General features: G+C 40.9%; 8 protein-coding genes, 1 long non-coding RNA gene and 2 other non-coding genes across 18 annotated transcripts in view; 7 read left to right on the forward strand and 4 right to left on the reverse strand.

Moving 5' to 3' along the window:
* The window catches only part of LOC146709257 (arf-GAP with coiled-coil, ANK repeat and PH domain-containing protein 3-like), a 9,827-nt gene extending 8,949 nt beyond the window's left edge, over nt 1–878 (forward strand). Inside the window, exon 11 of the mRNA XM_085456285.1 lies at nt 301–878. Within this exon, the coding sequence (XP_085312411.1) occupies nt 301–369 (69 nt within the window). The 3' untranslated portion in view covers nt 370–878. The remainder of the gene's footprint in view (nt 1–300) is intronic.
* A 16,794-nt stretch (nt 879–17,672) lies between these two features.
* Nucleotides 17,673–22,730, reverse strand: LOC146709258 (uncharacterized). Its single transcript, XM_085456286.1, has 2 exons — nt 22,501–22,730; nt 17,673–20,689 (listed from the first exon to the last, which is right to left on the reverse strand). The coding sequence occupies exons 1-2, from the start codon at nt 22,679–22,681 to the stop codon at nt 19,770–19,772; spliced, it is 1,101 nt and encodes a 366-aa protein (XP_085312412.1). The 5' UTR covers nt 22,682–22,730; the 3' UTR covers nt 17,673–19,769.
* Nucleotides 22,731–25,522: 2,792 nt separating this feature from the next.
* Nucleotides 25,523–30,774, forward strand: gnl3 (G protein nucleolar 3). The gene is made up of 15 exons (XM_085456287.1): nt 25,523–25,615; nt 25,813–25,871; nt 26,036–26,176; nt 26,352–26,471; nt 26,550–26,630; nt 26,711–26,846; nt 26,954–27,057; nt 27,791–27,941; nt 28,062–28,149; nt 28,333–28,510; nt 28,614–28,756; nt 28,977–29,113; nt 29,794–29,942; nt 30,171–30,237; nt 30,330–30,774. The coding sequence occupies exons 1-15, from the start codon at nt 25,603–25,605 to the stop codon at nt 30,428–30,430; spliced, it is 1,668 nt and encodes a 555-aa protein (XP_085312413.1). The 5' UTR covers nt 25,523–25,602; the 3' UTR covers nt 30,431–30,774.
* LOC146709260 (small nucleolar RNA SNORA47) lies at nt 27,556–27,688 on the forward strand. The gene has a single exon (XR_014920674.1). It is a non-coding gene; the product is annotated as a small nucleolar RNA SNORA47 (small nucleolar RNA).
* A 636-nt stretch (nt 30,775–31,410) lies between the features above and the next one.
* On the reverse strand, nt 31,411–36,050 carry glt8d1 (glycosyltransferase 8 domain containing 1). Its single transcript, XM_085456288.1, has 9 exons — nt 35,692–36,050; nt 35,472–35,570; nt 35,130–35,334; nt 34,917–35,034; nt 34,750–34,834; nt 34,529–34,641; nt 34,266–34,432; nt 33,969–34,081; nt 31,411–32,413 (listed from the first exon to the last, which is right to left on the reverse strand). Exons 1-9 carry the CDS (start codon nt 35,705–35,707, stop codon nt 32,229–32,231), a joined length of 1,101 nt encoding a protein of 366 aa, XP_085312414.1. The 5' UTR covers nt 35,708–36,050; the 3' UTR covers nt 31,411–32,228.
* A 251-nt stretch (nt 36,051–36,301) lies between these two features.
* spcs1 (signal peptidase complex subunit 1) lies at nt 36,302–37,750 on the forward strand. Its single transcript, XM_085456295.1, has 4 exons — nt 36,302–36,464; nt 37,052–37,111; nt 37,194–37,280; nt 37,465–37,750. Exons 1-4 carry the CDS (start codon nt 36,429–36,431, stop codon nt 37,588–37,590), a joined length of 309 nt encoding a protein of 102 aa, XP_085312421.1. The 5' UTR covers nt 36,302–36,428; the 3' UTR covers nt 37,591–37,750.
* Nucleotides 37,751–37,885: 135 nt separating this feature from the next.
* Nucleotides 37,886–47,161, reverse strand: nek4 (NIMA-related kinase 4). Of its 5 annotated transcripts, none has more exons than XM_085456294.1 (16): nt 46,852–47,161; nt 45,271–45,537; nt 44,983–45,180; nt 44,129–44,236; nt 43,410–43,564; nt 43,105–43,249; nt 42,159–42,767; nt 42,024–42,074; nt 41,798–41,947; nt 41,134–41,298; nt 40,377–40,443; nt 40,148–40,260; nt 39,878–39,966; nt 39,553–39,764; nt 39,336–39,472; nt 37,886–38,616 (listed from the first exon to the last, which is right to left on the reverse strand). In XM_085456294.1, exons 1-16 carry the CDS (start codon nt 46,939–46,941, stop codon nt 38,518–38,520), a joined length of 2,655 nt encoding a protein of 884 aa, XP_085312420.1. In that variant the 5' UTR covers nt 46,942–47,161; the 3' UTR covers nt 37,886–38,517. The 5 variants fall into 5 exon arrangements, with proteins under 5 accessions (XP_085312420.1, XP_085312419.1, XP_085312416.1 ...); XM_085456293.1 differs by having other exon boundaries at nt 39,878–39,969; XM_085456290.1 differs by having other exon boundaries at nt 41,134–41,325.
* Nucleotides 47,162–49,042: 1,881 nt separating this feature from the next.
* Nucleotides 49,043–89,127, forward strand: camk1b (calcium/calmodulin-dependent protein kinase Ib). Of its 3 annotated transcripts, XM_085456298.1 has the most exons (13): nt 49,044–49,154; nt 50,986–50,998; nt 55,120–55,233; nt 74,458–74,589; nt 81,766–81,840; nt 82,852–82,990; nt 83,497–83,623; nt 83,845–83,920; nt 84,275–84,387; nt 85,361–85,439; nt 85,663–85,750; nt 86,018–86,126; nt 86,217–89,127. In XM_085456298.1, the coding sequence occupies exons 2-13, from the start codon at nt 50,988–50,990 to the stop codon at nt 86,315–86,317; spliced, it is 1,164 nt and encodes a 387-aa protein (XP_085312424.1). In that variant the 5' UTR covers nt 49,044–49,154; nt 50,986–50,987; the 3' UTR covers nt 86,318–89,127. The 3 variants fall into 3 exon arrangements, with proteins under 3 accessions (XP_085312422.1, XP_085312424.1, XP_085312423.1); XM_085456296.1 differs by lacking the exon at nt 50,986–50,998 and having other exon boundaries at nt 49,043–49,154; XM_085456297.1 differs by lacking the exons at nt 49,044–49,154; nt 50,986–50,998 and adding an exon at nt 49,176–49,284.
* Nucleotides 89,128–104,548: 15,421 nt separating this feature from the next.
* On the reverse strand, nt 104,549–113,991 carry ccdc3b (coiled-coil domain containing 3b). Its single transcript, XM_085456299.1, has 3 exons — nt 113,277–113,991; nt 109,583–109,757; nt 104,549–106,018 (listed from the first exon to the last, which is right to left on the reverse strand). The coding sequence occupies exons 1-3, from the start codon at nt 113,633–113,635 to the stop codon at nt 105,725–105,727; spliced, it is 828 nt and encodes a 275-aa protein (XP_085312425.1). The 5' UTR covers nt 113,636–113,991; the 3' UTR covers nt 104,549–105,724.
* A 1,166-nt stretch (nt 113,992–115,157) lies between these two features.
* On the forward strand, nt 115,158–116,681 carry LOC146709266 (uncharacterized). 2 transcript variants are annotated; one of them, XR_014920441.1, is made up of 4 exons: nt 115,158–115,253; nt 115,345–115,481; nt 116,352–116,408; nt 116,531–116,681. It is a non-coding gene; the product is annotated as an uncharacterized LOC146709266 (long non-coding RNA). The 2 variants fall into 2 exon arrangements; XR_014920442.1 differs by having other exon boundaries at nt 116,534–116,681.
* Nucleotides 116,682–128,583: 11,902 nt separating this feature from the next.
* Nucleotides 128,584–128,656, forward strand: trnak-uuu (transfer RNA lysine (anticodon UUU)). The gene has a single exon. It is a non-coding gene; the product is annotated as a tRNA-Lys (tRNA).
* The last annotated feature ends 13,965 nt before the right edge of the window (nt 128,657–142,621 follow it).

The following is a 142,621-nucleotide window of genomic DNA, read 5'->3' on the forward strand; positions in this document are numbered from 1 at the left end:
TGGTGTCAGTGAGTGTCTACAGCATTGTCATGGTTGGATTTTGACCCACCATATAATGATGACAGCTTCATTTTTAATGATTACAATGATCCCGACCACACTTCCAAAGCATTGCTAGATAGAAAAACTCACAATGAAACAGTATCAGGCATAGATTCGTGTTACCAAAAGAAAAAGAAATGAGTGGTGTCTCAAGAGTTTTTTCACAGTAGTGTATCGCATATTCTAAAAGAAGGTTGGTAATTCTCCATGGTGCCCTGCAGTGGGACAAATCCTTGACTTCAGTGTCCACTGTTTCAGGTGACATCTCCTGCACTGATGTCTTTCGCGAGTTTTCTCTCCTCGCGTCTCTCCAGCCTGAAAAGTTGAGAAGAAGGAGCTTACAGTTCAGCAGCTGTAAGAAGCCAAAGTGATCACTGCTGACCCCTCACTTCATCCGACCTCTCTTCAGTCACTTTGGAATCAGGCAGGAGACTGCTGCGTTCGATTAGAAGACACGTTGGTCCGCCGAAGTGAATGCTCTGGGAATGAAAAAAGAAAAGTCAAATTCCAGTAGGCACAAGTTAAAACTACAGCAGACTTGTAATAGTTGTAATATTCTCTCGTAAATAAACTTGGTCAAAGACAAACAGTTCCATTGCACTGATGTTTTAGCTGACTTACTCCAGTTTTGATAATGTTAGTCATCCAGCAGAGCTGACATTAACATTTGATGACCTTTAGACATATAACAACAAAACAATTCTCAACCTGTCCAACTAATATTGCATAGGGCCCCATTACAAAGTAAACTCAACCTTGGACCTGTCTGAGCATGAACAATGGGACCTGGAGCTTGAGTTGGATAGGACATCATGTAGATGCATCATCAGATTGGAATCTGGTCTTTGAGAGCCAGAGATTTTCCTTGTTTGAGGTGACCAAATACTTATTTTCCACCCTGATTTACGAATAAATTCTTTACAAATCCTACCATGTGGGTTCATGGATTTTTTTTTCACATTCTGTCTCTCACAGTTGAAGTGTACCTCTGGTGCAAATTACTGACCTCTGTCATCATTTTAAGTGGGGGAACTTGCACAATCGGTGGCTGACTAAATACTTTTTTGCCCCACTGTATATTATCCTGACTATAGATTTATATGTACACACATAATAAAGTCATCTAACAGTAATTATTCACAGTAATATATTCATAAACATTTAACTGTTTCTTTTAAAAATGGTTTGTTGTGTCTGGTTTGGTTTGTGCTAAAGACGCCTTCCAACTCCAGAGCTTCCACTTTGATTTCTCTCCATTAACCAGACAGCCCGTCTGCTGTGAAAATCATTTGGCTCTTTGTATGTTATGACTGTGATGGTGTGTCAAATCGTTATGATGCTATGTGGAGGATGGGCTATTGTTCGCGGTCCCTGATGAATATTTTGGAGATGTGCACAGCTCAATTCCATAAATGACATTTGCTGCATTTCACTGATTAACTTTTTATGGCAGTGAGGCTGAACCTCTTTGAATTGTGTCTCCTTCTCTCCCCAGGTAGACTATTGTCTCTGTGACAACATTGTTGCAGCAAAAAATGTCAGCACTGCGGGGTTTGAGACCACCATGTTCAGATTAGATTGCAAACAGCACATGAAGACGGCACAGTGCATGTAACCATCCACTCAGGTGACATTTAGATGAATTGAATAAAACAGTTGTTTTTTTTATCTATTTGGTTTTAGGAAAACAGGATTAAATCAAAGTAGTAAACATTAGCTTTTTTCCTATTCAGAGTTACGTTTTTGATGGTAATTGCTTGTGAAGCTTGTTCACTTTACATATGGTGTCCCTTTAGACTTTGTGCCGTTTGAAGCATGTGAAGGAATGGTGGAGATGAAGGGGAAATCTTGTTGGTTTGGACAGCTTTGGGCAGTGCTCTGACATTTGTTTGATACATCGCCGCCTCAAAGATCAGTCTGACCATTCATGCAGCACCGCAGCCGAGACCGACTGCTCCTCTCTGAGGAACTGAGCCGAGACACTCGCTGACTCAGTGGCCTCCGTGTCTCTGCACCAGCTCGCTCCCGTTTCCCTCTGACATTTTGATCGACCCATCTCAGTAGCTGACTGGACGTAGAATAACGTCTCAGGAGACGCTGAGGGATGTTTGTATTGATGTGATCAAACACACACTGTTAACAAGACTTTTGTGCCATAACTCGTCATGTGTTCACTGTGTAATTTATATGGAATGAGGTTTGTTGTGACATTATGGATTTCTTTTGTCCTCCACTCAGATTCCATGCTAGTCAGCTGTAAGATCTTTAGTTGGTCACCAGGTTTGCAAACATCTCAGGAGGGATTTTTGGCCCACTCCTCCTTACAGAAAGATCCTTTAGGTTGTTTAGAGTTGCTTGGCAACTCTAAAGCTTCAGCTCACTCCACAGATTTCCTACTGGACTGAGGTCTGCACTGGCTAGACCACTCTATGGCCTTAATGTGCTTCTTCTTTAGTCAGTCCTTTGCTGCCTTGGCAGTACCATGGACACACATCCAGTCTGTTGGACCCAGAATTCTCGTTGGATTGTAGGGGAGCAAAAACGTATTTGACTCAGTGACATAAAAATCAATTTGTCCATATAATGAAATATAGATTTCTACAGTATATACACATAAAGAAAAGGAGAGATCCACGTACAGCAGGACGGCTGAATACATTTAGCTTAACCACCTTGGATAATCTCCACTCAGGTCATCTAAGGACTCTGTCCTGGACCAGGGTCACCATAAATAGTCTTCATTCATCATGTCAAAACAAATCTCTCTGGTCATCTCATATTATAAAGTATAATACGGTAAAAGACATAAATACCTGGAAATAATTCAGGACTCCTTGAAACTGCATAGAGATAAGAGAGGAGGATTTGATGGAGAGCAGTGGAGAGAATTGTCGACCTTATCACTTGTTTGGAATAGCTTTCTGGACTGTTTGCGTCTAATTGCATTTTATGTTCCACAGATGCATGACTGGTGTGAACTCCACAGAAGGGAGTCAAAGACTTTTCCTGTATTTCAGAATCAATGCTTACCTTAAGTTCATGACATAATAAAGTATAGTAAAGTGTTGTTTTAAAGTGTTGTTTTTAAAATGGGAAATATCTCAAGAAGGTTGGTATGTTCAGTCTTGCTTCAATTTTACTTTTATTTGGTGGTAAAGTAATGAACTGATTTTACATAGAAGGTCCATATTGGTTATATGTGTTGTCCTCCAATCATCATTCAGCTCTCAATGTTTGGCAGGAAGCCAGTGAATGAGTCCAGCAAATCACTTCCCCACTTTTGTCTCTAAAGTCGTTTATCCTCTTCTGGAGCTAGGCCAGTTCATTTGATGGCTTACTAATTAATGTTATTGATTTTCAGAGTAATCCTGTCATCACAATAAATAATTTCTAGAAGGGGAAACAACAGAAGAACCCCAGGGACCCGAGAGGAGCACTTGAAATCCTGATGTATTCTTCAAAGCCAGTCCTCACTAAACCATGTCGGCCCACATGGGTCAAAGCAGCAGGATTATTAGTGAGAATCCTCTATTATGAAGCTTCGTCTCTAATGAGGCCCACTAAACTCAGCGCGCAGTGAACCACAACGCCCTCAACTGCCCTCATTTGGCCACCCTCTCTTTCTTTCATTCCCTTCCTTCTGTAAATATAAAGTATTAAACAGAAAGTACAGTAATTTCAAATAACTCAGTAATCTTTGTGTCATTTATCACATTAGAGTAGCAATGGAGAGACCATGGGAAAATGACCTTATTTTACAGTAACTGTCAACACAATCCACATGTTTTTAAGTGCCATTGCCCAGAAGTTGTTTGGCACAAAAGAAACCAAGTCAAATTAAATACTGGCTGAAGCCAAATTCAATGCAGTTGAAAATATGACACACACACACACACACACATTGGTTGGCTTGATAAATTGATAAATACCTTTCATGTAAGAATTTTGTGACGGTGGAACATTTCTTGCACTTGAACTCAGAACATATCTGTGTATTATTCTTGACCAAACTCTGATAATATCGGTGTCCCTGCTGACTTCTGCTTGTTGCTTGATCCATCACATTCCTCCTGCTGTCCTAAAAACTTTAACATGCACAAATGCATAAAGCCAGGCTGTAGACAGAAGTGATACTGTCTGGTATAGACCAATAAAATGACGATGTGTAGTTACTGATATACGTTGCAAGCTTTCTAATCTATGTAAACATGCGTCTTCTCATGGATCTGCAGATGAATTACTGTCTAGTTCAAAATTCAGCTAGTTCAGAAGATCGTTTTGGAGGGGGGAAAGTTGTTAAGTGTAGTCCTGCAAGAGTATACAAATCCCTAATTTGTGAGATCCATCAGTAAAGAAGACAGGTTTACAAGTCTAAAGTGGGTAAAGGCTGGTATTAATAGCTAATTATTTGTGTCTTGGACATTACAGCTGTCCAGATTCCACTTCCCGTGTGGAAGTGGAACAGGCATTTACAGTGTTCTCAGATGAGAAGCAAAATTAATGTAATGGTTAACCTTCTTATGAGTATGAAAAGTGATACTGCATGCATTGGGTTTTGAGTGGACATTGAGTACAATCCCAATTCTGAAAAAAAAAAAACAGAAATTCAAAAGTCTCAATAACCCATATTTTATTCACAATAGATCCCTTATATAGAATTCAATTATTATGGTGCCTTTATACAGAGCAAGTTGATGGTTCTTTAGGCACTAATGCACCCCCATACCATCAGAGATGCAGGCTTTTGAACTGAGCACTGATAACAAGTCGGATGTTCTTTATCCTCTTTACACTGCAGGAGGGAGCATGCATGTTTTCCAAACAGAATTTTAAATTTCAATTCACTGGACCACAGAACAGTTTTCCATTTTGCCTCAGTCCATTTTAAATGAGCTTTGGCAAAGAGAAGACAGGAGTGTTTCTGGATCACATTTGACTTCTTCTTTTTTGCATGATAGAGCTTTAACCATTGACGGATGGCACGGTGTTCAGAGGCGGTGGTTTCTGGAAGTGTTCCTGAGCCCATGCAGTGATTTCAGTGGCAGAGCCATGCCTGTTTTTAATTACAGGATTGAGAGCCCAAAACTCATGGACATCTGAGAATGATTCAAAAGAGATTTCACCAGATTCTAGGAATCTTATGATCATATTTTGCATTTAAAATACATAAATATAGTATAAATAAGTATATTATATTAATTTGAGGTGAAGGTCTAAGAATTTTCATGAAATAGTAAAATGTCTCAATTTAAATGAGCGATATTTTCCATGCCCTATTTGGAATAAATGATGATTATAAGAGATTTGCAAATCATTGTATTCTCTTTGTATGCCCATGTTAGACAGCATGTTTGTGGAACTGGGTTTGTAGTTACGCTTGTTTCTGTATCGTCTGCTAATTGAGAGCTTGGCAGAGTGGCTGTGTTTGCAGTGACTGATGTGTTTCATCAAATACTAGTTAGTTGTACAGAGGGCCTGCTTCCACTTTTAGAAACATGTGTTTCATTGAATTCTTATTTTGGTCACACACTGTTTATTTCCTATCCTCCACAGAATCACGCAACACTGAATCAGGGTGATTTATTTTGCTACTTACAGGCACTCAGTACCAGCAGACTGAAAAACACACAGATTTCCCTCTTTACCTTGATAGGGAACCAGATATACGACTGTGCATGTAATCCTGGAGACTTATGGCTTCAGACAATGTATTTGCACCAAGGCTATGATCAGCAAGGCTGCTTTGAAATATGATGGCAAGTCCAAGAGACGACCAGGCTGCAAGAGGGAGTGAGAGTGGAGGAGGAAGTGATAGCTTCAGAGAAAGAAGGACAAAGGCAGAAGGGGAGGGATGTCAAGAGGAGAGAAATAAATAAAAACGATAACATTGTTTAAGAAAACAGGTATGTGAGTTTCAACAGAGAAAGGGAGAAAGACAGAAAAGGAAAGTAAGCTAGTGTCTGAAATCAAAATAAAATGTAAAAGACCACTGAATCATTTCTGCTATTACTTTCATTGCATTAACAAAATGCAGGAACAGCAGGTAACACAAAAATCCTCATATTTCACAAAGAATGACTTTGCTGAAAATAATCTTTGGCCTTACTGAGTGCCAATCAATAACAGAGCTCATCCTACCAGAACAATAGAAAAAAATCGCTCATATGTTGCCTAGTTTGGGTTTTCCCTTTTCTTTTCTTTTCTTTTTTTTTTTTTCTTTTTTTTCTTTTTTTTGAGTGAATTGAGGGACAGTCACCATCTTTGCCTCTCTTTAGTGCATGGTTAATCAAAAGTAGCATCTTCCTCTATTAAAACTTCCTTACACCCTCTTTCCTTCTATGACCTTGAAATTGTTCTTTCTCTGCCATCATCAAGGATTCTCCAGCTTCCAAATCGAAGAAACGAGGAGGTTTCTGTAGGAGCCTGGAGCAGGGAATGACAGACATGTTTTATCACATGGCTGACAAAAGATCATAGACTCTAAGCTGGTGACAGTTTTTTCCCCCACAGTGCTCATAGAAACCAACACATGATACCATTAGTTCATATGCAGCATACTGTGCCTTTGAACAAACCTACCAGATTAGCTATATATTGTAATGTCAGTGTTGTTGTTGTGTCATAGTAATTTGTGTTTTATCTTAGTAAAGACACACTCATTTCAAAAATTTACTTTAAAACAGCAATATTAATTAATATATATAATATTGGTATTACTACGTTAATCAGTGTTCTTTTCAAAACCATTAAAAGCACCCCACATTTTGCAGACTTAAAAAAGACACTCGTGGTTTGATGGGAAACTGTGCAGCATCTCATAAATAAGTGATGAAACCAAAGTGACTGACTGTTTACTGCTTCCTGTCACATCCTCATGGGGAAAGGATTTGACCCATAAGGTGACACATTAACCAGAGTACCAAGGAGACCTGATAGCAGAATAAATACACAACTGGGAGAAGGGTGATAAAGTACAGGTGTTCCCAGACACCAAGAAGTTGAAAAGAACCAAAGAGAGGATGTAAAAACTACAAAAAACTGTCAAAAAAAATGACATAACCTTCAAATTAAAACAGGAGCTAGTAGAATGGAATAAATAAATACAAAGAAACAGCGAGACACAAACAAGGGAAAATAGAAAGCACAGGAAAAACTAGGGTTACAAAGGAAACTGTGACACTTCTTCACTCTTAAACATACGAAACTCATTCAGTGTCAAGTCATCTTTTTAAATTCACAGGGATCAAGTCCAGAACAGAGAACATAGTCTGTATTTCCTGTGTTGCTTTAGTTTTCTCCTATATAAGGATCTGTTCTGTCAGATTACTATTTGAGGCCATCCCACTCACTGACATTTGTATTGTCACTCATCCCTGCACACTGTTTACTTCAAATGAGCCCAGTGTTTAAACCAGCTTAAATCCATGAGACACTTGCAGCCATGGGTTACCCTCAGCATTTATCCAAACTATGTTATTCCTTTAACTTTGTGCCTATTTTTTCCACACAGATTTCCTTTCTTCTGCTTCACTGTAAAAGCTTCATCCCTCTGAGCTTTTGAAAGACTCCTATTTAGGTAGGGCCTTTTTATCCAGGCATGTCCCTCAAGCTTTTTCCTAACGCTGGCAGCAAAAGGAAGAAACAAAAGTCAGGTGTGTGGCTACTGTACTGTTGTTGGCATTCATGTGTGACTGAGGTCTTTAATCCTATTATGGACAAATTAATCCCCTGTGATGCTTGTTATGTATTTTTCAAGCTATTATATAGTGTGCATGGCAATTCATATTAGTTTAAAGCCCCATTTTTCTTTACAGCCTTAGCACGAGAGTCTGTGGCCTCAGAGACCTATGAAGTCAAAATTAAAACCAAAGACAGACAATTACACAACCTGTCAACAATTTTTAATGGGTTCATTCTGCAGGCTTTTAAATATGATCATGTGTTTTGTGTTTTTCCCCTGCAGCTCAAGTAAAACAATAAATCTGTCAGGTGTGTTTTTGTATCTGAACTCCAACTCTAAGTGAGAGGCTTACTAATGGTACTGCCATTCAGTGTGCTGATTAGCAGCATCACTATCACCTCACAGCAAGAGATCCTGGTTCAAATGCATTGACTGGCCGAGGCCTTTCTGTTCTCAGTCTGTGTGTAGAGTTTACTTGATTTCACTCTAGCTTCCTTTGGCTGTCCAAAGACCTGCATGGATTAGGTTAATTTGTGATCAATTGGATAAATGGATAAATTGAATTGGATAAATGGGGGGAAAATGGATGGATGGCATTTTAAAAAAAAAAAATAGTTCAGTGGTGAAATGATCAGCCTCTAAAATAGAATTTTGATGTACACTAAATGTCATTTTTAAAATGTCTATGCCTCATTGAAAAGCAAAGGGTTTTCTTGTATAGCGGGATATTTTTCTTTTTGTTAGGTTATTTGCATCAACACATTCATACCCATGCTTGGTCAGGGACCCTTTCTCATCTCATTACTTCAAGGTGACCGGCCTTAGTGTAATTTTCTGATGCACCCAAATAACCTTTTAGCAATGAGTTTCAATATGAAGGGAAAAAAGAGGTTCGGTTACCACAGTTGCACATCTTTGTTACAAAGGACAAGCACAAAGAGAGTTACGCTTGCATTCACAACTAAAGCCAGCTTACAATCACTGCACTAATTAACCTAGCACCTGGCAGAAACAATAGAAACTCCACACAGAAAGGATCACAGCAAATTCAAACCCAGATCTTTCTTGCTAGGAGGGGACAGCGCTAACGAGTGCACCCCTACAATATCACTCACAGAAAAGATCTGTAATGCTGGTACAGCAACAGTCTTGTGTGTTTCTAGGTAACCCTGGGAGACATCAGTACAGTAAAAGAAAATTACTGATTTATTTAGTGACTTTAGAAGTACTTATGCAGGCTTATTTTAGGCTTTTTAAAATATATTTATTTTTTGTCTTGCACCAAAGTCATTTAAGCTCCTGCCAGAGTACAATATATGCTTTAATTTCCTCCAGAGCTAGTGTTGTATCTTGAGATAAAAGTGGGATCATACCAGCACAGAGAGCAGTCAAGCAAAAGCTGCAGGAAATACAAAGTGTGATAAATTAATGTGTTCCTCCTCTTTTTTGTATGTACATATTACATCAAAAATGTAATCTTAACGAGGATATAACTCATCATTGTTTGAGATGATATTTAGACGATATGTACTTGGAAACAGGATGTTTGTCCGTCTGTGTGGTTTCCGGAGTACTTTTTAGCTCCATTTGGATATATCCAAATTAAATAAGCGACATGGGGTTGTACAGTTGATCATGCCCTGCACTGTCACAAAGCTCAAACCATCTCAAACTGGTTTGTTGAACATGACAGTCACCAGATGTTAATCCAATGGAGCATCATAGTGGAACCAGAAATTCTCTAATTTTCAGCACCTTATTTAATCTCAGTCCAATGGAGCACTTTTTTGGATGCACAGCCTACAAATCTGCAGTAACGGTGTAAAGCTAGTATGTCAGTATGGACCAAAATCAGAGGAATGTTTCCAGCACCATGAGGAATTAAGGCAGTTCTGAGGCAAAAGGAGGTCTAACCTGATGCTAGAAAAGTGCCTGCGTGTGCTCCATTACAGGCACCCTGTCTTGGTGGTGCTAAATGGGCATGAATGTGTCACATTTGCACTGGCAGACCGTGCTGAGGGAGAAGGACCCAAATCCAGATGCTCGGAACGAAACTATAATTTAACAAAAGTCAAGCAGTTCATTTTTGGCTGGAAAAAAGGTACAAAAAAAAGGCAGATGCACACTGAGGCCAAACTAACTAGAACTAAAGTGGAAAAAACAAAATGCTAAAAACAAAAGAGGCGAAGAACAAAATCTTGAACATGATTAAAAACCTGAACATGAAAAAACCTCAGAGACAGCTTAAATACACAGAAGGGTGGTGAGGGACGTGGACACACACGGGGAACACAGCTGACACAAATGAACATGACGCCACAGGTGAAGCAAAACTAAACACATTGAACATGGAACACGAGACTGTCAAAATAAACCAGGAAACATAATGAGACGAAGACTGTGACAGCACAAGCCTGACAATATGACATGGAAAACGCAGACATGAAACATAACAGACTGGGGAGACAGAAGGATACACAAGGAGAGGAACAGGGAAACAGATAAGGGGAACGAGGCTTAGACATAACTAAAAATCATACGTAAAGTACAAGTGACTTACACAGGAAACAGAAAACAACACAAACAAGGGAGCATGGATGAAATTTTAACTAAACAAAACCTAAGACATACTAATAATAACAGTAGAACTTACCATTACTCTAATACATCATAAGAAATCAGACATACAAAATAAACTCAAAATGCTGGGTCACAAACCCAGTGCCCTGACAGAATTTGACCATAAATGGTTGTCTGTCTCTCATGTTGGCCCTGTGATAGGCTTGTGACTTTCTGTGTGACAGCTGGAATAGGCTTTATTGTAACCGTAACATCTCCCCAAAGTTGAATGAGTTCTGGTTTTTGTCATAGTAAAGTGAAGTTTTTACTTCAGTGTTGTCTTGTGAATAACAGCACAGACTCTGCTTGCAGAAAGTCAGATCTCTGTTACAGACTCCCTGCAGACTTCTCTGATAGGATGAATACCGCTCCACTGAAGAGAAGGAAAACTGAATCGATGTCCTGAAAATGTGTGTACCTGCCACACAAAGCTGACTTGTGTGACTGTGACAAAAACAGGAATGGGTCACCACAGTCACACAAAGAAACTGGTGGAAACTGGTGGTGTTTTGTGTGGGGGAATATTTTTTTCCTCTTGTTTCCTGGTAGACGTCCAACAGCAGATCTGTGACTCAACTCCGAGTCTTACATATCCTGGGACAGATGGCAGCATCCTTTCTTTTCTGTATCTTAGCTTCGTTTGATCAAGGCTGTACACTTCAAATTTTAAACCTGAGGTGTTTTTAACTAGTGAGAGCAATGAATCACTTTGTTACGAGGTTTAAATGTTCATCGGAGGCCAGCATATAAATGTTTCCTGGAGAACATGTTCATCTCTCTGTTCTCTCAATCAACAACTGTCAGACAAAGAAACACTAATTAGGTCATAGATTATTGTCCCAGTGTTTTTAGACCTTAAGGACTGAGTGAATGTAGCGAAAATATCATTTTTACAGGAAGTGTGTGTTCCTACAGATAAACGGAGAGGTCTGACAATACAAGCATCCTTTTACAGTTGTTAGTAGAGGTGTGTATTAAAAGATTATTGACCACAGAGCAGATCCAGGTAATGTCTTGAGGGCTTAGGGGTTAGTCCACAGTGAACATCCCTAACCATATCAACTCACTTAATTGGCTTTATTATCTACATTTTTCTTTTAGTTTTGTGTTTTTTGGTGCATGGCTTTTGTATATAATAACAGTTTTATGTGTCGTGTCCAGAGACTAAGGATGTAAATCAGCACTCTTCCAAAAAAGTGGCAAGTTCACATCTTATATTTTTAAACTGTATAAAAAGAATAAACATAAAAGTAAAATCTTGGCTTTACATAAACCAAAGGTTTAAGCCTGGTTCCAGTAACTACAGCCATTGTTTCCTCATCAATTCCTTTTAAGACAGCAACTTTCCATGAATGACTTAAGCAACAGTATATATAGAGGGTTACATAGAAAGGGTTATTATATGAGTCTTTATGGTGTACTTTTACATAGCACTTACGGTTACATAGTTACATGATAGGAGTGAGAGAAGAAGAATTATCAGTATGTGTGCCGACCAAAAGTAAGCCTCTTTGACTGCCCACATTACACAAAGTACAGCTCTGTTAGATATGACAGCTTTGTCATCATGATGACTGTAAAAGCTTTACTGGAGTGCAAGGGATGGCAAGTACACCAAACTGTGATGTTTGATGACCGAACAGGCTCGCTATAATTATGACTGGACTACTCTGTCAAAGGAGTAGTAAACTGTGAGGCCTGTGGACTATGAGAAGTGACAGTGCCTCTGTTTCTAGAAAAGAAGACGCTGTTAGATGGGTTTTCTTTCTTTTATGGCTTATTGCCACATTGCAGCTTTCTTCCCGTGTGGTTGCCTTACAGTTTCTCAGTCGCTTTGAAGCAATTCTCACATCAGTAAGATTATTCTCACCACTCTTAATGCAGTTCTCACATTGTGAATGTGTTTCCTCGCCTGCATTAGTCTTTTGCGTTGTGTTTGTACACAATTTCACAATGCTATTGGTTCTACACATACTTCATCACTACTAAGCACATTTTGTTATTGCTTTGAGGCAATAATTTCACAGTTCATTTGAAAAGTTTTTGTCAGTCACAACTCTCACCTAGCTTAATAGCATTGCATTAGTGTACTATACAGTGGTCTGTGCTTTGTCCTGAGTTTTCTTTTTTTTTTTTCCTCATCTGTTTCCTGATGCTTATAGTGTCATGAGTAATTTGTGACGGGAGGAGAGCAGCAGGAGCAAAAGGGAAGATTTATGAAACAGTGCAGGCCTGCGATGAGACACTGGCTCAGATTGTAGTTTTTCGCGATCGCTTTGGTGCTATTCTCACAGCAGAAAAGTCATTCTCGCTACTGTTATTGCAGTTTTCAAATCAGTAACACGTTTCTGAACCCACATTTGAGATTCTTGACATTCTTATGCACACTGCTACTGGTTCTACGCATACTTTACTATCGAAACAGTTTGTACTTTTGTCAGTTACAGCTGTAGATCACTGACTTTCCTGAATACTGTCCAGCATTGGGTTAGCATTTTCAATCAAATTACTTTGAGATTTTTCAAATATGTATGTACGAGCAAATACAGTAACACACTGTCAGAGGTTTACTTGAAACAGGTATGCTTTCAGGGATGCTCTTCTGCATAGTTTGTTTGTAACAAGTGCTTGATTGAGTTACTGTTGCCCTTAAATCAGCTTCGAGGCTCTCTGGTCATTCTCTTCTAACCTCAACAAGGTATTTTCACCCAGAAAACTGATGCTCACAGGATATTTTCTGTAAACCCTGGAGACCCAGCAGACCAGCACTTTCTGAAACACTACCAACAACAACCAACACACTTTTACTCACCTTTCTTCCTGATGCTCAGTTTCAACGTCATCAGGCTGTCTTGGCCATGTCTACTTGCCTAAAATACTTTGAATTACTGATCTGTGGTTGGCTGATTAGAGAGTTGCATTACAACAAGGCAGGCAAACAGGTGTACCTGTACACTTTATACTCAACATTAGGGCTACATTTTTACTAAACTCTTTTCAAAGTCAGCAAGGTTTTGATAAAAGTTGGAAAAAGTTGGACTGGTAATCTGGCACGCCGGCCATGCAAGTGTTACGCTCTGAAAAGGGGATAAATCAATAAAGATGCTCAGACACTGCTTCTGACAATGCTTCTCTTTCAACAGTTTTCTGCAGCTTTATTGTGAATCATTTAGAAATACAAACATACAAAAGTATGAAACATCTTAATAACACAGCACATTCTCTGCTAGTTCTAAGATAACGTCTCAAGACAGTTTTCTTTCCTTTCCTCTTACTTAAAGGTGAGCCTGTGTCTTGTCTTTAGTACACATATGCTGGTCTTTACTCTATGTAGTCAGGTTGAGTTTGAGTAAAGTACTGAAAGAAGATTTTAGCAAAATAAACAGTCATCATACCTGCACGGAGACACAAAAGAAGAAAAGAGACATAAAGGTAAAAACTAATTTTCTGTTAGTTAATTCAGTTTAATTCAAATCATTTCCATTTCATTCTTATAGTGTCAAATCACTGTCACCTCACTGCCCTTTATACAATCACCTGATTGTTTTTCTGTTTTCTCTTTTCCAGAGAAAGCCCAACAATCGTGTGATTCCATATGAGCAAACACTTGGCGACAGTGGGGAGGAAAAACTCCCTTTGAAAAGGAAGAAATGGTTGATGGTGATCCTGTGTGTACTTAAGTCCTCTGTCTTCCTCTGCTGATGCCTCATCCCTGCCTGCTCTCTGTTTTCTTATGTGCCATGTTCTCCTCTTAATGTTCTCCTCCTGGTAGTTTGTTTCTAGTTTTTAGTTTCTAGTTTCTAGCTTTTGAGTTTTGCATGTTTGTACTTTTAAGTTCAGTATTACAGCAAGTGATGCAGCATTCTTCCATCTTTCCTGTCTTATGCTGCTCTAAAAGCTAAAAGCCACTTAAATATATGAAAATAACCATGTCTTTGATACTGTAACTAAAATAGTTAACTTCATCAGGGCAAGAGCACTGAATTACAGACACTTAATTTTTTGCACTTTTGGAGGAGCGTGAACCTGGACATGGTGACATAGGCTACCACGCGGCTGTGAGGTGGCCATTTGTTTTCATGATGAACATTCTGTACCAGAAATATTTCAGTGTGAGAATTTGTTTTCAAACTCTATAAAAACTTCATCTGTCCTTTGAGTATTAGTCACTCTTCTGTTGGCACATGACTAAAATCCTTAGTCTTCTGCATCAGGCCCTCCTGCAGACATTCCCTCTTTTCTATTTTTCCAGGGCTGGACTGGTAATCTGGTATCCCAGGCATTTTCCCAGTATGCCAACTCATTTGTGGGCTGTAAAAGCACCGACAGCAGCCCATTCATTCATTTTCATTACAGACACTTATGGATGGGACTTGAGAACCGGTTCTTCTTTGTACTGGTTTTCATCTGTGATTTGTGTTGTTGGCTTTGTTCATACCTAAATATTAAGAGAAAGATCGCGTGTGTCCTCATTGGGATAGTGATATGTTTTGGCATCTGGGGCTGTAGCCTCAGGTTAATTAGTGAGACAGTGCATTTCAAATCAATTTACAGAGTAACATGAAAGTAACTGTGCAATTAAGTAACATACTGCATTACTTTTAAGAAAATTGTTCTTTGTAATATGTGCAATGATTACTTTTTTCAGTACTGACCCCAAAACTGAGCACAACTAAGAGGGGAAATAGCTTTAAGATGCATAAACATTTGACCACGCACCATGTAATTAATTTGCATGAATGTAATGTCTGTAATGTAACGTGGTGGTGAAGCCAATTGAATCACTAAGTGATACTGATAATCGGAATTGCTAAATTCTTATCAGTTCCCATCCCTACTGATACTATATTTCTCAGTCAAATCTCTTAACACGACTGGCCCTTCCCCTCCCTTTGCTGTGCGCTCACGCAGCTTGTAGAAAAAGTTTAGTGTGGAAGTACTTGCAAAGGTGGAGCTGAAAAGCTGAGGGAAAACATTAAAAAGAAACTAATAATAGATACAGCTAAATATGTCAAATTGACTATGTTAGCTGTCAGTGCTGCTACACCGTGAACAGTAGTACTAGCAACAACTAGTAACAGCTAGTAACCAGGTCTCACAGTCACAGGAAGCTGCTGCAGCTGCACCAGCTGTGGAGAAGTGAGGAAGAGACAAGGAAGACATGATAAGTAAATAGATGGAGGGACATATTTAGGAAGAAAGAGAATCTGAAGCAAAGTGAATGGCTACTTTGACCATGAGCCACTGCTAATAGCTAAAGTGTAGCTTTTAATTATTGTCACATGCTGCAGCGCAACTAAGAAATAACCCTACAAACAACTGTACCAAGCAACCTGATTAAGACCTGCTTCAATATCTATATTTAAACAAAATGAAATGAAATATAAACATAATATGTGTATGCATCAGAGATATTTATGGTGGGATTATGGTGGGCCACAAAAATGCAAGGGATGATTATTTTTTTTGTCACAGTCCAGTTAAGTGATACTTGTGCGTAAGCGCTTGGCAAAGAAAAGCAGGGAAAAGAGCCATCACTGCTGCTGATTGCATGAGATGAGTTGAGTTCTTTTACACAGGCAATCATTTGCCACTTTTGGCTGATTGCACAAGAGTTGAGATTTGATTGACTGTGATTAGCTTATATAATTATTCAGCAAGAGAGAAAATGGGTTTTCATTCCAAACTGACCCTCTTTAGTAACTCAGTATTATCACAGAAATTTGATATGAGCAAATAAAATGCAATATATCAGCTAGAGCCGCCTCAGACTTCCTGCTTCGTGCAATAACTGCTTCCTCTTTGCACTTTGACGAGATGTGACATCTCACTGCAGATCACAGAGTGGGCTGCAAACTTGATCGGCTCCAGAAGGGCTGCTTGATGCTCAAGTCACTCTCAGTATTCACGGCTGCTGATTCAATAACTGATATGCAAACAAGGATGTTAGAACTTTGATAAATATCACAAAACTGAGTGAATACTCCTGTCTGTCTGAAAAGTTGTGAAAGTGCCTTTGATAGCATCTTGTTTCAGTTCCAGATGATTTGCCGGATTGCTGCTAGAACTTTCTGTGATTGCTTTGTTCCACTAATTGTTGCAGAAAAAGACTGCATGCACCCAAAAACATATAGACACAAGTTTGGATTAGGTCCATTGATAATAATGACTTGCTTTCAATATATGAAAGTTCAGTATAGCACTTCAATGTTTCAACACCAAAAAAGCTGTTGTTTATTAGATGAGATTTACATTCATATTTCACACTCTTGCAGTCAGACTAATGACCAACAATCACATGGAAAGGACTCCACCAGGTGTTGTGAATCTGTTACTACAATATAAAATAGCATGACTGCATTATTATTAAGAGACGAGTAACACATTGTGACAGCCTGTTTAAAGGTTCTTGATTGTACATGCTGCTTCTTTGTTTTTATATGCCTATAAAGTGCATTATTGTAACTAAAGAAAATGGCACATTTCACTGATTGTGGTGTAGTACAAAGGCACAGCATACTCCATTCTTTCTCCAGATAAGCCATGGCATTGATGCTAAAGTAAGAGAAACAGGTCAGTGTCCCTAAGTGTATGTATTGTGTAATGAATATAAAATAGTCAAACCTAACTACAACTTAGTATATATTGTTTTGGGGCAGTGGATTTCTCCAAATTAGCCATCTTTGCAGGGACAGGAATTTGTTATTGACATACTGCAAACTAATCTGTGCTGCTAATAAACACTGTAAAGCTGACAGCTAACAGTTCTTGAGCTTACTCTGACTCAACAACTAGCAAAAGCTTGTCATTCTAAGAAACTTCCCCAGCTTTTCCAAAACTGTATTGCTTTTGAGCAGACAGGTGTTATTTAGAAATGGTTTTCAATGTTTACTTCGAAGGCCAAGGAACTTGAATGCTAAAGATGCGACAATGAATTAGAATTAATTTTCTGAAGCAGCTGAAACTCAGTAGGAGTTTAATTACATTCAAGACTTGATTTAGCGGTACTGAGTAGCACACATTTAATCAGCATTCTTAAATACAGCCATGGCACAAATAACCTTCATTTGTCCAAAGTCTGAGGCGCTTTCATAGTTTAGTAGTTATACATTTGCCTCCCATATGAAGAGGCTGTGCTCAAATCCTGGGTAGTATTATTTAGAATTCACTGGAACATTGCAATTCGTCAAACAAGAAAATTCAAGCTGCCAGAAGTTTTGTCTAGATGTGCAAACATTAGTGTCTTGTACCTTTGGATGCTTGATGTGATTGGCTATGAAAATAATCTCTCTTAGAATACTTTGGCCACATATGAGACAACAGCAACAAATACTCAACTGCTAGTTTATTAAAAAATAACATTTAATACATATTGATACAACACTGTACAGTATAATGTGTGCGCAGGGGAACAAAGATGTCCCAGAGAAGACTGTGAGTTGGGCTGCTGGTAAGTTGAGAAGATGTGCTGGAGTTTAGTTCTTTTTTTTTTTTTTTCATGCTGCATTCATCACATGTAGAGGGACAAATGATGCGAGACAAGGCCTCCTTAGCGACTCAGCTCTGACACACTCTGGAAAGACCACTCTTTCGTTATCGTTCATCTTTTTGCACGATACGTGGATACAAGTTTCTTTTTTTGTATTTACTTCAGCTACAAGCAGAGAAAAAATTAAATTGATCATAACTGTTTAATGCTTCTCAACTGCCCCCAGTTATGAATGCAGCATTAATCCTGAGAGGAGAAACTGATGAATCTGCTGTGAAGGGATCAATCACTGTGAAGAGGAAGGACTTTAATCCATGAAAAACCAATCATAACTCTTAAGTGGAGGGAGGCCACTCCAAAAACATTTAAATGATCACTACTGTGAATGAAATCCCTGAAAAACCACACAGTTTCTGCTAATACTGCCTGGTCCTGTCATAGTGTCAATTCCTGCATCATCCAGGACTAATGCAATAGTGCATGTCATTAAAACAAACAAAAAAAGACATCACAAAATTCCTAAATGTATAATGGGTCAGAAACAGTGGATTTTATACAGAATCTCACAAAATAGTGGTGCACTCTCCTGACAGATGTATCCTCCTTTTAATCAACATCATGAAACAAGAGTAACTTTCAGACATGCGCACAGTATCCTAATGCACCTTGGACACTTTTCTGTAGAGGTCAAACCTCACTAAAGTCAGACCTTGTAATGTGCCACTTTGTGCACAAGTCTGAAATACATCCAGTCACATTACTGGATAGATAAAAACACAAGAATGCCAAAGCGCATGCCTCTTGTGCTCTTTGACAGGTGTTCAGCTCAGCAGACATTCCTTTATGATGCCTTTTAGCTGCGTAATACAGAACAGGTAGGGACCTGTCCGAGCCTGTGTGAGAGGGTCAGGGGACGCTTCTTTCAGCAGCACCTTCATTGCAACACACAGAGAGACTCTTCTCCTGACAACAATGACAGAGAGAAATAACCCTAAAGTGTGCACATTGTTTGCACACACAGGAAAAACTGTTTGCACGACTCTTCATCTCTGCAGTGGAAGCAGTAAGTTATGTGAACACAAAAGTTTGTGTTAAAATGACATGTGCCGTAAGTTTAACAGGCTGATAAGGCAAGCATGTCTGAAAAGGGCTCATGTGAGATAGCAGCATGTAAGTATTTAATGTAACAGCACCTAATTTTAAAAAAAAAAAAAAAAAAAAAGAAAGTTAAGTTAGACAATAAGAAAATTGTTGGAGATAAATGTTAGATCAGACTCTTCCTTTTATATCAGCCACATCTCCAGTTTACAGGGCTTTTTTTTTTTTTTAAAAAATGCTACATTTAAAAATAAAAGTATTTTATTTTAAACGGCAGTGCTTTAGCCATGTAATACACAGGTTTTATTTACCAAACCATCACTATTAGCTCTGTTTGTTAGCTAATAAAATTAAGATGATTTTATGCATACATTGCTCTTTAGTTTAAGTCATAAAGTGAGAGATTTTAAAACTCATGTGTGACTTGGAAGTGACCGGCTGCTCATAAGCTGTGACTGTGCTGGACATTCTTGCAGATCTTGATGTGTCTCAGCTTCAAGATGTGGGTGGAAGACTTCTTCATGCTATTTATTTGACTAAAGAAAGGCTAGATATTACAGAAAGTCTAGCTAATGACGCAAATGGTGTCAAATATTTAACACTCAGTGACAAGTACAAAAAATGTGTTAAACAACAAACTAAACTGGCTAATATAAATTCTATTGATGGACTGAGGATTATTAGGTTAGAAAAAAAAAAAAGTTCTCCAGGATTTGCAGAATTTTTCGATCCTGAAATATTGGAAGAAACAACTCATCGTCCTAATGGCAGCAATTTGAGCTTTTTATAGAAAAGTTTCTTCAAGATTCACACAACAGATTGTATAGCAACACAGTTGCATCATTGCCCTGAGAAATATGTTCCCTCACGGCTATGGGTCTGAAGATGCCTTTTGATTTTGTCAGAGCGGCTGAAGCACTTGCCACACACAGGACAACTGTATGGCTTTTCTCCTGTGTGGATCCTCATGTGCACCTTCAAGTGAGCCATCTGTGTGAAGCCCTTTCCGCAAATCTGACAGCGGAACGGTTTTTCTCCCGTGTGGCTACGCTGGTGTTCTTGAAGTCTGCCTGAGGAGCTGCAGCATTTTCCGCATACTCCACAGCGGTAAGGTTTTTCCCGAGTGTGCACTTGCACATGCACGTGTAAGTGGCCAATGTGACTAAACGCCTCACCGCAAACTTTGCAACAGAAAGAAGACATGTGGCCTTGTAGGGGGGACTTCTGATGGGGACAGTCTACGGCGCTGGCTCCCTGGTTCCGCATGTGAGAAGCCTGTCCTCTGTTCGCTGCGTTTCCAGCACCCTTAGCACCAACCATCTGTCCGCCATTCTCCACCCCAATAATGTCAATGTTGTTCTCGTTTGAGCAGTTTGGATTGACCGGTGCAAGAGGCTGGGCGCCGTTGTTGGAGGAAGTCGAGCCTCTGTGGCCAGCTCCGCTCTCTGCCTTCACATGCCTCGGGGGACCTCGAGATCCAGGATCCCTTTCCCTGTTTTCCACACCCTGATTCTGCGGGACGTTGGATGTGTGTGGGCCATCCTGAGGATATTCATTTCCAACACGAGGAGGAGAGAACATATTCTCTGATGTGCTGCAAGAACCATGTCCCCGAAGCTGATCATCCGCTTGGTTGGCCCGCATATCTCTTTTGTCCTTGATCTGAATAGGAATGCGTTCTTCGTGCCCCATGCTGGGACTCCACTCGCGTCGCGGATGCTCACCATCCTCCTCGTCCAACAACGCCATGGACGGACGATCTGAAAAGACATTGGAAGGAAGCTGGTCAGACGAAACCACTGACTGCATTGAAGAAAATATGTTAACAGCCTGTTGATGACATTTGAAATCAAATATTAAAATCCCTTGTTCCTCAACACAAGAGCTTGAAGAAATGGTAGATGCATCTTCTTTGTTAACCTTTTTCTGTTCTTTCTTTTTAACATGAAACAGGCAAAGAGCTGAACGTGCGACACTCTTAAGTAAAACTAATAGAACAGAAATATTTCATTTTAGTTATGCCATGTTAAAAATCTGACGTGGTCACAGCTTACAGTACGAGTGACATGGTGGCATCCTAAACCTTTTGTTTTATGACCAATAATGGCAAGACTATGGCCTAAAGACATACTCAGTAAATACAGTGTATGTGTAGTCTAGCTACAAGGGTAAAGTTAAAGTGTACCATTTTAAAGATACCATTCAAAGTCTGTTGATGGTGACATGTTGGACATCCTGTCTATATAATTATTACAGATGTTTTAACTGCATATTTTGCATCAGGGTCACTGAGGTCATTGTCCCAACAACTTATTTCAATGCATTTTCCCCAGAAAACTAAAGCAAACCAGGCCTTTGTGGTGATTGCCCAACCCCACACCTCCTTTTGAAACCTGAATAACAAAAGAGTGTGCCTGTAAATTACTTTGGGTCAACTTCTTTTGTTTTAAATTATTCTATATAGATAAAGTTATGCCACATTTAGCCACTCCAATCTTAACTGTGCAGATCTGGTGAAAGTCCCACTTTCTGTCAGTGCAAAAAATTAAAAAAAAAAAATTCCCTGAGATATCTTCATATAAAGGTGAAATTTCAACCTTATGTCTGTTTCTCTTTAACATAAAGTAATGCTGCTGTAGTAAATGAAAGAAATCTCTCAGCATGACTCTTAAATTGTAAGAGATGCATATGTAATATTACAGAAAGGTTTCAAGTAGCTTGTTGCCCCAACTATGTTATAAAACAGGAGAGTTTAATTGTTAAATTTTTTTTTTTCAAATCCTTAATTGGTTTGGGAAGTTTTATTGTAGACAAAGCTATAAAACTTTCAAAAACAGATGCAGCAAAAAGTCAGACATTTATGCCGTCCTTCACATTTTCCAAAGCCATTCATTAGGCTAAACTGGAGTCTTTGCCTGGTCCATTCAGGCACCCCAGGCCTTATGTTTAACACCCCTGACTTTAAAGTGATGTATTAAAAGAAATTACAGAGGATTTAACAGGAATTTGGTAATTTAGATTAATGTGTCATGCAAACAACAGTATCTATATTTCTAATAATTAAATGGCATCTCTGCCAGCACTTTGGAACCCGAGTGAATTATGGGTGTTTGTGAATGAGGGGTTTAAGACCGGGGTAAACAAACACTGCTGACACATCACTTGTGTGGTGGTTTGTTTGCTTTTCCTTCTCCAGCATGTGTGACTGTCAGATAATGTATGCGTCTGCAAAACAAATTCGTTAGTATACACACAAGGATCCAGATACAGCTCAGTGCTAGCCCGGGTATAGGCACTAGGCTAGTAGACTAGCAGGCTGGCTAACGAACAAAGGTTGCTATCGCGCTAGCCCCTACACAACAACAGCACCAGCAGCTAACATCAACTAGCTTGTCAGCGACCAAACTGGACTTGCTTGGAAGCGGGTCGAAATTATTCTGCTGCTGCTGCTCTTCATCATTGACGTTTCTGTTTCAGTTCCTCTGCCTACCAATCCCCGCTTCCCCGCATACACTCGGCTAATAGTGCAGAAGAAGAAACCACTGCACCGTTAGCTTAGAGTGGAGCTAACCTGGCCATATTTCAATCCCAGCCTCTCGCAGCCTGCGTCTCAGATGGTCGTTCTCCCGCTCCCGGATCGCTATCTCCTCCTGGTACTCCAAAATCGTGTCCTCGACAGATTTGTAAATCTCCTGCGCAGCAAGCATGAGACGCTCAGTCAAAAAGACGTTTAAAAATTGCAGTTTGGTCATTTTTGTTTTGGGCTGCACGGAGCTCCTGCCACCAGCTAAAACGGACCAAAAAAAAAAAAAGATGCTCGACCCCGTCACGTGACCCCCAACTACTTTCTTCTGCCTTCTTACCCCCAGGGATTGTCTTCCAATGATTTTTGTTTTTCGTTATTTTTCCTGTGCTTTGACTTGCAGTTTTGGGGTTGTTTCATTCTTATTGTGCAGAATGTTTTCAATTTCTTTTATTCGTTTCAAATTCATTGGGCTTTTTTTTAAATGTAATTCCAACACGTATCCGTTTCTGGTGATTTAAAATTTGCACTCAGGAGCCAGCAAGAATGAGAACACACAAAAATAAGGAATACAAATAATATTTGCTGTGTTATTTATTTATTTATTTATTTATTTATACAAAATATCACGTGTACATAAGATTTGTTGCAAGAGTTGTTGAAGCTAGGGTGAGAAGAGAGGTGATGATCAGTGAGCATTTGAGATTGTTGATGGAGAAGCACAGAGTAAGTCATAAGGAGCTGCACTGTGCCTTTGTGGATGTAAAGAGAGAATATGACAGGGTGCCAAGAGAGGAACTGTGACACTGCAGGAGAAAGTTAGAAGTGGCAGAGAAGTATGTGTGGGTGGTGCAGGAAATGTATGAGGTAGGAGTGAAAGATGGGTTCAAGTGGAGGTGGGATTGGGTCTGAGCACCTTTTTGTTTGCAGTGGTGATGGACAGGTTGACAGATGAGGTCAGACAGGAGTGTTCGTGGACTGTGATGTTTGCAGATAACACTGTGATCTATCTGGAGGTATGCTCTGGAGAGAAAAGGAATGAGCAAGACAGGGTAGAAATGTGTGAAAGAGAAGGATGATGGGTATAGGGAAGCTGATAAGAGCAAAGGTAGTGAAAGTGGGTGAGTTAGGATACCTGGAGTCAACCATCCAAAACATTGGACAGTGCACAAGAGAGGTGAAGAAGAAAATTTAATCAGGGTGGAGTAACTGAAGACAAGTGTCAGGAGAGATTTGTGACAGAAGCATAACAGCAGGAGTGACAAGGAAGGTTTATAAGTTACTAGTTAGACCTGGTATGATATACGGCTGGAAGACAGTGTCACTGACCAAAAGAGAGGAGGCTGATCTGTAGTTGGCAGAACTGAAGATGTTGGGATTTTCTGTGGGAGTGACCCGGATGAATGAATGAGATTAGAAATAAGTACATCAGAGGGAAATCTGAGGTTGAACGCTTAGGAGACGAAGTTAGAGAACAAGACTCCTGAAAACTCAGTGACTGGATTAAACACACACACACACACACACACACACACACACACACACACACACACACACACACACACACCTTCATACATCAAGCTGCTTTTTCCCACTGTCATTGTTGCACTTTTCTATTGCACTGTTGTGTCTGCACTGTCTTGTGTCTGTATTGTTCTGTTCTGTCTGGTTTCATTGTGTTTAGTTTTGGGGGGTTTTGTTATTTTTGCACAATCGCACTTTATGTAGTCCTGTGTTGATTGTCTGTTATATGTTATATGTAGCACCATGGTCTTGGAGGAACATTGTCTCGCTACACTGTGTACTGTACCGCTGCACGTGGTTGAAATGACAGTATGCCACTTGACTTGACTTGACTTGACTTGACTACAAGCCCATTATCATCAATGGAGCTCCAGTGGAGAGGGTGCAGTCCTTCAAGTATCTTGGTGTCCACATCTCCTCAGACCTGACATGGGCTGCCCACATTCAGGTCCAGACCAAAAAGGCTAGGCAGCGCCTGTATCACCTACGACAACTGAGGAAGTTCAGGGTCTCTCCAAAGATCCTCAGGATTTTCTATACAGGCGCTGTGGAGAGCATCCTCACACAGAACATGACATCGTGGTTTGGGAACAGCTGTGTGAAGGACCAAAAAGCTCTCCAGAGAGTGATCCGTACAGCAGAACGCTGCTGCAGGATTGCTCTCCCCCCGCTTCAGGACACCTACACCAGGAGATGCCGGACTAGAGCAGCGCAGATACTGAAGGACCCGTCCCATCCTGGCAACAAACTGTTCCAACTTCTGCAATCTGGTAGAAGGTTCCGCATCTTCCGGGCAAGGACAGAGAGACTCAAGAGGAGCTTCTATCCCCAAGCCATCCGTGCCCTAAACACACACACCCGCCCTCTCACATCATCTATAATTGACTGAGACAGGACTCTTCCAGACACTAAACCAAGGCACAATGTACATTTCAATTCCTTTAATTTTAAATATGTTTATATTGTCTATCCTGTAAAATAGTCAGATGTCTATTCATATTAATGTACAGAATTCATCTGCTTGCTGCTACTACTGCACATTCACCCAATGTATATACTATATGTGTGTATATATATATATATATATATATATATATATATATGTATATATATATATATATATATATATATATATATATATATAATGTTTTTCCTCTACACACCCCCCCCCCCCCCCCCCAATTTTTTTTGCTCATGTCGAGGAGCGTGTCAGGCTACATTTCACTGTGTGTTATACTTGTATAACTATGCATGTGACAAATAAAGAACCTTGAACCTTGAACCTTGAAGACTGAGATATTTGACTACGTGTAGAGGGGGGAAGGTGGATACACTGGACACAAGATGTTGAATATGCAGCTGCCACAGAGGAGGAAAAAAGGAAGCCCACAGAGGAGATTCATGGACGTAATGAAGAAGGACACGGTTGGAGCTACAGAGGATGAGGCTGAGGCAGATGATCCGCTGTGGCGAAAGAAGAACAAGATTGTAACTAAACCCTCCTGACCAGCAGGTGGCGAAATCCCAACCACACGCTGAAAGAACCGGAAGTGACATGACATCAAACTTCTCCGTCTCCCACGTGTGAGAGCATTTCAGTCACATTGGTAGGTCTGCGGCTCCATCATGAAACGACCAAGTAAGTAAATAACGTTGTTACAATAATACTTCATTATGAATAAAGTGGAATAATTATACAGAGCTTTACTGGTCTGTTAATCACGCGGTTAACGAGCTAGCGGCTGTCATTGGTGGCCGGTAAACCTGTTCAGTCTGCTTTAGCGCGGCTTCCAGCTAACAACCACTAACTGTTTTATTCTTTTCTGTCGTCTTCAGAGTTAAAGAAGGCAAGCAAGCGGCTCTCATGTGCCAAACGTTATAAAATACAGAAGAAGGTAAGCGCCTTAACTTTGACACTAACTTCTAGCAGGACGTTTGAGTAAATGTTTCCCACAGGAGGCCCATGTGGACCAGACTCTTTTTTTTTTTTTTTTTTTTTTTTCAAACGGATTTTTGTGTCCCCATGTAACTGAGTGACCCAGTCTTGTCGTGTATTTAGGTCCGGGAGCACAACAGAAAGCTAAGGAAAGAGGCAAAGAAGAAAGGAGTGAGCAAACGAGTGAAGAAGGATATCGGAGTGCCCAACAGTGCTCCTTTCAAAGAGGAGATCCTCAGAGAGGCAGAACAGAGGAGGCTACAGGTTAGCAGTCAAATGGCTTTTCTTGCGCACATCATCACGGGAGCATGTTGAAGGTTAATGCACAGTCCCGATCTAACCATGAAAAAGTCTGTGCTTTGATCATCATGACATTCATGTGCAGTATGTCTCTTGTGTTGGTAAAGTGTAAGAGTCTTTCAATGAATCTGTCTCATAGGTCGAGGAAGAAAAAGAAAAGAGGAGGCAAGCTAAAAAGGAGCAGCGAGCTGAGAAGAGGAAGAAAGAGAAGGAGGCTGCGAGTAAAGCAGCAGAACCCACGGCGAAGAAGGCTCGCAAGGTAAAAAGGCCATCGCTAAGACCTTATGTGTATTCAACTTTTAAGCTCTTCTCTGCTGACCTTGTCTTGTTTAAATAGGATGACAATGGAACTCAGTCAGAGAAAAAGCCTGCCCCAGACAGGAGCTCAAAACACTTCCTTTGTGCTGAATTAAACAAGGTAAAGCTACCTGCTCCCAGGTGTGGTCTAACCCTGGAGAATAATAGCTCTTAACGCTCAAGGGATCTCCTCTGTTTCAGGTAATCGATGCATCCGATGTAGTAATAGAAGTCCTCGACGCTCGTGATCCACTGGGGTGCAGGTGTCCACAGCTCGAGGAGGCTGTGCTGCAGAGAGGAGGCACCAAGAAATTACTTTTGGTTTTAAACAAAATAGGTAAATTGACTTGGGATCCTGCCTCATGTTTCACGTACAGTTTAAACCCTGATGTGTTTGCGTGAATTTCATTGGATTAAACTGGTTTTTGGCTTTGTCTGTTGCAGACCTGGTGCCAAAAGAGACCGTGGAAAGGTGGATCCAGTGTTTGCAGCAGGAGTTTCCTGCTGTGGCATTTAAAGCATCGACACAGCTGCGGGATGGAGTTGTGGTAGGTGGTGCATTTTACTCTCCACACTTTAAAAACATGAAGACTTTGCCATTCAGATTTTGCCACAACAGCCAGTAGTTCCGTAAGTTTGATTTATTTAGTTCTTTTTACGCTGGATGCGTGGCACAACCCCAAGTAGATTTGTGTCTCCGCCTGGGATTGAAAAAGAGTCAATTCACCTGAGATTTTGCACAGTGAGATTTTGCTAAAATGATTTTCTTGCCATCACCCAACATCATAACTAAAAAGCGAAAGGGAGACTGATCACATCTCATGTTTGGTCAATACTGAACTGGTGACAGCTCCAACTTTCTGCTTTGAAAGCAGTCCACCGTCTGTTTAGATCACAGATGCAGTTTATTCATTTTCACGAGTTGTCTGTCATAGAGGGCTGAAATAACGAGCGTGTTTTAAAACTGTTATTCAACAGTGGCTAGTGTGAGTTCTGTGGTTACTAAGAAATGTTAGAAATTAGGGTTGTTGTTTTTTTTAATGATGTGGAGGACTGAGAAGGTTGGACAGCTTCTTCTGTGCTGTTATAACTGGTTATAGCCTCCAAGAGTAGTAAACAAACCACATGATTAATTCAGCCTGTTCTACGCAGAGCTGAGATGTGTTTGTGGATCATTTTTAAAAATCTCTATGCATGCAGACACGAGGTATCCATTTTTACAAAAGAGCAATCCTCAGCCACTTTAACTGTTCATGATATCTCTGTTTCGCTCTTCATTAGAAAGCCAAAAAGCGCAGGATAGTGGCCTCTAATGAAGTGCTGGACAGATCCAGAGGAGCAGCCTGCTTTGGAAACTGTTGTCTTGCAGAGTTGCTCATAAGCTACGCTGATAAAACGCAGAGTGAAGGTTCACTCCGAGTCGGCGTAGTCGGTAAGTTTTTCTTTTTCTTTTTTTTTTTTTTTTTTTGCCATCAATGTCCTTGATGGGTGTTTCATTCACTGTCAATTGTTCAGGGTACTGAATCTTTTGCACACTTGCTTTTACCTTCAGGTTTTCCTAATGTTGGGAAGAGCAGCATCATCAACAGTATAAAGGGGTCCCTAGCATGCAATGTTGGCATCAAGAGAGGCACCACCAAGTAAGTGGCAATCTTTAAAAATCCAGTCTCTAAGTAGAACTCTTCTGTATCACTGCTTGCAATTGTTCTGTTTAGTTTGCTTTAAAAGTTGTAATTTAAGTGAATATTGGTGGTGAATACGTTTCTCTGACCCTCTCGCTTGTTTTGCATCATCATTTTTTTTACCTCTCTACAATTCACCAGAATGATGCAAGAGGTGCACATCGCAAAGAATGTGAAGCTAATAGACAGCCCAGGAGTTGTGGCATCGCCATCCAACCCTCCGGCCTCGATGGCTCTGAGGAGCCTGCAGGTGGAGGAAGGCGGTGAGAGTGTGCTGGAGGCTGTCAGGAATCTGCTTAAGCAGTGTGATAAGACCCAGGTACGAAGAGTTTCTCTCACAGGAGGTGTTAACATTACAAATTTGGTCGCTGCTGTAAATTACAGTTTTAATAAATTAAGGTTATTTGTTCTGATTGTTCCAGATCATGCTTCAGTATAACATCCCAGACTTCAGAAATTCTCTGGAGTTTCTGACCCTTTTCGCCAAAAAGCGTGGTTATTTGCAGAAGGGCGGCGTTCCCAACACAGAGCAGGCGGCCACCACGTTTCTTGCAGATTGGACAGGGTGAGTGTGCGCACTTTTATACTGTCTTGGGAAGGTGGGCAGCTGCAGTGCATGACTGGAAATGAGGACAAAATGCACTTCTGGAGTTCATCATGAAGACTTCTAATCCAACTCTGATCCAGATACTGTGCTGTACTGAGCTGTAAATATGCTGCTTGGCAAACTGCTTAGTGCTTTTGAATTAAAAAAAATCCTGCTCTCTGGCTTGATGTCTCCTCAGAGCCAAACTGAGCTACCACTGTAAGGCACCAGAAAACCACAGCCTTCCTGCCTACCTGTCTGATGCCGTGGTCACTGAGATGCAGAATGGCTGGAATCTAAACAAAATAAAAACGGGAAACAAGGAAACTCTGAAAGGTATTAATGTGAAATTTTGTGAAGTTTTTTTTGGGGGGGTGAGTGTCATTGTGTAATGTAAGGCAAACACAGTACACTATTACAGAGGTAAATGGTTCCCGGCCACTTTATTAGTTACACCTGGTTAGTTACTGGGTTAGAGCCCCTGTTGCCTTCAGAAGTGCCTTAATTACTGGTGGCATAGATTCAGTGAAGTGCTGGAAATATTCCTCTGGTTTTGGTCGATACTGAAATCCCAAAAGATTTCAGAGGAAGCAGGTTTCAGCTGATTTTTGAGTTTTGTGACATGGTCCGTTATACTGCTGGAAAAGGACATTGTCAGCAACATTAAACATAATAAATAATAAGCAAATGATGCTCAAATGGTTTTAAGAGGTCCAAAATGTGAAATGGACCAATCCATCTGACACAACTATCATGCACATTTAGAGTCATAAAATCACCTTCCTTTCCCATCTGATGCTTGTTTTGAAATTCAGGGATTGGTTGATAGAGGTCTAGAAATAAAAGTTGAGAGTGCAGGAAGTAGTTACGGTTAATATTAATGTTCTATTCGTGTGAGGTGTAAAGAATTGCAGTTTGGCCTTTTGAGGCCTCAAGTGGGCTTTTCAGGTCAGCACTTGTGAATGTATTACAGTGTTTTCATTTTTTAATCTTGTTGAAAACATTCCCTTTTGCAGCTGTTAGATTTCCAAACCAGGCCAGCAGTATAGGATTCACCTCTAAAGGGCCGACTTCAGGTTTGCTGAGTGTCGCCGACATCCCTGAAGGAAAGCCTGGAGCTGCAGCCACAGAAGAAGAAGCAGAGCAGAACGAAGAAAGCAGCGAGGTAATTACAGATGGGAAACCTGTCAAACAATAGAGCTGCTTAAAATGTTAATGATGGTCCACTCTTCTGGAAATGAGGACAAAAATGCAAGTCTTGAATTGTTCATGAAGACTTCTAATCCAACTCTGATCCTGATGACTGGAACCCTTTTTTTTCTCTTAATAAAACACACTGTATATTTTTGAGCTTGTTGAGTTTAAATAACTGAACCATCCGCTCTTCTTACAGACTGAAACCACAGAGGACTCGAATAAAAAGGAGAAAGCTGAGAAACTACAGAAAAAGACAATCAAAAGTAAATGTTTTGAAAAAGATTGCTTTCATTTGTCACTAGAATATTGGTCCCATCAAGGCAGCTACTTAACATCTCCTGCTTTCTCGTTGCAGGAAAAAAAGGAAACGTGCGTTTTCAGTCTGTCCCCATTGACATCAGCCTCTCAACAGCTATCACAGACGACGCCTATGACTTCAACACTGATTTTAAATGATTGAGCGGGTGCCTGCAGCCTGGTGGACATTCAGACTTTGGATTCAGCAGAATGCATGAAAATGATGATATACAGTCACTTGGGTGCCTTCACTTGTCCTGCTAGTGGACTGATTTCAGAGTACAGCTGGGTTGAACCCAGCTTACTGTGGGATTAATCTGAAAGTTTTCAACTGATAAATCAGTCGGTTTGTTTTTCTTGGAATGACCACCAACCAAGAGATGGACTTTATTGCATAGCATGCATCTGTATATATCTGATTCTTTACAAGATCTTTGTAATATCTTGTATTGCAGTGTAAATAGACATCGTACTACCAAGGTAATAAACCTGAAAAGAAACAATCTGTTGCCTTCTGCTGTGTGGAGTTTGTTTTTTTTAGATCAGTACATTTCAATATGAAAACCCTCTTTAATTCAGTTTTATTTATATCTACAGAGCCTACAGTAATACCAGAGAAAACCTGAACAATCAGACAACCCCCTATGAGCAAACATTTGGTGATAAAAACTAACTTTTCTAAACTCCCTTTTAACAGGATGAACCCTCCAGAACCAGGTTCAGGGAGGGACATCCATCTGACACAACCCACTGGGAAACATCTTAGCCTAATTTTAAAGGTATTAACTACAGTGTCTTTGTTTTGTTATTGTCCATCCCTATTAGGAAAATGAGAGCTAGCACATGTAGAGGTGACCAAAGATACCAGCATCTTCACTGTACACAACAAAAGCAACGGTATGATCACAAAAGACTGGACTTTCCAAATATTTATCAACTTTCTGCAAATCCCTCAGACATGTTTGAAAAGTGTAGCAATTTCTGATTCATGAATGGCGACTGCTATGTTTGGGAAATCAAATCAAATTCTGGATTTAAGCCTGATATTTGGCACACTGTCACAAAAGGTACCGAATTCTGAAGAAGATGCAATTGTAAAAAGATTTAGCAGATATTGGACAAAAAAAGAATCACGAGAGTTTAATAAACATGTAACCTTTATTTGATATACAAAAAAAAGACATTTACACCAGTAAGGGAACTTTAAACAGGTAGTAGGAAAATGCTGATAATGAAGCACTAAAGTAGGAGATGTTCGTGCAAAGCTGTTCTGTTCCTGCAGAGGTGCAGTGATCTTAGTGGTTCGTGTAAAAAAAAAAAAAAAAAAAAAAAACACCGTTTTTTTGTTAAATATGAAAGCAGGACAGGTAGTGTTTATTATGGTAAAGTAACATGCACCATTAGTTTGACTGCAGTTAACCTGTAGAGGATTTATACAAGACTTAAAAATATAGTTTTCCACAGGAAGTACTGCACTGAGGTACTGACATGAGGAATTTGCATGGCTAATGATTATAATTCAAACTTAGCTGATCAGAAAGAAGCAGGAATAAGCTGTGGCTGTGACTCACTCTAACGACAGCTCAGATAATTGAGTCATTTAATATGCACATTAAGTAAATAAATCCTTATTTAGCTGCTAAACACACCTACTTAAAAGCCATTTACTTTGACAAGGATGGTTTATGCTCAGCTGAGTGGGAGTAAAACAGTATTTGAAATGGTCTACTTTTAGTTTAACAAAATATTTCTAAAAAAATGCAATTCGAAGCTATCAACAATATACTCTGGATATAGAAAAAAAAATCTCTGTTCATTGGAAGATGAGAATAGGCAGGTCCACATTCGGAGGACGATGGAACTAAAACACATGACATTTGCATAGTTCCTGAGATATGAAGAAGTTTTCCTGCTGCTACGAACCCGATCTGAAGGTTCAAGGAGCCCATTTTTCAGTCTAGCTGTCCCCCGTGTGTCTTCGCACAGGGTGAAATTTTCCTGTGGGGTCGGGAATGAACCACTTGTCCCACACATCAGTAAAGGAGGATCCTCGCCCCCAGGGCTTATAGTGTCCGTTCCAATGCAGGAGTTTGGCAGCTTTCACAAACTGGGAAGAATAGCGGCTTCCAGCACCTGTTACACCTGAAAAATGAACAGAATTGTTTCTTTTATTTAGCATATTTAACACTGAAAGCACAAAATATAATCCGTTATTGTATGAAGAGAAACATATTTTTTTATCACCAAAACAGGACCATCCTGTATGATCATCAAACATGTGATCTGAATACTTTTATCTTTCACAGAGTTTTTGCACAATTAAAAGTCACTTAATGACATCAAAAGGCTGCTGTAGGACTAGTCTGACACTGACAATTTGCCTCTTTGCAGAGACATTTGACCACACTGGCATGTATTAGTTAGAAGTGAAGACAAGGCTCGGAGGTGGCTGTTTTAAGTCAGTTACAGCAAAATGCTCAGACTAATGAACAGCCTGCCATATATCTATCTGGATTGTTTTGGTGTGATTTCCACCATTTTAAAAATATTAGATGTAGAAATCGCTGCCTTTTTCTTGAACATAATGGAAGTATCTTATTATGTGGTGGTGAACATGGAAAAACAAAACTAAATTCATGCTTTCTTCTGAAGAGCGAAACAGTTGATGGGTGAAGTCAGATAAAAGAGTAAAAGAATAGTTCTTACATTTAAGTGATCACAATATTTTTTGTTCTTTTAAGAAAGCATGTCGTAATTTGTGAAGAGACGCGTCGCTACTGACTTTCATTACGGCACTGTAAGCTCCACAAGGTGCCATTTAGATCCATTATATTCTAAAGAAGGCAGAGAAATCTACAACTTGGCACCATGAAAAAAATTACCTATTTAAATGATTTACCCCCAAGTAATTTACATAGTATTCATCTGGCCTTATAGACCACATAAATAATTAGATTCTGAGGCTAAATGTGTCTTTAAAAGCTTGTCAAGCAGCCTGGTCTTGTGGATGTATCTGATATCTCCACGTTGGACTTGTTCTTGAATCAGCAGCATTAACGTTTGTCAAAGTTCAACACTGCAAGTGAACAAGAACACTGTTGTGATGTCATAGTTTTTTAACATGGAAAAAATAAACCTGCTGATGTCCACTCAGGAAAAAAAGTTTTTTAAAAAAACATTTGGAGTTAGATTTGAGGGTTAGAACGTGAACATGGTTAAGGTTAGGGTAACGAGCTATACAGGGAGTGCAGAATTATTAGGCAAATGAGTATTTTGTCCACATCATCCTCTTCATGCATGTTGTCTTACTCCAAGCTGTATAGGCTCGAAAGCCTACTACCAATTAAGCATATTAGGTGATGTGCATCGCTGTAATGAGAAGGGGTGTGGTCTAATGACATCAACACCCTATATCAGGTGTGCATAATTATTAGGCAACGTCCTTTCCTTTGGCAAAATGGGTCAAAAGAAGGACTTGACAGGCTCAGAAAAGTCAAAAATAGTGAGATATCTTGCAGAGGGATGCAGCAGTCTCAAAATTGCAAAGCTTCTGAAGCGTGATCATCGAACAATCAAGCGTTTCATTCAAAATAGTCAACAGGGTTGCAAGAAGCGTGTGGAAAAACCAAGGCGCAAAATAACTGCCCATGAACTGAGAAAAGGCAATTTTTAAAATTAGAAATCAGCCAGAACTTACCAAGGTGTCTCACGTGCCACATGGGGTCAATGCTAGAGTGGCGTTTGTAAAAAACAATGAGGAGTGGAGGAGTGGTAACGCTATCTGCGAGGGTTTTACCGTATAGATCCTCCCTGAGAAAAGGAAAACATCACGGTTTTAAAACAAAGAAAGAGATTCACTGGATTAAATTTCAAGGTACATGTACAATGACAACAAAGGTCTATTCTATTCTAAATTCATGTTTTGTAACTAACAGTAGGATTTTTTTCCTTTGTTTGAAGTCCATTCATTATTGCGCCAGTCTGAGTCACTTACTGTGTGTTGAGCTCCATCCAGTGCTCCAGCTGCTGGGTGATGTTTTGGTTCTTCCATTCAGTCAAGTTGGCAATGAAGACCCCGGGATTGAAAGAGCAAGTGTTGGCTCTCATCCCCAGCTTCTTGATAGCTTCTTTCTTGAAATCCAAGAAGCCAATGTAATTATTCTGTTAACAGAGATTTGTCATCTAATTAAGCATCACAGTGTATGATATTCTTAACTTTTTGTTTTACTCTGAAAAGCTCTTGTGGGTCATGCCCACCTGATTTCCCGCACCACGAACAATGCCTTTGGCAGATGCCGAGTCACAGTCATCAGAGAAGGCTGCGGCATGTCCTGGTTTGAGGTTGGTTTCATAGAGCTCCTGAATGTCACCTGAGAGCCAACAGAAAAGAATTTACTGATCTAAAAAAAAAAAAAAAAAAAAAAAAAAAGGGGGCCTCATTTCATAACCAAATCTCTTCATTTCTGGAGACTTCTCACCTTGTACAATGACATCATCGTCCAAATAGATAGCTTTCTCTGCTTCGGGAATGTAAGCAGGAAGATAAAACCTGGCAAAGGTCAGCTGAAAAAAAATACAGTTAAAACAAGTTTTAGCTAGTGGGGAAGGCATGCAAACAACATGTGTATGCCTGTAGTTGTCTTACTAGTTTTGCAGCCTCTGGGGTCTGAGGATCCTTAGATATCTTCCCATTAAGTAACTCAGGCTTAAAAATTACTATCTTATATTTGACACTGTTTAGTCTAGTATTACTCAGCCATGCTCTGTAAAATAAAGAAAAGGACAGGTCAAATATGACCAAGTTCACAAACTCCCACCTTTCCGCACCTAAGGAGAGAGACATGCTGAAATATCTTACTTTAAGTGAGCGACGGTTTCATTCAAGGTCACGATGTTGAAGACAACATTGGCTTTGCTGTTCCTGTACACACTGTTCATGGCAGCAACAACAGCACCAAGTCTGTCCTCAGCAGCGGTGATGAGAACAGGAATCTCCTCACCCGTCCTTGCCGAATTCAAGTCTGGAGACAGTTCAGACTCAAAGGGAAGAATCAGCCCTTCATCTGCACATAAAGGCACATTTAAAAATGCATTACATCAACTTTTTGTATGGCTTTACTTAAATTCACCTAACTGCTCCACGCAAGAGTGTGTGCCCCACACTACAGTGAAGACTCGAACACAGAGATAATGACCATACCTGGCTTTTCTGTGTGCAAAAAGTCACTGAGATTGAGGAGATTTCGCTGGACTATGATGAGGAAGGCAACAGCCAGCAGCACAAGAATGATCACGTTAACTGAAAGACACAGTAAGTATATAGTCCTCTCATTATTACTCTGCAAGTTTTCTATTTCTGCTTTTCACACACTCTGCAGAACTAGTTACAGCTAAGCTGCAAATGATTCAAACTGACCTACCTCTCCTCAGTCCCATAGTAATGATCTCATCCGTCCCTCCAGCACGTGAAAGGAAAAGAAAACAAACCAAATAATAAAAAGGTTAAAACATAAACATCAGAGGTGGTTTGCGCGCAGAAGGCGCAGGATCATCTGGCAGTTAATGAGGACTGCTGCTGTACCGCTGCGTGGCAGAAACCTCATAAACACGAGAAACCACCCGCAAACTAGCGGACATTAGCGTTGGCTTTTAGTACGTTAAAACAAACAAAAGTTTTGCAATTTTTGCAGAGTTTTAAGAAGAATTCACTTTGAAACCAAACTGCCAACTCAACATCATCAAATCCGCCCCATCCACACGCCTTCGCGTAGTAAGAGGTGTCTCTGATGTGCCTGACTGAAAAAACTACATCTTGTCGCGTTTTACTAACACAAACGTGTCATAAGCTACGTTTATATATATATATATATATATATATATATATATATATATATATATATATACGACTAAAATAATGGAGCCACATATTTTGACTGGCACTTGTGTGGCCAATCATACTAAACCCAAATTTGACTGTACCACGTACGGCTTCGTCCAATCCGTATGCGTTGTAGATCTTTGCGCTTGCGCGGTTTCCTCCGCTGTAATTGGGTCCTTTTCGTTTACAGACGTATCTTTTTGAAACCGGAAATTCAGTTCCTTCGATTTGTTCTCGCTAATTCTTTCAATTTTATGGTAGCTTATTTCATTTGGAAACATGCTGCCTATATTCAAGTCTATCCCCACGCATATGGTAAGCGGTAATTGGGTTATTTGATCAGAAACTGCACGGTCAGGCTCGCACTGACTTTCGTGCATGCTGTGCTATTGAGCTAAAGTTAACCTGTCTAACGGTAGCTGGCCGATGTGTCTGTGGCTACGCAGGTAACAGCTGTTATATGATTTATCCCCTAAACCTAAAATCGTGAAGAAGATCATTCTTCCTAATTAAGAAGATTTAAAAGATAGGTTTACCATATGACTCAGCAGCTATTAGTTGGTTATTGATATTGCAAATGCATTGTCTTACCTAAAGAAGCTTGATGTGTGTGCTCGGACCCATAAGACAAACTCATTACTACACTGCAACCTTCAGTCAGGAATTGAAGGGTCTTGGTGTTATATTCATCTGCACACTTTACACTGAGAAAAAGCTGTTTTAATGACGACATTGGTACTTGTTTCTGTTATTGCTTGTGTGTGTGTGTGTGTGGGGGGGTGGGGGGGGGGGGTTAAGTAGCATAGGAGGGCTTAAGCAATCATGGTGTACATCCTTTTCACGTATAATAATAAGAGATTCATTGACACACACTCCTCCCTCCCCAAACAACTGTTTTCCAGGATTATAAAGGTCAGAAGCTGGCAGAACAGATTTTCCAGGGAATAATACTCATCTCAGCGGTAACTAACCAAAATTTCACACAATCTTTTTTTTAATTTTTACTTGAAGTTAGATTTTAAGATATTTGTGTAATTGTTGCAGGCGATTGGATTTGTGTACGGTCTGATCATTGAACAGTTCGGGTGGACAGTGTACATTGTCTTGGCTGGTTTTGCTGTCTCCTGTGTGGTAAGTTTGCCATGATAGATACATTGTGCACCTGTTACATGTTTCTGTCCTTGCTCTCCTTTCAGCCTGAGAGGAAAACATGTCAGAATTAGACACATTGTTGTTTTCGCTTGTTTTTTCACACCTGTCCAGCCCTTTAACAACATCCATCATAACTTAATTTTGGGTCTGTTCTTTGCTTTAGTTGACCTTGCCTCCATGGCCTATGTTCAGAAGGAATCCTCTGTCCTGGCAGCCGGCTTTACCAGAGAGCACTGCAGAGCCCAGCCAAAAACCTCAGGAAAGCACCAAAAAGAAGAAGCACAAATAACTCGCAGGCACCCCGTATCTGCCTGTTAATACATCTTTTTATATTGGATGTTGTACTGAAGTCTTGCAATTCACATTTGAAGCATTTAGTAAGAACCCTTTGTTACAGTGTTACCCAGCAATGAAACCTGTGTTTCACATAATAAACACCTGATACAGTCCATGTTTTTTTTAAAATTATGTTTATGTTTGGGAATGCTGAGAATGCACATGCAGTCATCTTGTTTTAGTTCTTTTATCAATTAAATGTTTTATTCTGGTTTTCAACATAAAACAAGAAACAAGAACAAGAAAAATAAACAAGAAATACATTAAGGATTTATTAGAAATTGTTCACATGTTAATATCTACATCTAATTTACATTATTTTGTCTATAAGAAAATACAATTGAGCAGTAGGGGGAAGATTTAGTGTCCTCAACAGATGTAACCATTCTAGAAATTCTGGTTTGCATTGTACATAAGGTGATATTCCTCTACAGCAAATGGAAAGACAGAGCGTGCTTAAACATGACAAAAATATTTGCATAGGGATCTGGAAAATCCTTAGATGCTTTCACATTTTGTGTTTATACTGAAATTAAGTTTTAAAAAAAGAGAAAGAAATTAACTTCATTTACATGTGATGTACACAATAAGATTATATCTGTATGACAGTCCCATGATAAACCCTGCAGTCAGAAGTGAGATCTTGCATGTTGTCTGGAAAAAAATGTAACAGTCCCAAACAATCATGTTGGTAGTGGCAGGAAAAAAATGCCTTTGAGCAGTTTTCAATTCAGTCCATGTTTGAACATGAATGCTGGTATATTTCTTGCAAAGACCATCTTGATGTGCGTCATCATTTAAGATTTGTTGCTCCAGCTTACTTCGGGGTTTCCACACAGACGATTGTGAAAAACATTTAAGCTTTCATATATAGTGCTTTTTAAATCTTAAAGGCCATATCCTCAAAGAATTTCAGCTGCCTCACCATTACAGCATAGGCTTGGTACTTCTCATCTCCCATTAGGTTGCGAAGGCACAGCTAAAAAAAAAAAAAAAAAGGAAGACAAGTGGGGTCAGTTTACTGTGAACTGGCATGTTTATCTGTACATGATCACGAGTGGTGTTTTAATGGCAAATTTGTTAGTCTCATTAGATATTCTGAATGTACGAGGCCATGAAAAAGTATTCACCTCCTTCCTGATTTCTTAGTTTTTTCCATATTTGTTATACTTTCATGTTTAGCAACATCAAATTCCAATATCTGACAAAGATATTTCCAAGTAAATGCAAAATATGGTTTTTGGATTATATTTTCATGCAGGAAAAAAGCTACCCAAACCGACTTGGCCCTGTGTGAAAAACCTAAAACTAATAACTAATTGTGCCACCCTTGGCAGCAAGAACTGCTATCAAGTGAAAACTGACAATAAGTCTTTCACAAAACTGGAAGAATTTTGACCCACTCTTCAGCCACAGTGGATGGTTTACGGTCATGCCACAGGATCTCAATCAGATTTAAGTCCAGACTTTGACTAGGCCACTCCAAAATTTTCATTTGGGGTTTCTCCCAGCTCTCCCATAAACTTTGACGTGAACTGAGAGAAGTGAGGCCTGCACTTGTTTAGATATTGTTCTTGATTTTTTTAAAACCAAGAAGATTGGTATAATAATGTTTTTCTCCTCTCCACTACTATATGGTTTATTAAACCTTGACCTATCCATGTAATTTTATCTTGATATTGGATGTGTTTTACCCACTTCTCTTTTAGCGTCATCCTCCTCCTCCATCACTTCCAGCACTTTGTCCAACAGCTTGACCCCCAGGCCCTTCACCACATCTGTTCTCAGACGTTCTATGGCTCTTCTTATTTTGGCCGGACCAGATGGAGAGCCTTCTGAAGTGACATACATATTTAACACAATGGAGTTTCATAAAGACTGACATATTGCAAAGGGTTTGAACAAAGCATCTAACCTATTTGACCGAGTGACAAGTTCTCCGCTTCCTCTCGAGCCTTCCCATGAAGCAACAGGGTATCCCTGTACTTCCTGTTCAGTTTAAACTCTGGCAGTGCGGTAGAGCCAAATCTGCCTCTGTCCCCCTCGCTTACACCATCTCCAACATCCATTCTCAAAGTCTGAGTCATCATATTAACTAAGTCGTGCATGTCGCTGGATTCAGTCTTTCTGCAGAGAGACCACAAAACATGGATTATAAACACGTTTAAGAAAATTTAGGTTTTGGTTCAGTTTTATAATTCAGCTAAGTTGCACTCAATTCTACTGCCGTATGCTCTTACCTTTCCCTGCAGTCTCCTTCTGAACGCTCTGTGGAACTTGTGGATGAGCTGCATTCATCTTCATCTGACTTTTGCTCCAGCAGTTTATCCTGCTGATACAACACAGATATGTGTTTCAGACTCAGTACGATAGGATCAGATTAGCCTCACAATAGGCAGAATTTGCAGTGGGTCACTCTCAGTCAGGCCAGTGCCACAGTCAGTATGTAATGTAGCTTACAAATGAACAGTAAAGTCAATGCACTGTCACAGTGGGTGGCGTGTCTGTACCTTACTATTGGACTCTGCAAAAGAGGCAGACACAGATCGAGTAAATGGGGCACTGTCGTGCTCAGCCTTGGTGGACGTGACATCATAAGATGCCCTCCGTACAGCACTAACACCTGGGGAAGACAGAAAACTAATCAGAGACAGAAATGTAGAAACAAATATTAATTTCTGTAAATCCTTTTGTTTGTTTTGCAACAAAATGCTCCACTTTGAGTTTCGAGTATCGTACATGGTTGTCTGGCACTCTCTTGGGACTGCCTCAGTCTTCTTCTCTCTCTTGCAGAGAGGGGACGATCCTAAAAATAAAATTTGATAGAACAATATTGCATAAACTATGAAACATGACAAGAATTAAAACAGAAATAACCTTTCTGCCCCCACAGATCCAATTACACAGTATGTAATTGGATCTATTTGTTTGTCTGTCTGTCTGTCTGTTGGTTAGCAGACTAGCATTCACAGTTCGAGGTGATTTCATTTTGGTGAAAATCAGTAAAAACTGCTCCCCAAAATTTATTATAGATCATCTTCAAACTTTACAACAACATTCTAGGCCTTGGGATCAGCTAGATAGATCAGCTAAACATTTGACCTTGACTTTCATTGTTAGCACCCAAAGTAAAGATTGACCTTGAAGAAAAACTTTCAAGAAATTATACTGAATAATGTAACATATGAAATGGAGCTGAACAACATATTTTCTATTTTTTCCAATACGACGGCCTACAACGTCAAATGATGCCATAACAGGCTGACGTCATCATATTGTAATAAGGAAATAATAAAATATCAAAGTTTGAGTATAGCCTTGGCCTTGCTCCTGTTTTGACACTGTTCTCTTTACTCTTGCTGACATTTGTTTCTAAGATGTAGAAGACTAAAAAATGCAGATATAGATAATCTGTTATCTCTCTCAAAAACGTTATGTCTTAGGCAAAGCAAATGTTCAGAAATTAAAAGCTGTGGTTTTAGGGGAATGCCCTCACCTGTGGTGCTGGTAAAAGTCCATCATTATGGGAGCTAACTGATTCTGAGGTCACAGTCACATCAGCTTTCTTGGTCTCCGAGTTCCTCCTGCTCCTCTTTTTCCCCTCCACAGCTACAGTATCAACAGGAAGCTGAGGTAAAGGTCTAAGAGCGGCCACCTTGGACTGAAAGGACAAAACAAGATGCAACAACTGCTTTAATTAGCCTAACTCACTCCTTTGTTACTGTCACGCATGCTGGCTGGCTAGCACTGCAATAGAAAGTGGTTAGGAATAGATCTTAACCAAAACAAATGCTAAATGAAATTTGCTGACTGGAGAGTCAGTGAAAGGTCAGTGAAAGAAGATCAGCAGCACATTCTTGAGAGCATCGTTAAGAAGGCAACTGGATTTCTTTAGGTTTGTGAAGACGGTTCGCCTCTCATCCAACAGGGACTCTCCTCCGATTATTTTACAACTGAAGAAGCGTCTTGGATGAGAGGTGAAACAGCTTTACAAACTTGAAGAATTCCACTTCCCTTCCTTGTCAAGCTCTTAAGAATGCCTGGATGATTTTGATGACTGAGAACCTACACAGACACATTCTTTTTTGTCTTGCCATTCCTTTAAAATATCATTAGAACGATAATGATTTCAGCAACATCACTCCTGTATCAGTCTTTACCTTGTCCTGGTCCTCATGTTTCTGTCTTGTGTGCTTTCCTCTGTGCTGCTGTGATATAGATGGTTCTGATGATAGGTACAGAGGAGTTAGACATGTAGCAGCTCGATCTGGCTTACTGGCTTGTAAGGGAGATTCTTCCTTAACGGGTTCCTGAAAAAACACAAATACAATTGCATTAACACGAGGCAACGTGTTCTATACTATATCTGCATTATTTAGCACTCACCAGTGGTGGAGGGAGTGGCTCTAACAGCTTTTCAGTAGATTCTAGGCTTTCCTACAGAGATATAATTGAACAAATAAAACAAACACCGAACACTCCAGATGAAAACATCAAAAGAAGGTACTTTAGGACACTTACTTGGATGTCTGAGGTAGGTAGGTGTGCTGGAGCATGCTTGAAAAGAGTCACAGTGTTGTTCTTATTGTCTGCATCTGCTTCTAGAACCTCGTTTTCTGGATTTGGGTCCTGTGGATCAGCTTTTTTAAGTAACTCCATGGTATCATCCTTATCGTCCATATCTGGAATCTTTTTCTCCCCCGAGATAGATAACTTGTCCCCAGGGTTTGATTTGGCCTGTCGCTGAAAGTCAGACAAGTCACCGGCCACCCTCCCTTCGTCTTCTCTCGTGCTGCAAACACCTGATACAGACTTCAGAGGGGGCTTTAGTGGCGAAGGAGGGGGAAAGGGATCTGGTTTCCCTCTCACCTTGCTGTCTTTGCTCACATTGTGCGTGAGAGGTTCATTAGCTGCCCGGTGATGCGACACGACAGGCTGGGGCCTCTGCACTTGTCTCTGTATCAGGTCATTGTCCAGCTGCACGGGGATATCAATATCGATATTGCTAACAGTAAGCAGGGATGCTCTGAGAGCATCAGGTGAAGAGGGTTTGAATGGCGGAGGCGTCTGGATGGGAGTGCTGTCTACCACACCGTTCCGGCCTTTAAAGTGTTGCGATTTGTCGTCTTTCTGAGTTTAACAACAAAAATAACAATCACAGAGGGTTCCTTGTTTATATGAACATCTTTAACTGAATCACAAAAAGTTTAATAGGAGTGTTCTTTCTATATAGCAGCTATATCCAAGTAGAAAACAAATACTTTCCACAAAGGGGGGAGTTTTTTAATGAGCGCAGATGAGATGAAAATAAGAAAACTCAAAAGAAAGGATTGACTGAGTATCATTACCATTACACACTGATATGTGTAGGCTTCCATCAGTCTACCACTGTGTAAATAAAAATAATATAAGTCATAGGATTCATTTTATTACGGTAAATCAGTATTAGTATTCATCCTTAACTTACCCGCTTTACCCTGGCACGAGGTTCAGGTTGTGGACTGGGAGCCAGCCTCTCAGGCTTTGGCTGACATGACATCACAGGTGACACACTGCTGGTCCTACAATCACCACTGCCACCAACAGGTCTTTTTCGTGACTTGGCAGTTTTTCTGGGGAAGTGAAAATCAAGACACATAATAAGCCTTTAAGAACAAAGAGATCACTGCACAAAGAGAGGGGCAGAAATGATCAGGTTATAAAAACATACAAAGAAAATTTCAAAACACCATTTTTGATTTTTTTCATTAAAATGACTTAGAGGGAACGTACTCTTTTGTTGCCTCAAGGAACATGGCAATTTGTCGTTTTATGTAGGGCTGCCGGAGAATGAGTTTGACATCGGGCCTGTCTTCAGGTCTCTTAGACAGCATGCTTTTGATTAAATCTCCAAGCTGGGGCTCATACTTACTGGGCATCTGTGGAAGCTGTTTAGAAACCCAGAAGACAATTATCACCGTTCAGAATAAACCACATGGGACAAGTGTTAATTATTAAAAAACAAATCCAAATGGTTGAAGACACCTATCAGTCACACAGAAACCACAGTCTGGGCTTGTAAACAAGTGAGCTTAAGTGACACTCACAAAATCACCCAAACGTTTTAGGCTCATTAAACTACATTGTGGTATAGATATTATTTTGATATAATATATTAAAATGGATTTATTCAGTAAGGAGTTCGCATGTTCTCCTCCATGTCTGTGTGGGTTCTCTTCAGATAGTCCAGCTTCCTCCTGGAGTCCAAAGACATGCATGGACTAGGTTAACAAGTGATTCTAAATTGACCATAGGTGTGAATGTGAGTGTAAACAGTTGTATGCTTCACTGTGTTAGCCCTGTGGCAGACTGGCGGGTGTTCCAGGTTGTAACCCAGACAAAGATAGATGGATAGATACTGTAACTTACAATACTTTACCTAAAGAAAACACGAATAAAAAATGAATAATAATTTTTTTTAAAACATAAATATGTTAAAATATAAAGCTCACCTTTCCCTCTACAATACGATACACCAGTGAGTTCATGTCCTTGGCATTGAAGGCGTGTTTCAGTGTAGACATCTCATATACACAGCAGCCCAGGGCCCAGACATCTGACTAGAGACAGAAAAATTAAACCCATAAAAAGATGTATGCATCATTATCATACAAAGTCTATGGGAGCATCATTCATGAGAGCGGACTTCATGACTTTGTACCTGGCATAATGTGACCTTTAAATTAAGTACTCAAAGCATAAGTACTTGTTAACTTGTCTACATTACTACTTGCAGTTTCTTTCATTTATAAGCTGGATACCTCAGCTACATAACATTTTGCCCTAATGTGGGCCAGTATTAGTGGATACATTCCTTGGTTATACTGCACAGTGTGCTAACATGTAATGAGCCAATAAAACACTATATCAGGGAAGCTAAAGTTACACATACAGTTTGGTGCCATAACCTATTTGGCAGAGCGCTAGCACTGTCTCACTTCTGTGGGAAAGAAACACGATAGTTCATTTCTTATGTGATCATCCTGGCACACTGTCTCTGTGCACTGCCAAAGCTTTCCTTCTGCATTGAAACAAAAAACTTTTAATAGCTACTAAAGTCTATGTCTTTGTCCTGCTTAGAGAACAACTCCTCTATGCACCAACGGCCTGGGAACAACAATCAAGGAAATCCTATTTATGCATGTGCTAATGTGCCCTTTAATGAAGCCCTGAGAGTTGCTGCCTCCTAGCTGATGTGTTTGACTCCATATACTACACATTTGTGTTTAATAAGTCATCCCAGTCCTTTACCCTGCTTATATAACTTCAAAGACAAGGAGTCATTTTAAACAGATATCCAAAATACCTTGTGGTTATAAGGTTTATTAGAGAAGAGTTCAGGACTCATGTAGTATGGGGTTCCTATGAGTGTGCTGGCCATATCATTCTGGTTCTCCAGTACTCGGGCAATGCCAAGGTCCCCCACTTTAATGATGTTGGTTTTCGTCAGGAAGATATTCTGCGTTTTAAGGTCCCGATGAAGAATGTTCCTCTCATGTAGGTACTGATATACAAAATAAGAGAAATAAGAGAGTGACTGTCGCTTTATGTGAATAAATGATGGAAAAAATGCATAAACTGATGCAGAACTCACCTGCAATGCCATGGCTATCTGGACAAACCACTCCACCACCTGCCTCTCGGGTAACAGCTCTCCTTTTTGTTGTTTAAGCCTGTGATAGAGGTCTCCACCTTCACAGAAACCCATCACAATGTACAGCTGGCAGTCATCTCCTTCCCAGGACTCCTTGTAAGTCACAATGTTGGGATGGCGCAGTTGAGACAGCAGCTGCGCCTCCTGCTCCGCAGCACGTCGTTCACGTTTGGAGGAGGTGGTCAAATTCAATCTCTTTATAACATACTACAAGAAACACAAACACGTGTGCTGAAAAACAAAACCTATGCACTTTGAATAGATTTTACAAGTCTATGCCTTTGTTCCTCTATAGACTAGCAGCCTGGGAACACCTTTAATGAAGTACACTGGTCAATAGTTGTTATGAAAAAATACATTAAAAAACAAAAACTAAACTATATGAATGCATACAAGTTTATTAGAAGATGCATTGAAAATTTTTATATTTTTAAAAGGCCAACCCACAATGGTACAACGGGTAGCTCTGTCATCTCACTGCTAGAAGGTGCCATACTGCTGCTTCCCCTATGACATCTTGAATAATGCCCAGCTCCCACTGTGACATATGTGAAAAATAAATAGGATGGATGGATCAGCCACTTTCAGACCTTGTTCCTCACATTGAAATCTGAGGAAATGTTTGAATATGAATATCTCGGAAACTATTAAAGACATGCCTGAAAATTTCACTGGTATTTCATAACGGGTCTGTAATTACGGAAAAATTAATAAATAAATGTCTGAGTATTGGCTAGTTAAAATATGAAAAAAAGAAAGAAAAAGAAGATTCAAATAGTCTTGTAAACTTATTTACATACATATTTGAACACATAATAAAATAACTTTCTGAATGAGATATGGTTCTATTCCAAAATAATGCTGAGAGAATTAATTTTAACATGAAATTCTTGGTCACAAAACGGCAGAAAATGCTAATTGCATCCATCTGTCACGCTGGATCGAGCAAATGTGCAAGTTGTACCACAAACAAATAAAAATATCAGAAGATGGTTTAATCCAAATGAAACAAAGTTCTGGAGTTACACATGGTACTCTAATTGTAACTGGCATAGCATATCTCACAGAAATCATTACAAATATTCATGTACATACAAACTTTGGCCCACAAAAATCGTGTTGCAGGAGGTGATTTCATGTATGTTTCATCGTGAAAGAAAACAAATTGTGCAATGAAAAGCTGAGTTATAGGAGCAAAGAGTTCTGATTTATAAGTCAGTTATGAATGGACTACTTCACGTCTGTCAGACGCAATAATAGAGTATAGAAATATTATCATCACAGTGGTCAACAAGCTTAAGCTGTTGTTATAATGCCAAAGTTAGCAGAAACATTGGTTTTCAGTGGGTATAAAACCTTAACTCAGTCCGTGAGACTTTACAGGACTTATGCTAACTTTGTGCTAGCAGTACTTAGCAGGGTTTTAGGGTCTCTACGAAAACGTTTAGCATGTGGTTGAAAGGCGTGCTTATTTTAACATATCTGGGGTTTGTTTCCACTTACAACCGCTCTGTTTCTCACCTGTTTACGGTCTGTTTTGTGTTTCACCAAGTTCACCTCCCCATAGCTCCCTTTCCCAACGACCCTGATGAAAGTGTAATTATTCATCATTCCTCAAAACGCTTCATTACGAGGCCCGAAACGCCAAAAGTTTACAGGACCAGCTCCCGTCAAGCGTAACAGCTCTATTCAGTCCCGCATCCTGCTGTGAATGCGACGCAAACAAATCTGCTGGGAGAAAAAACTTCCCCCTAGGTCAGCGCCAGCGACGAGATGTTGGAAACGCAGGAAATCAGCCCTGCTGCACAGTTTTTTCGTCACTAGGCAACTGGTCGCTCACTGCCGATGATGAGGTGAGAGGGAGGAAAGGAGCGCTCAGTTTGTGACACAGCGCCACCTAGTGCCTGGAGTCACAACAAGAAGCACCTTCACCGCAGAGACGCTTTGTATGCGTTTCAGGGGACAGTGGCACAACTGTTCACCTAAAGCACCTTAATTCACGCTTCTACCCTTTGAGAGAAGAATACAAAGCGTAGAAGCCACCGAGGACGTGTGACCTGTTTAATTACAAATGTAGATGTTTAAAAACTGAAATAAAAAAATGACTGAATAAATAAAACGAATAAATACATAAAAATACAAATAAAATGAATAACGAAACAAAATACTATTTTTTTTAACAAAACAGGCATCAAATTAGAAGTCAAATAAAATTTCTAAGATCTAAAAAGAAATATTTATTATTTGTTTCTTGTTTCTTTACATAATAGCAAAACGTTGTATGTTTAAAAAAACATATTGGGAGACAGGGTTTTCCCTTGATGACGCCACTGGTAGCACACTGGACCACTGCATTGGCTGTAACCTTTCTTTATTAAAATTACGAGTTATACATGTACTATTTCTGCTATGGCATGGAAATTATGAACCCTTTATAACAAGTCATATAATATCCTATTTTAATGTTTAAATCCCACATCCAACAATATAGGTCTAAGCTTTGTATCAGCAGAGAGAAAACTACATTTAAATGCAAATTTACACCTGACATCTGCAATGAGTGAGAACTTCAAGACACTTCAGATAATTTAAAACCAGTGGCTCTTTGTCAGGATGCAAGCTTAGATGGTGCTGAAGAGCAATTTAACAGCGTTTTATGATTCCATTGTGAAACATAAAGGGATGGACAGGGTACAATGATTAAAAAAAGGTTCAAATAAACTGATACACAACATCCTGTGTGTTAGCACACGTGTTTCAGTTCCAAGAAGACCACTTTAAGCTTGCAATGATCTTGACCTGTTTGAGGTTATGTAATCCACTAGATGGAGCACTACACCTGTACAAGCTGACACTGCACAATTTCAGCTTAGAGGTGTCTGCACAGGACAGAGTGTATGCACATGGTACTGAAAAAAAATTGTATGGGTTTATTTATTTTTGGCTTCAGTTTTAAAAATTTGGTTTGTCACTGATTTTATTGTTTCATGAAACAACAGGCAGAAGAGTTGGAAGCAAATTTTAAAACTCATGAGTTTTTACTTGCTGTAAGCAACATGCCCAGTAAACTGGAGTAGAATACTTGGACTAAATGTAAGTAACATTCCTACTAGTCCTATATGTGGTGCTATCCGATGGTGTTAGGGATTTTATGATTAACATCACTCTAGTTCAGTGGCTTTGATGGGGGTGGGGTACATTATATTTTAGGCGGGGTAGTGACACCCCATACCCCCTTTGAAACACGCTTCTGCTCATGTCTAGCAAAAAAAGCAACCCTCGTTTGATCAAACATAACGATTATTTTATTGCAACACTGTCGCACTTCTATGTGACAGCAGGCCAATAAAAACGGCTACACCACTCAGCGTGTGCATGTCACAAGTATTTATCTAAACTTATTAGAGCTTATAATACCTAACTAGCCTACACCTGGAAGTCTGTTAACCACAGCACCTTGGCTGTTAACGTCATAAAAACCGTGACACATTGTGTTTATTACAGCCACTATCGAAACAGCACGTCGATACAGGTGTTCTCGCCTCCAAGCATTTTATTACAGGTGTGGGAGTCACGAGTGAGGGGAGGGAAAGAGGGAGGAGGCAGCTACCGTCGGTGAGACAGAGCCGTTCACCTATGCGCCACACTGCTAGAGCGGTGATTGGTCCGCTTCACTGTGTCCGTCCTTGCCCTGAGGTGACGTCAGGAGGAACCCTGCTGGTGGAGGTTGGCGCGTGCAGATTCAGCGCGAGCGCTCAGAGTAGGAGAGACAGCCGGCGGGCTCCAGGCAGAGACTCCGGACCTTCGTGACAGCACATTTTCAGGTAGGAGGGAGACACTGCGTTAACTTTCATTTTGACTCCCACCCCTTCCGACAAAGAGCAGATAGGCGCTTGAGCGCGATTTCTCGTCAGGGTTTGGACAGCTGCTCTCCCCCACTGAGCTCTCTGTGAGGTAAGCTGTCGTTAACGGGCACTTTGGCTGCATTTACCTCGCCTGTAAGGACTTTTCCGTAGAAGGAATGTGTTTATAACAGCTGAAGTGAGATTTGACGACTTTTAAAAATAACTCGTTTTCAGCGTTTTAGGCTGCTGAAGCATAAACAGCAGCCGGGGTCACGTTATATCCTCCCATTCACTCCGAGAGGACCTCGGTGTAACTAAAGCTGCTGTTTTGAAGATCAGATGCTGACATGGAATATACTAGAGACTGAAGTGATCGCTTTTTATCCTCGTCTTCTTTCACTGAAACCATATACAGGTAGATATCTATCTAAATGGCTCAAGTTTAACTTATGGTATGTCTACAAAAAGCGTTAGGCCAGAAGGATCCCTGTTATTAATCTGTAAATCAGAAATACTGTAATGATTTCATCAGTAAAAACACATCACACTGTACGTCTTCCCCGGGAAGTCCTTAAAGCAGTTTGAGTGTAACCCCATCTGTCTCTGTCGTTTATTTGCTTTCTGTTTCTCTGTGGCTTTCTTTACACACCGTCTCTCACTTTCTTAACACTTCACACACCTCCTCACCTCTTCTACTAAGAAGTCCTCTTATCATTGATAAGCTGGCCTTAAGAGGAGATTTGGTGTGCGTCACTGACAGCAGATGACCAATCAACACTGCTGTTAGAAAAATCTCAATGTGTTTGCCATGGAAGCAGATGGGTGCAGGTCGGTTGATTGATATGCAGGTATGGATGGGCTCCATGGCGTTCAGTTGACAGCTGCTTTCTGACTCTGGGAAACACAAACTGGCTCTTCTTTCTTCTCTTTCACTGTCTGTGTTTATGCTTCTAAATATGTTCCACTTGGCACCCTGTGGAAAAAGAGCTTGCCCACATCTGCGGAGGTCTTTGTCAAGTGTTTGACCTAATGAAACTTGTTGTTGTTGTATGAAATATGTGAATGGAGTTTGTTAGTTTGTTTTGACAGCAGCTGCTTTCCCCCCCTGTGTCTTTCGTCCTTGTCAGTGTGCGCAACATTCTCAGAAACAAAAAAACTAGATTCCTCAAAAACAAAAACACTAGTTTTCCAAAGAGATAATAAAGATATCAAGATAAATAACCAAACATGTTGGGGGTAGGTTTATGAAATTTGATTCAAAAACATAGCCAGACTCATCTGAAGGTTTTAAAATCACTGAAAGATCATCTCTTTGCACTAGTGTAGTGAGCTTTCAGTGAACTCTGTCTGCTTTAACAGGAATGCATTCCTTGGACATGTCTTTGACTTTTTGTTCATACTTGGCAGCATATTTTCCCCTCAGTTTGCCATAGATGGTGTGGAGAAGTATGGAATAATAGTGATTAAGCTGAGCCAAAATCAGTTTTTATTCTTTAAAAAAACAGAAGAATAATAAACAGAACCAATTTGGAGTTTATCTGCATCGTTATAGAGACACAAGCCAAATAAGTTATTTGCAGAGCTCTGTCTCCTTAAATGTTAATTTAACTTTTTCTACTTCCTCTTTTTTTCAGTCTTTTGCATTCATTTTGTGGTGTGTTCATGTGTGTGTTTGTGTGTCTGTGAGTGTGAGAGACGGTTTAGCAGGGCCGGACAGAGCTTTTTTGCACGTGCCATTTTGTCACATTTAACTGTCGTCGTGTGTGTGTGTGTTTGTGTGTGTGTTTCTTCTGTCCACTGCGCATCACAGGAATGGGAAACCAGTGAGTACAGCAACTCTCTCTAATTCTTCAACAGGGGGTGAATGCTGCATGTCACCTACTTCTCAGGGAATGTGACTATGATTTTGTGCTTTTTTCCAACCTCCAGCTTCTTCAGTCCTGTTGCTTATTTACTCAGTTGAGCAGCTTATCGTGTCCCACTGGCCAAAGTCATGCCATCCGTGGACGTTGAAGGGCTTTTTTTTTATCCGCTTTATGCTCATACAATACCATGCATGTATCTTTCCTCTACTCTTCCACATATTTAAGCTTTGGCCTTTTCTGCCCTTGCGTGTGTGAAACATGAACCTTAATCTGCTGTTTATAGCATTTGCCTGTTTTTTTTTTTTAATAAAAAAAAAAACCAACAGACACCCTTGCTCATTAAACTCCAGTGGCTTGAAATGTGTTGTTTTGATATAAAAGTGCTGTGAAGGAGGTTTAGGTGCATGTTGGCATTTGCTGCGTAATGCTACCTTTAGAAAATGCAACCACTGGCAACAAAAGGTTGACGCATATATGGATTAAAAATTACTTTGATGTTCAATGTCACTTCTTCTCAGTGCATGAATTAACATGAATTTCCATATGAGCAAGGTGAGATGCTACAAACAAGCAGCATGTGAGAGGTGTTTTCACTCTTCCTCTGGCTTCATGTTCTCAAAAGTCTTTTGCTCTTATGCAGTTAGGGGGATTAAAAAATACAAAGCCTTTCAGAACTGTGAAGAATTTTATTTTCAGTTGTTTAATTCATTGTTTAGTCTCTTAATGGAAGTCATGTTTTACTGTAGCTTTTTATTATGCAACCCAACCATTTTGTATACAGAAAACGAACATCTTTACAATCAAGGGGTCATGACTGTGTAGTTGCATAGTTCTCATAAAATATATCTTTTATATATATTTAAATAAATAAATATTTCTTATATAATATTATACTGTTAAATGCCTGACTTTCAAAAAGCACGTGTACAAATGATCCACGTGAACCAAAAGCTCAGACTTCAGATTGCTCTTGGGTCTGTATGTTGTAAATAAAAGAGAGTTATCATCTCAACAGCTCAGACCTTCTGTTTGCAACAGGTAGTCAATCAGAAGAGTTTTGGCTTAAAGGTAGTGGAGCAATAACTTTGTGCTTTGGAATGTGGACAAACTGAGGGGCTGCACCAAATCCTACAATGCGATAGACAAGGATTATTTTGAACAGTGAATCATGCAAAGCTTCTGTGGTTGGGGCCAAGAAACAACTATGATGGTAGAAATGATTGCAACATATCAACTTTAAGTAGTTGTTTTGGCAGTGCAGGTTCAAGGTCCTGACTTGAAGTTACTCCAGGTTATTTTGTAAGGAAAACATTAAAGTAAAAATTGCTAAATGAATCCACAGTTTCCATAGAAAGAGACAGGTGGTGAGCATACACATGGGAATTCAGTTAGTCTGCTCTTTTATTATTTGTTGATTCTTCACAGTAGTTACAGGACTACAGGCTGTGCAACATCAGATGTATCAGTAAAGTATTTACACATGGTTAACCATACTTCCTTATACAACTATCCTCACTTTGCATGCTGGTTTTCATGTTTAATTTAGAGACACTTCCTTTTTACTTCATCTTCTCTAAATAGCGCACCAAATGATGTGGTGTAGAATGACTCATATGTATTTAAATGTTAACGGTAAGCTTTGTTCCGACAGGCTCATTTGGTTGGTTTGTTCCTTAGATTATATCGGAAATTGAACATGAACACATACAAAAATTAGCACTGAGAATTACTCTGTAGATTAAAATGAAACAGTTCTTCCTGTGCATATATGTGCACTTTATGTCTGAGCAGGCTATTTTGATATATTCAAGCTAAAGGTAACACACCGCAGCCAGCCGTCAAAGTAACCAGAATGATTTCCAGCTTAGCTGCCACCTGCCATTAGACACTAAAGCAATTTAGACGCTCAGATACCATAGCAGCGCCTTTGGGTTTCCATGGCGACATGTATGAAGCCAACTTCTGGCATTAGTGAAGGTAACACGACTGTCGCTGCGCCTGTCTGTGTGCGTCTGTATGTGTGTGATCATGTGAAAACCCCTGGACACACGTGGGAAAAAAAAAAATCTTTGAATTCATGCTACTGTGCGTGTACACCAATCAGTGCCTGCAGCTAGAAGAGGCCATGACCATTTGTTCTGAGATAACTGCAGTGCTAAGCCTCGCCTTGTTTATATGGCTACAGTGCCTCTCGGCATTAAAATGAGCTGATTCTGAACTAATTGGAAGATGATTAACTGCGCTGTTATATCGCCTTTAGCAGAACAACACTGGCCCAGTCCAGAACAATATGTTATATCATCCCATATAGACAGACTGTGAAGTTGCCAGGCAGGCAGCAGGAACAGAGGAGGAGTGAGGCATGCTGATATGAACAGGGCTATTTTAGTCTTCGAGATCTTGAGGCACTTTCTAGGTTTAGATTATGATAGCTGTGACAGCAGGGTCCTCTGTGATCCCTCCCACTCTTCAAAGTGTGGTGAGGACAAACATCTGAAAGTTAACTTCTGGTGTGAAAAATGAAGTGAGAAGAAAACAGGAAGAAACAAACATTGTTTCAATGAGAGCTGCATTTATAACTTTTTAATGGTAGAAGGGTATTTATGGAGGGCTTAATACCTTGGCCGGGTATATGAGTGTGAATCTAATTTTGTTTGACTTTATTTGAGTTCACCTAACTTGCCTGATGCTCAACTTTAAATAGATAAACACACGTTTCATAAGCATAAACATCTGAGTTTCAGTTCTTCATAACAATGTGCTTCTTCAGAGGGGCTCATCTTAAAGTTGGACTTGTCAACACAGCTTTGCAGCTCTGTGAAAAAAACATTGCGTGAGGATGACAAATTTATATGTTATCTGGATCCATAATACAACCAGAGTTGTATGCAGCTCTGATACAACTGCAGTGGTAAGAAGTTAAGCACTTGAAGTTATGTACTTAGGACATACAGCAGCAACTGAACTGCTTCAGGTCACTGTTTGGTTTACTTACTAACCTGGCAGATACAAGACTTGGCTTTTGGCCCTGTCTGCAATGAATTCCTCTTTTGCTGATTATAAATTGTATTGCACATGACTGCACTGATGTAACTTCACAACATCTCTATATAGTTGGAAGTGAACTTTATTGTTTGCCATTTTGAAGCTTTATAGCGCTGCATATGCTACATGTTACAACCACTTAAAAGGAATCACCAGCACACAAGCAACCGTGACCAGATATTTACCAGTGTTTTTGTGTAAATGACCAATTCTCTCCTGGCCCTGTGCTTAGAGTCCTATGCCATACAATGTTGACTGTGTGAAAACGCAACAGAAACATGCAGCTGTTGCTGTAACAAAGTGTTGCAATGGTTTGCCTGTAGTTGCAACTCAGTGTGGTTAGTTTTTGAAAGGCGCTGTAGAAAGGTCTGTGATCTCATTTGTATGAGACACAAACACACCATACAGTGGAGGACATCGAGGTGATGGTATACCTGCTGCTTGGTCTATGACTTTTTGTCATACTCAGTGTGAAAGAAGAGGGCCAGAGAAGGTGGCGGGCGTTGTGTGTAGCCATTTCCCTCGTTGCCAGGATAAAAAAATGGCGGGTATGATTCTTGTGAAGGAGTCGGTCTCATAACTCATCCAGTACCGTCACTCCTTGACCAATCAGTGGCACGGAGTCTGTTGACATCACAACTCGACTTGGCTCGATTGGAAACCTGGTCTAGTAGGTACTAAAAAGTACTTGGTATAAGGTACTATCACCTAATGGAAAAACCTAAAAACCAAGTTGAGATGAGTCATGTGGATTCTAGTGGAAAAGTGGCTTAACAGACACCCACCTGGCTTATACACACCCTAATAAATCAGCTAAACAACTAATATATTCCCAACACAGTGAAATAATGCTCACATAGTAATGTGACCTACATTTGGATATGAAATGTTTAATCTAACTGATAAGGGTAAAAAATAGATTTGCAATAAAAAGCACAAGAGATGTGAGCCCTGAACTATCAGTGAAGTATTTATGGCAGTTAAATGCCGATATTTATGAATATTTTCTCCTTATCCCCCTTTTTCCTCACTAGCATTGTTTCTGAGCGTCCCAACAAGAAGATGCCGCTGGATGAGGACTGTCATGCCTGGAAAAAGAAGACCACGGACATAAAGGAGAAGTATGACTTCAAAGACGTCCTGGGCACGTAAGTGTGTCTTTGCCACAGTGTTGAATTCCTTCGTGCTGTTGGTTTGCGAGATGTCTTTGTCACACTCTAGAAGACATTGCAGAACCATGAAGTGCAAAAATGGTGTGCTCTTTAATGCCTGTCTATTCACTTGTCTCACATGGACAAAATCCAGAAATATATACTTGACACTAGATTTCATTTTTTTTATAAAACCATTATACATGTAATTACCTAGTAAGTGTTGCTGCTTGAAGAATGTATAAACCATAGTTGGTAAAGGGCACTCAGCCGTGAATGTATTGAATAGGCAAATGATGCACCCATACGCGGTGTTATGCAACCATCCGCCTAAAAGGGCTGCCTTTTGCAAGCCAACTTCATGCTGGGCGCTCTTGTGAATGTCAGGTTTTTAGTTTTGTGTTCCACCTTTTGTTTCACCTGCCTTTTTCTCTTTGAAGTATTATATCTACTCAAACATGGACTTATTTTCAGAAAAATCATCTGATCAAAGCCCGTGAATTTAGCTAATGACCTCACAATTACTTGTTGTGTGTGACACTGATTTTTACTTGTATTTGTTTTTTTACCCAGCATCTAGTCTCCCACAGTTTGTCTTCACTTGTCAGGGTCAGTGGCTACATTTATCTGCTGCGTATATAGTCTATATGGTTATCAGCAGCTGAATAAATAAATGGATGTATGACAAACCCTGTAACAGATGTTATTGTTCTCTCAGACTGATTAAAAAAAAAAGGGTCATCAAATATGATTTGGAGGTTTTCAGTATACCATGGCAATCTGCCCAAGTAAAGTCTATGTATGAGGAACACTGCCGTGTCACCGGTATCCTGTTGATCTACCTCTCTGGCCCAGTGTCAACAATCCTGCCACAAAGCATTACACTGAGATGCTGATCAGCTGCTGCTTGTGTGCAAATGAATACAATGTTAGACCTCTTAAAGAAGTGTATTTCTTAGTCAGTACACAAGATAAACACACAGCCTCGTAAATTTAAACCTGTTTAATGTAGTGTCGACGAAAGGCCAAAATGATACTCCTGAGAAGGATCAGCATTAATACTGAAGTAATCTATTGATCTACTTCGATTATTCTTATTCTTATATTATAAGATTGTTAAGCCAAAGGACCTCTCAACAAATTATCACTATTTTATATTGCTGAACAGCCAAATGAGGAACACTTCATTCTCTATTCCCCTGTAATATACTGTTTAACTGGGAAACATGTTTTACGTAACAGTGATTCTGTGATTCTGTAAATGTGTGGCTCACTGTTTAAGAAAGCATAAAGTCAAACTGCATAGCTGAGTGTCTTTGTTTATTCCAGCACATATGTCATTATATGAGACTAGTGACACATAAAAATATGTAACAGACTTGGATTCTCACTTCTTAGTCTGTCACTGTGTTTTTACGTCTGTGTCGCTGGTGAGTGTGAAACACTAGGAAGGAGGATTGGCTGCTCTGAAAACTATTTAAGCTGTTTTTCATCAAACCACCAGCAGTCTTTGCCTACATTCAGTATTATCAGTACTTGCAGACAAGATTGCTATATCGCTGAAATATTTTTGGATGTAGTGTCCTGCGTTCAGCTGGCTGCAGATTTGTGCTTGTCCCCTTATTAATGATCTGTTTGCTGTGTAATCTCTCAAAGTGTGTGCGTGCGTGTGTGCCTGTGTTATATGACTTAATATGTCTTAGTGTGATTCACTTGTGAATGTGACCTAGTTTGTTTGTTTTTTGTTCCCATAGAACATAATGTTAAATTGATTTATACTTTCTTGCTTTTGTTATTTCATGGGACAAAAAATGTGAAAGTGGCTTCTTTCATGAATAAGTCATAGCATGAGATGTTTAAATCCTGCAAAACATAGCATATAAATCACAAACATTAAGTTTAGGATTTATTCACATGGGTGTGATTGTGATTATCACTTTATCTCAAATGGTCATGCTTGATTTTTGAATGGCAACCCCGCTGTTTGTCATTTATAGAAACTTGAATCATTCCTGACGTATCTGAAGCGCAGCTACACTATATGTGCTAGTATGCAGGAATCCCACTGTTGTAGCTGCACACAGTATGCTAGTCAAATCTTGATGTGATTTGGCTTTTATAAAAATATAATTTATTCTGACATCAAGACTGTTTCTGCCTTTCAGAGGTCATGCTGGGATTGAGATCGTCCTCCTGTCCAAATAGTCCCACTGTCTTTCCCACTATGAAATGTTTTCCCAAAATTACTTTAGCAATTTGGATCCCATTTTTCCCCTTTAAGCCTATACTGTTTTGTGCATGCATACTTGTAACACTTAATGCCTAGAATAACTCCTGGTTATAAGCTCGTTAAGCATGGATGCCGAGTGTCATAAGACAGGATGTTTGTCCAAGGTGTCTTGCTTAAAGCGTGTTTTCCATACACCCACATCCTTGTTAGTTTTGGATTAAGTTCTGTGAACTTAGATGAAACCTAATACAAGGTGAAAGCTAGCTGGTTTTGTGAGTTTATAAAACCTCCCCTTGCTCCTTTTGTGTCACGAGTTGACATAAGTAGAAACATATTCAAAACCTAATCATAATATGAAGAATACATATATATATATAACCAGCTGAGCCTGGTTGACAGCCACATACATGAAAATCCTTTCAACCCTCTTATTGTCATCCCTCTAGTTCTCCACCTGCCCCCGGTTTGGGGCTGAGCTTGTTTATGGAGAGATCACCGGCTCAATGCATCACTCAGCTGTTTGCCACATTCATTTGCCTTTGCTGGATTGTTGTCTTGGTAACAACAAGAGACACTTTCCATAATGGACTCAAACAGTCACTATGGAAACAAAGTTTTTGATTCGCTATTAATAATCCACCACCGGGTTCATGTGTGTGCTTTGTGAATCGGATTAAAAATTAAAATTTTTTTAATGGAAACACAGAAAATTTGATGCGCTTCTATACCTTTCTCTACACACGTTTTGTGTTTGTTTGGGTTTTTTTTGGAACCTTCCTTGCTCATATTTTGACCATGATCGGGGTGGTCACTGATGTAAAACCATTAGTATTAGTCTTAAACATTAGTCATCAATTTACCTGTCCTGAATTTGCAAAAACATTCAGTAAATGCAAAATAATCAAATGTGTATTTAAATGACTTGTTATTTATATATGTCACATTTATTTCCTTCAGGGGTCTTCAATGACACAGTTATCCCAGCACTTTAGGATGCTTGGTCTGTTGCAGTATCAGTGCAGATACCTTGGCTTTAGGTTTATGCCAATACTGAATACTGATACAGCTCCAGTGTACATTAACAAGCTTTGTTTCTCACTGTGAGGTAAAGACTGGAAATCATTCTTTTATCTTTCAAGCAGCATCAGGTTCAAATTAAACTTTTTTTCAAACTTCACAAAGCAAATGTAACAGGTACATGCAATGGTATAAATGTACTGAACTGCTTTTTATGATCAAAATAATACCAAACAATGGTACACACAAACAAATTGTACTTTTGATGTTGATCAAAGTTTTTGCGCTTGCTGTCCTAAACGCTCTTGCTAGTGTCTCGCTTCTCTTTCTCTGCTTTCCATTTTACCCCTGTGTACCCCTCTGTACACACATGGAGTGTAGCTGGACAGAGAGACAGGTATTGATGAGTGTAATGAAGCTGATGGCTTACTAATGCTACTGCAAGCACTATAAAATCTTCCTAACAAGTGTAAAATCGAATATAGCAACATCCAAAATGTTAACAGAGAAAGAGAGAGCGAAGCTGAAATGGAAAGCACACTCCTTTTATTGTGGCCAACTCACTTGACCATTGTTTGTTGGAAATCACCTAGTCAGTTACAAACTATAAAAAAAACCCCCAGAACTTGTGGCGTAGCATAGGGCTGGGCCATATCATACCGTTCACGGTAATACTGGTATAATGTTGGGCAACGATAAGAAAATGAAATATCGCGATAGAATATGGGTAAAACGTGCATCGTTGAATGAAACGGATGAACCAGAATTGGTTTGTAAAAATGCTGCAACTTCACTGGTGTGGAACTGGTTATGCTGAGGATATGTTGGCCAATGTTGGCCAATTTCCACTGGAAATGCCTTTTGGTTAAACTGTCAGCAAGGAATTTCCATTTGCACTGTTAATTTTTTATATTATATAACTTTAATGCACATAAAAAAACAGCTGCTTGTGAAAAGTGAAAATACATTGATGTTTTTTTTTCCACTAATAAAATTGTGGAGTTGTAAAGTATTTTGTCTAGTGTCAATTATATCGTCAGTTATATCGTTATCGCAAATTTTCAAATGTATATCGTGATAAATATTTTTGGTCATATCGCCCTGCTCTAGCGTAGCATGTGTGAAATACTCAGTGTCACTTCCCTGACCCATGTCTATTGGTGCACTTTTTTCTGATGAGTAACCTATTAAATATAGAAATGAATTAAATAAAGCGCTGTGCAAAACTCTTAAGTCACCTTTCTTAAAAATATATTGTTTAATATTTTGCTTGGAAAATAGGTGCAATAATTTAAGGAAATGTGTATCAACATGCATGGAAATATGGTATATATAAGGTAAAACAGAGTTTATATAATTCTAATGAACTTGAAAATCAGTATTTGGCACGATCACCTCTACTCTTAAATACAGACTGACCTCTCTTAACCAAGCTTTCTGGTAATTTCTTTAAGCACTCTTCAGGAATAGTCCTTCAGGAATAGTCCTTCCATGTATGCTTTTACTACACTGGCAGTGTGTTTGAGAAATGGAAATGGCTGTTGTCAGTCAGATGGTATCCTGATGATACTGCATCTTGTCTCAAAATCTGGTGTTCCTTTTCTGAATTTATAATAATTTCACCAATTTTGACAAGATCTCCAACACCGCTGACTGAAATGCAGCCCCAAACCATGACAGAAGCTCAACTATGTTTTACAGATGGCTGTCTCCTGACCTCCTTTGTACATACTAACAATTAGAACTAAAAAAAAAAAACTTTTCACATTTGGATTCATCACTCCATCAGACCCTTTGGTCTAGTTAGTATAGTTATTGTGCAATTTGGCATACCTCAACATTTTCTTCCCATTTTGCTATCCTTAAAAAAATGGCCTTTTGACAGCCACGTCCTAGCTAAGTTATCCGTTTTATGAAAACAACACTAGTTCATCTTTCGAGTTAGGAGCCTTTTTATATTATATGATTCATAGGTCGGTGTTAAGTGGCTTTGAAAATAGTCAGGTACAAGAATTGGACTGAAAATGAGTGAAAAAGCAGCCAGTCTCCAAAGAGAAACTTCTGCAAGCTATTGCCAAGACCACTTTCAAAATTACAAGAAAGTCTGGCTCCTTGGAAATAAAATAAAGAAATTGGGGGTAGCTCAACCCTATTGCACAGTACTCTAGGTCAGCCCCATAGAGTTTTGTGTTGTTACAAATGCCCCATCCAGCTGTCTGATCAGTATCTGATATAAGTGTTGTATCAGTGCATCAGTCCTATGAACCACATAACAGCTGCTTGCATTTGGTTAATCCCCAGCTGCAGGCACATGTTTCAGTAATCAAAACAGATGGGGATTAATAAAAACAAGCAATGGTACTGCAATCAACTTAAATCCTCCCTTAAGTTAACACCCCCAACCTCTCTCTCTTTCTATTTGTCCTACCCAACTCAAAACTTGGATCTCGGCTGTCAGAAAGCCAACCTCATTTTTGGCTCCACATCTCTATCACCTGCTCTCTATTTCCTGGTTTCAAACTGTGTTCAGTGTTGGATGGGGGATCCCAGTGTATCCTGCTGCCCTTTGATTTTCAGCTGAAATTAAAGCGTTCATTATGCAGGGTTGAGGACACACAGCTGAGCATAATGCCACAGATCCTCTTCAGGGCTTTTGTTAATCACATATAGAGTATTACAGTTACGTTTCTAGTTAAAGATCTGGTAATATTAAAAGTAGCATTTGTCACAGTTACCTTGAATTCAACAAGGGTAGGTGTGCAAGGCTTGGTGTGTATGCAGTCATGCATACATATTCAGATGTTTTTGACTGAGAAGTTTGAATTTCCTTGTCTCTGCTGGTACTTTCCTAACCTTTTATTTCAAATATTGACTTTCGCTGCTCTCTCTACAATATGTTGGTAAGCATTTGTCATGAGTCATGTTGCCCCGGGTGTACTGCTCATTGTCACAGGCCCTGTATTTGGAAAATAGGAAATATCTTATATATTGTGTAATGTATTATTATAGAGCCTTTTCAACTTAATATAGAAAATATGAGTGAATCTGCTGTCAGTAGTTATTTATTTGAAACTGTTTCTATGTTTCAAAGACTAGATGACCTATTATGTCATTTGAATCCCAGTGTCCTCCATTATTTCACTTTTTTCCCCTTCTTTCTGTTGTTAAGATGTTGATCTTTTCACTGTAGTGCCTATAAACATCTCTTTGCAAGAAATGTTCCCACACTTTGCCACAGGTTTGAGATTTCTTTAGTGATGATAAACTGCACAAATGAACCATGCTGACTTTTTTGACATTTAAATGGCTGCACATGTTCTCATGCCGCGAGCAGTAAGGCGGAATTCTTGGTATTTTTAGCCTAGAATACATTGCAAAACATAGAGGAGATAAAGCAACAAGAGACTGGCTATAGGAGGAAGTGGACAGAAAAAGCAGGGGTGCATGGTGTAATCATCTAAAATCGTTATGGCTGATGGATTGGCCACTGCCTGTCTTCGTCAGTCATGTTCTATGGTGACCCAGTGGCCCTCGTTGTTTGTAGGATCTGCTATTGGCTGCAATTGATTTGGTAAGAGTTGTGTTTTTGTACATGCGGGGGTGATGGAGAGGCACAGAGAGTAAAAGGATTCAACACTTGTTTTTCTTTTCTGCCCCGTTGTGTATGTTTATAGGCACATGCAGTATAATTATAATAATCAATAAAACCTCTCTATTTCTGTTATCTCTTGTTGACCTTCAGCTCCCCCCATTTGACTTGGCAACTCTGAGAATGAAAGAGGATCCATTCATCACTTCTCTTCTCTTTTTACCAAGCAAAGAGCACAGATATTTTTATGTGCTAGACTTCAGAGTGAGCTTATATTGTTCAGTGTCTATTAGATGGATGAGATACTAATCTTTTTAACTTCATCAGTGTGTATTTCTGTGATATGAAACTGTGTTGCTGATGTTTCTCAGTGAAATGCTGGATTCAAGATTTTTGCTGATTTGTTGTACAGAATCAACAGTTAGTGCTGGGACACAATCTGTTAGTGAAAAGAGGAACCTTTTGCTCCACTTGTTACCTCATACTCATGCCTCTGGGCTATTACATGGGTTTTAACACTGATTTGCCTCTCTGTCTAAGGGCTCTCTGCTCCTGAGTGGAAGGGTTCAATAACTCAGCACTAAATGTTCATACGTCTGAGTGTGTTTATTTGGGCACTTTTACGCACAGTTTCATTTGTGAATGACGATGATTTGCATGACCAGAGATGAGGCTTTGACCACGCTGTAGCATTAAATGTTCTTACAGTAAATCATATTATTGTTTAGAGCAGGAAAGTCAAACTCATTTTACACCATGGGCCACATTCAGCCCACTTTGAGCTTAAGTGGGCTGATTCAGCCAAACTCCCCTTTCTGTCAGTGTAAAGATGTTTAACTACGCATTTAATCCCATTTATTATCAGAAAAAGAAGTGCAGCTTCAACAGTACAGCTCAGTTTTTCTACAAGGATAAAAATGCTGCCGTAGTAAATGACAAAAATCTGTCAGAACTCATAAATAAATGTATAAAACTACAGAAAAAAGTTCTGTTAGCTTACTGCCTGTAGGAAAAGCTGTTTAAAACAAGCAAACAAAAATAAAAAACGCATTGGAGTCTTTACTAGGTCAGTTATGGCCCCTGGGCATTATGTTTGACAACTCTGATTTAGAGAGACCACGGTCTCTAAAACACGTACTAACCTCTCTTATAGTATATAAATCTTATAGTAAATAAGGGACATGCCTTTGTCTGGATCTTGCACTCACCCGTTCAAAGTTTCATTGTCATTGAAATGACTGTTTCGATGACAGTCAGTTGCCATCTTCAAAGTGACTTTGGCCCAGCAAGGCAGTGATAAACAGCAACGAGGTAGAGTCAGACTGTGGTGGCCAGTTTGCAGCTGAATGGGATCAGATTACAGATGTGCATTGTGTTTGTGATTAAACTGCAAAAATCACAAATCAGTTGTGGTATGTTGCAAACCTGTTGCTACCTGCATACACAGGAATTCACATTAATTATTTAGTGCAGCCAGAACTTCAGAGATTTGAAATTAAAATTCAGAAATCCCTGCACAGTTAATGATACTGTGGCTTTGTGGTGCAGTGGCCCACTCATGTGCCTAACATGGTCCCTGTTTTAAGACTGGGAGGAGACACAAATCCCTTGGGGGGATATGCAAATATGAAGAGCCATCTAGTGTGGTGACACGTAAATAAGGAAACAGCTGAAAGAAGTTTCTTCAGATGGCGACGTAGTTGCTGTAGGGGCCAGTTTAACTGCAAAATGTCAACTTTGCACAATCAATTGAGTCGGAATCGAGCAACTTGCAGCGTAGACAAGTTGCACTCATTGGTTCTTACTGAGTCAGGTTGCTTGCACCTGATTGGCGATCTGTATTTTTAAATTAGATGGCGGTTAGTTGAATTCTTTGCCAATTTGTCAGAGAGGGATTGAAGTGAGTCCAAGATGTACTGCAGTTGTTTGGACGTTGCATCTCATTAGGTAACCTGTGCAGTCACTTTGCAAATGAAAGTGATTGCCCAGAAATTGAGTGTGTATTACATCCTCAACCACAGTTAGTTGCCACAAATATTGTGTTTACATAGTATTTCCATAATCTTGTAAAGTAATACAGTTCCTATACATAATTACTATATTTATATTGTCTGAATTTGGATGATGCTGCTGAATCCATATTGCTGCAATTTATTACTTTGTTGCTGTGTTGTGCAATATTTCCAAGTAATAAGTGAGCAATCACCCCACACATCCCTATGCCAACATATTTATAGTCTAAAGTGTAGTGTGGAGGTTCAGACACACATGGAGTTTGAAGGAAAATAAGCACAGACTCACTTTTACTACAGCATTTGCGTGTGAAGTTGAATCAAACGAATTCAAAATGATGATTAACAAAGCCGTTCAGACAAAAGAAACAGCCACCTTTATGGAGCAGATGAATCTCACAGCATGAGAGCTGCCCCACTTCATCTATTTTTCATCTCTCCGTGCTTCTTTTTTTCTGTCTGTGTCCTAACTCTCCCATCTCTTCATTTACCACCATATTTATCCCATCGTATTCCTGTAATAGTGCTTATTATAACGTCAGTTTTTAATCTTCACATAAACCCCCAAAGTATAAATTTTTCTGTAACGTTATCACCTCATAGCTAGCTTAAAAAGAAGACTGGTTTTCTTTATTTTTTTTAAATTGAGCCTGAGCTGCAGAATAGATGATATTAAAAGGAAGAAGGTGGATGGGGCTTTGCTCCAGTACTGTAAAGCATAGCACAAGACAATACATTACTGTGTCCTTGTAATAGTGTCTCTGGCTTATTCTGTCTTTTCGCTGCTCTTTCAGTTTCAAATTCCAAAAATAGTAATCAAGTGGGACAGATTTTTGCATTCTAAATATGCATTCATTAAGACACTCTAGCAGCCATAGCACAGATCAGTGGAGTTTAACCATTCCTTGGAACAATGACAGTTTAGAACTATTTCCAACTCCAGCACAATCCTCAAAATCCATCCCTGCTTATGGCACCTTCAGCCCTTCAGCCCTGCCCTGACCTAATTCAAACAGAAGTCTGCAACTCAGCATGGCATAGCCTGCAGTTCCTGAATCCACACACACACACACACACACACACACACACACACACACACACACACATATATATGCCCACTGTCTGGCCCACTTAGGCAACTCCATCTGCTCACAGCAATATATCCTCCTAACAGCTTTTAGTACACTCGCAGGCTTGTCATGTACATCTTCCCACAGTCCTTCTCCATTGTTATAATCCTTTATTGTCCGTATTTCTCACATTTCAAGCTGTCCACATATCAGCAAACTGGCTTGAAAAGACATTCCATGCGCTTATTATCTCCAATCCAAGAAATCCTTAGGGATGCGTGTTCTTTGCTGTCTAACTTAATTATACTCCGCTATATGATTTGATTGGGGGATTTTGTTTTCATGTATGTGCTTCAAAGCAATTCCTGCCAGTAAGTGGAGTTTAAACAGTGGAAAGTTGGGTCTATTTTTATCTTAAATGGATACTAAAGCTCTGGTAGTAACAGAGTTTAGGCCTCTAGATAGCAGTGAGCTATGTAAACATCCACCAAGAGTAACCATTTATGTCTATTTGTCCTTTTTCCGGCCAATTTATGGCAAATATTCATTCCTTTTTAAATTTTATTTTTGATCTCTTTCAACACTCAAACTACCAGCAAACTACTCTCTGTGTGTGTGTGTGTGTGTGTGTGTGTGTGTGTGTGTGTGTGTGTGTGTGTTTGTTTTTTTTAGCTGGGTAGAGCTTCTTGTTACTTTGTCTTTTGTCAATGCCTGTCCAATGGCGTACTGCAAAGAGGTGCGTGCTGGAAATTTAATTTGTTTACCAAAGAGAGTCAGAATCCATAAATAATCAAGCTATAAAATAAAATCAATTAGTGAAGACTTTAAAGGCCTTTAAACACAGGACACGTAAAATATTTAGTAATCAGACCACTATATTAAGCAACAAGAGTCCTTGTGGCTTAACATGCACATCGGTAGTGAATATACAATGATATGGAAATATTAACTTAATACTGTTTTACCTCAGATAAACAGCTAGGCGCAATCACCTCTCTGAAATGAGTTCTCTGGCTCCTCAGTTGTGGTCCCAACTATGCCAACAGGAGCTCAAACTGCCCCATTGACTTCCTGAAATATGTACGAAAGCATTCATGATACAGCTTCAGCTTCTGGAGCAAATCATAAAATTCTCCTTGCTGCTGTCTTTTCATGGGAATTGGATGAATCCTGAATCTCTGAAACAGCCGGACCAGCTTATCAATGCAAAATACCAACTTGATTTTTTTACAGTGCACTTTTTGAGGGTAAATCTTCCCTAAATGTATGTATATACTTAGCATTTCCATGTCAAAAAGTTTTAGAAATTTCTTGTTGCTTTTTTGCAACTTGCTCTGCATGCAATATCTTAAGTTATAGTTGAACATAATCTTTACTAGCAGGTAGATGTATATATGAGCATTCAGTATATCAGGGCAAGGTTCAAGGTGTAATGGAAGCTTTTGGGGGATTGTTGTATGGCTCTCCCAAATACCTTTTTATGGGCTCTGGAGAACGGCAAAAAATTCAAAGTTGGATTTTACTTAATCCAAAATTCAAAATAGTGTGTGTGTGTGCGTGAGTGTGTGTGTGTGTGTGCAAGTGTGTGTGTGTTTATCATTAGTTTTGTTTTTTCCCATGGACACAGTGAACAGCTTCTGGCTTTCCCAAAAAATACTTTAAGGACAACAAGATTTGTGAAGTCAAGCTACCTCATGAGGTGCATTTTTAGGGAGCTACCTGCTGTGGTGACCCCCCTTGTGGATAAGGTAGCCTCTAAAAGTAGCTTTTTCTTTTAAAATGGATACAAAATTGAATGGTCAGCCAGTCTAAGTTTAACATTGATTTATTATTGGAGTAAGAAATATGCTCATATTTCTTAGTGCCAGTTAAAATCCAGGTAGCAGTGTTCTGAATTAACTGGAGTTGGTAAGGTGACCTCTTACTGCACTGGCCATAGTTCAGACTTGAAACCTTCAGTTATTTTGTGATGACAGTTTAAGAGTGTTTCATTTTGTTATTTATTGAGGAAATAGCAGATAACAAAACCAAGAATTTCTATCCTCAGAAACAATGTTAGCTGCAGAGGCTACGTCATGAGATGATTGGTCCAGATAGACTGTGTATCGTCAGAGTGGCTTAATTATTCTCAGTGAAGGACAAATTTTTTCTGCTGAAAAATTTTCATGCTACAAACTGACCATTATTGATGCCAGCACTTGTGTACTTGTAGATTTAAAGCTGTTTTAATTTACAAATAGTATTCCATATAAAAAGTCAGAAAATATCTTTTGTTGGTGTCTCATGAACAGATCAGATGGCTAAAAGTAAATTGTTAGTGTTTCCAATATTTAGATTTGCAGTTACAGAAATATTTGGATAGTAACCTAGAGAGGACATAGGAATCATGGGATTGCTGTCTGCTATCACCATTCAGAGACTGACAACAGTACAGACTTCAGGAGCAATGTTTGTCTTTTGGTGAATTAATGAGTTCACTCTAGCCAGTAGCTCCCCATGTTGCTCATAGCTCTAGATGTAGCAGTTTAGTTTTCTTGGTTTGGTTATGTAATATTACTTCACTGAACTGTAGTGTGGATTGTACTGAGGTATTACACTAAAAAACATAGTTTAGCCATGGTGCTGGTCTTTGGTGCACTTTGTCAATATCAGTAGGTCATATTTTACACCATCCATCCATTCGCTTCCGCTTAACCTTTTCAGGGTCACGGGGGCCTATCCCAGCTGTCATAGGGCGAGTGGCGGGGTACACCCTGGACAGCTCGCCAGTCTGTCGCAGGGCTAACACATAGAGACAGACAACCATTCACACTCACACCTATGAGCAATTTGGATTAATCAATTAACCTATCTCCACAAGCTGGACGGTGGGAGGAAGCCGGAGTGCCCGTAGGGAACCCACGCCAACACAGGGAGAACATGCAAACTCCACGGAGAAAGACCCCAGCCTGATGGTGGAATTGAACTCAGGACCTTCTTGCTGTGCAGCAACAGTGCTAACCACCGTGCCACCGTGTTGCCTTATTTTATTTAATGGTTTTTAAATGGTTTATTTAAACCTTTTAAAAGTAAATAAATCTCTTTTTCATTTTACTTTTCACATTTGTGATACAGTATGTGTATACATCCTCACTCGGTATGCAATCACAGCAAGTCTTAGCCCCATAGGAAGGTTTAATGCTGCAGATGTGTAAACTAGGAGAACAGAATGCAAACATACTCATCGCAGCTCCACACCAATACAATGCTTTGCTAGTTTGTGTTCAATGCAGAGGGGTAATGGTGGGCTTTCAACGACAGAAAAGGTTTGGAGGATAATCTGGAAGCTTCTGAGTTTATTTGATCTTCCACTTACTGATTTTCACTTCCTTTTTTACTTGCTAGGCACACTACTGTGTTACGTGTAGTATAATATTGGAATATAGTATAGGAAAAACTTTCAGTTTGAGTTAAAATATGCCAAAAGTTAACCCATCGTATTGGATGGGTTAACCACTGCCTTTATGTGATTTGATGCCAAGGGCTCTTATACATGTGTCCATATGTGATGAGTTGGAAGTGAGAGATGTATTTTGATATTGTCATAACCTGCTGCATCAAGGCGCCAGTGACAAAGGAGGCACGGTGTATAATTTTGAGATATTAGCCATGTATAAATGGTTGTTTTGATCAGGTGATTCAAAACAATAGGCTGTAAACACAACATAGGCAACATTATTTACTCATGAGGTAGATGTGGTTAATGTAGGCTAAATTCTGGCAGTTTTTGTGTGATGTTGCTGACAGACAGACAAGTATTTTTCACTGTCTCAGATTTGTGTCTTTGCCTTGATGGAGCAAAAAAAAATGGTAATTCAAGTATTTTAAATGGGTCTCCCTTTAGGATTAGATGACCACATTTTACTGATGTGTTGTGTCTGTGTGCTGTGTTGTTATATGTAAATCGAGAGTGATTGTGGTTTGATTGTGCTGTTCTTCATGTTTGGGAGGCCCACAGAGCAAAGATGGTCTTGTTATGTTTCAGGTCCAGTTTCACAGTTGGGTATCTCTCAGCTCTTATTGGGCCAGATGGTCCTTCCCTATGTCTCTCTGACCTTTCCACAGTTACAGTTTTGTCATCTGTTTACATACCTTCTTGACCAACTTCTCAGCAGGACAGATGGCAGAAGTGCTGTGAGTTTGAGAAATAAGAAATGTCCTTTTTCCATGGCAGACAGTCAGAGAAGATTAGTATTCTCAAAACGTCACTGCCACATAAGAAATACTTCCTTGTTGATTTTCTTTTTTTAATGTTTGCTTTGCAGAGTTCATTTTAATTGGCATACAGTATGTGCTGTACATATCTGCATCATCACTGACACTTACTTTATACAATACAACAGTAACAAAATAAAAAAGGTGTTGTGTTCAAAATAGAAGAAACAGAGGGGTCTGCTGACATTTGACCATTTACGATGAATAAAATTAATAATAATAATAAAAAAACAGCCCAGCATCTTATTCAAATGTTTGGGTGGGGTGTAAAACCAACAGAGACGGAGTTTATGCAAATATTTAAACTGTATGAGGCCTAAATGTGTATATGTCTTTTCTATATTTGACTGTATACTGTATGTATATATTGAAACCACTGTGTAAAGTATTTACACAGTGTTTTTCTGAGAAATGCCCTACTGTTTGTATAATGGCAAGCTAGTCCTCATTAAGGGCTTAGCAGCTAATAGCTCTCCAGTCGTACCATGTCTGCATGCCTGTGTGTGCGTGAGGGTGAGGGGACTGAGTGTTTCCTGTTTCTGGACACAGTTCCCATGGTGCTGATTAGAACATCCTGTTTGGAACGGGAACAGCTCTGTAAACACGTTTGTTTACCTTATAATCCAACTGAAACCTTGGTTAGGATTAACCTTCAGCAAACTCACCCGACACAGCCATCCTTTCTATATTCTTCATGTTTTTTTAGGCTGCACGGTGCCAGTTGCAGACACATCAAATAATACTCAGATAATTTACTGTAAAACAGTTGTATAACAACAGTACTTGAGGGTTGCTGCTACATTTCTTTGGCATCCCCTGTGTGGGGCAGTTGGCTGAACTTGTGTCTGCTTCTTCTGTTTTTATTAAACAGTGGCTGTCAAGGCTGCTGCTCAGTAAAAGTGTCACTTTAAAGGACCAACGCAGTGAAGGACTGTTTCCTGATATTCAGAAAATAGGGAAGTAATTTTGGGAACTACATAAAAACAATGACCAGTCTTATTTTGTGATGGGAAGTCAAGAACGTAAAAGGTTTTTTTTTTCTTTGGGGGGGGGGGTTTATGGCAAAATGTGGTTAAATATAAATATCAAGTTATTTTAAACAATTCAAGTCAGGCAAATATACATCAGAATCATTTCACATGGCAAAATGGTTATACAGTTTTTATCTTGCGAAACAAATAAAATCCCCCCCCTTGAATATCTGTAGTCAAAGACCGTCTCTGTGAACCACTATTTGACACTTCCCAAGAGCCCTTTTGGTTTGTCAGTGGAAGCATGGAGAATGTCAGCTAAATTCTCCAGATGCTGCAGAGGAATTTGCAGCAGTGACAACCTCCTCCACAGAGCTGGATTTCTGCCAAAGCAGATGGCATTCCTGCACAAGTTTTAGTTTCTTGTTGACACACGACCACAAAGCCTCACTCACAGTTAGTCTTATCAAGATCTGGGTTCAGGGTTCTTTGGGTTTTTGTAGTTAACACCACCAGAGACCTGCATGAGGGTCACTGCATAAAGTTTGTGGAAGGACCCGTTGTAAAACATATATATCTAAGCTCAACTACTGTTCATTTGTTGTCTTTACGAATTTTGCTTGATAACTAAAAAAAGGTAATTGTAAGCCCTCTGTTTGCATATTCAATTTCTTTAAATGTAAGCAGGAAGCAAGCAGTTTCACTGTTATTTTGTAAGGAAGCCATTGCCAGTGTTATTCAGCGTGCACCAATGCCTGTCATGTCAAAATTGAAATATCACAATGTCATGCATGGCAGCGTGTATTTCAATAGTAGTAGCAAAATGGGAACCCAATTTTTGAGTTTGTTACACTGATCATGGGCTTTATTTCACTACGAAAGTAATTTCCTAAAGCAAAAGACACAAACAACTGTTATAAATACTGCAAGAAATGCAAACAGGAACACAAACGCTGAGCCAAAATAGGACTGCAGGCGACATCTATCACTGCTCAGTGCACTCGACCTTTGCCAACACAGTGTCCCTGTGTTGGAAAATCCTGATATAACTCATGAGCCATAAATTACATTAGGCAAAATCAGCCTTCTTTCAAGAATTTATTTATTTTATTTAAAATTAAAATTTGAATTATGAATGTAAATGTGTTTTGCAGGATTCTTTTTTTCTAGGATTACTTTACAGAGAAGAGAGAGTTGCTTGTTTTTCAGATGTCGCTGGTATGAAAACAAGTCTTCATGTTTGGCAGTAATAATGAATCTGTAAATCTCTAGACTGAATGCATGTCCTTCCTTTCTGTCTACACAAACAACTGCCTGGAACCAGAGCGATAACAACCGATTTCACTTTTGATCTGAGTTTTTATCGTGCCATTGGTTTTAAGAAAACAGGGACATGTTTGAACATGGTATTGGCAGCTAATACTGAAATGATCATAGATTTTTTCTTTTTGAGAAAACAAAAAACAAACATTGTTCACTGTCAGTGTCTGTTGTAGTGTGAATTACTGCTTCACCGCAAGACATCATTGTGAGTTATTTCAAGCTATGTAAACTTTCCTGTAAAACTACACATCATTTACTAGAATTCAGATTTCCTTCAGGTGAGATATAAAAAATCAGATTTTTGTGTTTGTTGTGTAATGACTTGCCTGACACTCCTACCTGAAGAATATTGGATAAAATCATTATTTTTATTGTTCTAAACATTTTCACTCTTGTTATTACTTGCTGTTTAGCACTGTGTTGTGTTTAAATGGACTTTATAAATAAACTGACTGAGAGTGATGACCTCGTGCAATAAGACTTTTGGAAGAACCACCATTGCAAAAATGACCTATAATAGACCCATTCCTGTAATATATCTATATATATATATATTATTGCTAATATATATTTTTGTAATATATCTATATTATGGCTAAAGCAGTTTCTGGATGGATGCAAACTGCATTTCGTTGCCTGCACTTGTGACATGTGCAATAACAATAAAGTTGAATTCTATTCTATTCTAAAAATTCATAAAAATCAGTGAGAATGATCCAGTGAATTCAAGCATGAGAGTATCAAAAGCTTTGAAATTGATAAATTTGCCTGTGTTACACATTACTGTAAGAAATGTATTCACTTCAAAACGCTCAGATTCATCCAACATTAGCACTTAGTAGAAAACCAAATATATACCCGACACTACCCACTTCATCATCCCAACAGTCTATCCTATGTGTTGTAAACACAGCATAAGGTCATGGGTATGGGATGCACAGATGTTAAGCTTTAGGGCTAATTACCAGGATTATTATGTGCCATAGTGGTCTTTCCATCTGTTTTTTTTTTTTCCCTAAAAAGGCTCTGTAATTTAGGTGTATGGGAAAATATGAAAAATTAAAAATCAGGAAGACCCTAGTTTTTTCATGGAAGCTCTTCCTTTTATTTATTCTGGTATGTGAAGTACAGCTTAATATATGGTAGACTGATTAGTAGGCTAAACAAATCAGTAATCAGAAGACCTTCTGCTGCAGGGAGAGTGTTATGTAATTTTTATGTTACCAATGTTTTTTCCTTTAGTCTTGCTTATTTATTTATTTTTATTTTATTAAAATCATCACAGTTTGAAACAGTAAGTTACATTACACATGAAGAAACCAAAACGTTGCATTGAAGCTACCGTGACCTTGTCTCTGTTGTATTGCGGTGTCAAAGCCTACCATTGTGGCTCAGGAGTTGTAGCTATTGAACAGCACTGGAGCTGAGTCAGAACTCTTCGGGCTGTGGTCAAAATGCTCGAGGTCCACCTCCACTCTGAAATGGGTCATGGGAAAGTGCTATTATTCTTTTGCTACTCTGACTTCAGATGCTTTACTTGTTTTGATTTTCCTGAATACAGAAACCAAGAGAATAAAAAAGAAAAAAGTGTAAAAGGCTGTCAGATTTGTCGTTGCAGTACTTCAGCTAGTCAAAGCCTGGGTTCTTTACGTAAATGATGGTAAAAGGCAAAATTCAATTCAAATTCAATTCAAAATGTATTTGTATAGCACATTTAAAAACAACGGAGTTGACCAAAGTGCTTCACAATCGGTTAAAACAAGAGAAAACAATAGAGAAACAAATATAGACAGGGGTGCACATAAGTGGTCCGCAGGTGCGCATTCGCTGTCAAAATAAAAGACGCGCACCAGATAAGAAGTTGCAACGCGCGTTTGCGTACGTAAGATTTTCTTTGTTTAGAACTCTTAAAGATGCGAAGAAGCAAGCTCCTTTAAGCAATTAGTTTGGTGCTCCTCCACCACCAAAGAAATGTCCGAAGGAGTCCAAACCGCAAAAGAAGCACGTAGTCTCGGAACAGTGGTTGCAGGAGGTGAGCTGGCTTCAAACAAATGATGAACGCACAGAGATGTGGTGCAGAATATACCGTGAAAAAAACGTGCGTTGCAACTTCTTATCTGGTGCGCGTCTTTTATTTTGACAGCGAATGCGCACCTGCGGACCACTTATGTGCACCCCTGAATATAGATAAATTAGAAACAAATACAGATAAATAAGAAGACAGTGAATTTTTATAACATAACAGTAAGTTTTATGAAGCCTGCAATACATCCAAAACGGGGAAAAATTCTGAGGCTATTTTTTCCCCATTTATTGTTCATATGGACTTTCATATACACCATTATTCAATCTGTGACAATGTAAACTGTAGCATACAACTGATATACAGCATTACATGAGTCAGACTTAAAATCCTTTGGCCAGTATCAACATTTGTCACTGAGATAAACCTCGATATTTAATACTGGTGCTTCCAACTCATCCCACCAGGTTGTAGTCTTTCCAAAACTTGACTCAGCACGCCAAAGACTTCGGGAGGCGGCTGATATTAAAAATAAACACAATCTGGCATCAGCAGGCTAAAATTTATATTAGCTTTTAGATGCTGGTAGCCAAGAATTACAAAAGTTAGACCAGTTTAACATCAGAGCTGGAATTTCTTATTTTCTGTAGAGTGTCAGCGACGCATGTGAAAAGCTGAAGCCCCTGGGATGAATAAACTCAGGTCTAACAGACTTGTGTGTTTGTGTTTCAGCGGGGCTTTCTCTGAGGTGGTCTTGGCTGAGGAGAAGAGGACTCAGAAATTGGTGGCCGTCAAGTGTATCCCCAAGAAGGCCTTAGAGGGCAAGGAAAACAGCATTGAGAATGAGATAGCAGTACTGCACAAGTAAGTGGACTTCTGTGTTTTGGTGAGTTGGCATTAATAGGCCCTATATGTCTTCATTTAAAGAAGACATATTTTGAATGGATTTGCTTAAAAACACGAGAGAGATCAGAAATTATTTATACATAGAAGATTAAATTGTTATTGTAAAAATCTGTATTTTGAAGCACTGCACATTACGTTAGGAAGATCTCCTGACTGTGTTTGTGACGATGAGAGCAAATAACAAAAGATGTGGGTAAGAAGGTAGGCTGTGGCATTTAAATGTGCCAAAGTTTGGCAAAAAAACAAAACAAAATTAAAAAGAAATCACCCACTCCATTACACCACCACACACCTGAACCGCTGATCCAAGGTGGGAAGGATCCGTGTGAGCCTGTGTGAATTATAGCATCAGTTTCCTCTTCTTAGCTGACACGATTAGCTTCTGTAGCCTGTTATAGAGTCGTTTTACCCCTAATTACTCTAAAAATAGTTTTTATTTCTACTGATTTGGAGTTTCTCAGGTAGAAACAAGGATTGGGGTTCATATGAGGTGTTCAAGTTAATTATTGTATATGATGCAACTATTAATGTAATTGACATTATCTTTTGAGATCATGCTATGTTTCATGCCATCACACAAAATGAAGATTGACAATGATTTAAACCAATGATTTTCAGCTTCTCCTGGCAGCAAACACATATTGAGTCATTTGCCCAAGTGGTTTTCTTTCTACCTGAGAAACAGGCATAATGTTGAATATAGTAAAGCAAGCGGCAGTTTCACTCTTTGCTGTTATGAAGTTTTTCAAATGTACCTTTCTTTAGATGCAGGGAATTACAGGCCACAGTGAAAATGGCTGATCTACTTTGGGTCCCTAGTTATTTTTAGCGCTCTTGTTGCCTGGGTTACAGGAGACGAGGTGACGTGAGGACGGAGCAATGAGCATGTTGGGGTTTAGTTAACAGTCCAAATTTGACAAATGAGGTAAACTGAAGTAAACTTGGATTGCAGATCAGGCCTTGCTCTTTGTGAAGTTTGCATAGACTCGAAAAGTGGTTTCATGAATCATTGTAACACCTCATCCAAGTACACAAAGTTGGGAACGGGGTCTGAGTGGGGGAGTATTTAAACTGTTTATAAAATATACGTTTCATGAAGCTGTACTAATATGTAGCATCTGGACAGAAGCATGCCGTTGTAATACTTGCAGAAGTTTGGCACACTTGCTAAAATGAGCAAGACCTTTACTAAAAACACTTCTGGATGGCAGCATCCAGAAAATGAATATCTGAATCAGGAAATTCACTCCCAACTCCACCTTTTTTTTTCCTTTTCCCCCAAAATTCATGCATTTTTTTTGTTTTTTTGATATACGTGATCATGTAACGCTTTCATTACAGGGGCTTCATAAAATGTTTCTTAAGAAAAGAGGCATATTTGCTGTCCAGTTTTTTAATTCTTAAATCACCCAACTCCACAGTTTTTGTCCAGTCACCCTACTAAAACTAAAGTGAAAAATAAAAATTGGGCCCCGAATACACAATTTCATATTATTTAGGATTAGTGGGCCCTTTACAGATGTTACCTGTGACATTTGCACTAGGGTGGGATGCTCCATACTAAAACTTCAATGCTGTGTTGAGCTTATGAAGCGCAGATCTTCTGAAACACAGTGCAGTTCAAAACACGCACATAATGTGATCACAGCTAATTCAAGTTTTGGTGCGTTCGTCCTCAGTTGATTGTTAGTATCAACTGAGGGCGATACCACACCAGGTGTCACCACAAACTTCCAGAAAGTTTGAAAGTCAGCAGCAGCTGGACCGAGACCAGGAGCAGGAGTGGCAGCAGTAACCACAGCTCAGGACTCAGCAGAGATTGTAGGAAATTTTTGACAGCTGGGTTAGTGAAACTCATAGCACCCATAGTGCAACTGCTGATGCCACTGTAGAGGTCACTGATGATGGCATGAATAAGGTGTTGTTTATCCACACCTTTAGAGCTTGGCAAAAAATACCCGTGTATACCCACAGTAAGTGTGAAAAGATTTTTGCCACGTCTAGGGAGGTAAGTTACAAAAAAAGAAGCCAACTCATCCGCAAAACAGCTGAAAAACTAATATTTGTGAATAAACATATTTACATAGACGTTAATTTTTCATTGGTATAATTAGCTACATTCGTTCCACTGTAAATGAAACATCTTCTATAAAGATCACTGAGGCCTACACTCTACACCAGGGGTGGCGGAACCCCAGGCCTCAAGGGCCGGTGTCCTGCAGGATTTAAATGTGTCCATGATCCAACACAGCTGATTCTAATAGCTAAATTATCTCCTCAACATGTCTTGAAGTTCTCCGGAGGCCTGATGATGAACTAATCATTTGATTCTGGTGTGTTGACCCAGGGTGATATCTAAAACCTGCTGGACACAGGCCCTTGAGGCCTGGAGTTCCCCACCTCTACATCTACATCTACACCCTACCTACAAAGTAGGTGACATTGAAATTGTTGTCACAATAAACAAACATTTTATAAATTGGTTTGTTTACATTTCACTGAATTTCAAAACAGCGGAAACAACCACATTTATGTAAACTTAAAAGGGAGGAAATAGTATTTTCTTACAGTCACAGCTTTGTTGTTTAAGGTTCTTACAGGTTTTTCTCCTTTTGTTGTATGGGCATTTCTTCAAAACATGTTCATAATTATTGATAGAGTGGTAGAAGTGTGCAACACTTTTCTCTATGGTCATTTAGAGAAGAAGAGCATTGTCAACCTGTGACAATATCAAAACTGGCCAGTAGGTGTCACTGTAGGGATGAGTGTCTCGAAACAGTTGACACAATTGCTTTGAATGTTTGCACAAAGCCTCACTTTACCCATCATTAATGTGCACTTTGCGCTTTAGCTTGGAGAAGTCAGAGTATCCGTGACTTTGATTGCAAAGACTAGGCTGTAGTCAGGCCCACAATATGTGGCAGTGTTTCTTGATCCTGTTTATGAAAAAATGAGGTTTATTTAAAGTTTATGTGTTTCCAAAGTTTGTGTGTGCAACTGTGAACCTTTTTCAGGTTCACTTTTTTTTTCTAGGTTTTCCGTTTTATGTATAATAATGTTATTCATTAAGTTTAATCATAATGAGTTATTTTTTTGGCTTTGAACCACTTTTGCTATCTTTTGTTGCTCCTTCCTAATTTTTTTTTAAGTGTTGGTGGCAAAACATTAAATGAGCTTTTTTTAAAAAAAAAAAACAAAACAGTTTGATATATTTCTGTATTATTTTCAACTAAATATAGGTTTTAAATTATTTTTAAATTATTGCATTCTGTTTTTCTTTTTCAAAGTGTACTTATTTTTTTTAGAAACAGTGTTGTAGGTCATAAAATCACCAAAATAAAATTACCACTGTTTAACTAAAACAGGCAAACAAGAATACAAAACTGATTATATACATAACCAGTGAAAAACAAGTCTCACCATTGTGTTACACCCATAAGAGACTCTTTCTCTCCACATTTTACTCTCTGCCTTAATAAATACTTTAAAAGCACAGTGGAACAACACTGAAACAGAGTAAACCTGCTGTTTGTTTATGACCGAGGGACACAGCTGTCGCATTAAATTGCTTTTTAAATAGTCAGCTGCCACGTTATGTGGCCACTCGGTCTCTGCCTTCACTCCCTGTGAGGCCAGACCCAAACCCGTCATCCTCTATGGCTTTTGTTATTTCTCCCACTGTAAATTTATTGGTGTGTATTTAATGCTTGACACATGTTACTATGAACTGTATAAAAGAGGTCAGTGTATTGAATATATGATCACCAAGCTAGTGTAGAAATATGTCTTTCCTGTTTCGCTTTTCTATTTTGTCTTGCTAATAAATGTTACACGGGCTGTTCGTCTTTCCCCCGTTCTATCTAGACCAAACATTTACTGAAGCACAGACATTTGCAAATACAGTGACTAATTGTACTCTTCGAGTCACTTGTAGCTGTGCCAGTCGGAGGAATTTCTGTGAAGTCGCCCTCTTACTTTGTTTCAAATCTGGAAAGGGTTGCAGCAAAGCCTGAATATCATACCTTAAGCATGTCTTTGGCTCCATCTCATTTAACACTGGACTGGACAGATAAGAAGACTACACATGTTTGTGTCAGACCACAAGCTTGTATCTGACACCTTTACTACAAAGTGAATTCACGAGATGAGGCAGGCAGTGGGTGATGTGACTGCATATTCTGCTCAGTGTCACACAGGGAACCTTGTTGCCAGTAGAGTAGCTGCTTCTAACACAGAAAAGTTGTGGAAGATTTTCAAGTGATTATACAGTTCTTAAAATGAGAAGTTATTTAAAATGTTTTATTTGCGTGCACATGAACTGAAGTAACTGCATTCAAATTAAAACATGATGGGTAACAGATTAACAGTTCTGTTTTGGTGGCTTGTTTCTTTTCATTTGACTAATTGAATCTCTTCTGATCTGAAAAAAAACATATTTACATTTTCTCTGGAAACACTTTAAAATTTTATAAGAGTTTTATAAGAACCATTCTTTCGTTTGTGGTTGGCCCACTCAGTGCTCTGGAAGAATACAATAAAATACAAAAGGTGTGAACAGAAAAAATAAATTTTTAACTTTAAAGTCTAAGACAGCAAAATCCAAAGGGTGGGTTAAATAAATCAATAAAAAATCAGCAGCATTTAAAAATCACTAGAATTTCCTGTTTTCTTACTTTCACTCAAGTGTCAGTTTTGCTTCGTGCTCACTGCAAAGTTGGCAGCTCTGTTCTCTAATTTGCTGACTTTCTGTGATCCAAGCTGACAGGGGTCAGCAGAGGACCGAACCTTAAATAGACACTTCAGCTTTCTGACAGTCACAATGACCCGTGTCCACCCGTAGGTTCATTGTCCACACAAGCACAGAATGTGTACTACATGTTGCAGACCATATGTAATCGTGTGTGTGAAACTGTATGTGAGTCTCCACATGTCCGTTTCTCGCTCCACACAGAGCTAAGCTGCTGAATGAAGGTGGATAAGACTCATTGCTGTAATCCAGCGTGAGCACAGGATGACGCATACATAGTTACCTTGGGTACATCTCAGACACATGGTTTTATGTTGTCTTTGTCTTCCTGCCTTCAACTCGGTAACCTTCAAACACACACCTTAGACCAGGCACTGAGGTAACAAACACTCAGAGTGCATGATGAAGGAAAAGGAAAAATCAAAAAGAATCAAAGCTGAAGTAAAAGGTAGCACTATGGGGCAATATTTTTATGAGTTGGTTCCTGTACCAGGACAAACACCTCTTCTTGAGATACAGTACTGTGGAAAAAAGATTGAGTTACCCATATTTCTTTATATTTTGCTCCTAAAATGGAACTAGGTGCAGTGATTTATTGAAACATGTGCAAACATCAGTGGAAACACAGCAAGACCAAAGATCAACGCTGAGTTTGTACAGACTTATGAGCTTGAAAGTCAATATTTGGCATGAGCACCTTTATTCTTTAACACAGTCTAATCTCTTTTAGGCAGCTTCCTTGTCATTTTTAAGCAAAGTTCAGGAATAGTTCTGCAAGCTTCTTGAAGGACATTCAAAGCTCTTCTTTGGATGTTGGCTGTCACGTTTTGTCGGCGATCGTGGCTCAACAGTTGACAGTTCGTCTTGTAATCGGAAGGTTGCCGGTTCGAGCCCCGGCTCCGACAGTCTCGGTCGTTGTGTCCTTGGGCGAGACACTTCACCCGTTGCCTCCTGGTGGTGGTCAGAGGGCCCGGTGGCGCCAGTGTCCGGCAGCCTCGCCTCTGTCAGTGCTCCCCAGGGCAGCTGTGGCTACAATGTAGCTTGCCATCACCAGTGTGTGAATGGGTGGATGACTGAATGTAGTGTAAAGCGCTTTGGAGTACTTGGGGACTAAGTAAAGCGCTATACAAGTACAGGCCATTTACCATTCACCCAAGATGATCCCACACTGCTTCAATAATGTTGAGGTCTGGGCTCTGTGGAAACCAATCCACGACTGATAGTGATCCACTGTGTGTTTTTCTTTCCAGGTATGCTTTTACTGCATTGTCAGTGTGTTTGGGACCATTGTAAAGTTGAACAATGAAGTCGTTACCAGTCAGATGGTCTCCATGGTCTGTGGAAACCATGGAGACTGTAACCAAACTTTCTGCCAGTTTTTCAAAAGTGATTTACTTCTTTCCAACATACAGTATTGAGTGTGTTCATTTGGTCAAAAGTGAATCAACAGTTAAAGTAAATAAAAAAATAAGAATTATAGCTATAGAACATATTGCATGTTCAATCAAAATCTCCAAACCATGAGAGAACCTCCACTGTATTTTGAACATGGCTTTTGATGCTCTCTCTTGTGCCTCTTTTCTGACGTCCATAAATACTGACAACAGTTTCAAGAAAATGTTTCACATTTGGATTCTTCACACTATCAGACTTTTGCATTTTCATTTCAGTTCTTGTGTAATCTAGCGTATGTCAGCCTTTCCTACTTGATTCTCTTCCCCCAAAAAATGTCTTCTTAACAGCCACCCTTCTACTGAGACCATTTCTGATGAGGCTTCAGTGAACAGTAGATGGAAAAACCAGCTAAATCTCTCAGGTCATGGGCCAGGTCTTTGTTTTTTCCTTTTTTCTTGAGGACATGACTGTCAGACACTATTGATCTATTTTAGATTGTTGGTGTCTTTTTTTGTTTTTCTTTTTATGCCTGCCATTTCTTCTTTTGTCCTTCACTTCTTACATTTTTCTTGATATTTTTTTAAGGCCACGCTGCCTATCAAATGTGTTATGTATGTATTTTTTTTATTTTTTTAGATTAGGTTGTCTCTAAATAATTTTAGAACCTCGTAGGGACATACAGCACACATTTTTTAAAAAATGTTATCACTTAAACCTCAGGATAGAAAGAGCATGCATTTTCCTTTGTACATGACTGTAGATGGATGTGTTAGTAAATCACTTTTAAAAAACTGGCAGAAAGTTTGGTTACAGTTATTTATTGACAGTAGCATTTGTATGAGACACATATTGCAGGTGTGCTAACATTACACGTTGGTTAGACAGAGGTACAAGAGTAATCTTAATCTGATGAGTCCATCTCGCATCTGTATCTGCAGACATTAACAACTGAACTTCTCGCCTGCTTTTTCCTTTTTTCCCTCTCTTCACAGGATCAAACACACCAACATTGTGTCTCTGGAAGACATATTTGAAAGTAAATCACACCTCTACCTTGTCATGCAACTGTGAGTATTCACATATGTGTGGGACTTTGTGAATTGTCTTTGCGTGCCTACTTGTGTTCTCTCCCACACACGGCTTGTCACATGCCATGAATTGCACCCTGCAACACATTCACACAGGCATGCTTGCACGCACGCACACACACACACACACACACACACACACACACACACGAAAACTCTGTACTTTGCCTACTCATGAGCAACAGTGGGGAGTTTGCCCTCATACTAGTTGCCAGTCAGTGTCCCACCCACCTCAACTAGTGAAATGTCAGAGTGAGAGAGGAAAAACAAAGGCAAGATGAGGATTAGAAAAATTATTATTAATTTATTAATGACTGTAAAATTAGGGAAATGAAAAACAGCAGCAAAGAGGGAAGATGTGACCTTGAAATCCAGATGTTTTACCTCATTCGTGGTTGTTCACTCTTTCATGTTGTGCTGCATCACTATCCTGTTCAGTTTTATTTTACCTCTGCCAACTGGTGTCAAACAGAGGCTGCACATATATGTGAAAATGTACGCAGGAATAGGAATGTATCATGGAGGGAACTGAATATGTGGTTAAAGTGACACGGGGACACTGGCCGAATGAGTTCAGCAACCCAGCTTTCCATGCACTGCTTGTCTAAACATCCATATCATCTTCTCTTTTCTTTCTTTAGCTCGTTGTAAGATGTTAAATTTCCTGTGCAGGTATTCATAATGTACTCGAAATTCCTATGATAGAGTCACGTTGCCATCTAGTGGCAAAATATGAAGCAGACATTGTAAGATTGACTGACTGTTTATAATTTTAGACTGAAAGCATTTTTCCCATGTGGTTTGTAAGAAAGTAACTTTATCTGAAGTAGTGGTTTATAACTAACTATAAAAGATTTTTATTTGCTGGAGTTAGCAGGGATTATCTTTTTATATCTCGCTTTTACACTTTTAAATTTCCATGCTTCCCTTCTATTTTTAGTCCCCCTCTCACTGTTCTTTTCTTCTTTCTTATCCACATTGAAAATACAGAGTGTCTGGTGGGGAACTCTTTGATCGTATCATAGAGAAGGGCTTCTACACAGAGAAAGATGCCAGTAAGCTCATTCAGCAGATCCTGGATGCTGTCAAATACCTCCACGACATGGGCATTGTGCACCGTGACCTCAAGGTGAACCAGGGATCAGAACTATGTTTGAAAAGATTGACTTTGTGTGGCAAATGGTAGTGAATTTGAGTTTATTCTTGTAGGTTGTTGTCTCTCTTTTTTTGTTTTTTCACTACAATATAATGAGATATGGTTTCATTTTCATCAATGTTTTTGTGCTATGGGGCTTTATCTTCTGTGTTTTGATACCTAATGGTGCTGTGTATTTTAAACCGAACCTTTGAGGATCTTTAGCACACACGCGCGCACGCACGCACGCACGCACGCACGCACACACACACACACACACACACACTCCTTTAAAGGAATTGGCAAAAACGTTCTTCCCCCCAGACTAAATACATGTCTGTTATCCCCCCTTACTGTATGGCTTTGCTGATCATTAACAAAAGTAGAATTAGTTATTAATTGTGTGTCCAGTGATGTTGGATTTCAGTTTGCAAGACTTTTTATGGTTTTTTTATGATGCATTTTATTTACGTTCTGTTCTGTTGTCCCTCCATCCAAAGCCAGAGAATCTGCTGTATTACAGCATGGATGAAGACTCCAAAATCATGATCAGTGACTTTGGTCTGTCAAAAATTGAGGGCTCTGGCAGTGTGATGTCAACAGCCTGTGGAACTCCTGGATATGTCGGTAAAGGAGTCAAATACTAGAAATCTGTTTATAAAAAACAACTTTAGGCGTGTACACCACCTTTTTCTCAGATCTCAGCTTTAACACAGTTTAATGGCTCAGAGATGGTGTACTGTGTATGAAAAAGTGAGACAGAAAGCATGCTAAACATGTATCAGACACTATGAAGGCTAAGTCTTGTTATATTGTGCCTTAATAGCTATGACCTTGTGTTTCCTCAGCCCCTGAAGTTTTGGCTCAGAAGCCCTACAGTAAAGCAGTTGACTGCTGGTCTATTGGTGTCATAGCATATATTCTGTGAGTACATGTTTTAGATGTATCTTTATACAAGATGAATCACATCTGCAGAGATACAATATTTTAACAGTCAGGTTTTGATAAGGATTAATCAGAATGCAGCATGTTTTGGATTCAGCAGCAGCAGTATTAATTTTAACATTCAACTAACAAGCAAAGGATTCATGGTTGGATCCCAGGAATAGACACTAATCCCTTGGTGGTTGCATCAGGAAGGGCACCCAGCATTAAAATCAGCCAAATCAAAACAAGCAGAGCTACTAAATAAAGGAGTGATTAAGGCTTTAGCATCATAGAAAAGCCGAAGCGTGTCTGTAAAGGGAAGTGTCAGCCTGTGCTGTCTCTGTGTTTCAGGCTGTGTGGTTATCCTCCCTTCTATGACGAGAATGATGCCAAACTGTTTGAACAGATCCTGAAAGCAGAATATGAGTTTGATTCTCCGTACTGGGACGATATCTCTGATTCAGGTACAGTACAGACATGAGACCTCTCATAAAGAGCTTTTTGGAACTGATACTTTTCAGGCTGATCACACTGGAAACTGTGATTAATAGAAGGAACACACCCTTTTAACAAAGTTTCCCAAATCACCAGAGGATTGTGTTCTGGGTGTGTGTTGTGGAAACCATCAAATTAATTCATTCGTTTTCTTTGAGGTCAGAAACATCCTCCTCTTTAAATCAAATCTGATAGTTCTGGATTACACAGAAAGAGATGAGCCACTAGAAATTTATTAGAAATTTACATCCTTTTTCTTATATTGTTACAGTCTCAGCCGGTGCTTGTCTGCATTTGTTATTTGGGATTGTACACTCCAGAGTGCTCACATGTCCTGGAGAAACTTCAAAAACTTTCTTTGATACGGTTTCTAGTCATTAAATCACACCTGGAAATTACATTAGATATTGCATTCCACAAGCGACAGGAAGAACATGGTAATTATTTTGTGTCTACACACGTACATGCTGATTTAAATGTTTTACTACAAGTATCTTTGCCAGATTCATAAAATATTGCCTTGTGAATGGGTGGCATTCATCCAATAGTGAATATTGTGAACGGCAGTTTTGCACGCCAATGTTGAATACTTCTCTCTGCAAAACACAGACCCTCACAGTGAGCAGAAAAATCTCCCACCTACCTGACACTCCATTTGACACAGAGTGCCAGACGGAGACTTGATCTTTTTGTTCCTTCCAAGCCTAAAGTTTACCCTGCAGGCATTTAACTTGCAAGATCAGGCAACAATCAAATGTAAAAAAATAAAATAAAATTCCTACTTTTGACTCTTGGCGTCAAGTTAAAACACTGAAGTATTATTGCATTAATAAGCTTAATCCAGTTTTAGACTGATAGTACAGTATGGTTATTAATCATTCATTAAACATCAGTTTTATGCAGTTGATAATGTTTAAAATGTATATTTTTTTACCTTTTCAGCTAAAGATTTTATAGTACATCTGATGGAGAAAGATCCCAGCATACGTTACACTTGTGAGCAGGCTCTGCAGCACCCCTGGTATGGCTCCTTGTACACATAATTTTTCCAAAGAAGAATAATGTTATTTTGTTAGTTCAAATCTTCAATAATTACACTTAAGTTTTGTAAATATTGTAAGTGTTTGGACTGCATGTCGGTTAACTATGTGTGACCATATCTGTAGAACAATTCCTATCCGGATTCCTATCCGTTATGCACACAAATAAAACACATTCGCACTGAAAGCCATTTCCTCTGTCAGGATTGCTGGGGATACTGCGCTGGACAAGAACATTCACGAGTCTGTCAGTGCGCAGATTAAGAAGAATTTTGCTAAGAGCAAGTGGAAGGTAAGTCTGCCTCCCAGTTCTACTTACATGTTGCATTGTTCTTTTCATTTTTAGCATTAAAGGAGAGGACAGAGATTAAAACTGGTCTGGTTTGCTATATTTTAACTTAACTGTACCGGGCAATTAAAAAATGTAATTAGGGTTAGGGATTTCAGCTACAATGACTTGATCCTCGGCGGGTTAAATTGCCATCCAGATCCTAATTTGTCCAAAATTGGCAAGTAGATTTTCCTCCTTTCTTGAAGTTTCATTATTGCTTCTCTGCAGCAAGCGTTCAATGCCACAGCAGTGGTTCGTCACATGAGGCGTCTCCAGCTCGGCACGGGACAAGAAGGAGCCAACCCAGCTCATCTGCTGATGCCGGGGGAAGATGCAGGTGGCTCCTCTTTGGCTGTGTGTAACATACTTCACCGTTTTTAATGTCAGGTAGATTCATTACTCATATTGTCTGCTTTATATCTCCCAGAGGCTTGCTGTGAGGGAGGGTGCTCACAGAACGTCGACAGCGGAGTAGATGCTCTGTCCAACTGTCCAACATACCGCTGCCACCCGACCAGCAGGGTGTGATCCATACCTGCTCCACCTACTTATCTAATTGATCCCAAGTCACTTTCCAATTTAAACTCCCTCAGTGGCACCAGAGGCGCTGTCTCCCCACTTATCTGGTTGCTGGACTACTGAGTCATTCCAACCTCTCGTCTGCAGGGGGAGCAAGTCAGCCCAGCCTGAAGAGGAAAGTCATATACCCGGTTGAAAGTGGAGGAGGTGGAAGAATTGATGATAACGATGATGATGCACCACAGTGGGTGATTTTTGGGATGAGTTTAAAAGGAGGAGAGGATACCAAGCAAGTGGGGGAAGGCGAACTTTTCCATCATCGTTCCTGGGGGGGATTGTTTTTGCCGAAGCAGAACAGAGCTTGTTGGACACTGTTTTTAATTGTTGAGGTTTTTGTTTTTTGAATTCAATTCGTCTCATTGTTTGTTTTTATTGTTTTGTATATTTGTGTGTTCCTTCCTACTGTTAGACTTTGAAGTACAAATCCAGAAACAATATCTGCATGATCAGGAGATAATTTCCCAATGCATGCTTTCCTATTTCTAAAAACATACACTGTTTCAGTAATCGCAGTACGAAAACAAAACAAATGACGCAGTGCCAGAACGACGGAGCATTTCTGGCATTTTTTTTGCAGCATTTGAAACAAAAACTGAGTCAAATCTTGTAATACTACAGAGCTGCATTCTGTGTCTTTAAGTCATGCTTTTAGACAATCAGCAACAGAATAGTTTATGCAATGAAAACTCCATTTATTTACTATGTAGCCTTTCTCGTGGTGATACAGTGTTTCCATGCAGTGGTTAGGCTCTCTGAGAGGGAAAAGCTTCTCCATTTATCTTTTGTTCACATTTGTTTTTCAACCTTCAACCTCTTTAACCGCTTGCACACAGGGATTTCTCTTTGTCTAAGGTGCCTTTAGGATATACACTATGATGGGTCTATTGGTGAGAGTTGTTGCAACAGAACCTCTTTCTGGAACTTCATATTTTGTACATGTTATACTTTGAGCTTTAAGATGTAGTTTCACAGTTAATTACTGTAATTTTAGACTGGATGCCTGAAGACAAAATGTAAGCTAATGATATTTTTCATTAATTGTTAATGAAAATAACATTAAACTCCTTACAATACGACAAGGTAAATCAACAACAAGGGACAGCTTTGACGCTGGTGTTTACAAAGACCCACTTTACACCCTTCAGTGCATTTTATGTAAGAATAAAAAGTAAATATTTCACATTTATTACATTCAGTTCCCTTTAAAATCCTACATGGACAAACAGAGTTTTATTGGTCCTTTTACTGGCTTTTATAATGAATCTTAGTATGTAAATGCTGGAGAATCTATAAATGTTCATTTAGTGTGTTCATATTGGTTGCTGCAGATGTTAAGGTGTTTTGTGTGCATTTAATTGGATATTCTGTACTTTTGCTCTGGGACCTGTTACAGTGGGTCCTGTCCTGAGCTCAGCGCTGTCAAAAGCAGTAAAAGCGATGATCTCTGCCCTCACTGCTCTCTCATTGACTTTCAGCTGATCATTCTTGCTCATGTAATTTAGTGCTGGTTACATATGTTTGCATGATGTTGTTTGAAAATTGTGACCGTTTCTTAAATTGTACAGCCACCATGAGATGAATGCAGATAAAAGGAAGATGTTTCTTTTTATTTGACAATCGTTTAATCCAAATCCTGTCATGCAAATGAGTAAAGGGCAAAGAAAAAAAATAGTAACATTTCAACAGGTTCAAACGAGTTTAGTGTGCTGCTTCAAAAAATAATTGTTGAAATTTTCTGCATATATTTGGGTAAACATTGTACTGTATTTAGATGGTAAAAAAAATGGCAAATTTTTTTTTTCAGGAATTTGTTGGTTTTTTTTTTTGCGTGAGTTGTTTGTATGTCATGAAGCAGAGGAAAGCAAACAGACGTGCAGACAGACTAATTTTGGAGCAGTCAATATTAAAACTGATCCCGTGCTAATGAAAACAGCTCTAATTTGAGTCGTTGTTGGCCGTGTCTCCTTTAGACAGCTACAACACAATAAATAAAAAAAGAAATGGATTTAAAATGTTACTTCAAACCCTCCATGTAAATATTCTTTTCTTTTAGCTGCTCCTTTTAGGGGACACCACAGCAGATCACGTTGCTCTCTCACCCCGTCACTTGCATAATCCTTTGCATGTCCTCCTCCATTAAATTAAAAACTTAATACCCATAGAAAACATATTGCAGGAAAAAGAAATCTAGTGATGATGAATAAGAAGATGGTTTGTTGTATTTAACATGCAAAAAAATACTAACAGAAGTCCTTGAAAGTTCTAATTTGATTCTCTGCTGAGGCAACAAATTGAAATGTGCAAGGAAATTAAAGATTTTTACATCAGGGTATAGGGTAATAAAACACATGATGGGGAAATATAACTGTTATCTGCTCAGTCAGCCATGTTTGTAGGAAAACTGCCGGAATGATATCGGGAACATGTAGAGAAAGGATGTGCTAATGACCTCACAGTTGGTTTCATACGTTGCTACTGCTCTTGACAAATTTCATTTATATATTTTACACTGCGCCAGTCTAAAGGAGCGAGACAGTCTTTCTCCTCTAACAGCTTGTAGAGAATGACCAGTGTGTGGTGACAGTTTGTTCTGAGTGTTTGTACCATAATTATGTTGCCTTTTAATAAATGCTGTTTTGGGCTGCAGTACCTACTGTATACACAGATGCAATGCATCATGGGTTGTTGAAAAGTGACTATTGCTTAGTGTGAAAGCCAGTGATTTGTAAGGGAAGCATACATTAAAATCCTTGTCTATGCATTATGGAAATGAGTTTGTTTGTCCGGGGAAAAAATACATGTTGAATGCTACATTAATGCTTAATATGTAGAGTTCAAGTGTGCTGGAAAGTGGAATAAAAGGATTTCATCTAAGGTTAAATGACACCTCAGCACATGTTTTATATCATTAGTTATGATGTTAACTAATGCACTGACTTAAGATTTAATGCATTTACATATTCGATTTAAAAGGAGTTAGCTCGATTAAACACAAAACCTTAAAATCAAAAAAGTGAATTTTTTCATTAGTCTGATTTTTAGTTTATTTTTTTTAATTCAGCAGGATTGTTGGTTGTTACTTTCTGTCAGTTTACTACTAAATAACCAGTTATATGTTTCAGTTACAGTACACAGCTGGGGAGGATGTGAAAGTAATTTTAATTTCATTAGGCTAAAGGCAAACTCCTGCTAGCGTTAATTACCACAACAGGTTTTTGTCTTGTTGTGAATACACAGCACTGTGCAAAAGTCTTGAGCCCCTAATAATTTCTTTATTTTATGCTAGGAATATAATAGGAATGTGTGCAGTGATTTACTGAAAGGTTCACACATACATGGGGGTACAGTATATAGGACAAAAACAGTTTGAAAGTCAATATTTGCTGTGACCACCTTTACTCTGAAACACATTCTGAGCACTCTTAAGTCAACTTTCTTTAAGTAGTCTTCAGAAATAGTTCTCCGGGCTTCCTGAAGGGCATTCAAAGCTCTTCTTCAGATGTTGGTTGCATTTTCTTCCCACGCTGCTTCAATTGTCATGCTGAAAAATTAACCCACTGCCAGTCAGATGCTTTCCAGATGGTATTATATGATGGATCAAAATCTGATGTTGCTTTTCTTCATTCATAATTCCATCAGTTTTGACAAGATCTCCAACACTACTGGCTGTCAAACCGTGAAAGAACCTCCATCTTGTTACACATTATGTTATCACTTCATTAGAGTGTTGAAGCTGAATTTGAAGAGTCACAGTGGTGTGGTGGTTAGAACTGTTGCCTCAGGAAGGTGCCATCTGGGCCTTTTCTGTGTGGAGTTTACATATTTGTCCTGTGCACATGTGGGTCTCCCCCCAATCCAAATGATGGATGGCACTCCACAAGTCCTGTTGCCACTAATTTTCAGTCCAGTTCTTGTGTAATCTGGCATACCGCAGCCTTTTTTCCCTGTTTCCTTTCCTTAAGAATGGCTTCTTGGCAGCCACCCTTCCACTGAGACCATTTTCTGATGACGCGTCAGTGAACATAGTTGGCTCAACTGAAAGGACCATATGCGTCTCTCAGGTCCTGTGTCTGGTCTTTTCTTATTTCTTAAAGATGTGACTTTGTAAATTTCCCAGACACAGTATAAATGCACAAACAGTAAGCCCCCATTCTGCCCTTTGATATTTTTTTTTCTAAGTCTTAAGAGCTGTTTCAAAGTCAGTCTTGTTCTTTGTCTCGAACGGCAAATCTGCAAAACAATAACACTACAATGGAAGTGCTACTTTACATTTCAGTGGTGAAATTCAGCAACAGTTGATCTCATGAAACAGTTCTGTGACTTGAGAGGTTCCTCATGAATGTTAATTTAACAGTCTGCTACTTGAAGCCTCTCTCATCCTCTCCAAGGAATGCTGGGTAACTGCGGCTTGCGGTTTGGCCGCCAGAGCGATGCGCTGGTGGGAGAGCGGAGAGTGAGAAAGAATCTGGTGGTCGACCTCATTCAGGAGACAGTAGACGAGTAAAAATTATGTGGTCAAACCATGAACACGGGAAGGATTCAAAAATAATGGGGGATAAATTTCACTGATCACAAGGTAGAAAGTGCTGAAAGAAGCAGTTTATTTATTTTTAGATGTGGAAGACTGAGGGAAAGTGAAACCTGACACGACAAACTTGTAAAACTAAGGCGAGGATGCGCATCTTCATACTGGGGTTCAATTCCCATTAAAACAGAAAAACAAAAGCATCAGCACCCTGGTGAGGATTGTGCATAGTCCACATCCTCCTCGCAGCACATGCCGTTGCCCATGCTTGTAAGGAATGTGAAACGCAGACTTGATGCAGTTAAGAGCCAAAAGAGAGCAACACTGCTATGACAGACTTGGTCTCATCATTTTCAGGTTGATTTATCTGCTGATGTTGAAAGCTGCAAAGATTTATGTGTCGCGAACAGGGCCCAAATCAGACCTTAAAAAAACGCTCCACCCAAACAGTGTCACAGCACTGTGAAGACGTGGTGAATAGGTAAATAACTATGTCAGCATGCTCGAAATTTCTAAATAAGCCATTAGCATGTTGCCGTTGAGAGGTGGATATATAACCTTGTTAGCACAAATACAAAGTATACAACTCAGGCAAAAGCTGATCCATTCTGTAGCTGAGCTTTTACAGTCTAAATCAAACCGATCATTCAAGGTGACTGGCATTAAGTTACCCTCCAATAACTATGAAGATAACTGATAAGATACTGTAGGTCACTGGAAATGAAAGACGAGCTACAACTCTGTGAGTTTATGCCTTCTGGGGGAAAGCGGTTCTCAGATTAAATGCCTCTTTATTAAGCTTAATTACTCAAGGTTTTACCTTACTGTGTTGACTAAAGGTTTGAAATTAAATGTGTTGTGTACAAAGGAAAAAAAGCACTAGCACACAGGCCTCACGTCTGTCAGCAGGAACCTATTGTGCTAATATCTGTCAATGCTCTCAGATTTGTACGACCGTTACATCCATGCTGTCCATCAACACATGTGATGCCACAAGTATGACAAGTTTTTACTGGTTTGAACTGTTCGCTCTTTTCCCACCCTTTTCCCTGAAAAGAAAACCATTCGAATAAATACTTGTCACAATAATTCCTGAGGCCATTCGGGAAAACTAAACGAGAGGATTGAAAACTGCGATAAATAAATAGGAAAGTAGGTGCATGGATTCAAAAGGGTGCTGGAAACTTTCCTCTGTGGTTTTTAATCCATATTGACATGATAGCATCACATAGTTGCACACCCTAAAGGTGCTATATTAGGTTTACATTGGGTGCATGTGGTGGACTCATTGTCATGTTCAAGAAACCAGTTTGAGATGATCTTTTTTACACTTTATGTTATCCTGCTGGAAGCAAACATCAGAATTCTGTTAATGTCAATCACTATGTGACCACAAGTGATGGACATTGTCAGCAGCAATAGTAAGGAAGGCTGTGGCTTTTAGACGCAGTTGATACTGATGGGCTCAAAGTGAATATGGTGTGGTCTTCTGCTGCTGTAACCCATCTGCTTCAAAGTTCAAAGTGTGGTGTGTTCAGAGATGCTCTTCTGCATAACTTGGTTGTTATTTGAGTTACTTTTGCCTTCCTATCAGCTCAAAGCAGTATTTTTAATCAAAACTGCTGCTCACTCGATATTTCCACTTTTTCTAGATCATTCTCAGTCAAAAACAGAAAAGGTTTTGTGGGAAAATTCCAGTACATCAGACTTGCCTGCCTGAGAGTAACAACCACACCACAGTCAAAGTCACTTAAATCACCTTTCTTCACAGTTCTAACGCTCGGTTTGAACTTCAACCAGATGTCATGACCATGTCTACAAGCCTGAATGCATTTAGTTTCTGCCAAGTGCTGAATATCTGCCTGCAATAGCATTTGTGCATGCATAATAGCAAATACCAATTATTCTGCTCTATTTTAATTCATGCTTTCCCAAACTATTTTTGAGTCTCTGTTCCAAAATATATTTATTTGGTTCTTTTTGGACCCACTACTGAAGTCTGAGAAAAAATCTGGGAAAATTTAGGCTGAAAATGACAAAGTGAAAACGTAATTGCCTTCGTGGAGGTCACAATTATTTAAGTGATATTCCATTCCCAGACAAATATGCTGGTGATTTTTATTTGAAACACTTGTATGATCTCACCAAGCTCAACAAGCAGTTTAAAGCAGCATGCTGAAGGAATAATGAGAAAATATTTGCAAAGTTTTACAGAATCTCTAAATTATTTTTAGAGATTCTGCACACACTCACACACACACACACACACACACATTAGGAAGACCAACAAATGCAGTGAGCAAGCAGTGGCTTGACAAACAAATAGCTGTGTGGATGGCTTTAGATACCAAATAAACACAGAAACAAACACACACACACACATTCACTTTCCGCCCTTTTCAGTTAATCGCTGACATGTTTTATTCACTCTAAGTTGTGCATTTGTCTTGGATGCAGCTTCAGATAACCCCCAGCGTCCTTAGCCAAATATTTTCTTTGGAAAAACAGACAAATAACCTTAACGTGCACAGATTTTCCAGTTGCATGTCTCTTCAGTTCTGTGGCCTTGCATTGCTTTAGTTGTAAAACCAAGTTGTTTGAATTTGAACAATCCCTGAGGTGCTGGAGCACGGCGGAAGGCTCGAGACTAAACTATGCAGTGAGCTCACCCTCCTCTTCATGCCCTGGAGATGAGTGACATATAGTTTGTGAACAATTCACTCACTGTGGATGAGTCATTTTAGCAGAAATGAGTGGGAAAGGATGAAAAGGGCTTTCTTAGGAGTCTCATATTTAATAGTAGTAGCCAATAAAGCTGAATTCCAAGACAATATTGGCGTGCGACGTGTGACGACTTCTCTGAAAAACATTGGCTGTATCCTGAGACCTTCTTGGAGCACTTACACGGTGAACTGTAGGCCCTGAAGCCGAAGAACCACAGTTTGTGAAAAGCTGCAGCCCCTCAAGTCCTGCATGACTCTGCAAACCACAGTTGGTAATAATAAACAGGATGGAAAGAAGGATGAAAAACGAGAGATGGAGAGCATCTGGCAGAAAGAGAAGAGCCACTAATTTTCCACTTTTGGGAAAATTCAGTCTGCAATTAGGGTCCAACATCGCCAGAAACTTGACATCCATGTTACTTACATTAGCAATGCAGGCCCAGACTCCGGCCATGAGGCGATGGTAGACAAAAAGGAAAGCCTTTGTCAGGAGGAAAACACAAGCAGTGCAAGAGAGATGAGGTATAAAATCATTAGAGAGGTTTTTTCTACAGGTTTTGCACATCTATAAAGGACGTGCGTGGATCAACGTGGACATCAGACGGGATCCGGAGAGGAATTCTGAGTTGCCTGAGGTCACAGTGGGTGTTAACTCTGTGAAATCAGTGTCCGTGTGAATAAAATTTTCAGATAACCCACTTTTACTCATTCATTCAGGTCATTAGCACAAAATTGTGCTTACGTTAAAGAGCAGCCACTGAAAAGCCTGCAGAAATGAGAGCAGCTCTTGTTCCGTTGGTTTTAAACACACTGCGGTCCGTGTTCACTACGCGCTCTTTCTCAAGAAAACCGGCTCGAGCAGACACAAAGGACATTCTCAGCCCGTTACACAAAACCATGCACATGTGCGAAATTTAAATAAATAATTTACTGCCATATTGAGATTATTGTGTTGAAATCTGGGGCAACACAAGACCTCTCTACAAAAATATGCACAATTCAAAAAAGACCAATAAGGATAATACATAATGTTTGGTATCATGAACACAAAAATACCTTTTTGAAAAAATCTGTTATAAAATTCATGGATTTGGTCCAATTTAAGTTAAAATTTATTTTGTCTGCTGATTCACATTATGTGTATATACATGTGCTGTTGTATAGAATAAGAATATCATTATGTAGGTGATATAACAGAGTATTTATCTGGGGGCAGCACTGGATAAGCCACTGCTTCTTTCCTGCTACCTCTCCAACACCTTCTCTTTGTGTTGTACAGACCATTTTTATTTGTGTTTTCCATTTTCTGTTTGTTTTATTGAAATTGTAATTGTTCTAAAAGAAAGAAAGAAAAAGAAAATGACTGCTTGTGCATTCACAGACTGCAGGTCTGAAAAGCTTTTTCACAGTGACCAGTTTAAGTTCTGGTGATATGTTCAGGCTTATTTTACAGGATAAGTGTGTGCAGAAGGTGCAAGCAGTGCTGTTGATTGCACTAATATTAAATCTGCTCTGACACGCTTAATGACTTGTGCCAATATTTTTTTTAATTGCTTTAAAAAAATAGCATTCACAGCTGTGTTTTGTTTGTGCCGTGTATAAACTGGGTTTGGATAAACATTATGACTGGGATTTAGAAATTAAGTCAAGATAGGAAAGATAGAAAGTCTAGGTTTGAGTTGCCAAGTATTGGAAAAAGAAAAGAAAGGCTCTTGAAATGTTTGCTCTCTCTTAAACACAATGGAAATCATGACCTGGTTGCTCAAAATCCACAAACCTTCTTCTGCAGAGTGACACGTTGGTGGGTATAGTTTGGTGGTGGGGGAAAAAGATCCTTCTATGACAAATACAACCTCAAAAAGGAAAAAGATATATATAATTATATGGTGCAGGTCAAAGGTAAACATTTGGCACTGTGGGGTAAGCTGTCCCTTTAAGCTCTGCAAAAAATCTGATCCACTGATTTCTAAAGCTGTAACATCCAGCCTACAATTACTCATGCCTGCAATCAAGTGGAAGGATCCATCACTCTTGCATAGAAAAAACAAAACAAAGCAAGAAAACAGTCGACCCACATCACAATACTAAATCAGCTTCAAATCCTCAACAAATCGCTCACAAAAAAAAACCAAGAAAAAAAACCTGTAAACATCTGGAGTGGAAAATATGGCAACGTTAACGCAAACTCCCCCAACTATTAGATAGAAAAACAGAATAGCATTACTAACAACAAACACATGAACTTGAATTCCTCCTGTTTGCCTTATGGACCCAGTCAGCCACCCAGACAAAGAAAGGAATCAGTACATACAAGTGCACCCAGAAAGAAAGGAGGTAAAAGTGGTAAGAGGAGAAGAAGCTAAGTGGGGGAAAAAACAGTTATCAGTGAAGGTTAAAGCAGCAGCTTACCTTCAGCCAACTGGTAGAGGAAAAAGAAAGAAATACAAAGAGTTGGAAAAGAAAATACCTCCAAAGAAGATAAACTGTTTGTGCCCCTGAAACGATTTCTGAAAGAAAGATGTGTGATTTAGTCAGTAAATGCAAACATGAGAAATTATTTCCCCGAGTGAGCAAAATCCACATACTCAAACGTGAGACAGAGCCCATTCATGTGCCACACGTGGACACATGGACAGACAGCAATGAAAAATCTCCTCCCCCTTTGCTGAAAGTACAGCTGGTTAAGTGTAAGGAGATGTTGAGGAAATGTTTGTAGATGTTATTGTGGTGGCAATGAAAAACTGAGAGACAGAGCTGTGTCTCAGTGTTTAGCCTTTCTAACAGTATTATCATAGATTTGGATCAGTCAGTTAGACCACTGTAGTCCTTAAAAAGAGTGCAGACATTCATACTACAGAGAGGATGGCTGTTACCTAAAAAATTGATATAACCACCATAATATCACCTGTTGGTTTGTGGACGCCTCAATTATTTTAATCTATGTCAAATATTTATTTATTTATTTTTGTTTTTTGGAAGCAGAAGTAATAAGCTAATGCTAGTTAACTTGGTTAATCCACAGTCACAGAGGCCTAGAGACCAGTCGTCGACTCCCTGGCAACCTCCAGTCTTCTAGGAAAAATATATATTCCACAGCCAGTTGGTGAGTGGTTTCTGCCTGTCGCCTGGTGCAACAAAACAAAGCCTGATTGAAATTGTTTTGGCTGCTAGCAGATTGATGCTGCCACCCACAGTTTGCATGAAAAATGCCAACATGTCTGCAAGCACTTGTCACGTACTCTCTGAGCTGTAGAGAAACTTGTGAAAGGTCAATGCAAACTGGAAGCAAAGAACGTTTGCCTCCCTAGAGAATGTTTGCAGACGACTCAGCATCCTCTGTGCAAACTACAGGTGACTGGTGATCAAGGCTTTTGCAAGGAGGTATTCATTGCAACCAGTTTTAACAGCTGCCAGTAATCTCTGACAACAACTTGCCAACTAGTTGGGTCACTTTTTTTTTTCTTTTTGCCTGTCCCATTTGGTTCTTTAGCCGTCAGAATTGTTGTCTGAAGACCAACAAGGATACCCAATGGATTTACTTTGCCAAATGGATCATCACGGCCTTGCCGTATTGGTCCATTTGATCGACCTTTGTTGTTATTATTTATTTTATTTTATTTTCAGTTGTAAACCAAGGGAGAAAGAAAGATGAAGGAAAAGAAAAACAGAAGGGAAGAGGGACAGTGAGAAAGGGCACTTAAAAAGAGAAAGAAGAGAAAAAAAACTCTCCTGGATCACCTGTTGAGAGAAAAAGAAGAGAAAACAAGCAAAAAAGAAAAAAACCAGAACAACATACTAAACACAACAACATCACGTTAATCTAGCTAAGTGTAAACAGCAGTAAATATTAAATATTGAATGTTGTTGTGTAGCAAGCAGGACCGACAGCGCACAATGTGCTTGGAAATAGCAGCCAATAGAGGTGTAGTTTATGTCTATGAACAGTGAACACCCGTGTGCACACCTGTGTGGATCAGCGCGCTTGTATTCAAAAGGTTTCCCCATGTAATGGTCTGCTAGAGGAAGTAGAGAGCCATAGCCCTGTCCCCCAGGGCATGAAGCAGGCATGGAGGAGATCCAGGCCCCAGACATCCAGAGGCCCCAGAGTGCGAGAGCCCAAGGAGGACCACTGGAGGGGCATCCATGCCACCCTCCTGGGAAGAGCTGAGGAGAGCCCCAGATGAGGGGTCACCCAGTAGCCACGGAGCAGAAGCCAGAGGGGGCTGCAGTGGCATGCCCGCCGGTTCTGCTGGCAGCCAGCTGTGCCAGAGTGAACCGAGCCGCAGGCCCAGAGGCTGGAGGCCCGAGGGCCCCCTTTACCCCAGAAGAGGCCTGACCGAGCAACAGGCACCAGGCCCCGCCAAGTAGTCACCGGGAGTGAGCTGGTACATACCTGAGCGCCCAGCCCCGGACACCAAGAACCACCAACGCACCGACCCCTGAGGGCATCAGCTACCGGCAGGGAGTGTGGTGAGGGGAGATAGGCCTGGGAGTTCCCAGATAGGTGGAGTGTAAGACCTGACCTGACACATAGACACAGACAAACAGGCACACACAGATACAAACATGCATTCCCACCCTCATGCACACATATACAAATACTCAGCACTCACCCAACGTAGGGATAGACATACATGGACACTGTACACACAATCACACTCCCCAAAAAAACTCTATACCCTGGGTCCAGGTACCCTCACCCCTGGAGGGGGGAAACGGCACCTAGACCCAGGAGATGTTACCCTTTCCCCTTGGGGTGGAGGCAAGCAGACCGCCCCAGGCTCTGCAGCAGCAGGGAGGCCCCGCATCCCAGATCCCAATCGGACGGCCAAAACCTCCATCCAGCCCCCCCACCCCGATGGCCAGCAGAGAACAGGGGTGTGTGAAGACCCCAAACCTCCCTCCTCTCGCTCATGTGTAGTGTGGCTGTGTGTTATTCTAAGGTGCATTTAAAACACGGGCGAGCATGGTGGTGCTGCCAGAGAGCAGCAGGTGTTAGCACAGCCCCTCCCGAGAACCCTCATTGTCTACATGGATTTAAAATTGAGAGGTGGGCACGAGCACCAGAGGTGGGGTTGAATACACAGACCGTCCACTGGACGCCGTTAACGTGCCCACCCTCAAGGCCCTATATGTATGTGTTATGAGAGTGTGAGTAATGTGGATGTCTAAGTTGTGGAATAAAATTGAGGCACAGGTGGCCAGAAGGGGATGGGGGGATGCCTCCCCTGCACCCTGGTGACACACCCGCACCCCAGTAGGTACCCACGTCCTTCGGCACCCACCAAGGCAAGGGAGCCCAGGCCCATCCAGACCGGGGTCTACGGCAGCAGGACCGCCCAGCCCCACAGGACCTGGGGCAGCCCACCCGACCCCAACGCAGAGGAAACTGTACCCACCCTAACATTCAATCATCTCCCAGACTGCACAAGACAGTAGGCACCCAGGTTAAGTTTATTCTCCACCTCTCCCATGACTCTCCCCCACCTGCAGAGTGGACTCCTGCAAGGATGGATCAAACTCCTTGTCAGTTGAAGAGCCCCCTAGTTAGGCCGATGCGCCAGAGGCCCCCTGCGCCAGGGCTGAGCCCCTGTGCACCCACCCGCCCACATCCTCGGCGACACACCAACAAGGACTGAAGCCCCCAAGTTCCAGCCAGAGCCCTAGCACGGAGCCCCACGCCTGCCCCGGATCCACTCAGGGGGCAGCCTGGCTACCAGGGCAGTAACCTACGTCTGCCCTCCCCCAGGCCTGCTGCACGCAGCCACAAGGAGAACACCCTCTAAGAGCAACCAGAGCCACTAACCAGGTTATGACCACAACCCCTGGGTTAAGCCCTCCAGGGATAACGTCCCTAGGGATTCTCCAGACGCCCTAAGCCCATCCCAACCTCCACATCCACCACAATGGCGAAGACGGGAACAAACCACGACCTTTGGTTATTGGGTCACATTTTCCCCAGTAACCAAAGGTTCCCAGAAAGCCACAAATCAAGCTTTACACCTGTGTCTAAGGGGTCTAAGCAGGAAGTATCCATATACTCTATTACACATGAAACATAGCGCTTACAGCCATTTATGTTGGCTTCCGCCTGTCATTCAGGGTGGGTATACCTAGCATAAACTTAGTCCTAATAAAATGAATACAATTTAAATTCATGATATATATATATATATATATATATATATATATATATATATATATATATATATATATATATAGGTCCCTCATCCAGCTCGAATGACTGTTTATTCCGGGGCTGTGTTTGTTGAGCCAGCTGCCCAGCAGGTAGCTCAGTTAGCCGCCCAGCAGCCACTAGCTCTGTTAGCCACTCAATCGCCACCTCCATTACAGTCACAGCCAGACCTATTAGACACTTGGTTACAATCCATAGCTCAGTCAATAGCTCTGTTGGCAAGAGACTCATCAGCTTTATTATCAGCTCAGCCACCTATTCAGCCACCATCTTCACCAGCTCCGCCTGTATTACAAGTCGAGTCCATCCAACCGGAAAAGCACTGTATTTCACCTGTTCATGTCAAGCAGAGAGACACACCACATAACGCAGTTGTCAGTCCGCAACAGCTGGCCAGCCCAGAGACTGTGATGCACTCCAGGGCCTCCCCAGAGGCTGGGTCCCAGCCCCCGGCCGACTCTGGACCCCTGGAGATTAAGAAGCCAGCTGAGGACTGTATCCGGCTGTCGCTGCCCGAGCTGGGTCAATGCTCTGTGCAGCTGCAGTCTGCCTTGTGTTTGCCAGAGGCCCGTGTGCCTGCTGGTTCTGACCCGTACCTGCCAGAGGCCCGTGCGCCTGCTGGTTCTGAACTGTGCCTGCCAGAGGCCCGTGCGCCTGCTGGTTCTGAACTGTGCCTGCCAGAGGCCCGTGCGCCTACTGGTTCTGACCTGTGTGTTCCAGGGGCCCCGGTACCCACTGGTCCAGAGACTGTTTTCGCTGGGGGGCCCGAGGAGCCCGTCCAGCCTCCTGCTTCGCCTGCTGGGGGGCCCGAGGAGCCCGTCCAGCCTCCTGCCTCGTCAGCTGGAGGTTCAGGAGAACCTAGCCAGCCTCCTGTCTCGTCAGCTGGGGGGCCCGAGGAGCCCGTCCAGCCTCAAGACTCGTCAGCTGGAGGTTCAGGAGAACCTAGCCAGCCTCCTGCCTCATCAGCTGGAGGGCCCGAGGAGCCCGTCCAGCTGCCAACTGCAGCCTCATCATCCTCGCCAGCTGCAGCTTCATCCACGCCACGGGCAGCAGCAGCTTCTTCCACGCCTGCAGCGCTACAGTCTCCGGCTTCCACGCCGTCGCCTGCTGCAGCCTCATCATCCTCGCCAGCTGCAGCCTCCGAGCCTTCATCCTCGCCCGGTCCAGCTTCGTCTTCAGCATCGCCTGGTCCGGCTCCAGCCTTCATGTCTTCAGCATCGCCTGGCCCAGCTCCAGCATCCTCGTCAGCATCGCCTGGTCCGGCTTCTGCTTCAGCTTCACCTGGTCCGGCCTCTGCTTCAGCATCCTCATCAGCTGCCTCGTCTGGTCCAGCCTCTGCTTCGGTCTCGTCTGGTGCTGCGACGGCCACGCCACCTTCGGGTCCCAAACTGCCGCCTCGACATCGGCGGTCATCTGCCAGGCCGCTGGTGGAGCGTCATCGTCAACATGGACGACCTCCTAGACGCCGCCGCTGCCTTCCGCGCGGTCGGCCTCCAGACTTGTGTCATCGCCGCCGTTGCCGTCCGCACGGTCGGCCTCCAGACTTCTGTTATCGCCGCCGTTGCCGTCCGCACGGTCGGCCTCCAGACTTCTGTCATCGCCGCCGTTGCTGTCCGCACGGTCGGCTGCCTGAACAGTTTCCCTGTTGCCGCCGCTGCCGTGTGCACGGGCGGCCCCCTGAACTGCCTCCACTCCGCCACCGCTGCCTTCCGCTCGGTCGGCTTATGGATCTGCGTCGCCGACGTGGCCGGCCTCAGAAGATGAACTGTCCTGGACTTCTGAGCTGTCAGCCCCTGGGCCGGCCTCCTGAACTGTGTTTTTGTCCTTGTACTCCAGCATGTGTGTTTTTGTTTTGGACAATTCCCTCGGTCCGCTGGAGCTTGTTTTGCTCTGTGTTGGTCCCTCCGTCCTGGGCCCCCGCCGCCCGCCCTGGGTTGGTCGTTTGTTTTTGTTTTTGGCTGTCTGGTGCCAGCCCTTGGAGGGGGGGTACTGTCATGGTCCTGGGCCGTTGACCCAGCGTTTTGCGTTTTTTCTGATCTGTATTAGTTAGGGTTAACCTGAAGTTTGGTGTATTGTCAGCCCTACCTGTGTCTGTCCTTGGTGCTCTGTTCATGTCCCCGTGTTGTGTTGTACATCAGTCTGTTTCCTGTTTTATTTTGAAGGCTCGTGTTCTGGATTTCCTGTTCTGTTCTGAAGGTCTGTGTCTGTTATTGTGTTCAGCTTGTCTCCTCCGGTCCCCAGGTGTATTAGGTTCAGCTGTTCTTCCCTCCTGTGTGTGATTACCTGATTACCTTGTGTGTGTATATTTAGTGGGTGTCGGTCTGTGTTCGTTGTCGGCTCGTCTGCGTTCATCCATGTATCACTGCGTTCCTCCGTGTAGCTCTGCATTCTATGGTGTTTCGTTCCTGTCTCTGCGTCTCTCTGCCCCGCACCCCTTTTGTATGGTCTCAGGTTTGTCTTTAGTTTCTCCCAGTTTAGGTTTGTAATTGCTCATGTTGAGTTGCCTGTTTTTGCCACCACCACCACCTTGTAAATAAACATCACTCTGTCATCAGTTCGCTGCATCTTGGGTCCTCCTTTTCCTCCACACCACACGGCTCCCTCCGCCAGCCGTGACAAAACGATTAGCACATGAGCATTGTTGCTGTGAATAAGTGAATAACTGCGCTGTTTCTCACTATCTGTCAGAAAACCACTTTTTAACTTCAAACAGCTTCTTATTCTGGTGCAAATATGTCAGACAACAAACATGTGAGCAAATGTTTATGTGGTCAATACTTGAGCCTATCCCACCTGCAAAAGGGTGAAAGGCAGGGTACACCCTGGACAGGTCGCCAGTTAACCCAACCCCATTACCTGCATGTCTTTGGAGAAAAAGCCAGAGGACATACAGAGAACTGTTACCTCACAGGTTTTAATAAAGTTAATTTGAAACACAAAGCTCTGGGTTTCTTTGCTCTAAAGGAAAAACTGCATACCCAAGGGCCAACCCAGATAATTATCTACAGAAACAACAAAGTCAGTGTTAGGTTCTGAGGCTCAGAGTTAAAAGTTCTCTGCAGGACTTCTTTATGTGAAGCAGTAACAGACTGCTAAGTGTAAATGCTTGAGAAAATCTGAACTGCAAGGTGGGGAAAACAAAGAATAAAATGCAATAACCAATCAGAAAATATACTGGAATTATTAATATAAAAAAACAAAACCAGAGAAAAATAACAGCATTTAAAAAGGAAAATGGGGCCAGATAAACGAGCCGTGTTCACAGAAATGCCAGGTCCTGTCGAGGTGGACCACCACTGTGCAAATGCATTGCCTGACATCTGTTTTGCAGCTTGGTTGGTTATGTTGAGAAAGCGGTGTGTGTATATCATCTTTGGCTCAGATCCATGTGATCTTGACAGTTGGCTGCAGGCAAGGTTGTCGGATGCGATGGTTTCACAGGGAGAAGAAAGAGTCAACAAAGCAAAGACGAGGAGTGTGGATCTAGTCTCTTTCTTCGCTCAAGAGGCCACGTGATGCTTGTGAAGAAAAGCATCATGGTCTGGTTTACTGCAGAACAACAGAACTGCAAGAGACTTCCTGACATAAAATGTGTTTGAAATGTGTCCGTTTTTCATTTCTCCTCTGGACACACAAAGAGAGGGGGCTTCCCCCCGTTTTATGCGACAGCAGCATGTGGAAGAAATTTGGTTCAGCTCTCTTGGAAATTTTGTTGAAAATTTCATCTGCCAAGATGATTTTGCATTGTATAAATGTTCATTGTGAAAGTTCACCAGATTCAAGGTGGACAAAAGTTTGAGAGCAATGGGTCAATGCAGGGTTGATTTATTTTTAGGATTGATGTTTCTTTTGGGGTCTGTGAGAACTTTTGATTTATTAGCAGCGAATCACACTAAATATGTTGTGTATGCCAGAAAGCATTTATCATTTTTGACTGGAAAACACAGAAAGCAGGAAACATTAAGAAATGAAATCATTACCACTCTGCAACACAGCTCTTTCAGTAGTGGCTTTGTTCTGCTGTTTGGCTACATTTATTAGAAAGTATCAGTGTTGCAGATGAAAAGAACTTAGGAACATTAAACTCGGTTGGACTTCTGAATGCAGTCATGTCAGGAAACGAAGACAAAGAAGCATGACTGCCTTAAACTGTTACATGAAACCTTTTTCTTCTGCTGCTGATTGGACAGATCTGGAAACAGATCCAGAGACCAACACTGCAACGCTGACTTTTTTCAAAGTTACAGTACTGTGCAAAAGCTGTGAGTCAAGCCTCATTTCTTTATATTTTCCTTCCAAGGAGCCAGCCTTTCTTGTCATTTTTAATTTAGTTCAGGTTTCCTGTAGGTGTTTTTCTTTGGACATTGGCTTCTTTTTCACTCATTATCAGCTCAGTCTTTGTACCTGACCATGTTATGTTTTTTTTTATTCAGAACTGGTGGAATTATAAATGCAGAAAAGTACCATCACATTTTCATCCATCATGCAATAGCATCTGTAAGGCATCTGATTTGCAACAGCTTGATTTTTTCGGCATGACAAAGATCACAAATACACTGCTAATGAAGTAAAAGCAAAAAAACAAACAAAACAAAAAAACACAGGGAAACTCTATCAGTCATGGATTGGCCTCCACAGAGCCCCACTCGGTTTTTGGCAATGTGTTGAAAAGAGGAAAATGATGAAGCATAAAGATCTGATTGACAAATGAAATAAAAACCTCTGACAACTGCAACTTTCTGTAAAAATTAATTTATTCCAAAAAGCTACAGTCACTATTACAAAAGCTATTGTATCGGCGAGGCAAGCCAGGTGTTTACATTGTAGAGAGAGCAAGATCATATCAAAAGCAAATACAGAATGTATAACAAAAGCAACCTTTTTTTTTCTGACACAGAAAAAGCCAATCCCGTACCATGCCAGGCTCACTGGCTGGAATTAATGGGTGCTCAGCACCCTGTTATATACGAAAATGACACTTTGATTCAGTACAAATCACAGATTAATGTGAACTTGGAAAAATGCACTCTTGGGAGAAACCCCCCCACAAACAAATACTGAATTTAAAAATATTTTTCACACCTTATTCTTTGGTATATTTGTTGCTCCTCGTAAAGAGAACTAGATCAATATGCAGGCCTGTAACCACTTACCCCACACATGCTTATTTTAGCTCACCAGCTTGCACAGCCAGTAATTGTGAGCATCTGAAGTCAACCTAATGCCATGCACTTACAAACTTCTGAGTTAATAAAAGGTTATTTGTACCTCAGCACTCGCAGGAAACATAGGATCATTTAAAACAATACATGCCACACTGTCACATATCCTCTCAAAAGTCAACGTTTGATTTGAAGAATTTTGACAGCAAAACCAAGAAAAAAAAACAAACAAATTCTAAAATGTATACAATGCTTGTGTCCAGCACAGAAACAAGAAATATCAGATTTAGATATTTCATTTCCAATGTTTGAACATTATCTCCCTGTTGTTTGGGCATTCAAAAGCTTTGAACTATGAGCTTTCTAGTAGTTGTTTGTGCGGCCACTTGAAATAAACTGAAACGGTACACACTGGTATAAGTTGTGGGTAGATTAGGTGACAGTACAGTCGTGCAGAGAAACAATGATGTCACTGGCACAGATCAACTGAACCACAAACTAAAGAGTGAGGCACTAAACTTTGTTGCATGAGCAAAGCAGAGGAATCATCCTGCGGGTTAAAATGAATGCTTCTTTGGAAATAAGGCGAATCTTGTGGAAGACATGAAGAATACAGTGGCTTTCATGCTTATTCAGAGTTCTTAGATCTTTCTGTCACCTCGCCCAACATTTCACTTGCTATTGTTTCAGTTTGATCTGCCACTAATGCTTCACAGAGAGCACTTCTCCGTTAGTTAACAGGAAGAAGCTCTAATTTTTTAGCTTTTTGGAGAGGGCCTTTTTAATCGGCTGGTTCTTTTGGTCCTGGGTCGTGTCCTGATCGGGGTGACTTTGCGGCTTCTTCGATTCGTAAATCTGTTTGAAGCTGAGGGTTTGCTGCTCTTTTGTTGTTTCTCGCTGAGCCTGGCGTAGCAGACGTTTCATGGTCTTCACCTTTTCCCTCAGGTGGCCGTTGGCTTTCTCCAAGGAACGCACTTTCTGGGAGAGGGTCCTCACCCTCTCTTCCTCCTCAAACAGAGCCTTCTGCACGGTGGAGCACAGCAACTGCGAGGAGAAGGAAAACAGAGCCAAATACGTTTGTATTACCTGAAAAAGCACGAGATGTCTTACACTAGGTAAACGTGAAAGGTTACAGTTAATCTCTCATTATTCCAGTGTTAGCCTTATTCTGCAGGCTTTCCCACAAATTTTCATCCTGCGCTGCAACTTGAGTGAAATCATAGTTGGCGCTTTATCCCACAATGAATCATGCTAAATGCTAGAGTCAAGTCAAATCTCTCTGTGATACATTTAAGATGTAACACTTACTAGATCTGTTGCTCTTGATGCCAGAATCGAATGAGAGAATCATTTATGTTTTTAGTGCCAACAGCTCATAGGTCTTCCAGTGTTTTAGCTTTTGTATAAACAGCAGAGAATTTCTCGCTGTGTAACTGTGGCAGTGAACTGTTTTAAGCATTATCGTGTAGCACAAGTCCCACTCTTTATGTAATACTGTGGGCAACGGTGCAGCTCTATAGCAACTAGGGAAAAATTGTTACACAACATACTTTTCCCATTTCAGTGAGACGGAACCTGTGACAGACATCCAAAGGCCTGGACCATTCCTGGGTGAAAAAACGAGCTCCAGATGCTTCAGAATGCATGCCTGTCTGCTTGAGTGTGGATTTCCGTAGCAGATCCTAATGCTTCCACACGGGCCAGCATGAAACACTGATGTAAATTCTCCTTCATCAGATAACCACCACTCATGGTTTTTCAGGAAATGTTAAAAATGTGCTGCCGGCTGCCTGCCCACATCGCTGCTTAGTACATTACTTCTCGTTATATTAGCTGTGGGTTTTGCCCATGTGCTCTTCCATATGTCCCAGAGCGAATTCTGTGGAAATATTAAACTTTACAATGCAAAGAATGAAGTTTAGGAGCTAAAAGAAATGTTTTATGAAGCATAAAGTGTAAAGTGGCACATCTATGTTTTTGCGCACACGTTCAGTTAGAGGTGGACCAAAAGCAAACCTGCTGAACCTAGAACGGCGCCATGGATGGATTAGATGATAGCAGCTAGTGCGAAAAATTCATAAGTGTAATTCATCTTCAACATACTTTGTATTAAACTGTTAAAGTCTTTTGGGAAATGAGCTTGGAGAGACATGAAATTCAAATTTGTATAATCAGGATTTGGGAGATATGGTTTTTCGGTTAGATAAACATCTCTCCTGTATGACACATGGTGTCAAACTACAGTTGTAAGGATTTATAAGAACGACGGGAAAAAAACTTTCAGCTTCTGCAAAATTTTCTAGTTGATTGCCATCAAGTGAAAAACTGATAAAATTAAGATGATTTAATTACAATTGTTAATTATATGTTTGTTTTTAATATCTATTTAGATTTAATGTAAGGGACAAAATTTGTGTGTGTTGTTTTTATTTGTACACCGACTCCTCCTACACAATAAAGAGCTGAGCAACCAAACTTGGCACACAGGTACATCTTAGGCCCCCAAAGGGCTCAATTTAGTGATTGTCATGTCATCAGGTTGCCTGGCAGACACATACGAGTGTGCTAAAATCAACTGTTTTTGTCTTTGCGTACGTACATTACCTCAAAAAAGCATCGTATCATTTTACCTTCACGCCTAACAGCACAAACCGGCCAAACATACTGTAGCTTGGGCATGTCGTAGTGCATTAAATATATTCTGATGTTTAAACCCCAGAATGGCTCAAGCTCAACATGCAACACTGTTAAAAAGATCCTGCCTGCCTCTTCTGTGAACCACACTTTTCTTCTTTCTTTCTGCATTTTTTCTAAAGTTTCTCTAAAATGCATCCAACCAGCACAGACAATATCCAGGACTTCTAATGTGTCTGATCTAAATCTGTTTTAACCTAATTACTGAAGCAGTGTAGGATGATCTTGGCACAGAGCTTTGAATGTCCTTCATTAAACCTGGAGATCTATTCCTGAAGACTACTTAAAGAAATGACAAGAAAGCTTGATGAGAGAGTTCAGGGTGTGTTGAAGAATAAAGGTGCTCATAATAAATATTGACTTTCAAGCGTGTTAAAGTTTTTGGTGTGTATATTGTATTTTTTTTTTCAGATGTCTCAATAAATCACTTCCCTATGTCACATATTCCTAAGAAAATATAAAGAAATGAGAGGCAGCTTGAGACTTTTGCACAGTTGGACCGTATGCAACCTGAAGCTGCGGTCTTCCTACATTGTGTCCTATCACTGGCTCAAGACTGTTTTTGGCCCGTTAACACTAATATTTCACCATCAGTGTGAGAAACAAAACTGTGGGAAAATCCCTGCTTCTTAAAATAATGTTTATGTTACTAATAACGTTTAGTGTTAAATCACAACATGACGTCACCCCATCTGATTTACTCCGGTTGACACTGGACTATAAGATGCAGGACATATTATCCAGTCTGATTTGACTTCAGGTCAACTGTCCAAACAGCGGTCGCTGAGTAGCACTAAAAGCAAAGTCTGTTTTTATTTTGCTAGAAGGAAATTTAATCACCAGAGTGATATAACAAAGCGGCACCGATATCAAGACGTCACTCTGTAATTATAATCACAAGCCGGATCAAAAGAAAAAAAAAGTTTTCCATTAATGGAAATACAAAACTATGTTTTCTTTTCTTTTTTTCTTTTTTTTTAACCCATGGCAGATTCTTTCTTTTATGAGTAGTCAGCAAATGAAAACCAGACAGGAGTGAACTGATCTGAATCGGGGGGGGGGGGGCTTATGCCAAAAGGTTTAAATTCATTAAAGGAGATAAAAGAGCAGTGAGCGGCTGGAAACCCCTTCAAAACTGACTCAGTCGAGGTTTAGGAGCAGCACGTGTAGACACAAACATGCTTTAATCATTTCAGCAGTGACAGCAGGGGCGTGAAGCGGAGACTGAGCTGGTTCATTAAGGTCATGTTATAATCTCATGTGCATCATTAGAAGCATTACAAGAGTAAGAGTGTGGCACTGCTACACCACCGATCTGCAATCATGAGCTTTTTTTTGTAGAAAATGGCCACTTACTTTGAAAATATTTTAATTATGTTTGTTCTACTTTATGTAGCGACTTTATTCAGGATTCTTTGTATGTTTTTGTCCTTTGTCCCAATTTTTATCTAGCCCAGTGGTTCTCGAGCCACTGCAGGGATGGCACGTTTGCTGATGCTATTACGCTAACCTTCATTTAAGTAAAGTTCTACTGCTGGATGCAGGCTGTAAATTGTGGGGTGTGAGGAATCAACCTTTGTCAGCCCCTGAAATGAGGCGTGCCAGAAAAAAGTTTGAGCACCGCTGATCTAGCCAAACCTAAAGAAACGTGCTTCTGGTTTCCCATGCTGTAAGAACACATTAAGGTCCTTTGAACAGGATGTCAAACTGAATACTTTTCACATTTACCACAATGCTTGTGGCTATCATGTCCTATAGTATACTTTTTTGCCTGAAGTACTATGTGGGAAGCCACCAGAACTTGCAGCAGCTAAATGAGAAAAACACTCCCCTTCTCACTAACTGGATTTAAACAGATGACTTCAAGAGAGTCAAACATCAAGTCTCTCTTGCTGGGTCTGAGTATCTGCATACCCGGCTGTCCTCCTGAGCCTCCCACTCCGGGGTAAAGGTGTGGACTTGAGTTCCAGGCGTGCAGTTGGAAAACTGGAAGAGGCTAGCAAACATGCGGTGATTCTCTGCGGTGTCGATAAAGATGGGGTCCTGAAAGTTCACTCCGTGGGGGACGATGTTGTAATTCTCATCCATCCTGCATGACAGAAAGGGGAAAGAGTCTGTTGATACAGCGACGAGCAAGAGTGAAATGTGGGCTTTCAGTAAAAAAAAACAAAAAACCTCAAATGTGTGGAAACAAACAGATGCACGCAGACAGAAGAATAGATTGTGTAACATTTAATTATCACCAGAAGTCCACTCAAAGCAAATAAATGGACTTGTGCAAAAATCGCTATAAGCATTTTGCACAAGTCCACTCAGTCAATGTTTGTTTGTTGTCTGAGAATTTAGGCATTTAGTATTTGTATGATTTTCATATATACAATTTCTTTATCTGGGGGAAAAAAAGAAACACATCTCTAGAGAATTGTTAACAGGTCTTGTTCTATTTTTATGCAAATTGAAGCATTATGCGGATGACTCAAACCAGCGAATGACAAGCCAAAGGCTTTTACAAAACATGTTTCATATCTTCAGGAAGTCTTGAAGCAGTGGGTTTCCATACATCTGGATTCCATCTCATATCCCTCAAGGGACATCAAAAGTTTGGCTGTCCCTATAGGAAGCTGTGTGGGTGTGTGTTGTATATGTGGGTATCTGTGTGTATGTTGAAAGAGCGAGAAGAAAGCTGATGTTTTGCTTCAACAGAAGATGTCAAAGGTGAGATGTAATCACAGTCACTGTGAGGTCTGAAGAAATGAAAATCCTTTTTCTTTTTTCTTTTTTCACAGAGTATCGGTTTAGTACATGATCGAGAGTGCAAAAGCAGCATGCGTACTTCAAAAACCTTACTTTGAGTAAAAGTAAGTATAGCTTTCTCCTCCTTCAAGGCTCGGTGTTAGGTTACCTCATTTTTAATGTAAAAGTTACAAATCCTGAAAAAAATGAACTATAAGCTAAGGTTTTTGCATCGAACATATGGCTAAAGCAGAACACTCAATCTGTCTCATTTAAAGGTCCCGAGGGAGGTCTTCAGTTGCATTTTTCTCCATGCTCAGCTCTGTCCAGGGAGCTTATACTCATGATTGATTGGAAATACTATTTTAGTCAGAGACTATGCTTTTGGGGCTTTTGCAACAGGAAATGAACATCCACTGGAGACTGTGATGAGAAGTTTTCAGTTTGGACTTGATACTATAGTGTCTGGGACTTGATGTTGTACTCCACTAAAACTAAACTGATCTGTTTCAGGTTCAGGAAACAGGAGGTGCCTCGACCTCGCACATAGCAGAACATGCAAACACAATTTGTTTAAGCCATATGTCATCTCCCATCTAAACCATTTGATTTAATACTCTCTAAATATTTGGTTGCTGTGGTGTCAAACACCACACGAAACTGAGACTAAAATCTATTTCTTCTTTTTTTTAGGGTGCTAAAAGAATCGTTGGAAAATAAATCGATTTGCTACGTTTGCAATCACCAGGAAACTTAGTTGGATTGTTTAAATATGTAAATATGAAGCTACTAACAGCATAACAGCATATGGCTTCGAATAATCATCCTCTCACTCACCAGGCCTGTGCTTTCCAGAAGAAGTAAAGGGTGTTCTTCTCCCCCACTTTCGCCAAGTGCACGCTCACAGGGGATTTTTGGATCTTTCTATTAATGCTTTATGTCTTGCTTAGTCACACACTTCCTTTGACTTTAGGAAATGCTGCTCCTGGCCAGCCAATTAACCCCCAGATTGCATCACCCCCTGTTAAACTGTAAGGTGAAATTTTCAGGCTTTGTTCTGATCTCTGCAATTTTTTTTTTACATGAAGTTACGAGTCTTGCCACACACTGTCATTTGATATGTTGTTATGACAGTGTAATAACTGTTCCCATCCCAGTAATTACTTGGGTTCTTGAGCTTTTTTTGTTTTTTTTAAAAACCATCTGTTAAAAGCAGTACACTGGCAGTCTTTCAATCCTAGATGCCCTGAAGTTAAAGGAAAATGTGGGCAAACATATTTGGGGGTTTTCCTCCATTATATCTTTGGTAAACATTGACAAAGACCACTGTATTGCTTTACTGAAGTAATCGTGGCTTTTTAATTATCTTCAGGTCTCCACTTAAACACAACTCTGTTGCGACTTGCTCTAGGAAGTTTCCGATAGCGGTCACCTGCCCCGATTACAGGGATAACATCCGGATGGTTTTCACCATCGCAACAGGGGGACGGCAAAGCTGTCCCTGAAGGTGTGATTAACTCAGGCTAGTAAAAAAAATCATATGAAAGTCTTTTTGCTATCACCACTCACAGCAAAACACTATCACACATGTGCACGTAATTCTGCATATATGAGGTGTAACATGTGCTATAAAACATTATTGTTGTTGGCTCTGCCACATACCCTCATGTGGGACAGACAAACTTTAAACTTGAGGAATGCATTTTTAGTACCCCTCTCTGAATATCCTGTCTCTTCATCTGTAAGGCGTGTCAGCACACGCTCCTTTTGTCAGGTGACACACTGGTGCATATATGGAGGACAAAAGGTGGTCGTATTGACCGCTGGTGTGCTCATAACTCTTCACAAATTCTTTGTAATTTACCTTCAAGCTCTTGGAAATGTCTGGCTCTGTAATTACACTAGCTGGAAAGCAACAGACGTTTCCTGAGCAACAGTGTTGTTTCTGTCCAACACAGACATTTAGGAATTAACTTGTTGCATACTTTTCTTTTCTTTTCTTGTCTTTTTTTTTTTAAATCTGGAAATTGGTTGGTTATTCGGCACATTAACCAAATTTGGGATGGTGTCACAGACAGATAATGACTGAAAGAGAATATGCTGTATGGGGGACAGGTGCCAGTTATCTGCCTTTGAGTGAACTTCGAGTGCGAATTCACTAAATCTGTCAACAATACTTTGTTTCCATGACAGATCTCAGCACAGGCCTGATGAGGTGCTGGTTTTCATTGGAAAGAGTGCTACGTGACATCTGTGGATTTTGCATTATTCATAGAGAATAAATCACATCTGCACTTAATGAGGATGAAGAAAACTTAAACCTGCTAGTGATCATTATTTTTCATCATATAAAGCAATGACATGGCTATTGACTAAACCTTTTGTTCTTCTATTCTTTAAATATTTAACTGTCTCTTGTGTCAAAGAGGACCTAAGAAAAAGATGGACAGGTAGCCAACTTAGTCAGGTAATCATCTTCTGATTCTCATGTAATGCAGTCAAATGCACATTTAAGCGTCTTTTTGACCTGTAGGAGATCATCTGTCAGGGACAAAACACACACTGCATATTTTAGTGTAAACATATAAAATCCTTAAACGCTGTCTCCCTTTGTCTATATTTCCACATTGAATATATAGGATGTGTGAAATTAAATGCAACATTTGAGCTAAGCATCTTGTACAGGAGGGCCCGATTCCTAGTGTATCGTTTACAGTCTTCTTACCAAATTAAACTAGGCGCTTGCAACTTAGGTGAGCATGGTGTTAAAGTCTTAGGAGTGAAGCTTAACTGAGACTGGCATCAAATCAGACTACAGCTATCTGTTATCACGCGTGATTAATGCCATACCAACTTTATTCATCTGTGAGTTCACCTTAGGAAGAAGTAGTAGTTGTTGTCTTTGGTGACGCTGTAGGAGAAGCAGGGGAAGTAACCGAGGCCGGTGACATTAAACCTGGAACCCGCAGGAACCTCCAGCATGCTGCCCCACGCCTGATCGCACAGGAGCTCAATCTCGGCGGAGAAGAGCAGGTCAGTGTCGTGCTGCCACGGCAGATAGTTATACACGCTGTACGACTCCTTGTGCAGCGCCAGCACCTTGGCAAACACGATGATCTCGGCCAGCTCGGCACGGCACGCTTCCGTCTGCGGTCTCCAGTCATGGGGTAGCTGACACCCCCAGCTCCCCTCGGGACGGACGGCTGCAAAAATAAACGCCAAAATAATCCACATGTTGTGACAACGAGGAGACAACCGTGAGTCAGGGAGGCGCACCAAGGCGCGCAGTGCTGGTGATGGATGAAATCACTGAGGGAAAAGAAGAAGAAAAAAAAGCTGCAGGGATTTCGCTACAGGCGCATACTTCCACCAATGCACAATTAATATTTAGTTTCAGAGTAAGTTACTTAGGAAAAAATTTTTTTTGAGCAACAAATTAATCCCGTGTATCCTTCACCGTGGTCCTACTACTGCCTCCAGCCACAATTCTTTGCAAGTGGACCAGCCCATTCACCTCAGCATCCCCCTGTAAAAACGCTGCCTCTCACCTTTAGGATGGCAGCAGGAGGAGCAAAGACAAAAAAGGTGCTCTTTCAGTTTCAAACCTACATTTTCCTGTGAAAACACAATAAAGGCACCTTCAGTGCTGGTAAACTCGGGTATTTAAAGCAGCAAACCCATCGTGAAATCCCAGCAAACAATAGAAGATTACGGGTTTTAATTGAAACTCACTAAAGAAAGAATAGTGGCGCCCTCTAGTGACTATCTGCAAGATAGCAGAGGTAGAACTGGAAAAGAGTTGATAACCTATACCAGTTGCATGTCAGTGGCAAATATCCAGCATCCATCTATCCATTAATCGTGGGGACCGCAGCCTAAGAAGGAAAGCCCAGACCTCCCACCCACTCCAGCTCATCCGCGGAAACACTGAGGCCGAGAGTCCTGGGAGGCCTCCCTCCCGCTAGGACATGGAGGGAACATCTCGCCTAGGAGGCATTCAAGTAAGACGAACGTTCCACCCCAGCTGGCTCCATGCGATGTGGAGGAGTAGCGGCTCAGATCTGAGTTCCTCTCATTTACATGAATTATGCGGATAGTTTTATAAATGTCGATGATTTTACACAAACGAACCCAGTGTGGTTACAGAAATCTTTAGATGGAGTCATAATTGCTCTGAAAGATCTCTCTCAATCTGACGCATTGCTGTGCGAAGTGTAATTCATTTACAACTGTTAAAGTTGTATAATGAGAATTCCCAGTTTTGGGAGTATTTCCTATTTTCATTTCATACAACAGCAGCTTCCAAATGAGTTCTGCACAAATCCTGTATAATAAGGAAAAAACAACTGCTTTAACATAAATAGAAACTGATTCAGTCAGAGTAAATTTGTTTTTCTTTTATAACCTTTCACACACTATTGAAGAATTGCAGATTTGAACATTAGGTTTTAAAGGTCCATGACTTAATGACCTTCTACCACAATAGCTTCGTACAGAGTCAGTTAGACTGAGTCGCTCCTCAAACAAAGCTACTACTTTTTTCTCCTTTGGATAACTTTTATGAAGTGTTTGAGAATATTTTATAACTCTTAAACCTTTCCGAGTATAGCTCTGATGTGCTCCTTCGCACAGTTCTTACTTCCCTGTCGCTCTGCAAATCCATCAAATTCTTGTTGTCCCTGTGGGATTACTGCTGGGGATGGTGGTGGGCGTGGGTATTTCTCAGGTAACAAACACAAAGTAGCAGCACCTGAAAGGGGGCACAGTATTCCAGCGTATGACAGTCTGCAAGAAGACATGGCGGTAAAGCTGCTGATTGTGATGCTCACGGTCAACTACATCTGTGACGGAGGTGAAATGTTTTTACGATAGGACAGAATATTTACATCTAGAGGAAATTCGGTGTTAAATTAATGTATCTGCCTCACCTGTTTGTGTGGCAGCACTGTTGAGAAAATCAACAGCGTCTGACTTTTTGCAAAAAACAAGAGAGGAGGAACCATCAAGGTGTTTCCCCGGAGGCTGCAGCAGCACCGAGCTCAGTGAGGCTGAAGAGCTGATAGACGTGAACGCAGGAAATGTAAGTAAGGAGGAAAGTGCCACAGATTTACGCCACACTTGTAGCTTATGCTTACTTTGATTTTAACAACTGCTTCTCTGATAGTAGACAATACAGACTATTTTGGAACTCTCAGCACGAAACGAGTGAAACATCTTCACATGCTAAAATGTTATTGTTAGAAAATGAGCTGAATAACCAGCACATTTCAGATAAGGGAGTTTAAGGGAGATAAGGGAATTTATGCTGAGACATTCTGTACTAATTACTGATGCATTTCCTTTTCATTGTTTCGTTTTAAACTGCATGTAGAGTGTATGTCATCTACAGATCTTTCACACCACAATCCTCTCTGCAGTCCTCAAAAAACAAAAAATACAAAAACAAACCTAAAACAAGTGTAAATGTCAGTAGCTGCAGACACTGTGAAGAGAAATATTTTAGGTAAAAGTAGGCCATGTCCCCATTTGGCCAGATGGACTTGAGATTCTATCCACACGAAAATAAACCTAAAGAACAAAGACAATGCCCAGAAACTGGACTCCTAAGTCGAGAAGCACTCCTCTGTTTAACCGGCATAATGTGTAACTTAGTCAAGCAAGGCACTGAGACATGTATCATTACCGTGTTCCTGCATACCAGCCCTGGAATCTGAAGACACCGCGAAGCCCATTAACACTGACTTTGTTACTTAGTGCATTTGCTACACGTATCAGATAACCAGCGTGAAAGCCAGCAGAGAGGTGGAATGTGATTAAGTGGGCTGTCTGTCATGTTGTACACTTGGGTATTTGTTGTGTTGCTTTGCATAAATCTAACCCATACAGCATTATTATTATTAACAGAGACCTCTGCTAGAGAGAGCTCATGAATATAACAACTCATTTACAGGAGGAGAGTTCCAGCCTGCGGTATAATGGAGATGCTTCCCAGAAGGACATAAACTATGTAAGCTGTAATTACTTGAAGTTGAATCCTGCATTTATTATCCTATTAAAAAGAGCAAAATTTTTTTACAATTCACAAGAGGTTTGTGAGTAGAGCCTGGCTGAAATACTGTTGTCCTGTAGCAGAGCCCTGGGAAGGAAACTGTGGTGGATGAAGGATCTGGGATGTAGCGAAGAGAGAGCAGAGCACAAGATGACCGTGTTGTTATTGGACAAAAGGAAGCTTGGGTTTGATTGATGATGTTTGATTACACCGACAAAAAAAATATACAAAAATGATTACAGCAGAATATTATCAGTAGTCTTTAATGAAATACAGCATAGAGGCATGACATATTTGACTAATTTTGCATGTTATTACCAGATACAGATATGTGTGCACTATTGAAAGTCAAGTCTTCAAACCAATAATCATCTTTCACGCCACCTTTGTGTTGTGTTTCTCAGCTCACGTAATTTTTCAGTGTTGTTTTATTCCCTCATAAACTGAGATCTACAACTGTGGTCAGAAGTTTACATATACTCATCATGGGCTTAAATGTTATGGTAATTTGGTGCTTTTAATGTATTCTTTAAATTCTCTTATTCTTATTCTTTTGTTTTCAAAGTGGAATAATTGTAAAGGTGTAGTTGAAGAATGTGGAGGGAGCCCTCAGCCCGATTTGCAAAATCAAATAAAGCGTGCACATATTAAGCAGCAGCTTTAGTTTACCTCAGTTTTAAAAATAACATGTAACCTGGACGTGTGTCCCTCTATCTATAAAGAGATGATCTATACTGCTCGCCCAAGTGCAATGTCTACAATATCCAAATCTAGGTTTGGGAAGGAGATTGGCGGTAGCAACTCTGTAAGAGCAATGAGACTTCCAACCCACATAACACGCACGACCACAGGTTTATGAAACAAAGTTTGCTTTATATATTTCCTTTTGGATCAGTTCCCTTTGCTCATCCTCAATGTAGGGATACCTTCAAATGCAGTAACCATCTCAAATGCATCACAAAAATAATTGAAACAATCAAAATAGATGTAAGACAAGAAACACAATATTTCAACACCCCAAAGAAAAGGAAAAAGAAAAGAAAATAGCATGTGAGTGTCCAGTTCCTTATGGTGTCAGTTTATTCAGTTACCCACTGTCCTGGGTTAAGAACTGAAAACGACCTGAATCTCAGGCGGAGAAAAAGTAGCAAAGAAAATGATAAGGTATCTCTCAGGTGGGCTTCCTTTTGTTTTTTTCCCTACCGCCCTCCTGGTACGGCAGGCATCAACGTGTCGGCGTCCTGACACAGAGAAGGCCTCCACAGCAGCAACAGTGTCTTAGACCCACGATACCAGCTCCTCACTTGGCACCCATGGAACTGTACCTCAAAAAAAAACCAGTCTGCACACAAATACGCAGAATGTTAGATGTCCACATTCCTTAAATGTCCTTGTTCCTAATGTCCTTGGTTCTTTTGAAATATTAAAATAAATCTGCATCTTGTGACACATTAAAAGTAAATACACCGTATTACTGTGCATCACCCGCAGTTACAGTAACAGCACAGCTATTGCACGTGAACTGCGGATAACCACTTAGCTGGCCGCGGCTGAACTAGCAGGCCCAAGAAAGTAAAAACATTAGACACTCATAATAAACAAAACTGTCACAACATTGCAATACTATGAAAACACATCTTAAACATCATTAAACACATTTACTACTATTCTGACTGGTTAGTTATTTTTTCCAGTGCATTGAACTGCAATAGCGGTGCTAAGTGAGCTAGGCTAACTCACCAGAATAGTTCAAAAAGTTCAAAGAAATACTCCGGCTCCTTTCAGGTAGGTACCCGTCTGTGGTTCACCGCTAACGACAGCTCTCTCACAAATGTTAATTAAACCTCTTTCCTCTCTTTCAACTGGAAAAAACCGTGCTCCGTGGCAGCATGGAGTTTTTCCTTGCCGTCCTTTTTCCTCTACACCACACCTTCACGCGCACGGAGCTGCAGATGGTGCCTTCAGGGCAAGCCCGGAAATTAAACTATCAGACAAGGACTACGATGCATTCAAAGAACCCTGTACTTCTGATTGCTGTAAATCTTACCAGGGTTACATTCTCCCCCTCTAGACTGCATGAGTCCCAGCATGCATACCTGCCCCTACCGGTACAGACACATGTGAAATAGCAGCCCCTAAAGCCTGAAAGAATGAACTAATGGCCAAGGTTAAAGGCTCCCCCAGCTCATCGTAGGTGAGTTTCCGAGGCGGACGTCTCTCCCTAGTAGAACGCCGGACACTTGCGTTCTCGGACTCTTGACTCTCAGATACTACATTGTCAGTGTCTGCAACTACAGGGTCTGTGGTGATGAGATCTGTGTTCTCTTCATCAGGTGAGATTTGTGTCACATCAGGTTCAGGAATATCAATGACAATATGGTCCGGAGTCCTACAGTGTGAAGTAGGATGTGTAACTGAACCACTATTCTCAGAGCTAACATAAGGAGTTCCTGGTTGAAGCTCGTGAGTAGGTCTTTCAGGTAAGTGTGCGGAACTTTGGGGCACAAAAGAAGGGGTGTCTGGGTTTAATACCCTGGAAACTGGCTGAGGCTCATTGAAGCCTCCTTCCCTCTGCAGGAAAGGACCCTTCGTGATGATTTCTGGCATCCATGTATTAGGATACAGTTCATCTTCATCACTGTACGACTCGCCCTCCTGACAATCAGTGTCCCCTTGCACGCCTTTTGTTGTTTTGCCCCTCAGTCTCATTTTCCTCGATGCGTCAGTGGAAGAACTTTGCTCTCTGATCTCAGTTACAGGTAGGAACCCGCACGGCAAAAGAAGGTCTCTATGCAACGTACGGTGTGGCCCCTCCCCTGTCTCAGGTTTGACTACATAAACAGGACTGTCGCTAATCCGTCTGACAACAACATGGATTTTCTGTTCCCACCGATCTGCCAGTTTGTGTTTCCCCCTGATATTCACGTTTCTCCCTAAGACCCTATCCCCTTCTAAGAGTTCAGCTGCCCTGACCTCCCTGTCAAACCTAGCCTTGTTCTTCTCTCCCATCTTCTTGGCATTTTTAGCAGCTAATGAGTAGCTCTCCTGTAGGCGTTGACGAAGGCCCTTGACATACTCTGAGTGGGTCTTGTGACTTGCCATATCAGGTTGGATTCCCAGGACAAGATCAATCGGCAGTCTGGGCTGCCTACCAAACATTAGTTCGTAAGGCGAATAGCCTGTTGTACTGTTTCTCGTGCAATTGTATGCGTGGACCAGAGGTTTGACAAAATCTCTCCAATGATATTTGTCTCTTTCTTCCAGGGTCCCTAGCATACCAAGGAGGGTCCGGTTAAATCGTTCCACTGGGTTTCCCCGGGGATGGTACGGGGTGGTACGAACTTTGTCTGCTCCAATCAGTGTGCAGAGTTCTCTGATCGTCTTAGACTCAAAGTCCCTGCCCTGGTCGCTGAGCAGACGACTGGGGAACCCGTAGTGAACAATAAAGTTCTCCCATAAAGCCTTCGCAACAGTTCTGGCTTTCTGATCCCTAGTCGGCACCGCCACAGCAAATTTTGTAAAGTGGTCGGTGATGACTAAAATGTTTCTCGTGTCTCTATCATCCGGCTCAAGGGATAGATAATCCATACAAAGAAGTTCAAGTGGATAAGTAGCAGAAATGTTTTCCAAAGGCGCGGCCCTCTGAGGCACAGCCTTCCGCCTGAAACAGCGTTCGCACTTTTTGCACTTCTCCTCGATGTCTCTGGCCATTCTCGGCCAGTAGAACCTGGCACGAGCAAGCTGAAGTGCACGCTCAGAACCGAGATGGCCAACATCATCATGCACTCCTTGCAGTGCCCTCTCTCTGAACTGTTCGGGTAAGACCAACTGATACACCAGTTCGCCTCGCTCAGACCACTTCCTGTACAGGACACCATCCCTGAGTTCAAGTTTTTTCCACTCCCTAAAAAGAAGTTTGACATCGGGATGTTCAAGGTTTGTCTCTCTGAAACTGGGTTTTACAGCTCTCCTCACAAAGGTGATGACACGTGAGAGAGACGGATCATTATTTTGAGCATTACACCAGTCAGAGTTAGCCATGGATGGTAAAGTGTCCTCATCGAAAACATCAGGCACTACAGAAGGGTCGACAACAAGAGACTCCGCAATGACAGGCTGCTCTGAATGAGGGTGACGTTCATCTTTAACCATCACAAGATGACGTTGACATAATGCAGAGAACACCTCATGATCCATGTCATCTCCTGCTTCCATGAACCGTTTTTTCATGTCCTCTATTCTCTCTCTTTCTTTAGTGAAAGCTTCATCCTCAAGAGGCGGACCTTGAGGCCGCCGGGATAACCCATCTGCATCGCGGTTGGCCTGCCCTGCTCTGTACTTGATGGTAAACTGGTAAGTAGAAAGAGCGGCTAACCAGCGATGACCAGCAGCATCTAACTTCGCAGATGTCAAGACGTATGTGAGGGGGTTGTTGTCGGTAAGCACAGTGAAACTTGACCCATAAAGGAAATCACTGAACTTTTCACAAACGGCCCACTTTAAGGCCAAGAATTCGAGTTTGTGCGTAGGGTAGTTTCTCTCGCTCTTGGAAAGACCTCGACTGGCATACGCGACAACTCTGAGCTTCCCCTCCTGCTCTTGATAGAGCGCTGCCCCCAATCCATCGCGACAAGCGTCAGTATGTACAACATATGGTAGTTGTGGATTCGCAAAAGCAAGGATGGGCGCAGACGTCAGTTTCTTGATCAGGGTTCTGAATGCACTCTCACACTCCGAAGTCCACTCCTCACCGAGCGGTGCATTAGGGCTCACAGAGTCGTGAAGCGTTCCCTCTTGTACACTTTGCCCCTTTTCTTTGGTGGATAGTAGCCTGCTGTCAGGCTATTAAGAGGTTTGGCTATCTGGGAATATCCTTCGACAAACCGCCGATAATACCCAGCGAAGCCTAAGAAACATTTAAGCTCTTTCCTATTTGAAGGACGAGGCCAGTCTCTCAAGGCGGATATCTTGTCAGGGTCAGTATGAACTCCTCGTGCATCCACGACATGACCAAGATACTTTACTGACGTCTTAAAGAAGTGACATTTCTCCGGAGAAAGCTTTAGACCGAAATCTTTAAGACGGTTCAGCACCTTCATGAGTCGTGCTTCATGTTCTTCCAATGTGTCTGAAAAGACAATCAAGTCGTCCAGAAACACCAATACCTCATTGAGATGCAAGTCACCGACACACCTTTCCATAAGGCGCTGAAAAGTGCTTGGTGCGTTCGTGACACCCTGAGGCATGCGATTGAATTCAAAGAAGCCGAGGGGACACGTGAAAGCGGTTTTAGGCTTGTCTTCTTCGGCCATCTCAACCTGGTAATAACCAGATTTAAGGTCCATGACGGAGAACCATTTAGCACCGCTAAGGGCAGCAAAGGTCTCCTCAATGTTCGGAAGAGCGTATGCATCTCTGATGGTTCGAGCATTTAGCTTCCTGTAGTCGATGCATAACCTGATAGAACCATTCTTTTTCCGGACCAAGACCACTGGGGATGCAAAAGGGCTCTGTGACTCTTTAATGATTCCTGCATCAAGCAGTTCTTTAAGATGCTCCTTGACTGCCTCCCTGTCACTGGGATGAATAGGCCTTGGCCTCTCCTTAAAAGGAGTCTCGTCATGTAGCCTGATGTGATGTTTCACTGCAGTGGTGTGACCATATGACAGGTCATCCACAGCAAAGACTTCTGGAATAGATCTAAGCTTGGTGATGATACGATCTTTCCATTGTTCAGATATTGGTGAATCATCAAGATTGAACTCGAGGTTGTCACTGTCAGGCTTATTGTGATGAGAGTCACCTTTCACTGGTCCAAGTGATGTGACCTGCTGAGCTGCACATATTTGAGCAATGATGCATTTTGGCTGCAGCGTAACATCATGGTCACTAAGATTGCGCAGGACGACCGGGACCTTGCAGCTAGACTTAAATGGAATGTCCATCAGAGCAGCTTCAAGGAACACGCCACCTGGCAACCTGTGATGTTCATTGGGTTCAAGCACAAATGTGGTCTGACTGTTCCTTTTCAACCTGACATCACCTGTGATGCAGCACTTTTGTTTTGCAGGGATGGTGATGGGGTTTCCACCATGTAACCTGACAGGATGAGCATGGTTGTTGAGGTCATGGATCTGGGCAATATGCTGGAAGATCACTGCAAAATCTCTAGAGAAGAGTTTGCAAACAACCTCTGGACCATCCTGTTCAAGTACTTGTTCATAAAGTCGTAATAACACATTGGTACCAATCAACAGGGGGGTCCTGCTGTTGAACTGACACTCTGGCACCACAAGTGCTAACACGACTAGCTCCTCTTTCCTGCCAGGAACAGACAGCGGGAAAGTGACACGCGCTTCTATGTAACCAAGATAGGGGACCTGCTGTCCACCTGCTCCTTCGATTTCAAGAAGGGCATGAATTGGATGTATAGGTAAGTGAGACAGATGGTTCTTATGGAAACACTCGGACACTGTTGTAACTTGTGAGCCGGTGTCCATTATGGACTCACACTGTACACCCTCAAGAAAGACAGAAGCCGCACAACGAGGACCTACAAGCCCTGCAGGTATAGATCGCTCTGTGCAACGGTAGGTTTCAGTCATTGTGTGGGTTATGACTTTCTTCTGTGTTCCAGCACCATCAACTGATCTGTTGGGACAGGGGTTATCATCAACTGCAGCTCCTGGACGTCCCACAACAGGAGCTGCTACTAGTTTAAAGTGAATGGGGAAGCAGCCTGCTGAGCTAAAAACTTATCCTGCCTCTCCCGGAGTTCTGCATTTTTCTTGCGAACCAGTGCGGGGTTGGGTTCATTGGAGCAGTGAGCAGCAATGTGGTTGTCTTCCCCACACTTAAAACAAAACCACGGCCTCGGCATTCCAGGCACCTTAAGGCCCCTCTTCATGTTACTACTACTGATTGCAAAGCAGACGGTCTTTTCAGTACTCTCTCTCTCTGATTTTGTGCTAGTTTTTCAACTTGCTTTGTCAGTTCAGCTATCTTGTTCTCAATATCAGAGGTTTCATCTCGCTTTGCTTTTACCACTAGGGGAGGATTACTATCATGAGTGAGGCTCGGTGGCTTTTTGTTTAGCTTTTCCAACTGTTTAGTTAGCTCATTTACTTTCTTTTCAAGCTTTGATGTCTCATTCGGCTTTGAGTTAGGCAGTGGGACAGGCTCACAGTCATAAGAGGGCATATCAAAAACATGGTGGGCATACATGTTAGCTTTCGAAGCACCTAAATGCTTTTTCATCCTATCTAGCTTTGTGGAACGGCGGTCTTCCTCAGTCCTCAGCATGAGGAGGAATTCAGGAAATGTTGGTGGATTTCCCTTTTTGCACTCTAACTGTAAGCCGATGATGATGCTCTGATCCCAACAGCCCCTACAAAACTGTCTGAGCAAATGATCATTGGAATTTCCAGCTGAGGCTCCCCCTCTAGAAATTGCTCTTGTGAGGAGGCTATGGAGCCTGTTCAAGTATGTTGATGGCTTCTCTCCACTATCTTGGTTAGAGCCGAGAAATGCCGCAAACAACTCCTCTCCATCCTCCACAACACCAAAAGCAGAATCAAGTTGAGTGATGTAGACACTTGGTGGTGAAGAGATGCCAAGAGGCTTCACAACATCAGCTGCTGGACTCAGCAAGCTCTCAAGAATCCTTCTCACCTTGTGAGCATCATTCAAGGAAGGATCGTTAAGGAGAAGATCAACTTGGGTGTGCCATGTTTCGTAGTCCACCTCACCGTTTGGCCTTGGCATCCGCCCAGAGAAGGTGCGCAACCTTATTTGTGGGGATGGTGAAGTGGTGGACTCACTTCGGATGACATGCTCCACAATCACTCTCTGGATCTGGGGGGGGGGGTTAAAAACATCCTCACTGATGTGGACTGGGCTCGTTGGTAAACTAGCAGATGCACTATAAACATGTGTGGGCTCTGCAGGCTCATTTTGATCATTATTAGGTGTGTTAGCATTTTGAGCTGCATAGGGCTGTGTAGCATTACTGTGTACGTCATGTGATGTGCCCTGGTTCCCATGCAGTTCCTCCTGAAGCACATTCAAGAAACCTTTCCTGCCACTGCCTGCGACAGACTTTAGTTCGTCCAGGTATCTGCAAGCTATCTCCCTCCCCACCACTTCCTGACAAACATCTCTAATGGTCCTCGCAAACCACATCACAGCTGGGTCCTTTGGACTTGGTACGGTACCCAAAGTAATGGGGTCGATTCTAGAGATAGACCTGTCAGATGCATACTGGACCAGGGCTCTACCCTCTGGTTGTCCTGATTCGTCAGGGATCCTCACTAATTTAGAAATATCTCCATTAACTTTGAACACAGCAGTTATTTCCTCATCTGTGTATTCTGGTCCTATACCTGTTACATACAGGGAGTTTTGACCATTAACCTCAAAACGATTGCAAATATCCATACCTGACTCAGTGGAACAAATCTCAAAAATCTCAAACGTGCGTAGTGTGGGGTGGAAGATCAGAAAGCTACTATTAACCAATCTCCTGGCTGGCTCGCCACTTTTTATGTAACCTGGACGTGTGTCCCTCTATCTATAAAGAGATGATCTATACTGCTCGCCCAAGTGCAATGTCTACAATATCCAAATCTAGGTTTGGGAAGGAGATTGGCGGTAGCAACTCTGTAAGAGCAATGAGACTTCCAACCCACATAACACGCACGACCACAGGTTTATGAAACAAAGTTTGCTTTATATATTTCCTTTTGGATCAGTTCCCTTTGCTCATCCTCAATGTAGGGATACCTTCAAATGCAGTAACCATCTCAAATGCATCACAAAAATAATTGAAACAATCAAAATAGATGTAAGACAAGAAACACAATATTTCAACACCCCAAAGAAAAGGAAAAAGAAAAGAAAATAGCATGTGAGTGTCCAGTTCCTTATGGTGTCAGTTTATTCAGTTACCCACTGTCCTGGGTTAAGAACTGAAAACGACCTGAATCTCAGGCGGAGAAAAAGTAGCAAAGAAAATGATAAGGTATCTCTCAGGTGGGCTTCCTTTTGTTTTTTTCCCTACCGCCCTCCTGGTACGGCAGGCATCAACGTGTCGGCGTCCTGACACAGAGAAGGCCTCCACAGCAGCAACAGTGTCTTAGACCCACGATACCAGCTCCTCACTTGGCACCCATGGAACTGTACCTCAAAAAAAAACCAGTCTGCACACAAATACGCAGAATGTTAGATGTCCACATTCCTTAAATGTCCTTGTTCCTAATGTCCTTGGTTCTTTTGAAATATTAAAATAAATCTGCATCTTGTGACACATTAAAAGTAAATACACCGTATTACTGTGCATCACCCGCAGTTACAGTAACAGCACAGCTATTGCACGTGAACTGCGCATAACCACTTAGCTGGCCGCGGCTGAACTAGCAGGCCCAAAAAAGTAAAAACATTAGACACTCATAATAAACAAAACTGTCACAACATTGCAATACTATGAAAACACATCTTAAACATCATTAAACACATTTACTACTATTCTGACTGGTTAGTTATTTTTTCCAGTGCATTGAACTGCAATAGCGGTGCTAAGTGAGCTAGGCTAACTCACCAGAATAGTTCAAAAAGTTCAAAGAAATACTCCGGCTCCTTTCAGGTAGGTACCCGTCTGTGGTTCACCGCTAACGACAGCTCTCTCACAAATGTTAATTAAACCTCTTTCCTCTCTTTCAACTGGAAAAAACCGTGCTCCGCGGCAGCATGGAGTTTTTCCTTGCCGTCCTTTTTCCTCTACACCACACCTTCACGCGCACGGAGCTGCAGATGGTGCCTTCAGGGCAAGCCCGGAAATTAAACTATCAGACAAGGACTACGATGCATTCAAAGAACCCTGTACTTCTGATTGCTGTAAATCTTACCAGGGTTACAAACACATTGACACACTGCAAAGTTTTAGGTTTTGAAATAAAGAAGAGAGCTTCTTTCCACATTGAACAAAGGATCCACAAAAGAAGTTTCAGGGGTTTAAATGTACTTAATGAACTGATTCTGATGCCTGGGGCTAGAAATGATTAATCCCAAGACTGGAAGTCAAACATCTGCTGTGCACCAACCAACCACCCTCAGTGAGATGGCTGGGCTTAGGCTGAGCTGTTTGGCTCAGGAAGGAGTAAATCTGGAGTCCAATTAATGGAACAAGACCTCAGGTGTGGTATACAGACACTTTCTATTTAGAAAATCTGTCTATAAATGAGAGCTGATTTACTACTGTAGCTACCTTTGACAAAACTGGGACCCAGTTAAGATGATTCAACTGCAACACAAGACATATTATTCTCTAAGGTTAAAAAAAAAAAAAAAAAAAAAAAGAGAAGGAAGGGTTGGCTAAGGGCTTGAAGTATCAGGAGAGCTACTCTTACAAGAAATAGAGTAGATGTAGAGATACATACACCGGAGTACCGAATGGACTCAGGTGCAGACCAAGGTTTCCTTTCAAAAGACAAGTCAGTAGTTTGTTTGTTTGTTTGTTTGTTTTTACAGAAAACGTGTGATATATACAAAGTGCAGAGCTCCAGGAATCTGTGGGGGAAGAAAGGGAGAAGTCCACATATGAATGCTCCTTCGCTGTTTCTCCACACTCCTCGTCAGACACTCATACTTTTTGTCCCACACGCACTTCGCCACTCAGCCGCTCTCAGACAATCCAGGACAGGAAACAGGAACAGTTCCAGGGGAATCTATATACAGGAGAAAATGGTCAGAAACAAGTTAGCGCTTTGCACAGAATAAACAGGTTTCAGGCGAGCTGATGACAGAATAATAATCAGTCTTCGCTTTACGCACAGAAATTTGTCCAGATTATTTGATACTACGTAGAGGAGATGATTAATTATTCAATTTATTTACTTTTTTTTTTACACAACATTATTTTGAAATTAGTCTATAATTTAGTAGATGCGAATTAGCCTAGCTGTTTCTTGCTAGCAACACCCTATTTTCCTGCCTTTCCTGGAAATTCACTTGAGATGTAATGCTGCCACCCTGCGACAGACTGGCGACCTGTCCAGGGTGTACCCCGCCTTTCGCCCTATGCCAGCTGGGATAGGCTCCAGCGCCCCCCGCGACCCTGAAAAGGATAAGCGGAAGCGAATGGATGGATGGATGTAATGCTGCCATGAAATTGAAAATGAAGTTATATTTTTCATGAAACAGTAAAATTTCTTCTTCTAAATTCTAATATTAGTATTGTTTTCTGTGTTCTAATGTGAATAAAATATGGATGTATAGTGTTTGCGCATGTAATATAAATAATGAGTCAGAATCCGCTTTACAAATATTTTGTATGATAGGAGTAAGTTAAGTAAATTTATGGATTTTACATTGAGTGACCCATACAGCAATAGTACTTACACAATACATTATTGTAAACAAACCACGGCGGACACGTCCACATTTTTATGCTCTTCAGCATATAGTTGTTATCACTTCACACAGCTGCAGCTTTCAAGCTCGCAACTGAACGCTTCACCAACAAAAACTGACACAGGCAGCGCACAACTTTTTGTGACCTTGACATTTGAAGCAAAGTCCAAGCAGCTTGCAAACATCCACCTTGGGTTTCTCGATACGTCAAACTTTAACTTTTTTTCTATCGTACTTTGGGTGGGACAACATTTTAGACTGAAGATCTAAAGGACCCTAGTTCGATCCTGGGTTTCGGCAAAGCTATTTTGGTCACCATCTAGGGCTTGGTAGGTTTGTTGGTAGGACTTCATTATACGGCCTACAACTATGCGGATCATTGCCATCAAATGAGAAAACAAACACATATGGTGCACCTTGCAAACGTCCATCAAGTGGAGGTGGAATTTGAAGAAGGTCCTCCTTCAGAAGCTCCCAGGCCTCACCCATTATACCATTGACTTACCTAGGGCTTTGTAGGTTGGGTGATCACACGTCATAATACAGCCTAGCGATGTTTCCCCTAGAATCAAATCCTTCCCTTGGCTCTTGTCTGAAATGACCATTTAATAATATCTAACTGCAAATCCTCACCAGTACCTACAGTAAAATGAGAGGATAAGAGATCACGTTTTTACAGAAAAGAAAGACATTATGTGTCCCAGAGGACAAACACATGACTCTTGTTGCCTGGGTAGCTCAGATGGAAGAGCATCAGACTTTTAATCTGAGGGTCCAGGGTTCAAGTCCCTGTCCAGGTGTCTCCTTTGGATCCTTGCCCTTCCATGGCTTTACCTAACAAGCTCAGTTGTTCTTGATAGTTCTGTGACCTCATTGTCATCTTTAGCAAAGTCCATAGACTGCAGGTGGGATGACGATGTGGGATTTGTGGATATCAGGGACAGAGGCCTCTTTTAGATAATCCCACCGTACAAGATCTGTAAAGAATCTTTCCCTGCCCTTCGGTCCTACTCACCGCCAGTTGGTTCTCAGCTCAGCTCCTTTGCGAAACCTGGTGTCTAAGACATGCCAATCTCACCAAATCCGCCCTGGGTTTCTCGACACGTTAAACTTTCACTTTTTTTCTGTCTTACTTTAGGTGGGACAACATTTAAGCCGTTCAGAGTTGGACTTGGTGGTGTGTTTTGGATCATTGTCCTACTACAGAACCTAAGTGCGCTTCAGCTTCAGGTCAATGAACAGATTACCATACATTCTCCTTTAGGATGTTTTGGTAGACACCACAGCAAGTCCTCCAGGTCCTGAGGCAGCAAAACAGCGCCAGACCAACAAACTACCACCACCATATTTTACTGTTGATATGGTGTTCCTTTTCTGAGATGCTGTGTTACTTTTACGCCAGATGTAATGGGACACACATCTTCCGAAAGGTTGAAAAGTCTTGGACTAAAAAGACAAAAGTTAGAGTATTACTTGAATACTTGTCTTGTCCAAGTATTGAGGATCATCAAGATGTTTTCTGGACTGAAATGAGCCTTTATGTTCCTTTTGCTCAGTAGTGGATTTTCTCTTGGAACTCTACCATAAGAAAGAGACTGGGCAAAAATGTCAGAGTCATGAACAGTAACCTTAACTGACACAAATGAAGCCTGAGTTCTTTAAATGTGGTTCTGGGGTCTTTTGTGACTTCTCAGATGAGTAGTCACTGCTCTCTCACTTAATTTTGGTAAGTCAGCCTGGAAACCATTGTTTCCTGTTTTAACAATTTGTAGATAATGGCTCTCACTGTGGTTGGCTGAGGTCCCACAGCTTTATAACCTTTTCCTGACTGATAGCATGGCAGCATTGTGCCGCTGATACAAAGAATGATACTTATGGAGATTTTTTTTAAAAAAAGAAGAAGAAGAAAAAAGTACATCAACAACATAGCTAATTTTTAGAACTGATTTATACATCTCCTGGTGTATAATCAGTGTTGAGAGTAACATGTTCCAAAGTCATGTGGTTTTAAGTGTCATTAAACTCTAATTATAATAACACTTTTCTGTAACGTTCTATCCACTCTCTTCCACCTATCAGGGTTACTGGAGCCTACCCCAGCTGTAATAGAGTGAGAAGCAGGGTACACCCTGCATGGGTCACCAGCCTGGGGCAAGACTAACACACAGAGACAGACAACCGTTTGCACACACATTCACGCCTATGGGCAATTTAGATTCACCAATTCACGTAACCTGTCAGGGCGTTGGGTGTTTTGACCCAGCATTGTGAGTTTATTGTTTTTTTGTAACTTTTCTATTATAAAGATGATTTAATTTCACAACTGTGGGTACACACCTCGCACTGGTCACCTGGCCGTCACATAAACCCAGTAACTGCATGTCATTGAACTGTGGGAGGAAACGAGAGCACCCAGAGAGAACCCATGCAGACACGGGGAGAACATGCAAACTCCACACAGAAAGACCCTGGCCAAGTGGTGGAGCTCGGGGACTTCTTGCTGTAAGGCAACAGTGCTAACCACCATGACAACATGCTGTTCAAACAAGTTATTGGTTACAGACTGTAACCAATAACTTGATTTCCAAGTTATTTGCACACCTGGCGGGTAGAAAGACAAAGTCAAACAATTTTGCTTTTTTTCCTCCAAATTTGGATTACAATCAGGCAATTTCAGTTAATTCAGCAGAAGGAGCTACAATTTTTGATGAGTGGAGATATGGGGTAATATTTATATTAGGTAAAAGAAGTAGCGGGTCATGGTAAAGTAAAAAGTGTGTTTAGGACAGAAGTCATAACATTGGCTTTTTATTTTCATTGCTAACACAAAGCTTACACATAACCCACAGTGACCCACAGCTGTGTGTACATCAACCCCAGTGCAGGAGCCAGAAACTGGGTCATCAGTAGGTAACAAAAGCACTAATGGACAGTCACGCTTGTAGTGCTGTACGTTTCATTCTTCCTTTTCCTACAATAGAATCATTGTGGCAGTTGGTTTGAAATTTCTTTGGAGTGTCTTTCAACTCAGAATTTTTTTCCTTGTCAAATGTGGATATCCTTCTGTTGTAACCCCTGCTTATCAAAGCATGAAGTTAACTGTATCACAGAAATCACAGTTATCATCCTGAGAAATAATACGTATAATAAGTATTAAACTTCAAACTTTGAAGGACCCAGGTGCGGACACAGACAAACGAGGCAAAATGTTTACTGAACTCAAAGTGAGCCTTTATTAGGGCCGGTAAACAGTAAAGCAAAAATAAACAAACATAAACTATGGCAATGACCTAAACAAAGTGCCTAAACTGGGAAACAACTAAAGACTAAGACAAACTAAGACTCTGACTTGAACTGTAACTATGAGCTATGAACACGACATGAAAAAGCAAAGAACAGAATTCTGGACTGGTACATGAAAGACTATGAAAACATGACAGGAGCAGATTACTATGAACATGACCAGAACAGAGACTGAAAAACTATGAATCATGACGTGTCGCTAGAGTGACAGGAATGGTAACAGATGACGCGGCACAGATAGGGGACCTAGCTTCTATCGGATATTTATATAGAGATCCTCCAGCTTCAAACTGTATTACCCTTCAAGGACCTGCAGTTCAAAAAAGCGCCCCTCCGACAGTCAAACCCATCTGTTTTCTGACTGGATTGTTAAATTTGTGATTGACATGATATTGACCAATCAGTTGAAAGGAAGAAAAATAGGGTCAAAATTCATACTTGTTACTTGAAACTTGAGTGCAGAGTTTCACATGTATTTTTTGGCTAAGTCAAAACACAAATCTTTTTTTTACGCACACACAAATTCTTTTTACACATACAAATCTTTTTTACACACACACAAATTCTTTTTACACATACAAAACTGATTTACAAGTACAAAATATTTATGACCACAATTTGAGCCCATACCATTAGACCAGTCTGCATCAAATTTGAGTTGATTTCTCCCGGGATTTATTTAGTAATGCCAATTCAAGTTCCATCCTCTGCCAATTGCCCTATGGTAGTGGGCAGGCTGGAGTCTACCATAGGGCAAGAGGCGGGGTACACTCACAAAGACACACATCCATCCACATCGACACCACACTCTGAATGGCAGACACTTAGATGCCCCCCTCTGCAACAAACTCAGGATGTAGCCAGATTGGCGACGGATTATCAGCCAGGGGTGTAGGAAGACCTGCCTGCTCTCCTCCCTGCTTGGCAGTGTTAGGGGTGGCCTGTTGGGTGCATGTGTTGGTATAGTGAATATGACGTGTGAAAACTAGAAAGCTTTAGAAATTGAGAAGAAAAAAGCAACATATTACAATTCAGTTTTATTTATATAGTGCGAAATCAAAACAAAAGTTGCCTCAAGCACTTTATATTGTAGGGTCAAGACTAGGGATGTTACTGGCAACTAATTTCTTAATCAACTACATGAGGAAAAACAATTAGACTAACCAACTAGTATAAAACTAAGAAACAATGACAACAGATATGTCATGGTCCTGGGTGTTCAACCCAGTTTTGGGTTTTTTTTGTTGTTATGAACTTGTGCTGTAGCTCTATATTACTGTTTCTAGAGCTTCCGTTACACTAGTCTCTGAGTCTTCTTTATTCGTATTTTAAATTCTATATGTATTGTTGCTCTTGTTTGTTCCCTTCACATCCATGCTGTCCTAGTCTCCTCTCTGTGTCTGTCAGTCTACCCTCTCATGTACCCATGTCAGTCTGTTTCTTCCAGAGGTGGGACCAAGTCATTGTTTTGCAAGTCTCAAGTAAGTCTCAAGTCTTTATCCTCAAGTCTCAAGTCAAGTCTCAAGTAATGTCAGGCAAGTCAGAGTTGAGTCTCAAGTCACTGGTGTAAAAGTCCGAGTAAAGTCACAAGTCTGAAATTTTGAATTTCAAGTCCTTTCGAGTCTTTAAAAAAAAAACGAAAAAAAGCATGTTGCAGTTATATGCTAAATGTAAATATTAGACCATGTAATTTTTAAATCTGTGTTTTTCTCAACACATGACAAAATAGTGAACTTAGAAAATATACACAAATTGTGAAATTGCACCTCTTTAAAATGCAGCTCAATTAAACCTAGCTCCAAGAATAATTTTCACCGACAGTTCTGAGATAAGCTGCATGTTATTCTTGGATGCGGTTGTAGGACCGGCTTTAAAATCGCATGACAAAAATATCATACATAAATAAATGATATTTTTTTTAAAATATCATTTAAAAAAAAACTGCATCACCAACATAGCCTGGAAAACATTTGCTAGTAAGATGAAGTCAGCTATCTCATCATAGCATATTTATATGCATATTTATAATTATACGCTTCTTGGAGTGAGTGCATACACTCATGAAGTTTAGTAACTTCCGGTCACTGCAACAAGCTCAGGTACAGTTTACCGACGGATGGGTACAGGACCTTGAAATGCACCGTGTAGAAAGTAAAGACCATCGTACGTATCATAAGTTTACCAGTCTCACAAATCGTCATCATAAATACACATTCGTTAACCGTTTATTAATAGGACCTTTGAGCTCAATGGTAATTAATTAGCAGTGGAAATAATTTCTGGTAGCATCACAGAAATGTAGCAGTGACAATAATATTGTATGTTGTAATCGCACTGGACAATTAGTGATACAAAAAACCTGTTTTATCCTGTGAATAAAAGTATATGTTTTTGTCAATGTACCATAATAACAGAAGCGAAACGCAATATTGTGTCAGGACAATTCACTATTTATGCACAATAAATAAAGGAGCATAGCGCGACAATTTCTGTTCAGCACCAGACTTGCTTGTAACCTATATCACCAATTATGTTAAGAAAAATGACGCATTAACTACAACAGCAGACTGACCTTTGTGGAAATGCTTGTAGCAGACTAACCTGTGAGCTGGAGTGTTCTGGGACGTTATATTTGGTCTTTGAATGGCTGCAATCCAGGCCATCCGTCGCCTCTTTGTTACTTCGGAAACATGGCTCGAACAATTTCTCTTCAACGACGTAATCCAATAACAACCGATCTCTTTACCCGTCGGCTTCCCGTGGCTGTCATGCGACCGGCTATTTGCAGTTAATAATACAACAGCTTCTTGCCATTTTTGTGTTTCTTTTTATCGCTGTATAACTGATTTTAATTGAAAGCCTGCGTGCGCTAGTACCGCTTGCCACGAGTTCCCAGAATCCTTTGCGGTTCTACCCGTGAATGACGTCACATTTTCAATCTCTATATAATATGCATGTTAAATTTTATATTTGGGGTAAAATATCAAGTCTTTTCAAGTAAACCGGTTCAAGTCCAATTCAAGTCCCAAGTCATTGGTGTAAAAGTCCAAGTCAAGTCACAAGTCTTAGAACATTTTTTCAAGTCAAGTCTAAAGTCATAAAATTAATGACTCGAGTCTGACTTGAGTCCAAGTCATGTGACTCGAGTCCACACCTCTGGTTTCTTCCCATTCCCAGTGTCAACCCCATGTGTCTTAGTCCTGGCCTCTGTGTTTGTTACTTCCTGTTTTATTGTGATAGTGTCATGCTTTATGTGTATTATGTTTAGTATTGCTTCCCCTTTCTTGTCAGTCAGATTAGTGTCAGCTGTATTCCCACCTGTGTTGTGTTCTCCCTCATGGTTGTGTTGTGCCTCGCAGAATGTTTTACTCATTGACACAAAGTGACAGAAAAACATGACCACATAATGGACCGAGTGGACTCAAATTTGTTTTCTGAGGAAATATTTGCTCTTTGGGATTATTGCCAGAGCTTAATCCATGCTATAGACCTGTACTGGAGTCACCTGCAGGGTGTTGTCTTTGATAGTTTCCTTTCCTTCACAACCTGTGTGTTTCCCAACACTATTTTGTTAGCACCCAGCTAAGAACAAAAATATGTTTTGAACTGTTTGGCATGGGCACCCCAATTAAAGACTTGGAATTCCTGGCCTCTTGGTTGTCTCGCAATCTGACAGCTCTCTACAGCTCTCAGTCACCTACAGCAGATGTGTCCTTCCATGTTTCCATTACAGCAGGCCTGCTCCTCTTTGCCTTTGCAGCCAGTTCACTCCTCACAAGCCTATTTTCAGGTTGGATTGTGTGCTGAAAAAGACGAACTTGCCCCTGCCTCAGCCTTCTCCTAGAAATTGAAACAGAGGGTTTGATTTCCACCTCTGTGAATTCTAAGACTGTCAACATTCCAGAGAAGTGTTCCAGAAAACCAAAAAACAGATATCTGTCCTCCAAGCTCTGAGATTGTGAGACTTAGTGCTCCTATCCTGGTTTGCCCTCAGACTGAGTCGTAGGTCTCAGTGCACTCTCGACTGCAAAAATATGCAGCCTTCTGCATCAGTTGGGTACTGAGCCGAGACGTCCCAGCCGTCTTACTTCGCAGCATCTGCTCCTGCGCTATCTCCACCAGAGGTTCCCACACCATCTGCTCCATCTCTGATAGACTTCTCCGCACCGTCTGCTAATAGGTTTATCGTTGTAGCGTGTAGCTTTCCTCCTGCCAAGCCTCCCAAGGGTCTCCATCTGTGCTGCTGCTGTTGGCAACCTCCAGTCCTGTCACCCCAGAGTCTCCACCACTCTCGCCCAGGGTTTGCGTCACCGCTGTCAACCCAGGGTCTGCACCACCATTGCTGGCCTCTAGTCCTGTTGCCTGAAAGTCTCTGTCCTTACCAAAACTGGCCATTGGTGGTCACTTTTTAAGTTACATTTGAGAAAATGTAATGGTTTAATGGAAAAAATAAAGCCATCCAATTTTATCAGAAAGTTCCCTTCTGCCCCTTGTATCGGTAATCTCATTCTAATACTGTTAACAAAAATGTGAGGCCTAGATTAACAGATTTGTGGTGTTTCTCAACAAAGATGCATCATCTGGCGGCAGATGGCTGCATAACATTTAGGACACAATAGTTTGCCAGCCCCCTGTGTGAATCACTATCTTATCGTGATGGAATTGTCTGTGTGTCCCAGGGATGCCAGGCACTATGTTGTCTGGGGCTTTTTGTCCCCTGGTAGGGTCTCATGTGGCAAATTGGTCCTGGGTGAGGAACCAGACAAGGAGCGATCCAAAAGCCCCTATGAGCAGAAGATTGAGGGAACCCTTCACCCAGGCAGAGACCTTGGCAGACCAATCCCCAGCTACAGAAACTAGCATTTGGGACATGCAGTGTAACCTCTCCAGTAGGGAAGGAGCATGAATTAGTACATGAGGTTAAGAGGTACCAGCTGGACATAGTTGGGCTCACCTCAATGGAGATATAGTTGGGCTCACCTCCTGGAGACTTGTTCCAGAGCCCAAGCTCCGGAACGAATCTCCAGGTGAGGGTCTGGACTCTTTTTCAGTCTAGAGTACACTCCCTTGGTGAGAGGCAGCGGGCTGGAGTGGGTATCTTCGTATCTGCCTGAACGGTTGGGTTTTTTCCAGTGGAAGAGAGGGTTTGCTCCCTGCACCTTCGGGTCGGGGAACAGGTCCTGACTGTCGTCTGAACTTATGCACCAAATGTTTCAGAGTATCTGGCTTTCTTTCTGGAGTCCCTGGGCAAATTGGTTGAGGGTACTCCACCTGTGGTCCTACTAGGACACTTCAGTGCTCATGTAGACAATGGCAATTAGATGTGGAGGGGTGTGATTGAGAGGAATGGTCTGCCAGATGTGAACCCAAGTGGTGTACTGTTATTGAACTTCTGTGCAAACCACAGTTTCTCCATAACAAACACCATGTTCAAACATAAGGGTACGTGTACGTGGCACCAGGACACTATAGACCGCAGAGGGGCTGTTGTGGATGAGGATGCTGGACAGACCTGGCGCGCCTAAAAGTATAGTCGGGTTGAGGCCCCAATCCACGAGATCTTCAACTCCCACCTCCGTCAGAGTTTCGACAGCCTTCCAAGGGAGATTGGGGACATTGAGTCCAAATGTTCAGCACCTCCATTGCTGAAGAAGCTGCACTGAGCTGCGGCTGCAAGGTGGTTGGTGCCTGTCATGGTGGTAACCCCGAACTAGATGGTGACCAGAACCAGAGGTAAAGTTAACCATCAGGATGAAGAAAAAATCTGGCTTGGTTAGCTTGTGGGACTTGGAAGGTAGGTCCTGACAGGCAAAGTGGAACTGGACTTGTGGCTCAAGCAAAAACTCGAATGTGAGAGGAGTACGGAGAGGCCATGGAAACTGTCAAGCTACTCAGGAGGGGAAAGCGGTGCTCTACCTGTAGTCTGCATAGTGCGGGCAGAGCGCTGCTGACTTGGACATTGTCGGGCAGTGGAAGAAATACTTTGAGGACCTCCTTAATCCCACTGACACGTCTGTCGTAGAGAAAGTAGAGTCTGGGGTTGAGGGAGACAACTCATCTTACCTGACAACTCAGGTAACTGAAGCAGTTAAACATCTCCTTGGGGGCAGGGCCCCTGGGGTGGAGAAGTTGCTCTGAGTTCCTGAAAGCTCTGGATGTTGTAGGACTGTCTTAGTTGACATGCCTCTGCAACATTATGTGGAGATCAAGGGGGTACCTCTGGATTTGTAGATCAGTGTGGTGGTTCCTATCTTCAAGAAAGGGGACCAGAGGATGTGCTCCAACTATAGGGGAAACATACTCCTCAGTCTCCCCCAGAAGGTTTGTGCCAGGGCGCTTAAAAGGAGTCTGTCCATCAGTCGAATGTCAGATACAGGAGGAATAATGCGGTTTCCGTCCTGGTGGCAGAACACTGGAACAGTTCTTTACCCTCTAGAGGATACTAAAGGGGGCATGGGAGTTTTCCCAACCAATCTACATGTGTTTTGTGGACTTGAAGAAGGCATTAGACCGTGTCCCTCGGGGTGCCCTGTGGGAGGTGCTTCCGTAGTATGGTGTTTCTGTCGCATTGCTACAGGCCATTCACTCCTTATACAACCATTGTAAAAGCTTGGTCCAAATAGCTGGCAATAAGTTGAACTGGTTCCCGGGGTGTGTTAACCCTCTGGGGTCCAGGGTATAATTTGATGTTTTTGACTACTTTTGATTTGATCTCTATATTTCACCTTTAAAAACTGTTCATCTTGCCTTGTTTGGTATCATTATTTTCAGCGAAACCTCAAATATCTGAATTTGAAGTTATTTTTTCATTTTGGCATACTGTATTAACACAATTGATCTAAATTCAGACAGACACAGGTCCTCCAATCAGCTCTATGCAGCAGACAGGCTTACAGTGGTGCTTGTGGGATATAGAAAGAAACACTTCTCTTCCAGACATTAAACTGAAAAGAACAATGGCCTCATTCCCCACTGACTGTACAAATAAAGATGTATTTTTTAATTGTTAATTATCTCACGAGTCGCTGTTGCTACCATCAGCCACCATGCAGACAAGTTTTTTGTTTACAGATGATTTATTCTAAGTTACCCAAAAGGATAGCTCATTTTTGTCATCGTGAGAACTAATTAAAATGAAGTCAATTATATTCAGAAACATCACCATATCTTAAACATAAAAATATAATGCTACTCTAGCTTTTCTCACATGTTTAGTGAAATTAAATAACTTAAACCATCATGTGACATGGTTTGCAATAACACTGTTATCAAAATAAACCCAGCAAATAAAAGTGTAGAAACACAAATACATTTTGTCATGGTTTCATGGAAACTCAGAGATACCATAAAGACACCTCATTGTTGCCATAGTGCTCTTCGCAGCTGCACTTCATTTCAAAAAGGTAGGTTAATAAATTGGATTTAACTTAACCACAATACTTAAACATTTTTTATAAACTTGAGTCCAGCTTGAAGGCAGTGATACAGCGAAACCCGTGGTACATGCTTTACTTGTTATGTGTCACTAAAAAGTCCGTGCTGAACATTACTTCCACTCCACTAAGTTTCAAAAGAAAATCCCGCAATTAAAGTAACAAATACAATGAAGAACATTAAAATAATTCACTGTCAGGTATAACTGCTATGATTTTGACGACAGAGATTAGCTGCTTAATTTTGCTCTGCCCTGCCTACTGAGAAACCTGACACCAGGTTATTTGCATACTAACAGTGATTAGATGTTTAGCTGGGGGGAGGGTGAGTGGGGGTTCACTGCCGAGTGCAGAGCACGGAGGGAAAGAGCAAACATGACGTGAAACATATCATCTCATTTGTGCCTTTTCCAGCAGATTTTTCAGCTACTGTAGTAAATGTCCATATTGTAATGGGTTGCCCTTGAGGATTCACACGCAGGACTCCTGAGTTGCGAGTTAACAATGCCCCTGGGATCCCTGGGACACACAAACCCCTCCACCACGATTCATGTGTAAAAAGAAAATCAAATGGAAAGCTGGGTGACCTGTAAGTGATGACTTGTCTGTACTTTGAGCAGCCATTAATGCACGCTTCACAGTTATTTACATAAATCTTTAAACCCATATTCTGAATACACGTTTGCAGATTTCTATAAATATTCCTGATTGCACACACATGCATCGAAATACACACACACGGATGTTCACACAAATCAAATTGCACATAAGCAAATTGAGACACACACAAATCTTTTGTTAGCTCCGCAGCAGCATCCATCAAGATGATAAGTGACAGATGGTACAGCTCAGATTCACACTGAAATAGAATGAAATAGTTGTCCATCCTCAATGACCATTGCTCTCTCCTTATCAATTTTTTTCTAGTTTTTCATTTTGTTAGTGTCATTTTAACTACTTGCAGCATGAGTAGTGCCACACGGCATTGAGGTTTTGCTGGTAGATGAGCTCCACCAGGATGACCCATCCATACATGGATCATCCAGTCAGAAGAAGCTTGCTATCACAGCCTCGAACCTATGGAGGGCATAGCAGCAGATGGGCTATCACACGAGGGAAGTTGGACAGGGCATCAACCCAGCACGAGAACCAGTATTGTATTAACATTAAGTTAGTGACCCTTCAGGTGTAGAATCAGAATCAGAACGACTTTATTTATCCCCAAGGGACAATAAAGATACAACAGAACAGCATGACGTTGAAGATAAGGACAGGCCATAAACAGGCAATAAGAGTGAGATAATACATACACATAATATACAGTATATACACAGTTTTAAAATTACACAGTTTTAAAATTAAAGTGACTGAATAGGTGAATAAATAACTGTAAGTGACTAAAAGTGAGTAAAGTGTCGGCAGTATAAAAAGAGTGTAGAGTAGTTTATGTTTATGGGTGTGGGAAATGGTCTTATCGGCTAAAGTTATAAAGCAGAGTGGCTTTGGGGACAAAGGTGGCTCTCCTCCTCTCAGTCCTGCAGGAAATACAGCGGAGGCGTCGCCCAGAGGGGAACCATTGAAATGCGGGGTGGAGAATGTGAGATGGGTCATTGATGATTTTGGCTGCCTGTCTAAGGGCCTGTTGACTGAAAACCTGTGCCAGAGTTCTGACAGGCAGGCCAATGATTTTAGAGCACCCTGATTTACTGTGCTGCACTCTGTTCCTGAGAATTTCAGGAGGTTGTCAAAGATGGTTCCCAGGTATTTGTACTCCTCAACTACCTCCACTGGCTTCCCATGAATAGTGGTGGTGACTGAAGCAGCCAGATCCCTCTGCCTACTGGAGAAGGTCACGACCATCTGTTTGGTTTTGCTCACGTTCAGTTCAAGTTTGGAGCTGTTACACCACTCTACAAACTCCTGAAGAGTAGGCCTGTGGTGTTGTGAGGGGTCTGACAGCAGTGACAGGAGAACTGTGTCGTCAGCATATTTCACCAGGTTACAATTGGGCTGTGTGGATCTCCATCGGTGTAGAGGATGAAGAGCAGGTGGGAGAGCACAGAGCCCTGGGGGGAGCCAGTGGAGGTGGAACGGAGAACAGAAAGAGAGTTGTTGACCCGAACTTTCTTATTTTAAACTCTCACTTTTAAGTCCTGGTGAGTGAGGATGTGGACTCTTCAAGCTTGGCGATGTTGTCCGTCTCAAACCTGGTGTAGAAATTATTGAGGTTGTCAGGGAGGGAGGAAGGGTTGCTGCCTTCCACCTGGAGGGTTCTGGGGGTGGTGACCACAGTATTCATACTGTTGATATCCCTTAAGCGAGTTGTCAAGAGAACATTGGGTGAAATCACCCAGGATGAACTTGGGAGAGTCCGGTGATAATTGTTCAAGTTTGTACAGAGTGTTGGTGAAGTACTCTGTGGCTTTAGCTGCATCAACTCTGGGGTGGATGTAAACCAAGATGATGAAAAGCTGTGGGAATTCTCTGGGGAGGTAGTAGGGGTGCAGGGAAACTGCCAGAAGCTCGATGTCTGTAGTGCACAGCTTCTGCCTCACAGTGACTGTAGAGCACCAGCTGTTGTTTACATACAGACACACTCTGCCGCCATGTTGCTTCCCGGTGCGTTCGCGGTCTCTGTCCAGACGAAGGGGTGGTGAAAAGCCATCAGTGTGCAGCGTGCTGTCATAGTCGCTGTTGTTTAACCATGATTCCGTAAATGCCAGAACGGAGGAAGTTCTGTACTCATGCAGGTGGTTGACGCAGGCTTGCAGCTCGTCCAGATTGAAGCAGAGAGACCGCACATTAGCAAGGATAATGGATGGGAATGCTCGTTGTTTGTGTGTCTCCCTCTTGAGTCCTGGTTACCTTGTTATTGTGAGTTTTTTTATTTCCGTGTCCACTGAGTATTTCCTCGGGAAAGTAGTCCATGGGAGTAGAGCGAAAAAGCAGGAGGCTGGGATGCAGCTGCAAGGTTTAGTTGAGCCTTGGGGTCATGTCGAGTGTCGAAAACAAGTCCGAAAATGACTGGGAAAGGAAAAGGAAAAGAATACAACTATACCAAGCACACAGCTCAAAACAACAATGAAAAGAGCAGTAAAGTTAGAAAAAGAATGAAAAAGAACACAAAACTTGTCACGATCCTGGGTCTTTTGACCCAGCATTTTGAGTTTGATTTTCTGTTCATGTTTATGGCTTATGTTTAAGCCCTTTAGGTTTTCTAAGTTCATTTTTTTTTACCATGCCTAGGTTGTTATAGTTCTTTGTTATTATATTCCCCTTGTGTCTTCCAACCCCTGTTAAGTCTCCTTGCCCTTCATGTGTTTCATGTCTGTGTCTTATGTTGTCAAGTTCAGCTTGTCAAATTCAAATTCAAATTTTATTTGTCACACACACACAACCAGACACAGTATGACATGGGGGTGAAATGCTTGTAGCTGTACAATGCCCGACCATTAAATGACAGAAGAAAGGTTTTACAATATTTACAATTTACAGTTTACTACAAAAATTTACAAATTAACTTAGGAATTTACAGTAAAGAATGTGCAAATAGCAGAAGAGATTATAAAGATAAGGATTATAAATTATAGGAATTATAGCATTATAGGAAATTATAGGAAATGTGTGGTGGTGCGTGTGGTGACGTGTGTGAGAGTCCAGTCTTATAGTGACGTGTTTGGGAGAGTCCAGTCCTACACCTGGTTCAGGACCCGAATAGCCTGGGGGAAGAAGCTCCTCCTCATTCTCTCTGTTTTGGCCTTAAGGGAGCGGAAGCGGACCTCAACAGTGAGAAGAGTCCATTGTTGGGATGGGAGAGGTCCATCATAATCTTCCTAGCTTTGGACTTGCACCGCTTGGTGTAGATGGACAGCAGGTCAGGGAGCTCTGATTGAATGATGCGTTCTGCCGAGCGCACCACCCTTTGCAGATCTCGTCTGTCCTGCTTGGTGCTGTTCCCAAACCAGGTGCAGATGTTTGCCGTCAGGACGCTCTCGATGGTGCAGGAGTAGAAGTTCTTGAGCACCTTCA

The sequence above is a fragment of the Copadichromis virginalis genome, linkage group LG5, assembly GCF_057382275.1.
Source record: "Copadichromis virginalis isolate Kocher_CV1m ecotype Utaka linkage group LG5, C_Virginalis_male_GT1.1, whole genome shotgun sequence".
NCBI classification, from domain to species: domain Eukaryota; kingdom Metazoa; phylum Chordata; class Actinopteri; order Cichliformes; family Cichlidae; genus Copadichromis; species Copadichromis virginalis.

What these genes read in the sequence shown, in the direction of transcription:
- camk1b (XM_085456298.1), top strand. An exon ending in TTGTGCACCGTGACCTCAAG is followed by an intron (nt 82,991 to 83,496) that starts GTGAACCAGGGA and finishes CTCCATCCAAAG; the next exon opens with CCAGAGAATCTGCTGTATTA. An exon ending in GGTGTCATAGCATATATTCT is followed by an intron (nt 83,921 to 84,274) that starts GTGAGTACATGT and finishes TCTGTGTTTCAG; the next exon opens with GCTGTGTGGTTATCCTCCCT.
- gnl3 (XM_085456287.1), top strand. An exon ending in AGCTGCGGGATGGAGTTGTG is followed by an intron (nt 27,058 to 27,790) that starts GTAGGTGGTGCA and finishes GCTCTTCATTAG; the next exon opens with AAAGCCAAAAAGCGCAGGAT. An exon ending in AGAACGAAGAAAGCAGCGAG is followed by an intron (nt 29,943 to 30,170) that starts GTAATTACAGAT and finishes CTCTTCTTACAG; the next exon opens with ACTGAAACCACAGAGGACTC.
- glt8d1 (XM_085456288.1), bottom strand. An exon ending in CCCCAGAGGCTGCAAAACTA is followed by an intron (nt 34,835 to 34,916) that starts GTAAGACAACTA and finishes ATTTTTTTTCAG; the next exon opens with CTGACCTTTGCCAGGTTTTA. An exon ending in GTGGCACGTGAGACACCTTG is followed by an intron (nt 32,414 to 33,968) that starts GTAAGTTCTGGC and finishes TTCATTTTTCAG; the next exon opens with GTGTAACAGGTGCTGGAAGC.
- LOC146709258 (XM_085456286.1), bottom strand. Translation starts at nt 22,681, where the DNA reads ATGACCAAACTGCAATTTTTAAACGTCTTTTTGACTGAGCGTCTCATG. An exon ending in TGGGATTGAAATATGGCCAG is followed by an intron (nt 20,690 to 22,500) that starts GTTAGCTCCACT and finishes ATGTCTTTTCAG; the next exon opens with ATCGTCCGTCCATGGCGTTG.
- nek4 (XM_085456289.1), bottom strand. Translation starts at nt 46,941, where the DNA reads ATGATGAATAATTACACTTTCATCAGGGTCGTTGGGAAAGGGAGCTAT. An exon ending in TTGCAGAGTCCAATAGTAAG is followed by an intron (nt 39,970 to 40,147) that starts GTACAGACACGC and finishes GTGTTGTATCAG; the next exon opens with CAGGATAAACTGCTGGAGCA. An exon ending in GAAGGAGACTGCAGGGAAAG is followed by an intron (nt 39,765 to 39,877) that starts GTAAGAGCATAC and finishes GTCTCTCTGCAG; the next exon opens with AAAGACTGAATCCAGCGACA.
- spcs1 (XM_085456295.1), top strand. Translation starts at nt 36,429, where the DNA reads ATGCTGCCTATATTCAAGTCTATCCCCACGCATATG. An exon ending in GAATAATACTCATCTCAGCG is followed by an intron (nt 37,112 to 37,193) that starts GTAACTAACCAA and finishes TAATTGTTGCAG; the next exon opens with GCGATTGGATTTGTGTACGG. An exon ending in GTTTTGCTGTCTCCTGTGTG is followed by an intron (nt 37,281 to 37,464) that starts GTAAGTTTGCCA and finishes TCTTTGCTTTAG; the next exon opens with TTGACCTTGCCTCCATGGCC.
- ccdc3b (XM_085456299.1), bottom strand. Translation starts at nt 113,635, where the DNA reads ATGTGGATTATTTTGGCGTTTATTTTTGCAGCCGTCCGTCCCGAGGGG. An exon ending in AACTACTACTTCTTCCTAAG is followed by an intron (nt 109,758 to 113,276) that starts GTGAACTCACAG and finishes TCTGTCATGCAG; the next exon opens with GATGGATGAGAATTACAACA. An exon ending in AGGCTCAGGAGGACAGCCGG is followed by an intron (nt 106,019 to 109,582) that starts GTATGCAGATAC and finishes TTCTCCTCGCAG; the next exon opens with TTGCTGTGCTCCACCGTGCA.